We start from the raw sequence: 119,659 nt of genomic DNA, 5'->3' as shown, positions 1-119,659 counted from the left end.
AGATGAGCCCTTGGTCTTATTCTAGCTTCGGCATCAAAAAGTTGCTATCTAGGAATGTCGGGGGAGAAAGGTTCTAGGAGAAGCAGCATTTCTCAGAGGAAAACAAAAACATAAACTAAAAGGAACTTGTCAAGGCATAAGTAACATTTTTAAATGCAGCAGTGGAGTTTGTTACAGGAAAAGAGTAATAACATGCAATGTCCTTTGTTCACTTGCAGACATTTTCCTTCTTTGAGGAAATAAAGGGGAAAATGCTCAGCTCTGCCTTGATTCAGGAGCACCTGGCCAGCATCGCACAGAGAGACGTCCACCCACATAATAGGGTTTGCTAGGACGTGAGACTCAGCAATGACTTGGAGAGTTGGGCCTGAGCAACTGCAAGAATGGGGAAGACGGCAGGTAGACGTTTGGGAGGAGAATTTGGGCACTAGTTCAGTTTTGGACATAGTAAGTCTGAGATGTCTATCAGACATCCAAGTGGAAATGTCATGTAGATGATTGATCACAAGCCCAGAGATGTCAGTTAAATGCCTCTCAGCTCCAAATCCACCTTTCCGTGCCTGCTCTGTGATAATGGAGCTAAAACCCTGTAAACATTTTTACTCTGCCCTCTGGCGTGATGTTAAGTTTTCTCAGCAGAGTGCCCTGCCAGGACACTGCAAGAAGAAAGGGTTTCTTTTCCTGACTCTGGTGAACGGTGAGCTCTTCTTGGCCGTCACTTGCACCGTGCACGGCACCTACAGAGCTTGACTCTTGCAGTGGGTGACAGCCAAAGCCAGCTCCTGGCAGGTTCAGCAGCAGACACCCCGTCACGGATGGCTTCCTTCAGTACCTTTTTGTGCGGCTTTGCCACGGGTTTCAAGGTACAGCACCAAGCAGCCGACAGCTTGCCCAGCACCCAAAAGGGCCATTTCTTAGCGAGTCCCACCAGAGCAGCAGCTGAGCAACTTCTCCACCGTCCCATGAACCACAGCTGTTCCCCCTCCAACCAGGTCTGGATCTCAGCCCTATGGTGTGAATGGGGGTCCCCTCTTCCAGATTTGTTCCCTCCTTGGGCTCTCTATCTCAGCCCTAGGAGTAATGGCTATTCCCCATAGCTGCTATTCCTGTATTCTTCAGAGTCGTCTTTATTCCCGGCTAGCCAGCCCTCCATTACTCCAGTCTGCTGTGATAATTATATGAAACTGTTCTGGCTCAAATTACTGTGTGGTGTCTGTCTCCTGATTGGTCCAGACTGATGGGGATCGGTGGAGAGGTCCAGGAAGGAGATAAAAATTTGTGAGTTGTCAGCATATAAGGGCTACTGAAGAGCCATGAGATCACCATGGCAGTGGGAAGATGAAGGAGAGAAGGAAAGAGAGGACACTTCAGCATCAAAAGCTCATGAGAAAAGGAGGAATTCACGTAAGAGACCAAGAAGGAGCAATCAGTGAGGTAAGAAGAAAATCAGGAGATTTTCCTGGAAACCAAATTTTAAAAGGATATCGAGGGACTTCCCTGGTGGCGCAGTGGTTAAGAACCCACCTGCCAATGCAGGAGACACGGGTTCAAGCCCTGGTCTGAGAAGATCCCACATGCCGTGGAGCAGCTAAGCCCACGTGCCACAACTACCGAGCCTGCGCTCTAGAGCCCGCGAGCCACGACTACTGAGCCCACACACCACAACTACTGAAGCCCGCGGGCCTAGAGCCCGTGCTCGTCAATGAGAAGCCACCGCAATGAGAAGCCCGCGCACCGCAGCAAAGAGTAGCGCCCACACACCACAACTAGAGAAAGCCCACGTGCAGCAACAAAGACCCAATGCAGCCAAATAAATAAAACAAATATATAAATAAATATTTAAAAAGTATATCAAGGAGGGATCGATCAGCTGTATCAAATACTGCTGATACATCAAATTAAAAAGGAGACTGAGAACTGAGCACAGGAGGTCGTTGATGACCTTAAGTTCATTGAGAGCAAAAGCCTGATTGGAGTGGTTTTAGGAGAAAATGGGAGGAGGATTGGAGACAGCATATCAGTGGCTCTTTTGAGAAGTTTTGCTGCAAAGAGAAGCAAAGAAATGGATGGCAGCTGGGGTTGGGGTGATAAGGAAGTAAAGTCCAGAGGAAGAAACAGCACGTACGTATGGTTATGAAATGGTACGGTAGCAAAGGAAGAATTGCTGATCTGGCCAGAACGGGGAGGATTTACTGGAACCACATTCTTGAGGTGGGGAGACGGGCTAGGAATGGGAGCACAAGTGGGAAGACAGCTGAAGCTGAGTCTTTAGGGGGTGACCTAAATTGAAAGTCAAGGGTGAACATGGAAATTAGGTCTAGGTGGGGCAGAGTGGGAAAACGTCAGGTGTGAATGTAATAGGACCGTCAGAATCAAGGCTGCGTTTCTAAGCCTTGCCTGCAGGTAAGTCTGATCAGTAGGCTAAGCCCTAGCCAAAATATGTGAGGGGGACATTTGTGTGAAACTTTGGGTCACGCCCTTAAAGAGAAGGAACGCGTTCTCCCACGTCCTTTTTCCTGCCGGCTGGAATGCAGACACAGTTGTGAGCCATCTAGAACCATCCAGACAAACAACTTCCTAGGGAAGATGGAGCAACCGGGTAAAGAGACCAGGCCCTGACTGCTTGGCTGAGAACACCCACCATCCCAGCTTCAGCTGTTACGGAGAGAGAAAGCTACTCTTACCTTGTTTAAACCTCTGTTATTTTGAGCCTCTGTTTTATACACCTAAACATATCCAAATGAATACAGAATTCCAAATATGCCCCAAAGCAAGGAGAAGTTGTCTTGGAGGCTAGCTTGGTCTCATCAGGATTTAACAACAGTTAGAAGCTAAAACAGCCCCTCAATTAGTTTTTGAAAAGGTGAATCAAAGATGCAACCAGGGCTTCCCTGGTGGCACAGTGGTTGAGAGTCCACCTGCCGATGCAGGGGACACGGGTTCGTGCTCCGGTCCGGGAAGATCCCACATGCTGCGGAGCAGCTGGGCCCGTGAGCCATGGCCGCTGAGCCTGCGCGTCCAGAGCCTGTGCTCCACGACGGAAGAGGCCACAACAGTGAGAGGCCCGCGTACCGCAAAAAAAAAAAAAAAAAAGATGCAACCAGAAAATTAAACAATGTACAAAAATCTCTTTAGTCATAAAAGCAGTAGGAACTCTCAGAATTAGTGTGTAGAATCTACACATCTAAACCCTTACCAATTTCCCTGAGAAACTTCTAGGTGGCGTGATAGGACTGCAGACCTGGGATCCAGAAGACAGATCTCTTCAGCAGCGAGGGGAGCATATGGAAAAGAGAATAAAAGTGGTCACTGACCTTGATCAGAACACTTAGTGAAAAGTACGGCTCGTGGATGGCTCTAGAGACTGTCATACAGAGAGAAGTAAGTCAGAAAGAGAAAAACAAATATCGTATATTAATGCATATATGTGGAATCTAGAAAAATGGTACAGATGAGCTGGTTTGCAAAGCAGAAACAGACACAGAAGTAGAGAACAAACGTATGGACACCAAGGAAAGTGGGGGTGGGGGGTGATGATGGTGGGATGAATTGGGAGATTGGGATTGACATATATACACTAATATGTATAAAATAGATAACTAATAACTAATAAGAACCTGCTGTATAAAAAATTTTAAAAAAAGCATGGCTCTAGGTCTTGGCCAGCTGCACCTGAGTCTCCCAAATTCAAGCCTAGAAAGGGGTTCGGGGTTTGGAGCTGGCTGTCCAAGTCCCCCTTCCTGCACATCTCCTCGGGAAAAGGCAAGTTCTTGGATTATAGAAGTGGAGTAGGATGTAGACAAAGAATGGAAGGTGGATTCATATACGTTGAACACATCCAGAAATGTGCTGTCCCCAGGGTGACCCGGGCCACGGCTGGAAAGGCGTGAGTGTATGTTCTGGCCACGTTCCTGGGTTCCTTTTTTAGTTTTTCTTTTTCCTCTCTGAAGGAATTCCTAGACATTACAGGTTTACTTGGCTAATTACATAGTACTGTTGATACAGTACCACCTGGAAACCATTTACCATCTTCCCTCAGCCTCCTAATTGCATCACTTACTGTTGGAGCCAGGGGTGGGAGGAGAGGAAACAACCTATCTTGTTTTCTGGGAAGAAGAAAGTGAACATACCAGAAAAATTAAGGAAACACTTGACCGATTCACTTTCTCCAATCTGGCCCACTCTAGTTGTTTTTACAGGAGTGTGTATGTTGTCATGGGGGGCGGACAAGCTCCATGAAGATCCATCACGGGCGGATTATTGTAAAAATGTTTGCAGAGGCAGAAAAAAAAAGCGGGGGATAGGGGGAGAAGTTGGGAGGAAAGGTGGGAGGCTGAGGAGAAGTGAAAAGAATCAGATGTCCATGAACATGGGGGAACTGGAATGAACATGAAAGTGGGCTGCCCTCCAGATACACTGCTGAGTGCCCACTGGAACATTCTAGGGCAGAGTAAGAATGCAAACCATTGTAATGGCTTCCTTTTTGCCATCTGTTTGTCTGAGTACCAATTCCTTTTAGACTCAACTCATTTGTAAACACTACAAAAACACAAAACTGACCAGCTCACAGTATTTTCTGCCCATCCTGGAGGGAGTAAAATCAAATATTAGCAATTCTATGCTGAAGACCAGTTCTGACCTTTTAAAAGCTCTTAGAATCTAAGATTAATTCTTCTGTTTGTTTCTTTTTTTTCTGGAAAAGACTTTAAGAGACTATCAACTAGCTCACTGACTTGAAGAAAGGAAGGAATTATTCATCTAGTTTCTGTTTTAGGGATGAGGCAACTAGAGCCCTAGAAAGACGTGAGGATCTAATTCTCCTGAAGTCCAGCAGGAGATAAGATAGAGCAGGGTTTAGAAATCCAAGTTTCCCCTTCTGGCAATGCTGTCTTCCCTCCCGTTGTCTCTCTGGCTGATGCGTGATCGTGATGAGTTACAAGCAGTAAATTCCTTCTGTGCTGGGAGGAGGGAGCAGGGAACAAACAGGTGGTCACTTACAAGGCTGCTGAAATCTACAAAGAGAACAGTAGAAGCAGTTCTGGAACCCTGGCTGTCCATTAGAGTCACCTGAAGAGTTATGATTGGGTCCTCCGGCAGGTGAGTTAAATCAGAGCCTGGGGCTTACGGGAGGAGCCAGGGTATCTATTTTACGAAAGCTCCCCAGGTGATTCTAAGATGCAGCCAGGGCTGAGAGCCGCTGTCTAGAACTGTGATTCTTAATGGGGATAGATGGAAGACAGCCTCACCTAGGGCCATGATACAGTGAGCGCGCCTCACACCGGTCTGGGGGGCTCGCTGGGCTTAGGCCCTGTGTATCCAGGGTCTGAGGTGGGACCGAGGATTTGTGTTTCTAACAAGCTCCCTGCGTGATGCAGCTGAGCCAGGGAACACACTTTGAGAATCGCTGCGCTGCAGGTAACTTTTCAAAGTTATATGTATGTATATATGTAAAATTCATATATATGTAAAATATATATAAAGTATATATGTACGTATGTGTGTATATATATACACATCTGTCCCTAGCCCAAGAGTCGGCTGTACCCCCTAGAATGGACTTGGGGAGCACGGGAGGGGAAGAGGACAGTTCTGACTAAAAATCCAAGCAAAAATGATCACAGAGCACAGAACTCCCATTGTAGCTGGTGCCATCTCTCAGGTGTCCTGCAGGAAAACATTGCCAACTAGGAGCCCAGAGCATAAAAAGCAGAACTGAATGCTGATTCTATTTCTTTTCTTAGCTGAAAGTCAAGTCTCTTGAAGCTCACCCTAGACTAGAACTAGTTAAGTTTTGGGAAACAGTTCTAAAAAGGCTATAAATGGTCTATTATCAGGCGTCAAGGGAAGCCAGCAACCGGGAGCAAGGGCTTTATCTAAAAAAAAACCGTCTCGCCAGGAGATTTGGGGCCTTTTGACCTCCGTGGAGCTTGTCCTGGCTCCTTTTCTTCACCTTATAGGGTAATTGCCAGGACCTCAGTCACAGAATGAGGTCTGAGAGCAATCTGATCTCAGAGGAAAGGCAGCAGTGAAATGAAACACAGTGGATGTGTGATCACCCCCACAGTTCTCTGAATGTAACAGCCAGGTCTCTGCGCTCACTGGATGCTCCAGCTCGAAGATGAACCATGCCGGGGCTGGGCAAGGCCCCGATGGCTCAAAGAAATGATGTGTGAGCTGGTAAAAATCTGATCGAGGGGACATGGAATGCAGTTCATGAATGTATGGACAGACAGCGCTGGCAATGGCGTGGGCGGGGGAAGGGCAGGGGCTGCACCAGGAGACCTTCCAGAGAAGCAGCCATTAGTAACTCAGTAAGAAGTCGAAAACTGAAAAGAAATCTCCAATGAACTTGTAAGTTCAGAGCCGTGCCTCACCAAACCAAAGCCTCCTTCCGTGAAGTGTTGGAATGCGGATGTATGCAATGACACGGCAAAACCCTCCAGGGAGGGACAGGACATGGGAAAATCCTTATCTCCAGTACAGTCTCGTCACAGGCAGGACCCTACTCATGAGGCTTGGACAAACTCCCAGAGCCAAGCTGCTTGAATGTGGCAGGTACAGATGGAGGCTTTTAAAACAGAGCTTAAGTGATTCCTTCACAGGGAGAGACAAGAATTTGGTGTCACAGTAACTTTTCCAGGTGACTACGGTAAGCGTCTGACTCAGTGCCCTGAGTCCGTCTGTAGCCAAGGCAATACTTCCCATGGACTTGATGTGACGCGATGGCCCAAGGCTCTGGGAGCATCTGCCTGGGGTGACAGTTCCAGGATGCTGTACTCTGGACGAGCTTCTGTTCTCTCTGATCTGAACTGCTCCAGAGTCCACAGACCAATGGAAGTACATTAAACCCTACGGATACCCCACACGGTGCTGAATTTCAGGGGATTTAACTTATCTGAACAGGCCACTGAAGAAAAGGCTTTTTCTGAGCCCTTTAGCTGGGTCAAGGACGTCAAAACACCAGTGAAAAACAGTCCAAGGAGGCATTAGCATAGACTTTTGGGGTTGTTTGTGACCAGGCTTGAATTGTTTGACGAGCCCTGGCCCAATTTCCACAAAGCTTTCAACACTGAGGATGAAGGGCATTCCAGAGCTGAAAAGGATTCCGTCCTCACCAGAGCTGGGCCTGTCAGTGGTGAGGCAGCTGTCTGCTGACTCCTGACAGGCTTAGGAAAGAACCTTTCATCCACTTACATTCTGGTAACACCCACCCATGGAAAGGAGAGCTTTTGTTTCTGAAAAGAAATGTGAACGAGAGAGCCCTGAATGGCAGCAAAGAGGGAAAAAGGAGTAGGGGTTTCCAAGATGTCAGGCTGGCCGACCTGAAGGGAGGTGGGGGGAGGAGGTAGGGTCTGGGTCTGCAGCTCAATTACTTGGGGAGCTTAACATTTTTTTTTAAGTGTGGTAAAATATACAAAACATAACATTTACCATCTTAACCATCTTTAAGTGTATGGTTCAGTGGTCCTCAGAAATTCACAGGATTATGCAATCATTACCACCATCTATCTCCAGAGCTTAAAAAAATTTCAGTTAGAATTCTTCATGTAGATTTTTTTCGATACATTCATGAAAAAGAATGAGGTCAGGGCTTCCCTGGTGGCAGCAGTGGTTGAGAGTCCGCCTGCCGATGCAGGGGACGCGGGTTCTGTGCCCCGGTCCGGGAAGATCCCACATGCCGCGGAGCGGCTGGGCCCCGTGAGCCATGGCCGCTGAGCCTGTGCGTCCGGAGCCTGTGCTCCGCAACGGGAGAGGCCACAGCGGTGAGAGGCCCGCGTACCGCAAAAAAAAAAAAAAAAAAAAAAAGAATGAGGTCAATGTTACATGCTGATGTGGAAAGAGGTTAAAAATACATTACGAAAAGAAGAGCAAGACCCCGCCGTGTGTACAGTGTATATATAATACTTGTGCGGATGCTGGGATAGTTTCAGGGGGAGGATACAAATTGTGGACGGCTGCTGAGCCTCTAGGAAGTGGAAACGAGGGTCTGGGACGGAAGGGATTTTAACTTTCAGTGATACTTACAGTGCGGGCTGTTCAATAAGATGCCCGTGTTGTTCGCATTTAAAAATTTTCCAGCTACCTCTTCTGCCCCCAAATCAATGCAGGTGGTGAGGTGCAGAGCCCCCAGATCTGCTTATATTAAGACGACCCTTTTGGTACTGGTGCTCAGCTTTGTTTGGGAAACAGGGCTTTGGAGTAAGAACTTCCTCCAAAGGAAGACATGGGTTCGGACGCCCAGAAGGCGTCTTCGGATTTCAGAGTATCTCTTTTGAACTAATTGTGTCATTATTTAAATCGTATTCAATCACCATGGAAAAAGTTTATAGTTGAGAGTAAGGACCATGCTAAGGCTATTTCTACCATACTCGGAGGTTCTCAACTTTTTTGTGCCTTGCATATCTTTGGCAATCTGGTGGAGCCGATGGACCCCTTTTTGGAGTAATGTGTTTAACCCCACGGAATACTGTTTTGAACGTATAAAATAAGACACATATGACTATAAAGTAACAAATTATGTTGTTATATGTACCCCCCAAATCTTTAAAATTGTGATAGGGCAATGTATGGGCTTTTAACTGCAGTATTAAATTAAAAGATCTGCTTATAGTATAATGATTTCCATAATTTTAGAGCAGTGATGAGTATGAATGATATTTCAAGATATCTGTAAAACCAGTGATAAGATCTGAAGACACATGTGATTCTTACCGGTGATAAAGTCACAGATACTGCTAATCCAACTGTAACTTGATACTACAATGGAAGAAAATGCTAATTTCAGGGAGAGTTAGTGAAAATTAAGATGCACTTTTTTGGTTTTCGGTTTTTTCTTTCCATCCAAGTTCAAAGACTCCCTGAATCTATACTCTGGCCCAGGTGAAGGATGAATGGAGAGTTCAGTGGACAGGGAGAGATTCCGGGTGGGGAATGAGAGCAGGCTGGGAAGGGATGAGATGCAGCCTTAGAAGGGAAAGATGTCTGCCTTTGCTTCCCCAGGCCAGGATGAGGAAGCAGGTCAGATACAACACGGGCTGGGTGATCAGGAAAACAGGTGGAGAGGCTCTCATCACATGACCTCCGCTCGGATGAAAGCAAGAGGATGTTGTAAACAAGGAAGGGAAGAGCCTGGATTTCACAGGCAACCTGACGAGACCCAGGACAGATCCAAGGACTGAGCCAGGGGACTCAAGACGGCAGAAGCCAGGGCTGGATGTAGCTGACGAGCATCTGCTCCTGCTGGGCCGGGCCTGCTCCCTCGGGAGACTTTCTTCAGAAAAGCTCCAGTGCAAAAGGAGAAAATAGATTGTAGCAATGGCCTGGTGGGCAGGGTCTCTGAAAGCTGAGGAGGGATGAGAGATTCTGTGTGTGCAGAAAAAAACAAAAAGGCTACTTGGAAGATTCCTGGATGTGTCCAAGAGTCCCTGGAGGGAACTAAGGGACAGGGCAAAGTGGCAGCTGGTGAATCCTTGAAAACTTCAGGTTTGGGGGCCGGGATTGCAAATAAGAAAAGCAACGAGAAAGGAGGATGGGCTCAGGGTGCACTTGGGGTCTGGTGCTTATTTAACACAGAGGTTGGTATGGAAGTTTTTCTAGCAAATGCTGACAGTTGGATCGCCTTGAACAGCTCCCAAAGTGAGTCAGCCAGACTGTGCCAAGTTCTACAGGAATTCCTCCCTCGTGCCTTCTCATCCGCTCTCCTCCTCTCTCAAGCTGTCCTCAGAGCACAGATTAGGCCTGTCGGCCACAGAGGAACCACGTTTCAGTTATCTCGTGTAATATTTGCTTATCGACAGAAACTTCCATATCTCAAATGCATGCCTCTGCCCTTTCTCCAAGTTTTCTCCCTTCATCTCTTTTTTACCCTTGGCATGAATTTCCACTCCTGCTTCTGCTCTCTGTCTCCCCTGCCCCGCCTTGACCTCAGTTCCCTCTTCTCTCCTTTTCCCCATCTCTTCCCGCTCACTTCTTTCTTAGTGATACATGCGTGTCAGCATCTCACAGCTGTACAGATACGCAGCTGCTGGTCCCAGGCTGACTCTCTTCTGCTTCGTGGTGGAAACCTGAGTGCCAAGTCAGATGCCTAAGCCCAGCACACGGAAGGGTGACTGATGCTCCAGGCTCCCTGTTAGCCACCACATCCCAGACAAGCAGCCTCAGAAGGCCTAGAAAGACAGTGGGGGCTCTGGCCTTGCTTCCCTCCCTGTAGTTTCACTAGCTATTATGCCTGCTTGGTCTTTGCTTTTTTGTTTCTTTTTTTGCGGTACGCGGGCCTCTCACGTTGTGGCCTCCCCCGCTGCAGAGCACAGGCTCCGGACGCGCAGGCTCAGCGGCCATGGCTCACGGGCGGCATGTGGGATCCTCCCAGACCGGGGCACGAACCCGTGTCCCCTGCATCGGCAGGCGGAATCTCAACCACTGCACCACCAGGGAAGCCCTGGTCTTTGGTTTTGAGGGGTCTGGAGTGAGTCACCATCCCCAAGACAGCCTCAAGCATCTTTGGTCTGGCTTCGGCCTGATTTAGACTCCTCAGGGCTCTTTAAAAGGGAGGTAGTGACTTGGATAGGGGGTGTTTCAAGACTGGGGACTCCCTAGGGCCTCGTGCGCTCTGTGGACGTGAACTCCACATCTGTCGCAGCCACTCACAGCCCTCTTAGGGTTCCTCCTCCCCTGGGTGTCCTGCTTCCAAGGTGCCGGTGGCCAATGATGAATCCGTCAGAGACAATGGGACTTCGGTACATGTAAATCCCAGATGGTAATTCTGGGATTGAGCCCCGTCAATATACAAATCATCCACCAAGAAAGGAATGAATCTGTAATTGCCCAAGAAGTTGCTTCATTTTCACTTGTGTCTAAAGGGAGAGTTTGGTTTGACCCAAGGTGATCGCAATCTATGTAACATTAGGAGAAAAGTGTTCCCTTGGTTAGGATATTTTTGGAGGAAGTCCAACAGCCAACTTAGATATGACTTCATCTTGTAGAGCTGTGGTTGGAGCACAGCAATGCTGCAAAGGCTGTCCTGGCTCAAGTCATCTCTCAGGAATTTACCCAGCAGATGGAGACTCAGAGACAGGATTCAAAAGGAAGCCTGACCCTGAATGAACAAGGTGAAGAATTTTGAATCTTTTGCATCACCTTCTTTGTAGAGGTTTTGGCTCAAGTAAGCTGTCGCGCTGTCTAGTTGGTTGTGACATGGCTCAGCTCTGTGAAGTGGCGTCTGTTCCATTTCTGTCCTCTACACTTCCTGGCCAGCCTTCCAGCAGGGGGCACTACTACTGACAAGTGCATGTAGGGACTGTCTAGGAATATCTAGGCAGAGGGATCTTTTCTGCTCAGGCAAGATTAAGGTAAATGTGTGTTGATAAAATGGGAGCATACAACTTAGAGTGAGGTGAAATTATCATTCTTTCATTTGTATACAAAACTGTGCACACTTTGTAGATGCGTATTTCATTCTCATAACAATTGTAGCAGTCATTGTATCCTTCACGTTGTATCACCCAGACTTGTCAAAATAGGTGCTAAAAATGCACAAGATAAAAGGTGCAACTGGAAAATGGTCCTGTGTATCTGTGCGTGTGTATGTGTGTGGTGGGGTGGGAGTGGCGAGGGGGTAGATCGGCATAGGAGGAGACATAGATTCTTCTTCGTTTGACCTGTAAACTATTGATACAGCCTGAGCGACTTGCAATGTAATTGCAACTGTTCTTTTTAAACAACAGTTCAGAGACTACGAAAGCAATGTGATCATATCCTGTAATTTAGTAGGACGAGGCATAATCCCCGGTTTACGTAACAAGAAGTGAGCCTAAATTGAGAGAAACCAGCATCACGAAGAGATTCCAAATCTGTGAAGGAACAACTGGATTGAAAATGTACATAAAACGCTCAGGAGCGTGGAGTCTTCCATCAGGGGTTGGCTCGCAGGCCACTTGGCTGGAAGAAACTAGAGAAATGGACCTCATCGCAACCATATCTTACATTTGGGCAAGTGGGGCTTTCAGCTCTGACAAAGCACTCTCTCTCACAGCCTTCTCCAGAACCGATCTTAAGGTGTGAGAATGTTATGTGTGCATTGTCATAATCCATGTGAATGCAGGGATTTGCTGCAACTTTGAATGGACAGGCTGTGTTCTGAACGCACTGCTCATGAAGGAATGAACCATGGGATCTCAACTTTTGTATTTTTCTTCCCAATTCTTAACTGTTTTTAAGTGAAGGGAAAGCATGGACCAGAAGAATTACCTGTGTGTTGTCTAAGACAGCAGAGGGTGGAAAGGAAAGACCTGCCTATCCATGAGAGACTTCATCCATGCGAATCTCAAGTTCGGCTGAGCTCAGTCCAAGATGGTGGCCCTTAAACACCGCTAAGAACGACATAACCAAAGATGCTCTTCTAAAGAGGCAACTGAGCCTGTCTGAACGTGTCTTATAGGGCTTGGTGGGAGGTGTTAGGTTAAGATCCTGATATAATAGAGAATTCTAAAATGTGCTCCTCAATCTAAAGTCTATGTTATCATCTTTGTCTGGACCGGGCTTTCACACCGACACACACACACACACACACACACACACACACCCAAGTGGCCTTAGGCAGGTTATTCCCCCTCCAGGTCCACATTTCCAAAATTTGAGCCAGGATTTGAACCAGACTGCTCTAAAGTGCCTCCAGTTCTGACATTCAATATATCTACCATCAAAAAGCAGAAGGTCAGTGGATTCCATTGCTCTGTTTCATGGATGCTGACACAAGAACAGATTCCCCGCACTAGGCACACACACCCCCGCCAGATGCACCACCATCATTCCCACCCCCATTCTTAATTCAGATCCCCCAAACTGGCCAGCTACCTAACTCATCAGGTAGAGCACCCAGGTGTAATAAACAGGGAAACGGCTGCAATTATATCTTCTCTTCAGTCTTTATTTGCTACTTCCATTCCTTTATCCCACCAACACCAACTGGGGAGGACAGCAGGAAGCCACATTTGAAGCAGCACATGCCTGCTGGCGGGGTGATGGTAACCATGGCCCCCTGAGCATTGCAGAGGTAACACGAGGCATCAGCAGCTCCGGGCCTGGAGCACAGACTGCACAGCCCGAGGGCCTCGTAGGGAAGGCCACCTCCCACAGCAGTTTGGCTTTTAAAACACTAAGAACAGGTGCGTTCATTGTCTTTTTTTTTTTTTTTTGCTTTAATAATAAAAAAAAGAAAACCCAAACCTTCTATAATTTATAAGCTATTTTTTGCTATCTACATTATATATAAAATATAGACTCTGTTTACTTTATAACACACATCTTTTTCCCTTGATAAATAACTCTTTAAAATATCTAGTATACATGCCTTGACTTTTTATATGTTATGTTTGTTTTTATACATATACATACATATATATACTCATGTTTGTAGAACAATAAACACACACTCGACATTGACAACCAAACAAATGCAATTTTTGGTTAAAAACAACAACAACACAATAAAATAACAGTAAAAGCACCAGGCAACCAACAGAAAACCATAAGTACTAGAAACTTCTCCCTCCCCTGGGCAAGGCACAGGGCAAGAATACTAAATACGGTTGGATGCCTGATGGGGAAGGAGGGGAGCAAAGGGGCGGGCAGGTCGCTTCCTTGGGTTCTGTTTCTTAGCCTGGGACTAGAATCAAATCAGTCATGGAGTTGCTGGGGAGAAACCATGGGGCTCATTCAACAACGTAGCCCTTGTGATGGCTGCAGGGGACAGCAGAGACCTGGACCTGGGTCAGTCTGGGGGCCCCGCTCACACCACCCAGGCAAGCATGATTGCCACGCCAAGCACGGAGCCACTGCATATGCCAGGGCCTTGTTATTTGTCTACTCACTGCTGGTGTAAACAGAAAGGGGCAACAGATTCAAGAGTATTCAGTAGTGCAACACTTGAGGAGCCTGACAGAGCCAGAGGCTTGGTGCCCCTCTCAAGAGCTCCAGCAAATAGGGACCGTGACATGGGGAAGAAAAGGTCAGTAGGCCACTGCCTTTCATTGCTAACTGGTGTGTAACTCAGGTTCGCGGTACTTACTGGCTGCACCTTCACACCCTGATGAGACCACCGAGCCCAACACCTCCTAACGAAGCACAGAAGGTCTACACTCCTCTTGGGAAAAGTTCTGAAGCCCAACTCAGGGCTCTTCCCTCAAACTTGGGGTACCCCCCAACCGCCCGCTTCTCTGCCCAGGATGCGACAGGCTGGGGTGGGCCCATGGGCTGCAGACAAGCACAGCTTTTATTTCATTATGCGTCTCCCTGTGTCCGAAAGGGAATTGAAAGGCAGGGCTCGGAGAGTCGATTTTAAAAAAACAAAACAAAGACCTCCCCAGTGTCGCGACCTCTGCCCTATAAACTTCAGGATTTGGATGGCCGAAGATGGAGGCGGTAGGTGGGGCAGAAATCCTAAACTAGTCAAGACCTAGATCTGTACGCAGAGGGCAGGGTAGAGCCCGGAAGTAGAGCTGGCCTCAGGAAATCCCAAAGGTGAGCATCTGAATGTACGTCCCCCATCCTTGCCAATAGAATACAAATTAGAGATAACTGTTCACATTACAGTCACAATGGGAAATTTTAAACAGCTAGTTTTCTGAGTACATTCAAGACATAATTGAGGTTTTAAAAAATGGATTCAGCTGCAACAGCTCAGGGAATACTGTCAGTTGCAGGTCTGAGTTCTAACCGCAACTCTTGCACCAACTAGCCCTGCGACCTGAGACAAGTCATTTCACCTCTCTGGGCCTCCCTCTCCCCATCTGAGAGCTCTGAAGATGCAGGATGGGACTTAGAGCCAGAAAACTGGGATTTTAGTCCTGGCTCTACCACTAGGAAGCGGTGTGACCTTGGTCATCACTTAACCTCTTGGGGATGTAAAAATAAAGGAACTGAATATATTGGGCTCTGAAGACCCTCCAGATGCAACTGGCTTTACTTTCTCCCCAGGGTACCCTTATCAACGCTGAATTCCTCCCCCGCCCCAAACCCACCAGAATAAAAGTGATGCAGTCAGAAACCTACTTTGTGACCACAGGTCGTATTCAACAGCTGCTGCTCTGAGACAAGATGAAGAGTTAAGAGAGTCTCAAGGTACAAATGCAACGCACAGCTAAAATCTGAGTCACAAACAAACGAACTGTCAAAACCCCACTCCCTGAGAAAAGACATTTTCCTATGTTATATACCGTGAGAGCAAAGCCCAAGGCCATCCATAATAATCGGCTAACGTTCCGAAAATCCCCAGCTCTGTGGCTTGCTGCATCGCTTACAATCAGAATCAACTTAGGACGTTGATTTGAAAAGAAGCTGAGTGCTATTTCCATTTTGGAAGAGGAAGAAAGATCGACCCCTTCTGTTTGCAGCTCTACAAGGAACCTTCTGGCAGAACATCAAACGTGGCACCCTGCTCCACAGGCAGGTGTCGACAGCAGCAGAGGGGCCCCCCCACACAGGTCACATGGAACTCTAATCGCTGTTGCTCCACAGACCCCGACAGGGTTCGACAAGAAGCGCTTTCCTGCCCGGGACGAATAGCAGAGGCTCAAACCTTTCTTCGTGGGAGGCAACGTGGTTTGGAGGAGAAGAAAGGTTTGGATTCAGGTGACCCCACTTCTACTTAATAGTTTTGTGACTCTGGGCAAGTTACTCTTCCTCTCAGCCTCAATTTTCTCATGTGTAAAATGGGACCGACAATACCCAATACTACAGGGCTGTTTTTATGGATTAAGCGAGATAACGTACTTAAAATACCCTGCACACAGTAGATGATCAAGGAATGCGGGAGCGCAGAGAGTACTGGCGTGGCCCTCTGAGGATGGAGAAAGGGTCTGGGAGAAGTGCCCCTTGAGCTGGAGTCAGCCAAACTGCCCTTAGAGTCCCGAGGTATCTGCTGCCTGGTGGGCTAAGGAGCATCTGTGGTCCCCTGCCACTCCTCTCCATCGGGGGGAGAAGTCGTAGGGGAGCTGACAGTGGTCATGAACTCTCTCTCCGGGAGAAAACTCAGAGAATCCAACCCTTCCAAATAAGCTCAGAGCATTCCCAAACACTTGTGGTTACCCTGACTTATACCCCCTCTCAGAATTTGGAATTTGGAACATTCTGCAGAGGACGCCAATGGCATGAGCCCAAATGTTCAGCATCAGAGGCCCCCTCACCGTAACGGGAACAAATCAGGCAAGTGGGGACTAAATGTGATGACCCTAAAATGGAGCCTCCATTACTCTGGGTCCTTGAAACACATTAAACAAGGCAGAGAGGGCTGGGTTACTCCAGAGACTTCATCTGAGCTAAAACCCAGCTGACGGTACCCAGTCCCCTGAGGGGACTGTTGGGGTGCTGGGCTGGGACAAAGTCCTTCCACAGAATGTTGAAAGCTTCAGGTTTCAGCTTTATATTGTGACTCCTAATCAAGTCTTTGCAAGTGATAGGACTGGGGCCCAAGGAGCACTAAAGAACCCATTTACTGTAGATTTTACCCTAAGAAAATGAACAATGTCTTTTCTTCCACTTGTTCCTGCATCTACCTACTACATGCATTTCAGTAGACAGAATTTAAGAACACTTACTAAAATATTTTTCATGCTTCTTTTTAAGAATGTATATTCTTTCCATATACCCCAGCCTCAAAAGAGAATTTCTGTTTTAGACACTAAATATTTATCATGGACCTCAGTGATCTTTGGGGGGAAAGTAGTCCCAAGTATTTTAAGTACAGAAAGAAAACTGAAACCCCAGGAACAGCCCTACTTAGATTATAAATGACTTAGAAAAATGAGACTCATAGAGTGACTAGTTTCCTTTCTCTACATCCTTGATCACAGCCTTTCGGGGCCAACTAGAAAAAGAAAATATTCTTTCCACTCAGTTTCCACAAAAGCTATTTATCCAGAGGGGAATTTAGGAGAATCTGAACCAAAACAGTCCATGGCATGGCCCTCTGCTCAAATTCTTACTGGGAGACTTCCATTCTACCAAATCTCTAGTTTTGAACTGGTAGCTAGGAAAGCTGGCAGGCTGATTCTGTGAACGGAGCAGGGACCAATCGTTCGATGGAGAGTTTTAGCTCACTAACCTTCCCACATTGTGGTAAGGGACCAGGAAGCAGGGTAATTCTTTCTAGGGAGGCGATCCCTACCCCTCCGTGCTAGAAAATACCACATTCCCGTGGTGTTTGGACACAGCCACGCAGTACCCACGGGCAGCCTGGGATTCAGTGTATTGGCCCTGGGAGGAGGAAGGAGGAAGCAACTGATCGCACGGTTCATTTGGGGACTTTGCCCACTCAGAGCCTGGGGTTCACCCTCAGCCCCTTAAATTCCCTTCCAGCTCCAGTGCAGGGCCATCTGAAAAGACGTCTAAATGTCACTTGTGTGCCAAAGACAACGGCTGGGTTTCTGTGACTGTGAACAAACGCTGTGTACGTTTACAAGTAACAGTCTCCACAGCCAAGCTCGACAAATGTCCTATGTGGGATGAAGGATTAAGAAAAGATAACAAAAGGATAATTCCCCATTTTCAAAATGTATTTGACTTGGGCTTTCTTTCAAGACTAGGTCTGAATTTTTAAGAGCGATTTTAGTGACAATGGTGGTAGTGAGCATTTATAAATCCGTGTTTGTGTGTGTGTGTGTGTGTGTGTGTGTGTGTGTGTGTGTGTGTCTGGTTGTTCCCTTCTGGCACTGCCTGCTCCAAGCCTGCAGTTTGCCATCTCCAGTAAAAGCCCTCCCTGTAAGCAGAGGATGACAAGACAAGGGAGACAGGAGACCGAGAGGAAGATGATGTTTTTTCCTACATTAGCCTTCTTCAGCCTATGGGAACTATACACCTCAGAGGGTTCTCAAACCCCATTTAGATACGCCGAAAATTATGTTGCTTGCTGTCCTTTTGTTTAATACCTATTCACAATTTTTCTTTTTTTGATGCGTGAAAGCGAAGGTCCAAGCTAAGGAAAAGAGCCTTGACTATTTTTTTTTTCTTTTAAAGGGGAGAGGATTATATCTGAGTGGACCTGAAGGCTTCCCTTTTAAAATCTACAAAGCTGGGGAGTCTCCTAAGAGCCCTTCCCCAGCTCGCTAGGAGAGATGGGTCCAGGGCTCACTTGCCCTCCTGCTGGGAAGTGCCACTGTGACCCTGGGGCGCAAGGCTGCCCCTGGTCCTGGAGGATAGCACAGGAGCCTGTGGTCAGACGCACACCTCCTTCCTGCTGTCTCCTCGGCCCCGTGAAAGGACAACCTCAACCCTCCAGTACCGAATCCCTCCTTCCAGGCCATTCCCCTCCACCGGAAATGGGCTTTTAATTGCTGGCAAATCCGAAGGGATATTTTCTTCTCTGCCTCATCTGTCTCAGTGCAGGCTGTGCCCCTGCTCTCTCCTTTTGGCTCAAGGGAACCCGATTCTCTGCTTGCTGTTCCTGGCCCTCCCTTACCCTACACCTCAGGCCAGGAAAAGGGCACTGAGCCAGTTAGGAAGACACTCCCTCCCTCGGGCTTCCTGGGAGGAAGACCAATCCATCCAGAAAGCTGTACACTTTGCTACCAAGTAGTTTTTCCTTCAGACACTCGAAGTGGCTTCCTGGAATCTGAACTTTCTCTTTAGCCACTGGCGCCCCCCCCACTCCCGCACACACACCTGCAGGCTTGCGTGGGCACGTGAAGATGTGCCGTCTCCCGCCAGCCGAGCTCGCCCCTGGAAACAGGGCTCAGAGCACGCAGGAGTATTTGGTTTGCCAAGGGGAGGGGGGGATGGATGAGGGGCGGAGGCCGGCAACCCCTCCCAGCTTCTCACAGTAAAGGGCAGCTGAAGCGGCCGACCACCTCCGTCTCAGCCGACGCCACTAGGGACGACCTCAGGGACCGCGGGTCACCCTCCCAACAGTCTCGTTCGGGGCCCCTCACCGGGACAGGGGCTCAGCCTCCCAGATGCCATTTTCTCACCCTGCCTTTCCACTTCCCCACCCCTACACTCCTCGAGGCCACCTCTCCCCCAGCCTTTCCCCCTCTCTGGGCCCCAGGCGGGAGCCCTAGGTCGCGCTGGGTCCCCAATCTGGGCTAACAGTACAGGGACATCCGGCTCCGGCGCATGGCCTCGCTGATCAGGTAGGCAGGGCTCAGCTCGGGCTCCTCAGTCATCACCGCGATGTTCTGCCACTCGCCCGTCTGGCTGGACCGCTTGATGGTGTCCACCACGCACAGGGCGTACAGGCAGTCGTCGAAGGTGGCGGCCATGGTGAGCGGTCGCCCGTCCCATGTGCGCCGGTCGTCCTGGTCCTGGAAGGCCTGGCGCACGGCCTGCATCATCTTGATGGTGCCGCGCAGGTAGGGCGAGGGGATGTCGCTGAAGGCCTTCTCGGGCAGCAGGGAGTTGCTGACGGGCGTGGCGTCCTGCACCAGCAGCTCCTGCGCCGGGGCGCTGTTGCGCTGTCCGTACAGGTCGGTGCCCACCGCCAGCAGGCGCCCGGCTGAGCCCACCACGGTCACGTCCTGCTTGAACTCGCCGGGCACGTTGAAGTTGAGGGTGACGGTGCAGCACACGCCGCCCTCCAGCACCATCTGGAAGGTGCAGAAGTCGTCGCTGGTGATCTGGCGGATGCCCTTGATGTGGTCGGTCTGCTTCACGAAGGTCTTGAGCAGCCCGTGGACCTTGACAGCCTTCTGGCCGGTGAGGAAGGTGAGCAGGTCGATGATGTAGGTGCCCACCGAGTGCAGGCCACCGCCGCCCATCAGGTCGTCGCAGCTCCAGTTGTACTTCTTGCCCAGCAGGCTACCGCCGTGCACCTGCACCTCGCACACCAGCAGCTCGCCCACGTAGCCCTCCTCGATGAGCTGCTTCATGCGCACGAAGGCCGGCAGGAAGCGCAGCACGTTGCCCATGATGCTCATGAGCTTGGGGTAGTAGTGGGCGGCCGACATCATGCGGAAGGCGTCCAGCGGCGTGGCCGTGCGGTCGCAGATGACGTTCTTGCCGATGCCTGCGGGCGGGAGGACAAACAGCACGTCAGGGCGCTGGCGCCGAGCGAGCGACAGGGGGCGCTGTGGCCCCCAAATCGTAATTTATGGACCGGGAACCAGACCCGACCGGCTACCCTTACTACACTTTTAAAACATCTTATAACACCTTTTACTTATACAAAAATAACATATTCTATACATTTCAGTGTTAATTTAAATATTTATGTCGAATTACTTCAGTATTAAACCATGACATTGATTTAAATATTAAGATTTATTTTCATACATTTAAAGTCTATATTTTAGCAATTTTTAAAATGTTCGCCAATATGATATCAAATGCTTCATTTAATATTTTATTTATATGAATCTATAACATTTTATATACAAATATATTTTACTTGTAAAGTTAAAATATTTAAATACAAAATGTAAGTTCTATTAAGGTGTACAATATCACGTTCTACATATATTTTATTGAAAGTTATCTTACATGTGAAACGTTTTATATGTTTTATTTGCAAAATAAAATTTTTATTAAAAATATCACATGTAGAGAACAGTGTCTTTATCTGGACAGAACCTGAATGCGTAAGCTGAAATCACGGCAACGCGAGTCTGATTAAGGATGAGGAAGAATTTCTTAACCATATACTTCAAAAGTCTAAGCTTTTGGCTGTCTCTCCCACAACCAGCAAGCTTGTTTACTGCAAGCTTGTTTATTGCTTGCAATAATCAAGCATAACCAAGGATTATGTTTTGAGTGTTTTCTTGCTTATTTTACATTATGGATTAGAGCTGGCTGTGCTCACAGACGTGTTCGTTTAATGTTTTCCTGTTCCTTACGGGAAGAGCGGATAGTCCTTATATCTGAGGGATGGGCAGTGACTCAACCCTCATCTGTCTCACAGCCTGGGAGGGTGGGGACGTTGGTGCCTTTGGCAATGGAGCTGAGGCCAAATAAGAATTAAGCTTATGTGATGACTCTACCGAGTGCCTAAGTTATAGGTAGGCGGAAACCCTTTAGGAAACTAAGTGGTTCTGGGTCAGGAGAAAACAAAAGATCCAAGGATAGGAGAGTGACAGGGAATAAGAAAAGGATTTATTCCAAGATAAAGCTAAGAGGGAAGAAAGACAACTCAGCTGAACCTGGAGAAACAGCCAGCTGGAACTCAAAAAAATAATCATTTTTTAAAAAGTATACCGATTTGTTAGCAAGCCAGATTGAAGGATGCCAGATTGGGAAACTTCGGAGTCAAGCCACATGCCTGCCTATGAGTTCTCTGCTGTCCGGTCATGTTCTGCACGTAGACCCTCCTATGGAGAGCTGAACACTCCAGCCACAGACAAGGGACATGCCACAAGGGAGATGGGGTGACGAGACTCGCACCCATCCCAGTTGTCCTGACCACAGGCACCTGACTTGACAAAATCCATGAACACCGTGGAAGCCCTACAACTGTGGGCGTCTGTCCAGCGGAGATCCCTGGGCAAGGCCACAGGCATGTGGTGCTCTCATTTTCCCATTGGAAGAGCTCACCGGGCAATAGAAGTGGCCAGAACAGACTGGAGAAAATAAATACAGTCGATGGCTGTCAGTTTCCAGGTGCACGTCGAATTCCAGCCCCGAGTGAAAGGCCTGGAGCCACGCAACGACCCCATCTCCTGGCCTCCTCCACACTGGCAGAGCTGGGCTGGCTTTCCTGACGACCCTGAATGAACAGTAAGAAGCTTCTTTACCTCTGAGTAACCAGGTGAGGACTGGGGCTCTGGAAGAGGGGTGAGGAAACACTGGTTTGTGTTACCAAAAGTGCCGCGCACCTGTGTGACATCATGTTCTGATAATATGGTCCTATCGGCATTAGGCTCACGTAACACGGGATAATGCCGGCAGGAGCAGATTTCTCTGTAAACAGATGGGTAGGTCACTACAGGTCCAGGTGACAAATGTTGCCAAAATCTGCCTCACACCTGTTGGGTATAGGCTGTGGCCTCTCCTACCCTATTCTCGGGGTCCACAAAGCCAAGACCCCTGATGGCCATCTTCTGAGTACATGCTATTGTCATATTAATGACACATGAGAAAACAACAAGTTTATCTTGTTTTTTCTATTCTAAGAACTATCAGATAAAACAGTAAAGGAAAAAATAAATTGAGAAAAATAATTCACTCCCCTCCACATACCCAAAGCAATCATCGCATGGGTAATTCTTTGAAGCTCTGTAGATGAAAAGATACTGGTGAAAGCTATAGACTCCCTTTCCAGAAGAATGCAGGCCTGCCTCCCCCAAGATTCTGAGATACAGGCATCTCTTCCTTTGGGCTATTTAAGTATGTTGTGGTCCCACACTAGACAGCAGCTTCCTCAAGGATCAAGCCTGGGCCTTCTGCTTTCTTAAGTCTCCTCTATGCCCACGGCACCTAGAGGCATGCGATGTGTGTGCAGGAAGCCAGAGGTCGTTGCTGCCTGACACCACCGCTCTGCCCACAGTCCTCTGCACCGTCCACACTTTACAGATGGGTCTTGGCAACGTCTTAACACACAACATCTTCAAAAGTCAAAAGAGACTTCTAGGAATCTAGCATAAAGGAATCCTCTAAAATGTAAGCACAGCTTCTCGCCCAAAGATGCCGTCACTGCGTGATTTATTAAAGCAAAAAGCTAGGAACAATGTAAATGCCCAACAGAAGAACGGGTAAGTAGGCTGTAATACGTCCATATAATGGTGCATTGTGCGGCCATTGAAAATGATGTTTATAAAGAGTTTTTAATGGCAAGCAAGATGATTATGAGGTCATGTTAAGTGAACAGGGCTCTATTCATAGACATGCTATGATCTCAACTCTCTTAAAAGGACAAAAGAAAAAAACCTGGAAGGGAATACCTCAAACTGTTTACAGTGGTTAATCGATTAGTAGGATTAAGACTAATTTTTATTTTCTTCACTACCTTTTTCTATATTTTATGAGTTTTAACTTTTACGGTCAGAAAAACATTTGTTTTTCTTTTTTAGGTCCAAAGGAGACACAAAGACTTAACATGATGGCAGAAGGGCCCTCCGAAGCCACGGAAGGGCAGGCAGGTTCCGGAGCTCATGGACCTGCCCCAGTTCCTGTGCCCAGGGAGCTGATGAAAGCCCCTCTGACCCTAAACGTGCGATGCTTCCAAGGCTCAGGTCTTCCTGTTCCAGTTCCCGCAGGACTTCTTCATGATTCTGGCAAAGGCTATGGACTCTCTTCAGAAGGTCAATTCACACGTACACGTAAGACTTTACCCACATCCCCAGCTTGTGCAGGGCCCCCTGGGGCTCTGAAGAACAGGCAGCTCCGCTGTAAGTTGTAAGATAACTCCTAGAAGCCCAGGTAACGTATTGTGCAAAATGAGATAATGCTTCCAGCTTCAAAGGAACCCAAAACGCAGAGCTAGCAGACTGCTCACAGATTTATAAAGCAGAGTTTGTTTTCTCTGTTTTACACACTCTTCCCTCAACGCTACCTCTTGGTAGGGCTTCTGCAAAGCGCTCTCTGGGACCATCCCCCAACCACCAAGATCCTTAGGTTCTCTTGGCCCGCTTTTCCCCACCAAAATCTGCCCTTCCAAAACGCCCAGAACCTGAAACTCCAACGTTCTTAGCAGTTTAACAAGAACCAAGGGCTTAGGCTAAAGAATACCATTCTAATTGTGGACTTTCAGTCATTGGATACTGGGGTGTGTGTGTGAGTGTGTGTGTGTATGTGAGTGTGCGTGCGTCAGCGTGGCACAGAGCATTCCCCTCACCCCTAAAATCACGTGCCACATAAAGGGAGCTTGTGTTGTCTGCGCAGAGGGGTGACACAGCCCACAATCCGGGTGTGTCAGATGCCACCGAATATATGTGGGGATTTTTCCCGAAGAAAGCAGACAGATCCCTGCCTGCCAAAGTGCCCCTGTCGGCCTGGGCTTTGGGTCTGGTTCTCCAGAAATATCATAGGTCTTTGGTGTCTTCACGATTCTCATATGCCTTAGCACCATGCCTTTCTTGCCACCTCCAGAGAAAGTGCTGGAATGGGCTCTTCAGAGAAAAGCCCTCTCCATTTTGTGCTGGAAAGGAAATAATAAGTAGGGGCATCCTCCCCAAGCCCATGGCTCTGACATTCCTTTGCTCTGAAGGTAAGTCGATTCTCCCAAGGAGACAGGAACCGAAGAGCTCAGGGAGAGGCAGAGCCCGCCCTCAAAGCAGCCATGGCTGACCCCTAACAGGAAAATTACCACCCTGGTCTCTGCTCTGCAAACCCTAAGAGGACAGACAGCCTATGCCCTGTCACTCCTGGGTGTACAACTTTGCCAAAAGTACAGCAGTGCCATCTGCACTGCCCTGCATCCACACGTCTCTCAGGCAGACAGACAGACAGACAGACAGACACACACACACACACACACACACTCCCTTTAGGTTGGGGGTTCATATCGTCTTGCGGCAAGATGTGTCTTCCTTCTAAGGCAAGAGATCCAAAACTTTAGCGAAAATCGTGTGGCAGAGAATCAAGCAAAGGGACTTGAAACATACGGACCTGATTTCACTCCAAATCCACAGGCAGTGCGAAATGGACCGGGGGAAAATCCCGAGTGCCCGAGGAAAAGCTGGAGGCTCTGCCAAACCCCAAACATCTCCCGAGCAGCTGGACAGTGTCAGCAAAGCCCACTGGCTCTCACAGGGATGCAGAAGAACAGCGGGAGCTTTCTTGGGTCTCTGGGCTATGGCAGCCGGTGGTCACCCTGCCGCTCCCTCCGGGGACACCACTGCCCCACGCTCAGCTGGCTCCACCCGGGGGCCTGTGGCTGCACCAGAAATGGCTGTCTTGGGACCTTGCTGCATTTGTCAAGGGGGTACAACGTGACTCTGGTGGGTGGCAGAGGACGTGTGGAGACTGGTCTGCGTGTCCTGGGGAGTCTTCCTAACCCACCTCCATGCACACCGTCTGCCCGTTTGCGTGAGAACAAAGAACGTAAGTTGGGTCTCTGGGGAGCCTCTGGGCTGGAACGAACTTACTTTATCAAGACGAGAACCCCTTGTCAGCAAATAAAGTGAGAGCGCTCTGTCCGGAGGATGGTGGGGTTAATGCCTTCTCACCTATGTCACGGAGCTGAAGTGGGGGAGAAAATGAGATCATGGGAAATTTCTGGAAGGTGAAAGTGTCATGTGCAAGGCAGTATGCCTGTTCTTTGTCAGGAGTTTTTACATGAAATCATTTCAGAAGGAGTTTTACTGCCCTCCTGAGATTCCCTCGTAGGGAGATGGAGAATATGTTTCCTCCAGAGCCTGCTGAGCGTGTGCTCTCTATCTGAGTCCAAATATCCATGGCCCTCCGAGGACTCAGTGCCACAGGGAAGGAGTTTCCAACCAACAGACCCCAAAGTCGCTTTCAGGCAGCTGTGCCCCTCACGCCCTCCAAGCTCAGGGTCTCCAAGCTGTGGCTGAGAACCCACCCATCTCTCCTTCCAGAGACTGGAGCTTTTATGAGGGCTGATACTCCAACCCAGGGACCCCAGGAGCAGGGCAAGGGGCTTCCCACTGACACCTCCGGGGAAAGACGTATGCTCTCTGCTGTCCCAAAGAGCTGCTGTCCTCTCCCGCCCTTGATCAGGTAGGTGGTACCTGGAAATATGGATGCCACCCAGCCACCCAGAGTCATTCTTTAGCATAATCAGCCTGGAACTTCAAAGCATCCCTCCCTGCTAGCACAATTCCAATTACACACTCCCTCATCTAATCGACAGTGGCGATCTATGAGGCCGATGCTACTTTCCCACCAGTTCTTCCCGATCATTCCACTTGTGTTGACAGCCCCTTATCTTCTGAAAGCCAAAACGGATGCTGGTCCCGGAGGCTGGCTTGCGCTGTCCCGGCGGGTTGGCCGAGCCCCACAAGAAGTCCCACCAGATACAGCTTCCTAGTTCCCACCCCCACCCCATTCACCCAAGGCAGAGAGGGCTTTCCCTGCATTTCAAGCAGGGAACGCATTATCTTCCTTTATAGTCCATTCCTGCAACATTTCTGTGCTAGGCACTGGGACCCAATAAATGAGTAAGAAAGATGAAAAGGAGCCCACAGTTTAGTAGAAGAAACCAACCAGGAAATGAGTGATTATGGGATCTAATAGATACAGGATCTAATAGAAGGATAAACGATGAGAGCACAAAGGAGGGGCTGCCCAACTCACTTGGGCGTGGTAGGGAGCTCTGCTGAAGAGGTGACATTTGGGCAGGGTTCTGAAGCATGTGTAACAGTTCACCTCTTCATTCAGAAGCTTTGGGTCCCATTTAGAAAATGGTCTAAAACAAGGGTGTTTTTTAAAAAATTCCTTTATTTAAAATGCAATTTGAATTTTAAAAGATTTGCACTGTTCAAAAAATAAAATAAAACAAGGGTGTTTAACCTGGGTCTGAGAAACCACTAAAATTGAACTATTTAAAAAAAACTGTGTGAAACCTGATGTTCATTTTCTGAGGAAGAAGATCATTAGAGTCTTAAAAGTGTCTCTAATTCAAAGGAAATCAAGCAGAACTACAGTTGAGAGTGAAGAAAAACAGCATTTTAAAGGCCAAGACAGAGCTCTGGTTTCAACAGAACTAAGTATCTGAACAGACAGGGCTGTTTGTGATCGTTCCTTCTCTGCTCCCGGAGACATGGGACATGTGGTCAGTTTCACCCCCTCGCTGTAACACTCCACTCAGTCCAGCTCAGTCCCTTCCTTCCTTTCTTCCCATCCCACCCCTGTTATCTCCTTCCCCTGCTCCCTGCCCCCCTGGCCCCAACACACACACACACACATGTGTTTTCTTTCAGCTGAGAAAAGCATCAGCAGAAATGACCTGTCTCAACCCTGCTCTCTGCCCTCTGGCCCTTCTTCCATGTAAGTTGGGAGAAGAGCCCCTTTGGAGAGATTAAATCCCTCATCTTCCATCCCCATGACAGTTCCTGACAACTTCGTGACTCACAGCCCTAATCTAATTGTGTTCACTATAATCCTGACATAATTTAAAATAGCAATCACCACCACTCACGGAGCAGCAACTCTGTACCAGAAGAGGCTGCATATTTTACATTCCCTTCCGTTTTTGTGTGTGCACACAACCCCACAAGGCAGGTACTAACCCTGTCCCCATCTCACAGACACGGAAACCGAGCCTCTGAGAGCGGACGCTATTTGCCCATGGCGCCACAAAACTCAATGACCAGGACGGCTGGGATTTGAACCCAGACACATGCTCCCATTCTGGCCAGCCCCACATGTCAATGCACACATGTGCAATGCCCACGGCACCACAGGAGGGCTCCCAGGAGGTGGTGTAATGGGCTGGGGTGAGCACCAGAAACCGGGCCAGTGGGGGGGCAGGTGTGCCCAAAGCTCAGCTGAACGACCGCCCGCAGTCCCACAGCAACTTCTAATTTCAAACCTCAGATGGAAATGGGTCAGCGTGACCCATATTCAGCCCCTTTTGTCAAGGATGCCCTCTGTGGGCTCTGAAAGAGGGGGGACAGCCAAACAAAGGAAGTCAGCACGGCTAACATGGACAGGACCTGATCTTGAACTGACTGAGATGTTCAAGTGCTTTTCTGTATACAACCCGCCCTTAAAGGCCAGCCCCCATCCCACCAACCCTTTTTATGGACTCTCCTCCACTACTCGGGCCTGACATCAGAGCCCTCCTTTTGCACAGGAATCCCTGTCGGTAGCTAGATTTTCTCGGATGGTTTCATGTATAGTAGTATCATCTAATCATTGAGCCTGTAACACCCATAACAGGGACGGCACTCCTGAAACACTTTTCATTTGCGGTTTCCTTATCGGTCGATCGCACACATCTCCACCGCTATGGCTCATACAGGTAGAGGTTGAGGATATAATGCCGGGAAGTTTCTAACCAGCTCCTTCCAGCCTAGGCATCCCCAGGAGAGAAGAGAAAAGCTCGCCTCGTCTAGCCCAGGGAAACCAAGAGGAGAGGTTTAGAAACAGCAGTGGGTATGTGGAAGCCAGCTTCCCAACCTCCGTGCCTAGACGTGGCCCACAGAGAGCCAAGTGTCGAGAGGGTCAGGGAGGTGGTGGGAGGGCGCCTTGGAGGACAGAGGTCTGGGGCTGGATGCAGTGGCTGCAATGATCGGGACGGGACAGAGGAAAACGGCCAGGACCATCAGTCCCTCTTTGTTGGGCCCCAATGGCCAGATGACACCTACCGCACCTCAGTTATTCTGGGGAGCGGCCTGCACTGCCACCGCACACCTGGACAAGCCAGAGTCAGAGGCACCACCTGGATCCAGGGAACACAACCAGCCACTCAAGCCTCACTTTCCCCACAGAAGCCGCCACCTTCTGCAGCAGAGGCGGGCAAAGGGTAGAGTCCTGAACAACTGGGCCACCAGACTCATCAAAAAGAGACCGAGCTGCTTACAAGAAAATGTAAGCGACGGCGCTGGTGAGATGACCAGATTGCACGATGACTCCGTTTCCTACCTACCCCCTAAAGATGGAGCTTAGAATGGGGATCGGGGTGGCTACAGAGAAATAAAGAAATCTGTACTTCCTTTTCCTATTTATAGTGGGAATTCTCATCACACATCCCAAAGGGTGGGAGACTCGTGGTAGCTCCCAAAGCCTCCCCGGAGTCCCCGACAAAACCTCAGTCCCTGTCAATGGCATGTTAACACGCTTCAGGGGAGTACTCTCCTCGCTGTACACCTAATACGAACGTAAGACGAGACTTAAAGCCAGGTAACGTCTCAAAAAAAAAAAAGTAGGAAACTCTTTCCATTCAAGAGGGGTTATGCTTTAGTGAAGGGATCATAGGTATGTTCACCAAGCAGGTGTTTTGTGGGTTTTTTAATCACTATATTTCACATAGTCTAGCTTCTTATAAAAAATAGAAAAATACAGAAGTATCGGGTTTCTTCCTCCAGAGCCTCCCCCACAACAATAACCAGCTGGAGCTGAATAGTGGCCTCTGTAGACCACAGTCCCCACCAATCCCTATTGCTCGACTATATCAGTTTTCTACTGCTGCCCTAACAAACTACCGTGAATGTGGCCGCTTAACACAACACCCATTATCTTCCACTTTTCTGGATCAGAAATCCAGGCGGGCACGGCTGGATCTCTGCTCAGGGTTTCACAAGGCTCCCGCCGGAAAGAACGTGCTTCCCAGCTCATAAGGTTGTCTGCAGAATTCAGTTCCTTAGGGCTGCAGGCCTGAGGTCCCCTGCTTCTTTCCGTGCTGGCTGTGCAGCCTCTAGAAGCACTTGCATCTCTCAGGAGTGGCACCATCTTCGGGACAGTATCAGCAACATGGGGAAGGCAGTCCTTTCCACGCTTGGAATCTCTCTGACTTGCCCCTTGGCCAGCAGCTAGAGAGAACTCTGTCCTTAAAGGGCTCCTGTGATTAGATTAGGTCCACCCAGATCATCTCCCTTTGGCCACAACTAATCACAGGAGTGACAGCAGGGGGCGAAGGTCATCTTCAAATTACTCCAGCCCAGTCCCTTCATTTGCCTGTGAGCCCTAGAAAACTCTGCCAAGAGGAAGATTCTCGAGTATTCTCCCAAGTAAAGCGCTTCAGACACGTGTCAACATCCCTTCCAGACCTCCCTTTGCTTCTATGTTCTTGCAGTAGTTTTTACTCCATCAAGCGGGACTCGATGAGGTACTCTAGGCTTTTTAAAACCTATTATTAGTCTCCTCGTTACCACGGACATTGTGTCCTCAATTCGGGGCTCCCTGTAGGCAGTGGTAATAGGAACAGGGCCAGGAAGGTGGCAGACTTGGCCTCTGGGCGCTAGAATGAACACAAGGAAGGGAAGGGGAGCTGAAATTGTTATGAACCCACCAGGTGCCCGGGCTTCCCGCTGGTTCAGTTAAGCATCATACAGGCATCGTTAACCCCATTTGTCCAGAAGAGCGAATGGAGGCCGAGGGAGACCACGATTGCCCAAGATCATAGACATACACAGGTCCAGCTGCAAATTCAGTTCTGTGATCCCAAAGCTCTATGTTTTCCATTTTCCGCGTAGGGAGTTGCTACCGGTGGGAGGGTGGGAGTAGCGTTAGGTGACTGAGCCTCAGAGCACCAGGCGGGTTAATAAAAGAAGCCCAAGCCCTTTGGGCCCCGCTGGACCCCAGCACTGAGTTGAGAAGTGATTCAGGAAGGTGACGGAGGGAGGGCGGAGGCCGGTTACTGCTTGGAGGGGGAAGAGCTGAAAACCAAGAAGGGCTGGAGGCTCCACATGGGAGAACCACAGCCACTGCTGTCCTTGACAGGTCGACGTCGTTGCTCTACACCTGTGGCAGTGAACTGGCCAGAGCGACTGAAAGATTATCATCAGGAAGGAGAGTGGCCGTGGAAACATGGTGGTGACTGCGTTCCCACATTGAATAAAGGAAGCCCTTACAGGTCTGGCCTTCTGCATGCAGGCACCTGCTACCTTGGCAGAAGGAACTAGGTAGCAATGGTCTTGCTTCACACTTAACCCCTAAGAAACAGTGTGGCAGCAGGAAAACGACAGCGGGGCCACACTCCTACCCCACCATGATCCTTGGGGGAATAAGCACCTCGGTGTGGCCAGAAAGCAGCCTGACGCTCTAAGCTTCCTCACGTAGAAACAAGGGATCTTGCCCCCATCCAGAAGCAAAGGGAACAGAAGTGCAACGTTTCTGCCGATGTGACCAGACAGCAGTAACAAACCCTTCCCACAGCCAGGAGGCAAACCGGATCCAGGGCTGTGGATTATCAGGTCGGGGTAATCATTAACAAACCACTTCCCAGAGCACCTTCACCTACAGCATCTCCACGTGTTAGACCAAATCTGTGACGAGGGGAGGGAAGGGAGTGGTGGGAAGGTGGTGGTGATTAGAAACAGAGAAGTAACCTAGAATTAACTAGGTGTTTGTGTATGTCCGGGGCGGGGTGGGGGTGCTGGAGATTTGTAATGTCCAGGGGCTGCCCAGCACCCACATCTCCCTGCTCCATGTGGGAATTTCCCGTATGGGCATCTTGGTGGGAAGCAGAGCTTCTTCCCATTATGGAAGCCAAGCCAGGGGTTGCTTTCCCAGCAGCCTTTGCAGTGAAGGCACACCTGGGTTTGGCCAACCAGGGACACTGCCTGGGCCTGGAACCCGAGGAAGCAGAAAGGTGGGGAGACCAGGCTGGCAGTGGGGATAGCAATATCGGTCTCCAAGGGCTGCGGTGGCAGTGATGCCAAAGATGGCACCTGCGGCCTAGGGCCAGCATCGTCGCAAGCAACAGCGTCCCTGTCCACATTGGCTGGGTTTCTCTGTGTGATCTGGACCGATTCCAGCTACCAAGCCTTTCTTTGTTCTTCTTGTTTTCCAAGCCTGCTTCCCCAGGCGGCCGAACATTTCTGTGACGAATTAATGTCCTTTCAAAAAATTCCATTCTGCTAAAATCGGCCAGGCAATTTGTGTTGTTGGCAGTTAAAATGCTTCTCTAGTACAACAGGTTTACAAGCTTTCTGGACGCCTTTCTGAAAAGATTGATTTGGGGACAGAGGAACCGCTGAGGGCCTATAAATAAAGCAGCCCAAGATCCGGCGTGATTTATTGGAAAGGGAAGCGGAGTGGGGGTCGGGGGGACGTGGATTGAAGTTCTGATGCTGGCATTTGGAACTGTGTGACCCAAGCCATTTGATGTTGAGGGAGCTCAGTTCCCTTATTATAATCGGAAGAATAACGGCTTCTTCAAAAGGCTGCCTTGAGGATGAAATGACAACAGGTACTGCCCGACACATGAAAAGTGCTCATGAATGTCTGCAGAATTCAATAACACATCCAAATAAAAACAGCTCAGGTCAGCTCGAGAGAGACAAAACTTCAAAAGAGATCAGGGGCAGGGAGGTAAGTGCATCACAGCAAGGGGCGGGCGTGGTGGTGTGTGGTTTTGGCAGTGGTTAAGGTACCAAGACTTGAAATCGAAATGGGTTCTAAGTCTGGCTTTGCCACTGACGCGATGTGCAAAAGCCATCTGTGAAATGGGGCTGATACCTGGCCCCGCCAGCTTGACGGGACTCCTGAGAATACGAAATGAATAGTTTTGAGGAACGTCTGCTGGAAGGAATAAGCCTATTGCAAGAATGAAGTTACTGCTGAGATGCAGTAGCAAAAAAGTCCCCCGAAAGAACAAACCTGCTGCAGCGTGCTCTGCCTGGAATCCCCGGGCTGGATGCTAGATGCACCGGCTGGGGTGCTGAGTCACTTGACATGGGGCACACCCCGGCAGGGACTTCTGTTGGCATCACTGGCTATGTGGGGTGGCCCGGGAGGCGAGGCCGGGCAGGCGGAAGGGCAAAGGCAGCATGAGACGTTTGGCTGAGCACCTTATCAGCTGTTCCTGTAAATAACTGAAGCTCAGCTAGTGACCGAGGCTGCGGATTGGAATCCCTTCACTGAGAACCACCCCTCACCCTTGGCGGCAGCTGATATCTGCACGGATCTGTGCTACCGTCATCACCAGGACGAGGGCCCTGTCCACAGAACTCAGAACCTCAGAAATGGGCAAGACTCGGGGAGGGTGGGGTTGGCAGGGGGACGTTACAAAGCCCCTAACTGAACACAGAGATCTGCCGTCCTCCCCGGAGCAGAGGCGGGCGCACAAGCCAGCTACATCCTCCCTCCACCGACCTTTTCTCTTAAAGAGACAGTGTTCGGTTTTTCCTCTCTGGACCGACCAGCTGACAATCCCCTGCACTGAGCATGTGAAGAGTCAGCAAATTTAGCCAACCGTGGCTGAAAGGCCCAGGTGCTGGCTAGGGTGAGTCATAGAGCTTTGGCGGTTTTGCTGCTGTTGTTTTCTTTGGGCAACAATTTGCAAACAATGCAGGTTCTTTGTAAAGGCCAAAACCTAGCGGGCAGGAGCTCCCAGAAAACTGGGCGTACCTGGGTCTGTGTTTGCCTGAGCAATGCTAGCTGAAAGCCTGAAAAGCGAGAAAGCTCGTGGGCTGCCTGGTGATGTCGGGGGGAAGCAGCCCCATTGTGCAGACGAGGAGACGGGCTGAGTCAAGTCTTAATGCTTTCTCTTCCACACAGTACTACTGTGAAGCCCTGAAGGAGGCGGGATACAGGCATACAGGTGATAACGGCTCTTTATACATCCGGAGGATACTCCTGCACGAAAGGGGCTCTCTCTGACTCCCAGAGGAGGGCTCTACATGGGCACAGCGCTGGAATAAGCCTGGCCTGGGGCTCGTGAACACCCGGCCACACGTCAGACTTGCACAGAACTGTGGGGAGATGTCCAGATATCTTAGACACAGCAGAGCCCTAAACGTGTGCCGAAACAGAGAACAAGGACAGAGACCCAGGCTTGGTTTGCTCTGTTCCACAGTGGGGCGGGTGTCGTTAAGGGCCCTGGAGAGGAGGCAGGTGTGGCTTGTCCCCGTCCCTCCTCCACGACAGCCCTCACCCACCCACCTCTCATTAACCCCTCCTCCTGAGAAAAGCCTGTCGTGCTCAACCGCAGAAAGTCTAAATGTCCACCCCAGGAGGAAGGGTTATGGAAACAACTACCATGTAGTGACTGACGAGTGCACTAGGTACAAAGCACCCGGCAAAGCGCAGCTGCGCTCATCAGATCCTCCCAACACGCCGGACAGTCACTGTCATCCCCATTTCACGAACCATGAAGCCAAATCCTCGAGAGTCAATGCCCAAATTCACATCCTAGTAAGTGGTAGAGCCGGGATTCAAACCCACATATTCTGGTTCCCTCCGCGTACCCGTGACTCACCTTGTGATTCTAACTACAACTTGACAGGCAGTAAAACATGACTGCCGAGGAACCCCGCTGTAATCATGGATTTTCATGTAATTATTCGCTCATCCCATAAACACTTAGTAAGGGCCTCCCGGGGAAGCAGCGGGAGGGGGGTGCCCAGCCTCTATGTGGTCTTGTATTTTCCACTACTAGTTTCTGTGCTTTAGAACCACAGTTCCCAGCCTGAACGTCTCGGCACCCAAGGCATCCAGGGAGCCCATACCGAACTCGCAGGGGCACTGCAGTGTATTTTTCATTTCTGAGGAAAACATAGTGGTACTCGATGTCTATCGGATGCTGCGGGAGATACTCGCTCTAAAAAGTTCACAGTTTCAATACTGATTTGCACTACACTCCTTTCGATAACATGCCCTCTCTGTGAAGCTCGGTTTTCAGCAGTTGCTGTGATGAAAAGCAAATAACGAATCGAGGCAGGACGGGAAGTGAGGGCGGTGGGATCTCTCTGATTCTATGGTTTGAGAAGCTGTGCAGTGCCCAATGGGCACACATATCCCAGTGTAACTCATTCTGATCATTTAAGAATGCAATACAAATATTTTTATTCCTTCAATTTATGTGTTATTTTTTCAAGTATCTGTTATGTTGTTGAGACACAGTATATATGTCTATTGGACACTACTTGGATCTTATTATTTGGACTTACTAGAAATAAGTAATAAATGGAATTGCCAGGTCTTTCTTGTGGCCTAGGAACACCATGAAAAAATTACTGAGACATTAAGAGCACCATGAATGAAGAATGTTTGGGAACCTTTGTTCTAGAACATTCTATGTACTCTCTCCCCTAACCCACGGTTAGAAGTTCTTTAAAGGCAGGAGCCATCTTATACTGGTCAATACTTTGGTTTCCCCTTGGCATAGTTCTTGGCTTGCTGTAGATACTTTTTAGTACCTGTTCACAGCTTACAACAGAAGTCTGAACCTGAAAAAAAAGTCTGAATCTGGCCTGCAGAAGCCCTTAAAGATCTACAGAGGTCCAGCGAGGTGTGAGTGATACAGGGGCTGCTGATACTCCAAGCTCACAGGTCCCACCAGCTAGGGGGCGGAGACGTGTAGGGCACCTTCCTGACCTTAGAGAATAAATAAACTTTTCTGAGCTTTCTGATGCAAAGTAACACAATCAACTGCCTCTGAAGGGTTTTAAGGACTCATGGAGATATAACCTTTAGGTATACATCACTTTAAACTTCTGAGATTCTGTTTAATTTAAGCTGAATCTATGATCATGTCAATGATCTAGATTATTTTTTCTAGTCTCGAAAGGCAAACTCACACCTCTGGGAAGACGGGCCCCTCAGCACAGAGGGAAGGGTCAGCAGCAGAGTTCAAGTCCAGCCCTTGGGTATCTCCCAGCTGGAACTCTCCAGCAGGAGTTGCAGGGCTGCTTCTGTATCTGCTGACCAGGAGAGCGCAGAGTAAACTGGTTGCTTAGCAACAGCTGCAGCCACTTCCCTGGTTGGGGTGGGGGGAGAGCAGAGGAGGTATACGTCCACAGGGAGGCTGAGTTCTCATCTCAGGCCTGTGTCAGCATCTCCAGACAGGACTGGCAGGAGAGGACCCACCCAGGCACCTGCTCCCACAGGGCTCTGGTCCCAACCAACGGGAGATGACATCAGCAAGCTAAAAATGCCGATGGAGCTCATGGAACGGTCTTTAAAACTGGCAAGTGATGATGGTGGGAACCTTCTGTAAAAACCAATCGTTCTGCAACAAGGAAGCGTTGCTGTCCTGCTTGGGGCTGGGAAGAGGAAGATAGGGGTCTGGGACCTAGAGAAGATTCCTCTCGTGCATTTCTGCCAGGCTGGGAAAGGAAAGATCAGAATCATTTTTCTTTTCTTTCGGTGCATTAAGGTGAAGCAGTCATCAAGGGGCTTTTGAGTATAACTTATGCTATTAGCTCACTGAATAGCTGAGTGCCTTTTTTATGCAGGTCAATTTCTGTTGAGGGGGTGGGAGGGTGAGAGAAGAGAGGTAAGTGTTAGTGGAGTAGTATGGGTGAGGGGCAGGTAAAGCACCGTGCCTGAAACAGAGCCATTCACCCATTTTTCGGGTGTAAAGCCTAAAGAATGTCCTCTGTGAAAGTTAAAGCACTCATGGAGCAGAATAATAATAACATGTAAGAATAAAGTCATGAACTATTCCCTCCTCATTCATGCCTGCTCTGTCTATGCAGCTCACTTCTCCTTTAGATTTCTTTTCATACCTCGTTTCCATCAAACACCAGTTTATAAGACTCTCTGTCCTTATCGGTTGGTTACCTTAGGGTAGTGAGTTTGGACAATTATCCTTATTTTTTCAAACAGCTTTGTGTTTACGGACCTCTGTTCTCCTTTTATTCCCAGGCCCTACAGGGTCCCTACATTGATGTCCCAGAGAGTCCCTAGCTCACCCCAATCCCCCTTGTTAAATCCAGGCAAACAAACCTGCACTGTGTTCACGCTGGACACACGCCAATGAATCAGCAGTTCTAGGGCCACTGCCTGGAAAGCTCCGCCCACCCTGAGGAGGAGCCTTGCTCTGCTTGGAGGACACGGGGCTGTCCCCTGCTATCCAGAGCCAGCAGAAGAGTCATTCACATGGCAGAACCTGCTCTCCAGGGCCGTCATCCACTCCCTCACCAGTGCGTTGGCAGCACAAAGCTCCCCTCTCCAAACACCCTTTATCCTGCTGCTCTGCCTGGTGGTGGTTTGTTGTTTTTTGTTTTTTTTTTTGCGGTACGCGGGCCTCTCACTGTTGTGGCCTCTCCCGCTGCGAAGCACAGGCTCCGGACGCGCAGGCTCAGCGGCCATGGCTCACGGGCCCAGCCGCTCCGCGGCATGTGGGATCCTCCCGGACCGATCTTCCCGGACCGGGGCACGAACCCGTGTCCCCTGCATCGAGCAGGCGGACTCTCAACCACTGCGCCACCAGGGAAGCCCCTGCCTGGTGGTTTTTAACAGGCAGTGTCCCGCTCCACACACACCTCGCTATCAGAGGTTGAGTAATCAGTATCTGTGGGCACGAGGCCGGGGACAGGCGGTGGAGACTTCCTGCGGATCCTGTACCCATGGCCCGGCCCCAACTCTGACCCCATGCATTCCCTCATCCACAAAGTGAGGGGCTGGGCTGAAGCCCCTCTTCCGCGGAACACTCGCCCCACAGGGTGTTCATCGCCCCGCCATGCACGAGAAAAGGATTCTAGGATTAAGAAGTATGGGAAGTGCTTGTTAAAAATGCAAACTAGTTGCAATTCTGTTTTCCATGCCCAGCCCCAGCCTAGATCTCATTCCTCACTGCCCCAGCAGAGACTCGACTTGCCAATCACCACCCTCGCCCCGTATGCTTCTGTGTGTTCCTGTCTTGATGGTTTTTAAAGCAACGTTAAGCACCCTGTTACACAGGCACACACACAATAAATACAAGTTGCAAGCACCCTCTCCATCAGCAAAAGGTTTCTCTAATATAGTACTTCTTTGAGCCATTAATGACTGCGCGCATCTCCAAGGAATCAACAACACTGGAACAATCCCCCAGCGATCCAACCTTTCCCCCTTTATAGTAAAGCATGTTGGAGAGAAGAGAGACAGCTAGTGTTTGGACTAGATGTTCCACAGGGGGGCTCCAAGTATAACATCCACGATTTATATTCTTTATACCGTGATTTGCTAAGTGAATCACAAATCTGCATTTATCTGGGGGGCATAGAGAGAAGATGGGGGGCCAGAGGGGCTGTGGCGCTAAGTCAGGGCTACCTGTGGTGCTGCAGCTGGCCCTCCACACGGCCTCTAGTCCTTCTAGAAGCTACAATTCAGGGGTGCGAAAGCACTCGAGGACACGTTGCAGAGCACATGCTGCCCAACCTCCATTGCACACACACCTTTAGGTTGAATGAGTTGAAAAGAAAGAGGTTTGTAAACTGTTTAGAAAAATTCTCAGCAACTGGACATCTAAACGACTCACTGCAAAATTCAAATAGAGGAGCTTTTGCCAACTGCTGAGAGGCAATCAATTTTTTAAAGGTCCATACTGTGTCAATACAGTGGCTTTAAAAAATGTTTAACATCCCTTTTCCAATCTATTAGTCTTTTCCAAACAATGATACGCATATCACACGCACACACACACACACACACACACGCGCGCGCGCGCGCGCGCCCCTCCTGTTTAGAAACTTAATCTTTGCCATTGCCCATCGTATGGCCTTTGAGACTTCCCATGCCTTGGCTATGATTTATCCCTCTAAAGGGATTCTCTACTTCCCCTCTGCTAAGTCCTCAAGTTCAAACAGGTTCAGCCTCACCGTACACTTTCCCACCCTCAGACCTTTGCCCCCTTCCTCTCCAGTCTCCAATGTGCCAACCCCCACTCCAAGGTCCAACTAAGTGCTGTCTCCTCTGAGACATCTTTCCTGAGGACTCCAAGCTTCAGGTATCTCTCCATCTCTAATTTGCTGCCTGCATCAGGTATATCTTTCTGAACCTTCATTATATAACATCTGGGACTCTTAGCCATATTTTCACGTGTAATATCGAAGCTGCCAACCATCTGTGAATTCTACAACTGTAAGCAAGATTCCCCCAAACCTTCTGGGCTTCCGTTTATATAAAATGTGGGTAACAATAGTATCTACCTTAAAAGATTGTTATGAGGATTAAATGAGATAATGCATGTAAGCTACTTCACACAGTGCCTGGCACAGCAAGTGCTTAATAAGTGCTATTATTAACCAACCAGTGAAACCTTTGGAACAACCCGGAACCATCTCTATTTCCTGGTGTCCTCCAGTGGCCTAGCACAATGACCATCTTCAATAAATCCTTACTCCTTGAAATTAACCCAAGGGGGAAGGAGGAAAGAATTCAGAGGAAGTAAGTTTGAAAGGATACTTAATTATGGTTTTCAAGGATATAAAGGGTTATTTTTACAGAGGATGATGAACATTAGATTTTCTTTTTGTTTGTCTCCTTGAAGGCAAAAGATGACACTTGGACTTAAATTTTAGTAATCTTGGCTGAAACCTCCTGATGACACCAGTGAAGCTGCAGCAAGGAATACTGATGAAGGTCACATGTAGGGGAGCCAGACCAAGGACTGAGTCTGACCTCAGAGCTCTACCACTTATTTGGACAAGTAACTTTATGCCTGTAAGCCTCAACTTCTTTGTCTGTAAAATGGGGCTAAAAAGAGTACCAGCTTCATTGGAGAGTTGTAAGAATCATCTGGAACATAGTAAGTGCTCAATAAACAGTAATGATGGGCATGTTATTGTACCAAGGGATGTTGTGGAGTTTCTTTAAAATGGTTATAAACAGTTACTTTTAGTAGATAGCTGGGGAACAGGCTGGCCCATTGCTCACGTCTTGTAGATAACTACTTGAGGTTCTGAAATTTGTTAGACCAGAAACAGCTCTGGGGTGGGAGGCTGCCGGGGGTGGGAGGCAAAACAACTCTGCTGACCAGGTATGCAGCGTACTTCCATCCTCATTATGAACTGCTTCTTCTGACATGGAAGCAACCTAAATGTCCATCGACAGATGAATGGATAAAGAAGATGTGGTATATATATTCACAATGGAATACTACTCAAAAAGAATGAAATAATGCCACGTGCAGCAACATGGATGGACCCAGAGATCATCAAATGAAGTCAGACAGAGAAAGACAAATATCATATGATGTCACTTATATGGGAAATCTAAAAGATGGCACAAATGAACTTATTTACAGAATGGAAACAGGCTCACACACACAGAGAACAAATTTATGGTTACCAAAGGGGAGGGAGGGGGGCATAAATTAGGAGCTTGGGATTAGCTGACACAAACTACTATTTATAAAACAGGTAAACAACAAGGTCCTACTATATAGGACAAGGAACTGTATTCAATATCTTGTATTAAATTATAATGGAAAAGATATGAAAAAGGATATATGTATGTATATATGCGTGTGCGTGTGTGTATAACCGAATCACTGTGCTGTACACCTGAAACTAACACAACATTGTAAATCAATTACACTTCAATTAAAAAAAAAATTGCTTCAGTGTGTTTTGCCCCTGGGTCCTCTCGGATAATTGACTCATTTGATATTGGGGGAGACAGGGTAAGTAGCTGAGGTGGATAGATGGGAAAAACGAAGTCAGGGAGCTTTCCAGGGAAGAAAAGAAGTGACACGGGCTTTCTGTGGCCATACTCCCTGGCTCGCCATCTTTGCGGAAAGGCCCCCATGGACCAGTCCCATGCAGCCCTGCAGGAACACAGTGGCATCAAGGCTCTCCATCCAGGTGGAGCAATGGGGTTCTCCCAAAACACGTCTCTCGTTTCTCTGGAATCTGGGGACACCAAAACTTACTGAAGCATTTCTTTATAATAATGCCAACTCGTACTGCTTGAGTTTCAAAATTTTTTAAAAAATTGATTCAAAACAACTTTTTTGTGTGTGTAGGCATCATTACTTATTCAATTAATTTAGGCTCTACAAGAATAGTACATTATTTTCCTTGGACAGTTTCTTAAAGGAATAATGTATAGGTATTTTGCTAGCTAGCTAACTGATAAGTATATAAACTGTTTTTAAAAGATTTACTTTATCATTAAAATGATCTTTTTCATGATTCTATGTAAATTTTGTTTTCACATAAAAACGAGAAAGCTCTTTATATATGATATGGAAAGTTATACAAAAAGGGCAAGGGGCAGAAAAAACGTGCCTGCTATATTACCATCTGTATAGAAGGCTAAGAATAAAGGTATATTTGCTTGTATTTACGTAAAATATCTCTGGAAGGAAACACTGATAACCAGTAACGCTGGGTGCCTCTGGGTAGGAAATGGATGGCTCAGAGCAAGAAATGGGAGGGGGGCTTTTCAGCATGTCTGCTTTTGTTCTCTTTGAATTTTAAACCCAGTGAGCGCATTATAAATTTTAAAATGAATAGATAAAATTACAATTTTTGTTTGAAAAGGAAAAAAAAAAAAAAACCCTTACGATGTCCTTTGGATGGAGGTAGGGGCCTAAGCTTCAGGAGGGAGGGTCATGGGCACATCCAGCAGTGTGACAGCTGGGCCTTGGACAGGGCCCTCTACCAAGAGGCACTGGGTACACGATAACGAGCCTATAAATCACTCGATAAAACTCTCATATCATGGCTGGCCTCTGAAAGGAGAATCTTGTTTTTCCTTTCCTGTAATACAAGAGATTCATGAGTTATCCAGAAATTCAGAGACTGCGGTGTCACGGGCTGGTCGGCTTAGAAGTTGGGCAGAAGCCAGGCCTGGCCTTTAGTTGCTGTGCGAACTCAGATAAGAGCGTTAGCCTCTCAGGGGTTTAGCCTCCTCAGCAAAATGCAGGCAGTCATATCCTGAGAAGCAAATAAAGATAACTTATGTAACAGTGCCCAGCTATCAGTCCTCACTCATAAATGAGCAATAAAGGATCCAGAAGCCACTGTCACTGGGATAGCCTTCCTGAGCTCCCTGGTCTTTGCTCCCCACTAAAAAGAAACTTCTTGGGCATAAATACCAACCAGCACCACTCCCACCTGAGTGAGTCCTCAGCCATGAGCAGGGGAAGCTGGGGGCCTTCCCTTGGGAGCGCCCACTCTGGCTTGTGTTATCCCTGGTCTGGGGGGCTGGGACAATTCCAGGCCCAGCTTGGGGTTCATTCATTCCAAAAAGATCTGATCCTGGGACTAAATGCGCCGGTCACTGAGCCTGGGGTGAGAAGGGCAGGCAGAGGGGAATGCAGGAAGGTAATCCTAGGAGGTCACCATTGCCTGCCCTTTTCAAACTTGCAGAAGAGGATTTAGAATTTGGGAGCCTGGGGAACAGCATTTGTATTTTTAGTATGTTTTTCACAACCATAGACGTATCTAGGAAACCACCCGACGTGCAAACTAAGCTGGGGAACTGTATCAGTCCCACTTCGAGGTAGTTCACTAGAAATTCTCCACATAATTATAGGCATCATTTATTGAGCACCTACTCTTTGCAGCCACAGTGCTAGATGCTTTATCTTTGATCTTTCCTGCAAAGTTAGGTTACGGCCTACATTTTACAGATGAGGAAACGAGCCTCAGAGGTAGTATATTTCACCTGCCAGAGGTCACAACTTCACTACAACAACAAGAGGGTCAGAATTTGAACTCTGGTCTGAGTGGCCACCCTCTTTCAAATGCGCCTCTCAACGTGAGTGCCACGCTGAGTGTCTGCTAGCTGTACCAGCAGCACTGCCCCCTACAGGACAGGTGGCCTTTCCCAAGAGTGGGTGCTAAAGATTCCATGTCCCCTGTGGTGGTAGGTTAAAGGTCAACATCCCAATCCCCAGAATCTGTGAACGTTCTCTTATATGATGGCAAAAGGGACTTGGCAGATATGACGAAGTTAAGGATCTAGAGGTGGGAGATTAGCTTGGATTATCTAGGTGGGCCTGCTGTAATCACAGGGTCCTTATCAGAAGGAGGAAAGAGATCAGAATGGGTGGTAGGGGACGTGTCACAAAAGCAAGAGGTTGGAGTGATGTGAGAACATCATCAACAAGAAACACAGCCAAGGCAGCTTCTAGAAGCCGGAAAACATAAGGAAAAGGATTCTCCCCTGAAGCTTCTAGAAGGAGCGCAGCCCCGCCAGCACCTTGAATTCACATTTCTCACCTCTGAGAATAACTCTGTATTATTTTAAGCCACTAGGACTGTCATCATTTATTACAGCAGCCATAGGAAACTCACACACCAGATGTTTCATGTCAGAGGGAGGGATATTTACCTCCCAGAAAGAGGGAAAAAGTTCTGGAGTGGCAGTGATCACAGGAGTGCAGTGATCCACTGGAAGACCCACACCTTCAGAGCACCGAGAGGCCTGGTGAGGAAAGTGCTCAGGGAAAGACAAGGGCACCCATGACCGTCACTTCGCAAGCTCGCAGCAGTAACCGGGGAGAATTCCTCAGGGGAGAATCCAGCAGTGACTGGGGACTGTGGAGCCCCGCGGAAGCTGGCCTCAAAGGGAAAAGGGGTGTCTGGCTTCAGGTCTCTCTGCTCTCCATCGGAGGACAGCCAGCCTGCTGTGAGAAATTCATCTGCACTGCCACTACCTGCTTTCACTTCCTCACTTCCCAGGCCCTTCCTCATCTCGGGGGCAGCCCCAGCCATACCCAGAAGGATGGGAGACAGAACATATCATAAACCCCAGAGGGGGACCACGGGAGAGACCGAGGGCCCCGACAGCACCTGGCAGGGCAAACGTTTGCCTCCATCCGTCAGGTCAGAAGCCAACGCAAAACAGGAGAGCAGGTGGGGAATAGGAAATATACTTGGCCAGACAGCAATTCAGCCCTAGCAGTTGTGAGAAGACGGTGGTGTCCTGCAGTGGGCGTGTCAGGACACACTGGCACACGTGCATCCCCCCGGAGCGTTTTGACTTGACCACTGGGGGGGGGGGGGGGGGAACATTTTTTTTTTTTTAATACAGGGAATCTTTTTAAAATTTATTTAATTTTTGGCTGCGTTGGGTCTTCGTTGCTGTGCACAGGCTTTCCCTAGTTGTGGTGACCGGGAGTTACTCTTCTTTGCGGTGCGCGGGATTATTGCAGTGGCTTCTCTTGTTGCAGAGCATGGGCTCTAGGCGTGTGGGCTTCAGTAGTTGTGGCGCACAGGCTTGGCTGCTCCACGGCATGTGGAATCTTCCCAGACCAGGGCTCGAACCCGCATCACCTGCATTGGCAGGCGGATTCCTAACCACTGCACCACCAGGGAAGTCCCAAGGGGTGAACATTTTTATATTAAGTATATTTTATATTAAAATAAACACAGACACATGTGGAACCAAATACAAATTCTGCATTAATTTTTAGAAGAAGAAATTTCCGACTATAGGCCATGTCCCCAGATACTCTCTCTCCTTAAGTCTGTACTCCCTTTTCTCAACAAATAACTCAGAAGAAAGTCTGAGAAGCCGAGTTTAGGGAAAAGGGCCAACACTGGAGCCTTCATAGCTGTGTCTGACTCCTGGCACAGCTAGCCACTAGCTGTATCATGTTAGTTACTGTATTGTGATACTTTACGTGATATAATGTTTATCATACATATTATATATATTATATATAACATATATGATGTTATATAACATCATATATCATATACAGTATAACACATGTTATATAATATTATGTATTATATATAATACACAGTATATGTAATATATGTTATATACTATTATATATTATATAATGTTATGTGTGTATATATATATACACATATATACATATACATATATATACACACACACACATCTATCTATCTATGTATATATAAAACTTAGCCCTCCTCTGCTTCTCAATCAATGGCACCTTCTCTCTTTCCTGCCAGCCAGGGTTCAGGCCAGCCAGGGTTCAGAGCAGCACCCCAGAACAGGAACTATCGAGGGCCATTCAGGGGCTCAGGGTCTTTGTAAAAAGCCTCTCTACTGACAAAAATGCTACGGACACCAGTTGACTCTGCTCGTTCTCTTTATTTCTTCTAGCACAAAACACGAGCTAGTTAATAATAACGTTGGGCATTTAAAAGAAAAGGGCTATACAGGCACTTTGGAAAACAGGCAGATTTTTAAGAATGTAAAACATATATAGAGGGCTTCCCTGGTGGCACAGTGGTTAAGAATCCACCTGCCAGTGCACGGTACACAGGTTCGAGCCCTGGTCCGGGAGGATCCCACATGCCGCGGAGCAACTAAGCCTGTGCGCCACAACTACTGAGCCTGCGCTCTGCAATGGGAGAAGCCGCCACAATGAGAAGCCTGCGCACCGCAACAAAGAGTGGCTCCCACTCGCTGCAACCAGAGAAAGCCCACGTGCAGCAACGAAGACTCAACGCAGCCAAAAATAATAAATATAAATAAACTAAAATTTTTAAATATATATTAAAAAAACCCCACATATATCGACCCTAAAGCCCAGCAATTCCATTCCTAGAAATGTACTGAAGAGAAATAAAAACAAAAAACCCTGAACATGGGGCTTCCCCGGTGGTGCAGTGGATGAGAATCTGCCTGCCAATGCAGGGGACACAGGTTCGAGCCCTGGTCTGGGAGGATCCCACATGCCACGGAGCAACTGGGCCCGTGAGCCACAATTACTGAGCCTGCGTGTCTGGAGCCTGTGCTCTGCAACAAGAGAGGCTGCGATAGTGAGAGGCCCGCGCACCGCAATGAAGTGTGGTCCCCACTTGCCACAACTAGAGAAAGCCCTCGCACAGAAACGAAGACCCAACACAGCCATAAATAAATAAAAATTAAAAATCATATGGGCTTCTAAGAAGACCTCTGCTTAAAAAAACAAACAAACAAAAAACGAACATGAACGTTCATAGCAGTTTTATTTATGAAAGCCCCAAACTGGAAACAACCCAAATGTCCATTAGCAGCTGAAGGGATAAAGGAATTGTGGTACATCCATAAAATGGCATCTACTCAGCAAGAAAAACAAATGAGCTGCTGAGACATGCAGCAATGTGGAGAAATCTGAGACACGCTACACTGAGTGCAAGAAGCCAGGTGGAAAAAGGCCCATACTCTATGACTCTATTCCTATGAGATTTGTTCAATAGGCAAAGTAAGCTATCACGACAGAAAGCACAGCAGTGGGTACCGGGCTGAGGCTGGGAGGGTAGAGTATGGACCCCAAGGTAAACTCAGGAAACTTTCTGGAATGATGGAAATATTCTACACCGAGACTGGGGTGGTGTTACATAGGTATATACATTTATTAAAACTCATCAAACTATACACGTAAAACGAGTGCATTTTATTGTATATAAAGTATACCTCCGTGAAGTAAAGAGAGAGAGAAACAGAAAGGGACAAAGAGAGAGAGAGAGAGAGAGAGAAAGAGAAAGAGAGAGAGAGGTGTCTGATGTCTTTGATGGCATGTTCCCTTTCGAGAAGGCCAATGCATTGTTTCTCTTTCTCCTAAAATCCTCCACAGTAAATCACTAAGAAGCTGAGTTCCACCCTTAAAGGGATTATTATCTATGAAACCATGAGAATGCTGATTTTTGTTTTTAAAAGGAGAGACCTCTGGTCTTCTGATATATTGGGGAGAGAGTAAAGATTTGATGGAAGGCGGAAGCTCTAGAATGGACACAGCACAGGCTGTTACGCAGAAACGTGCACAATGCTGGGGCCGAGATTTAGCCAGTACTCAACCAATTAGAGGTGGAAAAAAATTAAAACGTGTATTTATCAATACAATACAATATCAATACAATACAATATCAAGGGCAGAGGTCAATAGCCTCTGCCCTGAGATTTCTGAGCATCTCCCCATCATCCAGGACGCCTTCCCACCTCCCCAGGGTCCAGCAACTTGAAGGTTGGCAGCTACACAGACAAAACCCTATTCCAGTTGTAAGATGGCTTCTGGGCTGATGGGCTGGTGTCTGGCCACCCTGGAGGGGAAATATTTTTAATGCCTCCCCTGCAAGAACAATATGAATTAAGAGTAAGCCACAAGCATCTAGTGATGAAAAGAGCACACTTTGTCAGGATGAATTGCTGCCAATGGAAAAAACACAAAAGTGGGATTTTTTTTTCAGGCACACGCCATGTAAAAACTCTTAAGGGGTTTTTCCACTTGTAAGCCCAGCTTTGACCCTAATTGCAGACTTGTGTCTCGCTTCCAGATAAACATTTTAAATGATGAGAAGAGGGAAGAATCTTGGAAGAACAGAGAGAAAACCACATCTGATGACTGGAGGCCAGGGATGAGAAATGGGAACACAAGGGGCCCTGAGTGAGCAACTCTCCCGCAGGGCTGGGGGAATCTAGCTCTCCACCCTACTAAATAAACTGAGAAGAGTGAGAACCTTCTTTGTCACTCCTTAGAACAATGAGTCTTTGTTGCTCAAGTATGGGGGGGAGGAGCGGGGATAGGAAACAATGGTGTTGTGTCCAGTATCTTCAGCAGAGATTATTTCTCCTCAGCAGGTGCTTGGAGAGTTAACAGCATCATACACTGTGTAGACCAATGGACCTACTGCCAGAGGAAGTAATTCTATGTTTCAAATTTTTTTATCTGAAATGAAGCAGGAGGATTCTGATTCCAGTTAATGAGGATTATCTGACTGTAGATGTTAGCTTTGTATGAGGTCAGAGACTCACTGTGCCTGAATTATATAAATTTAAATCCTCAAGGCACGAAAAAGAGAAAAGAGGAGCCGTTAGAAAATGAAGGGGACTTGAAAGATATCATTGCCAGGTTTAAGGGGAGGGCTTGTTTGGATCCTGATTCGAGAAGGCCAACCATGAGAAGACACTCTAGAGACAATCAAAGAGATGTGAGTCTGAGTTGTGTAATGAATGAGAGCAAGGAATACTTGTTAATTGTTATGGGTCCAATAGTGGTCTGGTGGCTAACTGGAAAGAGAGGGAGGGAGGAAGGAAGAAAGAAAGGAAGGGAACTAACACATGCTAACTTAGGCATTTACAACACGTGGAATGTCATATCAGTATTTTGGATGGTATTTAAATATTTAAACTTTTGCAGAAAAATGAATAATCTGAAAATTAAATTAGGAAAACAAGTCCGTTAATAACAGCACCAAAAAGGATAAAATATTGGGTTGGCCAGAAAGTCGTTCGGGTTTTTCGTTACTTAGAAATATATTTAAGAAATGCAAAACTTGTACTCTGAAAACTCAAAAAAATTGCTGAAAGAAATTAGAGAAGACTTACATAATTGGAAAGATATCCTATGTTCATGGATCAGAAGATCTAATGTTGTTAAGATGTGATACTACCCAATCTGTTGATCTACAGATTCAACACAATTTCTATCAAAACTCCAGCTAACAACCCCCCCCTTTTATTTTTTACAAATTGATAAGCTGATCCTAAAATTCATATGGAAATGCACCCAGAAGAGCAAAAACAATCTTGAAAGAAAACAAAGTTCGAAGACAAACACCTCATGATTTCAAACTCAAGGCTACAGTAATCAGGATGGTGTGGTGCTGGCATGAGGATAGACAAGTAGATCAATGAAATATTTCGAATTGAGAATTCAGAAATAAACCCTCACACTTATGTCTAATTGGTTTTCAACAATGGTGCCAAGACCATTCAACGGGGAAAGAATAGTCTTTTCAACAAGTGATGTCTGAAACTGGATCTCCATATGCAAAAGAATGAAGTCGGACCTTCACTTCATGCCATATGCAAAAGTTAACTCAAAATCAATCAAAGCCCTAAGTGTAAAAGCTAAAATTATAAAACTTTTAGAAGAAAACACAGGCGTAAAACTTTGAGACCCTGTGTTAGTAGGTTACGACCGTGGCATCCAAACTCCATGGACTTGAACCTCAGTCTGCCACTTCCTTGTTATGGCCAAGTGGGCGGCTTAATTTCACTTAGTTTCAGCGAAAATGAAGATACAATCAGCCTCATGAGGCTGTTACAAGAACTATATGAGACAACACTGGCCCCTCCCAGAACGTGAACTCAGTCTATGTGAGTTCATTGTTAGCCATGTTCTTAGGAAAAGAACATGTAAGCTACAGAGTGAAGCCTATGTATGGACTTGGGTGCAAAATGTAAAATGCCATTTCCAGATTTAAAAAAGAAATTCCAATTTACAAAGCTTGGTGTGAATTCGCTACAATGGGTAATTTTCATGGGATCTGTAGTGTAAAAACAGTTTGTTTCAAAGGTCCCAAGAGTAGCATGCTGGAGTCCTCTGGGTCAAATTCCACCTGAAGACATTGCTTATGGAGGAACCAGCGTTGACAAGTTTTGAATTTGGATGCCTTTACATGGGGCACCTCCTTCCAGTGACCCACAAGCCCAACCATTCCTTATTGTATAACCTCAGGCATATCTCACTTATTTACATCCTAGTCTGGTTCCTGAAGACGACTGTTTCTACCCTCTATCTCAAATGCTGTGAAATCTTTGTTGGCTATCTAACTTTCTTCTTACAAATGTTTGGAGAGCCTCTTCTTTTTTTTTTTTCTTAAAAAAGACTTAAAATTTTGGAAGGTTTTAAGGCTCTTTTTAATATTTTCAATAACTTAAAAAATATGGCGCTAAACTATTTTAAAACATAGACCAGCACTGTCCCAACAGAAGTATCACGCAAGCTACAAACGCAAGTCACTTGCATAATTTTAAATTTTCTAATAGTCACATGAAAAAAGTAAAAAAAAACCATATTTTATATGCTTCCTTCAAACTAAGTGCTTGAAATCCGGTGTGTATTTTACATTTAGAGCACATCTCAATTTGGAACGGCTACATTTCAAGTGGTCAATAGCCACGGTTGGCCAGCAGCTTGCGAACTGGATGGCGCAGATATAGAAAACCAATGACAAACCATGCGCGGTAAGACCTTAGAGGAAGAGGTGGGGGTCTACAGGAAAAGAACATTGACATTAGAAACTACTGAAGGGGCAGGTTCTGGGGCTTTGGCGGTCACGGTGGTGACAGTGGTCATGTTGAAGTTTGAGATGGAGTGAAACTGAGATCATGTTGATTCCGGTGCAGGAGTGGAAGAAGATATTCAGGGCTTCCTTTTCTGCTGTGGGTTCTACTCCCGTCCTCCCTACTCCAGGCATATTGGGGGTGGGATAGGACAGGGTTGAAGAAAAAGCAAGGAAGAGTAGATGGGGTTGAGAGAGGACCACTCCTAATATTTAAATCTGCTTCAAGCTCAGGCCCCCACTCAGCGGTGGCCCGAAGGGTCCTGGGGAGAGGATTTTCCAGCTACTCCTGACTTCCCCTCCCCAGCTTCTGAGGCAGCTTCTCTAGCTCCAAAGAAAGGCGTTCTGCCTCTGTTCTTCAAGGAATATTATGTTCTCCCAACCGTGATATTTTGGGTCTTTTTGGCAGGAGGTGGGATGGGCAGGGGTGGAAATAACTCACGAATGTTCTCTGAACAAGAAACCAGGAAAGGAAAGTACAGCCACCTGGCCTCAGGATTTTGCTGGCTCCAGGGACATCACTGTAAACCCACTAACACTAATTGCTTTCACATCTGCTCCCATTTCTAGTGGAAATAAAATGCCTCTCCGGCAAATGGGAGACGGAACGCCCGCGTACTGTTTGCTGACCTCGTTACGTAAGAGCTCTGGCTCCCACCACTCCTCCCCCGGCCCCCAGCCTGAAACCCTTGAAAGGGCATCTTGCGCAAAGCTGGCAGGAGCCTCACATGCACAGAAAGGACACCTGCGTTCCTGCTAGGGCTGCAGAACTCCCTAATCCTAGACTAAACAAATGTGGGGTGTTGGGGGAGGCAGAAAGGAGAGAGAGAGAAAAGGGAAGGAATCCTACTTGCTTTTAATTCATGCTTCCTGGGATATTCTGGATCTCTTCATTTGACATGAAGTACCAAGATCCGAACCTCAACTTCTGAATTCAGACTTCTGACTGCCAAAGACGGGAAAAATACAAGTCCAGCGGAGACTGGGGTTTAAGCAAATGGACTCTCAACCCACTGGGCCTAACACAGTTGCCCTTTAAAATGATTTACGGCCGCTCACTGGGAAGCCATCTTTGACAGTCCTGTTCTAGCTGGGCTGCCTGTGTTTACCCCTGTGGTAGGACTTGTTACACAACATGGTCTGTCTCCCCACTGACCGTTGGCAGGACAGCATCTTACACACCCCTCTAACTTCAACGCCGAGCACGGGTCTCGGCAAAGCACAGGTGTAGCTCAGAGCCCTGGCCGTCCCTCCCCTCTCCCCAAAGATTCTAGTAACCGTACCATTCATTTTTAGCTGGACCCACAGTTGCTAAGAATAAAAACTACATTTCCCAGTCTCCCTTGCAGTTAAGTGTGGCCATGTGACTAAGTTCTAGCTAATAGGATATGAGTAGAAGTGATTTTATATATATAATATATGTAATATAAAGTTCCCATTGTGCAACAATTCTCCATCTCCCTTCTTCCTGGGTGAATACTGACCAGGGTGAGGTCATCTTGGGCCACATAGTCAAGGACAACACCCTGGGGATGGTGGCGTGATAAGACAGGTTCCTGGAGCCTAGACAGTGTGGAGTGGCAGACTGCTTTTGGAGGGGCTGCTGTGTGAGAACGAAATTTATTTTGGAACTGGGTTACGGTAGCTGAAATTACATGCTTAGGATTTATTTGTTGAAGAAAAGAAAGGATGATACCCCTATAACAGAGAACCCCACTGTGGTAATTATTTTATGTGACTGGGCCACAGGGCGCCCTGACATTAGCTCAAACTTTATTCTGCAGTATCTGGAAGGGTGTTTCTGGATGAGATTAACATTTGAACTGATAGACTGAGTAAGCAGATTGCCCTCCCTAATGTAGGTGGGCCCCATCCAATTAACTGAAGACCTCGGTCTGAAGGCTGAGTAAGAGGACCTCCTGCTGCCCAGCCGTCTGAGCTATTAGTCTTTTCCTGCCTTTGAACTAAAACTGAAACATCAGCTCTTCTGGAGTCTCAAGGCTGTTGGCTTACAGACTAGAACTTACCATTGGCTTCCCTGGTTCTCAGGCCTTTGGACTTGGACTGGAACTACATACACCATTGGCTCTAGTGGGTTTCCAGCTCACCGACTACAGCTTTGGGACTTCTCGGCCTCCATCATTGTATGACCTATTCCCTTATGATAAATCTCTTTCTTTATTCTTGGCAAACATGGGTTCAGCTGAAAGTTAATGGTTCTGTCACTAGAGAAGAGGAGAACTGATTTGGGGGAGCCAAAGAGAGAGGGGCAGCCGGGGGTCTGTGCTACATCTATAATTTGCTGAGACCCGTGCTAGGCGCTGGAGGTAAAGTGGTGTATAAGATGCGATCCTGCCAGTGGTCAGCGGGGAGACAGACAAGGCGTTGTCTAATTACACCATCCTGTGAGCTATAGAGAGATAGATATAGACATAGATCTAGATGTATCTCCAACTGGTTCTGTTTCTCCAGTGAGCCCTGAACTAATACACTCACTCTTTGGCTCTCCTTCTGGACAGCCAGCCTCTGGTTCTTCCTACTTCTCTTACTGATGAAGAATCTTACATCCCTGACTAGATTACATGCTCCTGGGCTACAGAGATTCATCTTTCTCATCACCTTCTTTTGTCTCCACCTCCCTCTATATGCTGCCTACTCTAGGCTGGAACAGAGCAGCACTCCATGACCAGACACTTGAATAAAGGATATTAAAAACAAAGCCCTTGGGGACTTCCCTGGTGGCGCAGTGGTTAAAAATCTGCCTGCCAATGCAGGGGATACGGGTTTGAGCCCTGGTCCGGGAAGATCCCACATGCCGCGGAGCAACGAAGCCCGTGAGCCACAACTACTGAACCCACGTGCCACAACTACTGAAGCCTGGGTGCCTAGAGCCCATGCTCCACAAGAGAAGCCACCGCAATGAGAAGCCCGTGCACCGCAACGAAGAGTAGCCCCCGCTCGTCACACTAGAGAAAGCCTGTGCACAGCAATGAAGACACGATGCAGCCAAAAATAAACTAATTAATTTTTTTAAAAAAAGAAAACAAAGCCCTTTGTCTTGTCTCCTTGGAGCGCTTTTGAAACACCGTTACAACGGCCAAGAAAACTGTCCAAGATGGCCAATTTAAAATGGCTTATCTTAGCATCGAAACCTTCTTCAAAGCAGAGACTGGGTTTTTGTATAAACATCTTCTGCGTAGCCATGATGTTCTATGTAGTGAAATGAAAGTGGAAAATTGGGGGGAAATTAATTTGGGGGGAAATTACGATCAAATGGGGCTCAGAGAATAAACTGTTGCAACCGGATGTAGTCAGATGGCTTTTCCTGAGTCACTGAATTTCATCAGGAGAGAACTACAGACACAAACCCTTTGTTTAACGTAGCTGGTGATGAAATAAATAGGGTGACTCCGACTCGACCCCCTCGTCTCCTCACACCCTTCCAACCGACTTTCCCAGATGGCCCAAACAAAGAGCAGAAGTTCAAAGAATCTCTTTTCTTGGGTCAGCTTCCAGAGGATGCGGGCACTTGCCTTTGCTCCCAGGAAAACCGTGATGGGGTGAAGGTATGTGAGAAGCGTGCCCTTCCCTACGTGACACTGCAGAAGGGAGAGTGGCCCGGGGCCTGTCACCGGACTGTTTCTCTCCATGTGGAGAACGTTTATGAACTGACACATTCGCTGTCCAGCTCAGGAAATAGCAGGCTGGTCAGAACACAACTGAACCTGACCTTGGGCCCCAGCTGTGGTAGGCAGAGGTTAATTTCCTTTCCTCCTCCGGCAGGACCCAGGGTTGATTGTCTTCTTGTGCCTAATTACATTTTCTGCACAATACCGCATGCACCTTATCTCCGGCAGCAGGCAGCTAGGCCAAAGCTTCCCCTGGTTCCTCCCTATGGTTTGAAGTAGAAGTTTGATAAGGGGCACATTTCACTTTAAAAAACAAAAACAAAAAAACACGCTGTTACTCGTGAGGAGAAAGTACTTTTTCTGAGGGTACTTTCTTCTCCAGTAAAAATGTACATGTGCCTGTGAGAACCTCCCCATGTGACCTGGCAGGGAGAAAATAGAAAGCAGCCATGAAAAGGAGCTCAGGTGAACAACTTAGGACCTGAAGAAAAGTAGGCCAGTGGGTTGAAATAAAATCCTGTCACAAGCAAGCAAAAGATTTAATAAGCAGGAGACAGAGTGGCGCTGGCACAGGCCTTGGGCCCCCTACTTTCAGTGTGTTCCTGGCCATCGGTGCGCAATGGCCATCTCGGTTGGGATGATACACTTGTTTATTTAAATGCTCATTTATTTGGGGGTGCCTTTTGGAGAAATCGCACATATCCCTTTGTTTGCTTTTTTACTTAACTCAGAAAACTCTGAAGAGGAAAATGTAACTTCTAAATCCCACCAGCCATCAAGCAACCATCCTTAAGGTAGGTGACCGTGGTCCAGTTATACCTTTATGTACATGTACGGTTAGGAAGACGGGTAGATTTATAGGTAAGAAATCATTTAAAAGGGACTTTACCACATACTATCCTTTCAGTATTTGAACTTGACAGATAAGAAAGAAACTGGAATGACACAGAATCTGCTGAATTTCTGAAAAGATACAGATTTCAAGCCTGGCAGGATTCTGAAGGTAGGGTGAACGTCCAAGGCCAACCGAGGTAAATGACGTCAGAAAGGCAGGTAGCACGGGGAAATAAAACCCCAAGCCCTAAGAGATTTGAACTGTTTTCCTTGGCCCTCTGGAGAGATGCGATCAGTTGAGATAGGGTGGCCTGCTCTGGACTCAGTTCTCTGGAAGCCCAGGGCCTGGCTTTAACACCGCAGCTGGCTCACGCTGCATTTGCGTAGATGATCTGACCTCTACGCAAGGGAGCATCTACCTAGTGCTGGTAAATTCTGACAGTTAACAATGAAGGTGGAAAGGAGGTTGCTAGTCAGGGTATGCTGGCAGGAGAAAAGCAGGGAACAATGTGAAAGGTCAGAATTTGTATCAGGGGACTCCCAGGATAGACCAACGGAGGTCTGACCAGTTTGGATGAAAGATGAAAAAGAGAAGAGAAAGAGTGAGGGAGGAAGTGGGGGGGGGGGGGGAGAAAAAGACACATCTGGCAACCCTGACGCTGAAAACCAAAACCTTATCTACCCCCAACCCCACCCCTTACGCTCTGTCTGGGCAGCGGAGGGCACGTCATTATTCAAACAGCGAAGCAGTTTAACCTCAAGGAGACAGTGGGAAATGCTTTCAAAGTAACCAGGGCCTCGTACCCAGGTGTATGATTAAAGCCTCAAGCTCAGGAAGAGCCAGGGCCCTACAAAAAGCCAAGTTCACGTGTAGCCCTGTCGGCCATTGTCCTTCCCCCCAGCACCGCCAGAAGGAAGGTTCCAGGCAAGGGGACACCTTAAGTCAGAGACGCCAGCTGTGAAAACAGCGGCTCCAGGCCCTGCAGGAATCAAACCTCTGGCTGTCGGCCAGAGGCCACTACGAGGGGAGGACCCAGGGAGACTCCAACTGTCCGTTCTTATCCAGTTGCAACGGGCGGCCTGTTCTCCTCAGATGCAGGGACAGAGTGTCACCTGGGAGACATCCTGCCCCCCACACAGAGGTCAGCAGTTGGCCCCCAAGAGGAAGGCCTGTCCTCCCAGCCTGGGACAGGAACCAGGCCTGAGGGTAAAAGAGCACATCGGCATTTTCTTCTCTCAACGAATTGAGATTAGACGTCTCCTCAGCTGACGCTAGCACAGTGCCCGGTGAGAGACCTGGGCTAAGCCTTTGCTTCCAAGGCTGCGTACAAAGGCTCAGTGCATGAGCTTTGGAACAAGGATGCCCAGTTCCGGCTCTGCTGCTTTCTCAAGTTCTTTGTGCCTCTGTTTCCTCATCTGTAAAATGGGGGGAATATTCATAGCTACCTTAGAGCTGCTGCAGGGATTAGAGGAGTTGGCCCACGCAGAGAGCTGAGCACAGTTCCAGGACACAGGAAGGGCCGTGAGGACCATTACTACCACTGAGCCCTTAATAAGTGTTAGGGGCTAAATTGTGTCCCTGGAAATTCATATGTTGAAGTCCTTACCCCCAGTACCTCAGAATGTGACTGTACTTGGAGAGAGGGTCTTTCAAGAGGTCATTAAGGTAAAGGAAGTCACGAGGGTGGGCCCTGATCCAGTATGACTGGTGTCCTTATAAGAAGGAGAGATTAGGACACAGATGTGTATAGAAGGAAAGGACCACGTGCAGACACAGGGAAAAGGCGGCCGTCTACAAGCCAGGGGAGAGGCCTCAGAAGACACCAACCCTGCCAACACCTTGATCTCAGACTTCTAGCCTCCAGAACGTGAGGAAATAAATTTTGTTGTTGAAGCCACCCGGTCTATGGTACTTTGTTATGGCAAGCCCAGCAAACTAAAACACATACAGGTTGACTCTTATTTTAGCAGAACTGACATTCAGCCAGTGTGAACCCATGGGGAAGTAGAGCCAGTGTCACATCTGATTGGTGATATCAGTTATAAAATATTTTTAACATCCGCCCCCTCCCCACTTCCTGTTGGTCTTAGCCCAGTGCTCAGCCTTGTGTGAGAGAATCAGCCTTTTGCTACAGAATCAGTGAGAATGTGTCTGCTTTCTACCCCCCTCATCTTGCCTCCCCTTCTGGGCTCACACAGTCCAGGGCCCTGCATCCTCTGAGCATCTCTGCCTCCCTTCTTTGAAGCATGAAAGTTGCAACAGTGAAGGGGTGAAGGGGGCTCCTCTGAGCAAGGCCATCACCAAATCCTCGTCTGAGGAGCCCTTGGGTTCCTGTCTGCTTCAAAGAGTGTAGCACCTGAGGGATGTGACAGGGTTGCTATGACAACAAGCACGCACGCACGCTGTTTGCTCAGCACCTTTCACAGTATTCCAGGCGGTCTCGGTGCCACCCACCGTACACGCAAGCAGCCCAGGGAAATCTGAACTGGGAAGGAAGTTGTACCAGAGCACTGAGTACACCCAGACTGATGGCCCCCCTTGCTCTGTCATCACGTGAGCCTTGGCCATCACGTCCCCCAGAAGGTCTGCACCTGAGACTATGTTCTGCTGTCACCTGGCCTTCTCCTCTTGTAAGGCCGCTGGCCACACGATTTGGTGGAGCATTTGCCCACAGTGCCCTGACCCTTTCACACTCTCTCAGGCAGCAGGAGAAAGGAGGGGAGGTGAACTTTCAGTCTCACAAATCTGTCTGGGGGTGGGCGGCGTGGGGAGTGGGTCACCGCTTGCGAGGGATTGTTTAGCTGTTACTGGTCTCCACTCTCTCCTGCCACCACGGTATACGTGAGCCCAGGCAGAGTCGGCAAGGATGACGAGAAGTGGCAAGCATGCGTTCCTCAGCCAAGGTAATCAAAAGAGGAGGTCTGGCCCACGAAAAACGAATACAATCTTTTTCTAATCGAAGGTACCCACAGGGGCATTCAGTCCAGAAGGGCAGGGAGCTCCCACATGGCTGGAATTTAGCTCTTTATTCTCCTCATCTAAAGTAAGCCAAGGGTGAGGAAACCTGAAAAGAATGTCTGAGCATTCTTTGGCCAAATTGGGAGTGGGAGGAAGCACCGCTCTGAGGCATGCATTGCCCCCCCCGCCACCAGGGCCACACCAGCTACCACCGCCTGGCACGTCAAGCAAAAGCAAACAAACAACCTGGCAGACCAGCCCCCAAGACTGCTGAGCGAACCAGGTCCAATCTCATAGTTCAATCTGGTTCTGGTTCTTGAACAGATAACTGAGAACAGCAATGCCTTCAGGAATCACACAGCACAGAGATGTTCGCTGTAAAGAGGCCAATAGAAAGTGCATGAGATGGCTAAGCCCCGAAAACCATCACAGAACTCAGGTTCTGGAGTCTACAGGTGATGTTTTCCTCTGCTTTACAGTTGCCAAAGCAAACCACGTGTGTTATACAGAGAAGGGCTTGTTAATACCTGTCCAGCGCAAGTTGTATCCACCTGTAGAAGGCTGCCACTTAAGAGGAGGTGACTCTGCCCCCTAGTCAGTCTAAGTGTTATTAAACCACTCCTAAGCACCCACTGATATGCCACGTGCTCTGGGGAGACCACGGGAGAAGCACAAAGCACGGCCCCTGTCCGTTAGCACCTTGCCATCTGGATGGCGAGAAAAGATGTGCATCTTTGGAAATGACTGGAGATGGCAGTGCGGTCACACAGGATCGAGGGCCAGATCGCGTGACACAGGTGTCAGTGCTTAAGAATTTGGAGAGTGCCAGAGTCACCCAGCCCCACTGCACATCCAACCAACTACACAAAACTAGTCAGCAAAGACTGGAGAGGCCGAAGAGCCGAGCTGCTGGTCGGAAATGGGGCAGGTGGTGTATTTGGTGGCTCAGGGTGGGCAGGGCTGTCTCTGGCCGGACACGCTGCCCAGCACAGAGTCGGAGAGAGAGAGCCTGCGGGCAACTTCTGGCACCACCGCTTGCTACGTGCGTGATCTTGGGCCCCTCACAGGATTCCCCCGGGCCTCCAGAGCTCCAGCTGTAAGTGGAGACTGATAAACAGCACTCACATCACTGGGCTGTCGTAGAAAGAGCTTCTGCACAGTGCCTGGCACACAGGAGTGCCTGGTAAGTGTCAGCTGTCCACTACCACGGGTCTGGACTTCTAAAGGGCTTCCCTCCAGCTAATGGCAGGAGTCGGCACATTCAGTCTAACGTAGAAGACAGATTCGCTAACAGAAAGCGATTTTAATTTTAAACAAGACAAGGGAGGGAGATTATTTACGAAACAGAAACAGACTCACGGTCATAGAAAACCAAGACAAGAAAATAAGCTATGGTAACCAAAGGAGAAAGGGAGTGGGGGAGGGATAAATTAGGAGCTTGGATTAACAGATACACAGCGCTATGTACAAAATAAACAACAAGGATTTACTGTAGAGCACAGGGAACCATATTCAGTCTCTTATAATAACCTACAGTGGAAAAGAATTTTTAAAAAATGCACACACACACACACACACACACATACACACACACACATATATATGTAACTCAATCACTTTGCTGTATACCTGAAACTAACATAATATTGTAAGTCAACTATACTTCAATGAAAAAAAAAAGGGGGGGGGAGGGAGAGGCCCTAGAGTGCCATGAATATGGCGTTAGCGAGAACAGGCTGTAAGTCAGAGTGAAGGCCACGGTCGCCCCAGCTCGTGGTTAGGAGCAGAAGGCTGCCTGCTGTTTCTGCGGGTGACCAGCAGCTGCAGCGTCCAAGCAGGGAACGGAAGCCAACCCTGAAGGCAAGGGGCATCACGACGACGTCCCAGAACACCTAGCGGCAGGGAACGAGCCCAACTGCCTGCCACAAGGACTCACTCTTCACCGCCTGGATTCAGGTCCCTCCCCAGTGCTGTCACCCTTCTCGGTGAGAACACACAGCATATTCCTCAGAGGCTAGACCCAGACACCGTCCCTTTCTCATGTCCTCTTAAAAGTCAGTCCCCTCCCCTCTTCCACCTTTTCCAGAACTTGAACATACAAATCTCCTCATGAGATCATTCTAGAACATGCCTGATCTCAGGAAACATGACCTTAGTCTGCCCTGCCCTTCCGCCCACTGAGCCCCTTCAACACTGACATCCCCTCTGAGGGAGGGCACTCTCTCTCCTGAAATGAACGCAGTATGGTTGAGTCACCTCCTCCCCCCTACCCACCTTGTCTTGGCCACCCAAGCTCAGAACACAAAACACAGCTCTCAGAACGTGGATGCTACAGGGCATGGTGCAGCCCCGAAGGTAGCTACAGACCTGGGATGCCTTCCTACCCTCACGTCTCCTCAAGGTGAGGCATCTGTCCAAGTCCTGGACCAGGGCGGACTGGGGGTGGTGATGTTCCGCCCTCACCTCTGCAGGGCATCAAGTAACAGACCGGAACCTGTGTGGGTTTGGCTTCAATATCTGGGCAAGTTGACTTATTTGATGGCTCACGAAGATCTGTTTTGGACCGTGGAAAGGGCGAAATGAGATAATGAACACAAGGCACGCGGTTTAGCGTCTGGCACGCGATGGCCACTCGCCTACCCCATCATTAGCGTTATTATGTGTACGTTATTAGTGTTCAGTTTTCTACTCATTCACTCAACAAACATTGACCGTGTTTTTTTAGCATCAACCATGTGCCAGGCACACATGGTCCCAGCCCTCCTGGAATTTAGAATCTAGTTGGGGAGACAGCCAATAAACAAGTAAACAGAGAGAGACATCGTTTCAGGTCGTGGAAGGGCTCGGAAGGACTCAAATGGAGTTGTGACAGAGAATGACAAGAGGGAACTTACTGTCGATAGTGTCACCAGGGAAGGCCTCAGTGAAGTGACATTTAAGCTAAAATCTTAAGGATGAGAAAAAGCAAGAGAGGAGAGACCGGGCGCTCTGAGTGGAGGGAAAAGCACACATGATGGCCCTGGGGTGGGCGGAAGCTTGGCAGGTCCAAAAAATGGCACGAAGTCAGTATGGCTGGCGTGACACCACACGGGAAAGTGTCACTGGGTGAGATGGGAGAGCTGGGCGGGGTCTAGAGCCGTCGGCCTCGAGAGGACGTTTGATTTCTATCCTAAGGGACTGGGAGCCTCTGAAAGGTGTTAGCAGATGTATTACACTTTCTTCACTTATTCACAGCAAACATTTATATCTGTCCGTTACTGAGTACTCAGTATGTGCCAGCCTCTGTGATAAGAATTTTACTTGCGTTATCTAAGCAACATAGCAGTGATGGGTACTAGGGTGATGGAGACAGGGACAGAGAAGTGGACAGATTTGAGATGTACATAAGAGCAAAGACGGCAGTTAGGCTTTGCTGGTAGAATGAATGGGGCTCAGGGAAGAAACTAGCTCAGACATGGCCACTGGCTTCTCCAGCTACGGCATCATCATCATCTCCCAGGCACGATTATCATTTAACCAAAGGACAAGATTAACTCAGTCAACTTATTTATAGAGCACCAACTATAAACACGGCACTTTGAAGGGCAGTGTGTTCCATTAGAAGCACGTGCTAGGTTATCCTGCACTCCAGCGTACTCCAGTACTCCGTGCTTTACTTACTGCCAATGGCTGAGTCTAGAAATAATTTCCAGAACAACCTGACAACTGCTCAAATCAACTGTCCAGTTGATTTAAGTCAGCTCCAAGAGCAAAGCCAGGGGACAAACCTAAAGACACAAAGTACCAGTGCTGCTACCAACGCAACGGTACCGCGAGTACAGACGGCGTCACTTAGCGTGAAAGGCTTCTTATTGCGTCAAGCAGCCTGTCAGACAAAGACCCGGAACGATGTCAGCTCAAAACAGCAACAAGGCCCTCAGCCCAGGGATAGCTTCTCAGAAAGGGAGCAGTAAAGAATCCCTGGGACACAGGGTTCTTTCAACCACAGCATGAATAACGCCATCGGTAGCCACACCCTCACTGAAACAATAATGCATGTCTGGACTGGGAACCTGCTGGGAAGTGATTAAGTTGAAAGGGTATAATCCACCCTCAGTGGGGTGAATCACACACACTCATTTTAGTAAGACTGCATTTGGGAAGACGTGGACCACGTTCATCAATGTACATCAATGTACACCACAGTATACAGCAGGTGTACTGAGGAAACGAAAACAAAGTGAGAAGAGAAAGGGACTTTCTAAAGGTGAATGCCCGAGCCTGGAAGGATGGGTTAACTTGTAGGTAAGGAGAGAGAAAGGCATCAATCAGATTTACTTGACATGCCTTCCACCCCACACCTTGACTAAGGCTGTCATTGTTAGAAGCCAGCCACTCCCCTACTCTAAAGTCTAAACCAAAGCCACTGCAGGGGACAGGCAAGACTATATAAATCATAACAAAATAGGGGATGCGCCTTCCAAAAAATGAAGGCTGGAATTGCAGTGAACAGTCATCTCTTGGGTGGGTAATTGTCCCTCCCTCGTTAATTTCTCTTCTGAGATGCAGAAGTCCAACCCAGATGTGCAGTCTGATTGACACACAGCTCATCAGACCAGAGTCCGCTGCGTTACATGCAGCCCGCTGGATGACTGCCCTTGCATGGGAGAAGTTTTATTTTTTTATTCCAGCCTTCAGTTTGTTCATCCTTCCTTTAACAGAACAAGGCAAGGCATGCAGCCCCTGACATCTTGAAAATTATGAATGTGGAGTCCATATAAAGTGGCACAGAGAAGTCTGCCCTAAATTCAAAGCCAGACCACCACGTGGAGTTTCTCTCTAGAAGCCCAGAGTATTGGTTTCACCAGTCACTGCTGCTCCTTATTTCTTATTCAACTCTTCCTTGGCACTGTAAGATGTTAAAGCTGAAAGGCGTCTTAGAAACCAAGCTGTCTAGGGCTCACGTTCAAGATTAAGCAACAGGGGACTTCCCCGGTGGCACAGTGGTTAAGAATCTGCCTGCCAGTGCAGGGGACACGGGTTTGCGCCCTGGTCCGGGAAGATCTCACATGCCGCGGAGCAACTAAGCCCGTGCGCCACAGCTACTGAGCCTGCTGTCCGGAGCCCGCGAGCCACAACTACCAAGCCCACGTGCTGCAACTACTACAGCCTGTGCACCTAGAGCCCATGGTCCGCAAGAAGAGAAGCCACCACAATGAGAAGCCCACGTACTGCAACGAAGAGTAGCCCCAGCTCGCCGCAATGAAGACCCAATGTCGCTAAAAAAAAAAAAAAAAAAAAAAAAAAAAAGATTAAGCAACAGACCTAGCAAGGAAGATGCTCCCAGGCACACATCTAGTAGAGCTAGAAGGAAAAGTAAGGTCTCCTGAGCCCTGGTCTAGTGAGCGCCTTCCTGTTATACTGGGAAATGTTTCTCAGCCCTTTTTACTAAACTTATCAATAAAAGTAATAAACTTATCAAAGCCCTAGAAGGAAGTCCAACAGGTGTTGAAGCTGATGAGACATTCAGAATGCATCCTGGTGACTGTCTGTTCAGTGCTTCCTGGCTGGATTGTATGGTTGCAGAGCTCTGGCAGGTGGTTCCTGGTTTTGTGGGTTTTTTTCTTAAGTTCCCATCCAGCAGAAGGCTTGGCATGGACGGAAAGAAACAGATGGCTCCGGCTCAAGTGTGGGCTGCCATGTTGGACTTCTACTGCATTTCCTGTTGAAGAAAACTTGGAAAGAAAGATTCGTGCCCATTTGAGAGGAAAGCATCTTTCCAAAAAGAGACGGATGTGATTGAGGCTTGGAGAGCACGATTTCAAAGAGGAACAGACTGTTTTAGAAGTTCCTGCTCCTCCCTGGGGAAGGGAAAGCTTTCAGAGCCCTACTCCAAGGAATGGAGGGAAGGCAAATGATGTCTGACCTCCCTGCACTGTGTGCTCCTGGGGACCACTCCTCACGCCGCGCACTGCCACCATCTCCTGCCCCTGGACTGTGGCAGGACCTGCTGTTCCCCTTCCTTCCCGCCCCTGTCTTCTGCTAAACCAGAGCCAGAGCCAGAGCCAGCTGGGAGAAGCAGAACCTCAGGTCACATCGTCATCCTGCTACCAACACTCCGGTGGCTCTGCAGTACATCTAACACAGAATCTGAGTCCTCGCTGTGGCTTCCCGAGTGTCCACGGTGCCTCCCTGCCCTGACTCTCCCCCTGCTCTGCCCTTCATGGTCCCCTGGCCTCCCCCCGTGACAGAACACGTCCAACTCGCTCCAACCCCTTTGCGCTGGCTTTCCCTCCACCCGGAGCATCCAACCTGTGAATGTCCCCAGATGGTCACCGCTTCCTGAAAATCTCTGCTCAAACGTCAGAAGACCCTTCTCTGGCCACCTGAGGGGAGCCAGCCCCTCCCGCATCCCTACCTGCCCCATCCCTCTCTGTCCCCTCCCGACTCTGCTCCCAGACGACGCGCTCACCCCAGCTGCGGGGCTGCAATCACTCCTTCGGTGTTTCTCTTCCCCGCACTGGAAACTCTGAGCACCATGTGGGCAGGACTTGGTCTGTCCGTTTGCTTTCCTGTCTGGGTCAACGGCAGGCACACAGAAGGAACTTAATACATACTTGTTGGCTTGCACGGAACTGAACCCACGCCTTTAAACTTGGTCTGGATGGAGAAAACACCACTTCCGCTGGAAAACCCAAGGCCAGTTGGACCCTCTGGTTTCTTTGTACACATAGATTTGTTTCTGAATATATACCCTTCCATCTGTCCATGTAGCCCTGCTTTTGAAGAGTGACAACCAAGCCTCAGGGAGGCCTGGCGGGGAGGCTGAGAGAGCGGCATCAGCTGACGACTTCCCAGAGGGACGGGGCCACCCCGGGCTCAGATCTCAAGCACAGCCCCGACTCTGAGGCATCTCTCAGTGGAAGATCCCATCCCATCTCGTTCTGAAACACAGCTAACTTATGTGTGGAAAGCAGAGGAAGTTAAGAGAGGCAGAGAAGAGCAGAGGACAGCCAGAAGCTGCCATAAGCCAAGACGACCCCAGAGCCCTCCTGCAAACATCCCAACTCTGTGAGAACAAAGGTATGTGGTTTCTCTTTCCAATACGATGCCTCTAATTTGCATCACATGGAAACGCAATAAAAGCGCTGCTGTCTTGTTTTCTAAGTCTCTGGAATAAACTTGGTCAGGTGTCTATCTTAACTTCTGGGGCTTCTATTTATGAAGCTGGCTGATGTCTCTACTTCAACAAAGGACTGATTTTCCAAGTCTAGGAAGAAGTAGGCAGGGGCCGCCCTCCTCTGTGTGGGAGCGTGACGTGGCACTAAAGCTACGCTGCAATGTGTTTTAAGAGTGGTTGTTTTAAATTCCATGCTCAGTAATTGTGCTTAGAAGAATTCACTCTAAACAGGATGCCACAAATCAGGCAAAAAGTTACTTGCAAAGATATTCATCTCAGCACGATAATAGAAAAAAGCTGGAAGCAACTTACATATCTCAAAATAAGGCTGATAATGCATGTAAAATTCTTAGCCCAACAGGGAACTCTGCTCAATATTCTGTAATAACCTAATGGGAAAAGAATTTGAAAAAGAATAGATACATGTTTATGTACAACTGAATTACTTTGCTGTACCCAAAACTAACACGACATTGTTAATCAATGATACTCCAATATGAAATTAAAATTTTTTTTAAAACCATAAAAACAAAACAAAAATTCTTAGCCCAGTGCCTGTCACACAGTGAGTGCTCGGTAAGTAGATACAACATTTTATTGTGAGTAATTAAAGAAAGTGTGGTACACTGTAGGATGGATACTTTTGAAAGCTTTTTTTCCCCTGTTGTATAGTCACATGCCTATAAAAATCTAAGGAAAAGAAAAATTACCCTTCAGCAGGAGACCGTCTATCCACCTGTATTTTCAGAAAAGCCCCATCTATCTTTTCCTACCACCCCAAGCCCTGTATTTGACAACTGCACAAAAGGCTATGCCACCCACAAGCTCTGTTCCTTCTACCTGAACTGCGGCATTACCAGTCTTTTTCAGCCTTCCCTCTGAGAGACAGATGGGGGAGAACAAAACCCACCATTCTGTAATTCAATCAGCATTTTTCGCATCTACCACATTTTGTGCTTTCACTGAGATGAATGTCACAGGAGGGACTATATAGGTTATTGGGTCAGAAGCCCTTCCTGTCTAAGGAGGTTCTCCACTGAGAGTCCAGAAGGTTTGCTGGGCAACTATGGCCTTTCTCCACAGCTGTCAATCAAACAGACACAGAAACCTGTGATGGATACATCAATGACTGGTTTCTTCCTCTGGGGAGCACCAAGGGGCAAAATCTGAAAAGATAAGCTGTACTTCCTTCGAGGAGAAATAGTTCTAAGGAAGGAAGAATGCAACTCAGTAGGCTTTCAGAAAACTAGGGACTGGTGGGGACCCCTCTCCTTCACCTCTCTATACACACAATACAGGAACACACACACTCACACACACAGACCTACTCACCTACATGGCAATCACACTTGCAGACATACACACAAACACATGTGAATACACAATGCACACACATGCACACATATACACATGCACGTGATCTCCCTTTCCTCTAATCATACCCTTTGCAGTTAAGGCTGCGATTCAGTCCTTAGGTTCCAATGACGACAAAAAGAACAGGAAGTTCACTTTTATGGTTTGTGAAAACCCCAAGTGGAACCAGAGGCCCGTGGAACTCATACCACCCAGCTAGGTGCTCCGAAGAATAAGACAGCAGGTGCGGAGAACGCGACGGCTGGAAGGGACATACGAGACACCCCCCCCCCCCCCGCCGCCGCCCACAGAGGAGGAAGCTGAGGCTTACCAAGTGACGCTTAGTGTCCCCATGCCATGCCCTCCCCAGCTCCAACCCCAGTCGCCCGCCACCCAATAAATCCCCTCCTTCATCCTCCCGCTTCCCCACTTGCTCCGGACTTGGTTTAAATAATGCCTCCATTGGACAGAAGAAGACACTTCCCAAAAAGCAGACGTGCTTCCACATCTACACTGAGACCCTTCCCAAGTAAGTCACTAGCTGTTTCAGGTGGATGTGAACACAGAAAAAGACAGAATAAAGAAATCCACCTTGCTTTTGACTCAGATCATTTCCATCTCAGTAGGAAGCATGTGTTCACCCAGATACCAGCGGGCTGGTTCCTTTGTTTAAACAAAGGCTTTCCTGAAAGCTACAGGGAAGCAGAGGCCGAGGCTTCTTAGCAAGAATTTTTCTCTTAGTGAAAGCAGGAGGTGCTCTGGTGGGAACGCCTTACCCTGGTCTGACAACTCTGGACTTTCAGCTAGCCGGGTAAATTGTGTGAATGTGTGTGACTAGCGGTTTTACCCGAGGAACTAGTTTACATCCAGCTTGCTTTAGCTGCCTATTTCCTCTGCATCTAATGCCCTTTTAAATGCAGATCCTCCCAGATGAAGCATATGCGTGGGAACAGATGTGATTCTCACACAGCAGTGGTGTCTGAGGGGCCACGATACCCATCACAGCTGATCTACTGGAACAGTCTTGAAAACCAACCAAGAGAATGCCTTTGAATGTCTGTTTCACTCCCAAAAGAAAATAATGCAAGGAAACCCCGGACAGCATTACATCTGAGAATAAATCTAGAGCCCAGCACAGTACCTGGCAGACAGAAAGTGACATAAATCTCAGTGTTTAGTTGAGAACATATTCCCATCAACACCTGAAATTCACACACGGTGACAGTGACACTCCTAAGAGGACAGGTTCCTTTATTGAGAACCTGTTATGTGCAAAGCACTAGTCCAGCTGTAAGTGTCCTTGTAAGTGTCGCATGTCTCCCCAACAAGGCAGTCAGACCCACTTTACCATACAGAAGAGGATGCCAATGTTATTCAATAAGTAAGTAGCAGAGCTGGGACTGGAGCCACTTGGATCCAGGATGCACTCTCTTCCCGCTCCGTTCCACTGCCTCACATGAAGGACCTTCTGAAAGTATCTCAGGGATGGCTCCTGCCTTGGAGATCCTTTACGACTTACCTCTCACCCAAAGCAGGAATGTCCCCAGCAGACGGTCATTCACCCTTTGCTTATATAATTACAGCGGCAGTGGGCTCAGAGAGTTGCCACTCCATGGCTGAGCTGTGAACCAACTGTCAAAAGTTCTGTCTCTACACTGGGCTGAAAGCTGCCCTCACATAACTTGGATCCATTGGTCCTGAGTGTGCTCAATTCTGTAACAGGTCTTGCAAACATCAGGAAGAGGATGTTGACAATGATGATGGCATCAATGTTCATCTTAAATCCTCGTTACACAGAGAAGCCAGACGTCAAGGGGTTCCCTTTCAAACCTAACACCCTATCCAGTACATATGGGATATATTTGGATGTGAACAAAAGAGAAAACTTAATACATTATGTCATCTGAATGGCGGAATATCATAATACCATTAAAATCAGGTTTCAAAGGACACTCCAAACCATAAGAAAATGCCCACCACATACGGTTAATGAGAACATTATAAAAGTAGTATAATCACAATTCTGTAAAAAACAAACAAAAATAAAACTGTAGGGGCTTCCCTCGTGGTGCAGCGGTTGAGAGTCCGCCTGCTGATGCAGGGGACACGGGTTCGAGTCCTGGTCCGGGAACATCCCACGTGCCACGGAGCAACTAAGCCCATGCGCCACAACTACTGAGCCTGCGTGCTGCATCTACTGATGCCCACGCGCCTGGAGCCCGTGCTCTGCAACAAGAGAAGCCACCGCAATGAGAAGCCTGCGCACCACAACGAAGAGTAGCCCCCGCTCGCCACAACTAGAGAAAGCCCGCGTGCAGCAATGAAGACCCAACACGGCCAAAAAAATACATGCGTACATACCACTGAACTGTACACTTAAAATGGTTGAGATGGTAACTTTCATGTTATGTATATTTTACCACAAAAAAATTCTGGGAGAAAAGTTCAAAAATGAATGAAAACCATCTGAAGATTGTGAGCTTGTGGGGCTACTCAGAGACAGAAACTAGGGTCACAGTCCTCACTCAGGTCTGAAAGCTTCTGGGTCTCCACTCCATGCATCTTCCTGACCAGTACACGTGGCCTGAGCACTCCCACCCTGGCCCCTGCCAAGACAAAGCCAACCAGAAGTAGGCTCCATGTGGTTCTTCTAGAAATTAAGCTGAAAATGACAGCCATGTTCACCACTTCTTCCCAGAAAAGAGGAAAAGGGTCTGAGATGTCCCGCTCACATAGCTGTGGGCACAGGCACCTGTCACCAAGTTTGATGGGCGCCATCCGACGGGGGAAGCAGGTGAGTCAGGCTGAGGCTGGGTCTCCAGCTCTCTCCCTCCTACCTGCCTCCACTGCACCTCCTACGTGAGGGTTCTGGGCCGAGAAGGCCACATACAACAAGGCAAGCCTCAGGTCCAGCCTGCCTGCTCCTGCAAGGCAGAAGACACAAGCAGCAGGAAGCCACAGAAACAGCCAAGGATGGGGCTCGATGTCCCACAAACAACCTCAGGTCCATCCTCCCCCAGCCCCTACCGCGTCCTCTGGGTGACAAGGTGGGATGGGAGCTCAAGGTGTGCTCCCGGGTGCCTCACAAATGAAACACGGAGAAAGACCCAGAAGAAATCAAGGCGGGTGGGGGATCTGTTCATTCCAGGAATGCAAGAAAGGCAGAGGTACCTCCACGCAGGATGCAAGGCTCCGGCCAGACACGCCCCACCTCCCAGTCACCGGCCTCGGCTGCCCAGGCCGGGAAGCGACAGAGTAGGCTGCAGGGCAGAGCTGGTCCCCGCACGCCAAGCACGGCACTGTCAAAGGGCTGAGTGGTCCCAACACGAAAGGGTGGCTACATTTGGGAGCTGGTTCCTTCACATACCATCAGCCAGGACATTCCGCCAGTTGTTGCTGTTTCAAAAACTGCCCGACTGCCTATTTGATTCGAAGGAGGAAGATTCCAGAGACTATGAGGGGTGAGTTCCATGGTCCTCGCAGGCAGAAAAGTACGTGTTTCCTGCTGGTCAAGATCTTGGAGTCACTCGGGTACTGCTGATACAAAAAGCTTGGCCAGAAACTTTGGTGCTGCCTGGGGACCCTGGGCATAACTCAGACACTGGGCTTCCTAGAAACAGCTCTCTGCCCAGGAGTTTCTGGAAGAACCAGACCAGGGCAGAACACGAGTGTGCCGTGAAATTGACTGTGTGGGTTGGTAAAGAGCATCTTTCTTAAAAGAACAGAACAGAAAATAGACTGCTATCCTGTGTGATAAAAGTTCATTCATTTTATATATTCACGTATTATATGTATGTGATATACATGTCGCTATGAATATGCTATTATACCTATATTAGATATACACATCCATGTATATATTGGAGTGGCAAATGGCATTCTTCAAACGTGACCGCAGTATTTATGATCTCACATATTCCTCTAGAATCTTGTCACTTCCTGATGAAGAGGTAGAATCTATGACCCTCCCCTTAGATTTGGGTTAGTTTTTGTAACTGGCGCAGTGAGGGAAAAAAAAAAAATGCAGTGGAAGTGACGCTATGTGACTTCCAAGGGTCAATTATAAAAGGCGATATGGCTTCCAGATGACTCACGCTCTCTCTGGATGCTCACTTTTGGAATTCAGCCACCATGCTGTGAGGAAGCCCAAGCGGCACACAGGTGTTTGTGCCAACAGCCCAGCTGAGATCCCAGTGAAGAGCCATGTCAGTTACCAGACAAATGAGTAAATGAGCCTTCAGCTGACTCTAGCCTCGCTCCATCTTTAGAGCCACCCAGATGATCAACGTAGAGCAGAGATGAGCTTCCCTACCAACCCTGCCCAAATTACAGATTCAAGAGCTAAATACATGACTGCTATGGTTTCAAGCTGCTAGATTTTGGGGTGACTCATTATGCAGCAACAGAGAAGCAGAATCATTGAGTTGCAATATAAAATGTAGCTCCTACATCTATCTCACACCAAAAAAGTTTGGGAAACGCTGAACTAGACCATCACTCACTTTATATTCATTCATTCACTTATTTACTCTACAAATATTTACGGAGCCTGGTGCGATGCTGGACATATTACATGCTATTCATTCAGTCTTCCCAGCAACCCTGGGAGAGCCCACCTCATTATCATTCCTATTGAACAAGTGAGAGAGAACAAGTGAGGCCCCTGACCCCAGACAACAGGTGAATTCTCAGTCCTGCTCAGAGCAACAGCAAGGCAACGGGAGACGAGGAAGAAGAGCCGACCTTTCCATGGGGAGATGCAACAGAGAAGGCTGCTTCCTGGAGAAGCTCTGTCATAAAAGGCAAGCTTTCAAGAACTCATACAACTTATTAGAGTTTAGAGTTGGCTTGAAAAATCATCCAACCCAAACCCTCCTTCTACAGATGAGAAATCGGATTCTAGAAAACACAAATTTACGGAGCTAATACACAGCCAAGTTGGGACCAAAATCCCAATACCCCAGTCAGCAGCCTGGTCCTCTTTCCAGCCCACCACACTCCAAAAGCCCTGTCTGGGATTTAGTAACAGGCCAAAATAAGTTTATTCTGAAAGGAATGGGAACCACAGTATGGGACGGTGGCCTTCAAGAACAAGCAGAGGGAAGGGATTTGCCGAGTTGTTATCTGCATTGTCATCCGTATTCCCAATGCTCCTATACAGGGCTCCCAGGGAGACTGGCAAATGGTGAGCAACAGAGAGGACACCAGTAATGAGAGGAAATGAAAGGAGCTCTTGGAGCCCACGTGCTGCAGGACTGGTGGGGCAGCAGGTGGGGAAGGAGTGGTCCTTCTGCCCATCAGCCTTGCAGCCTCCAGCACAACCTCCAGACGGCGGAAACCAGGGCCACTTGCCAGTCTCAGGAGTGCTCGCCCCACCTCCACCTTCCAGGATCGCTACCAAACGCCACCCTCCCACCTTCTCCTGCCTCTCCAGCAGGACCCCCTCCCTCCCTAAGGAGTCTCAATATCCAACTTTTTCAAACCCTTACTTCTGGTCATTGTGCTAAAACCTTGTATATGCTTTACCTGTTTAATATTCACAACCCAACTTATATACTTAAGGAAGCTGAGGCATGGAGAAAGAGGTTAAGACATTCGCCTAAGGTCAAACCGCTAAGTGATGGAGTTGGGACTGAACTGGGGCCGTTGGGTTTTGCATTGCTTGTTTTGAATCACTGTGTGAAAAACTACTCCACGAAGGAAAGTGAGCTGGAGAAGGGAACTGACACCTTTAGTTCCCAGGGGTGGTGACGGTGGTGACAATGGTGGGAGGACCAAACTCTGTGGTGAGGCTATTTGGTCACGGTTTCCAATCTTCACCACTCTAGCCAAGGAAGAGGAAACCGAGGCTCCGAAACTTGAAGCAGCTTTTCCAAGTTCCCTTAGCCAGACCTCCTTTTCTTTCCACATTTCTGCTCACATCCTCCTATGACTCAAGAAGAGCACGGTTCGACCCCACCTTGAGCAGCTGCACTTTCACGTTGCTTGTTCAGACTTTCATGTCCTCTGTGCTCTTCCTTTAATGTCACATGTCCTAACCTCATCTCCTGCCTTCTCGTGGGCTGCCAGACCTCTAAACCACATGGTGAATGGACCTGCCCAGCCTCAACTCCAGACTTCCTGAATCCCAGTCCTACGCAGAAAGAGCCCTCCTTCCAGGTGATTCCCACCCACACCAATAGGGCCACATGCCTTTTAACCACAAAGCTTGGTGGCACTTTTCTGGTGGTACCAAAAGACCCTGCAGTCATTCTTTTCTCCATACGACCCTACTCTAAGTAGCAATATGCAAACTGCATCTTAAGAATAAAGCACATCATTAATAATGGGGAACATCCCCAAGCAATAACCCAGCATCTCAATACAAACTTGAATGACCATTTATATTTCGTTCCGAGGTTGCCACCAAGTATGGAACGTCGCCAGCTAAGAATCTCTAATTAAACTCCTTTCCCCCAGGTTCCGCCTCCCTTTTGCCTGCCTTCAAAACCCAGAGCTTGCCAGAAACAGGTGATCATTCAGAATCTGTGCTTCCAATAGCAGATTTCATGGAAAGAGCAGCTCTCTCCACACTCAATATTCACAATCACCAAGACAAAAGTTGTTTCCCCCAGTAGCATCCTCTCTCTGCTCTCTTAATGTAGCTCAGGGAAGAGAGGTCCTCACCCCTCCATGACTCAGCCCCAGCCAAGCCCCCCTGCACACCCGATGGCTTCAGAACCCACCCTGAGCAGCCAGTGTCAAAACAGCAAGCTACAGGTGCAACCACAATGATTAGTCCAAAAACAGAAGACAGCCAGCGCCACACAACGGGTAACCAGGTTTCATCCTGGCTGAGTGTTGTCCAAAAGAAATAAGAATCTTGGGAAGAAAACAGATGAGGGAGACAAGGCAGAACTCCTATTTCCATGTCCACGATGACACTTCTGCCAAAGGGAAACTCAGGGAAGGCAGGGTCATAAAGTGTCCCCATCCAGTCCTTTCACCTTCTGTCAGTTTGGGCTGCTACTACAAGAAACCATACACTGGGGAGCTTAAATGACAAACATTTATTTTCTCACAGTTCTAGAGGCTGAAAGTCTGAGATTAGGGTGCCAGCATGGTCGGGTTCCTGGTGAGGCCCCTCCTCCTGGTTTGCAGATGGCTGCCTTCTCCCTACATCCTCACATAGGGGAGAGAGATCATCCCTCTCCTGTCTCTTCTTTGAAGGGCACTAATCCCATCATGGGGCCCCACCCTAACGGCCTATCTCAACCTGATTACCTCCCAAAGGGCCCACCTCCAAATACCATCACAATGGCGGTTAGGGCTTCAACATAAGAATTCTGGTGGGGCACAACAGGCTGTCCATAGCGCCTTCCTCTTATCAGGACACCCTCCTACATGGTCCCCCTTGTGCATCCACTCCTGTCAAAGGCATGATGGGACCGAGCCACCATGGTTGTTTCGGGAGTGGGCAGCACAGAGGATTTGCAGGCTGTGCCTCCTATGCATCTCCCTCATCCCACTCTCTAAGCATTTATCCCACCAAACCTGGGTCCTCATAATGAGGGAGGCACAAAGCTTCAATGAACAAAGCAGCCATGTGCCCCCAAACCCACTTCCTCTCAGGATCTCTGGTCATAAAACACTCCCCGTACCACAGCACTGGTCAGATGGACAAGTTAACTAGAAACATTTAACACTTACTCAGCTGGCCCGAGTCCACATAATCAACACGTGGCTAAGCCATGGTCCACTTAACTAGTCGACCTCCCCAACTGGGACAAACAAAACTGTCCCCAGACACTGCCAAATGTTCCCTGGGGATGAAATCTCCCCCAGTCGGAGACCTGGGCTGACCTGCTGGAGGGCCTCCACGGGGGAAAGCCCACAGGGGAGTTTTCACACCGTGCCTACACTTCTCTCCCCCAAAGCTCCACCACACATCACCTTCTCTCTCTCTTCAGTGCGTTTCCACCGCCTTCACGCAGGTGCCCGTGGCTTCCTTCTCACCCTCCCTCGAGGGTCAGCAGAGAACAGATGCCTCCCTTAGAGTCGTACGGGTCCCTCCAGTCCACAAAGCATCACCTGCTCTGGTTCCTAAAGCTGCTTGTCTGTGAACCATTCACTCAACAAGCATCCCTGGAGACTTCTTGTATGGCCACTCCAGGCCTTGAACGCCAAGAGGAAGCATGTGCAGCCCTGAGAAATACCACGTCCTGGGAGAGCATGGAAGTCACAGGCAGCCAGCCTCACAGAATCGCGCAGGGCAAGTGCAGGGCACCATGGGAACACAGGAGTCAAATGCCCAACTCAGCTTGGGGGAGAAAAGGGAGGAGTCAGCATCCCCCAGAGAGGCGATGTTCGAGTCAAACCTTAAAAGACCAGTGGGGGGCTTCCCTGGTGGCGCAGTGGTTGGGAGTCCGCCTGCCGATGCAGGGGACGCGGGCTCGTGCCCCGGTCCGGGAGGGTCCCGCGTGCCGCGGAGCGGCTGGGCCCGTGAGCCATGGCCGCTGGGCCTGCGCCTCCGGAGCCTGTGCTCCGCGACGGGAGAGGCCGCAGCGGTGAGAGGCCCGCGTACCGCAAAAAAAAAAAAAAAAAAAAAAAAAAAAAAAAAAAAAAAAAAAAAAAAAAAAAAAAAAAGACCAGTGGGAATCAGCTAGGCAGATGGAGCGGGACGGGATTCCTTAAGACAGGGCGGAGGGAAGTGCAGTGCGTTCTCGGAAGAGCAAGCTGGAGGCTAGTACGCATCAGAAGCACCAGATGCGAACAAACGAGGCAAAGTGTGGCCGGAAATCCAGAGGCCTGGAGAATCTGCCACACGTTCACCAGCACCTGATTCACTTCAACAGGCCCCTTGTAACAGCAAAAGGTCTCTGTATAAACGCACACATCCTGAGGGAGGGGCACGTGTCTCCAACCAAACACCCCCCAGGGCAACCTCAGAGCTGCCCCTTTCTAGGGCTTTCTCTCTGGGGCACCTCCAAGCACATGCTGCGCTACACTCATGACCACCCTCCCCGTTCATCTAAGGGGCTGGGGGCCTGCAGCCTTGGGCTACCATCTCTATTTACCTACCTTGGAGGACAGTGCTGGTAAAGAAAACCAAGGGCTAAACTTGAACGTAGAGGAACAGATGGCCCTTGGAGAATGTAATCTTGATTTGTAAAATGATGGTTGTGCTAAGGGTGCTATAAATCTTCTCGTTGCATCATGAGAAAGTTACCTTTGCACATGCTGTTCCCTCTGCCTGGAATGCCGGTCGCCCCCCTCCCCCCATCCTCACTTCTTGAGTTATTAGCAGGTACAAAAGAAGTTCCTTAAAGTAACTTTCTAGGGTGTTTCTAGTTATTCAATATTATAATGCTGCAATAAATAATTATGCTAATATAGCTAAATAAATCCCCAGAAGTGGAATTGTAGGGGTGAAGGGTGGGCATGTTTTGAACTTTGATTACCATTGCTGAATTGCTGGGCACATCACCATTCTGTGGCTTTATCTTCTCCATCTGTAAATGAGGAAAATATTAATGGGCTATCAACTCAAAGGGCGTGAGTTGAGCTTTCACCTCCATCCAAAGTGGAATCCTGTAGATGCAGTACTGACCTCCCAGTGCTGGATACCCCTGCACCTCCCCACCCCTGTCCCACGTTGCGCCTGTTCCATTAAAGCCCAGGATAAAGAAACTGCGCACACAGTGTTCACATAAGAAGGGGCAGAAAAGAAAGTTCATTTCAACACGAAGGCGAGGCAGTGAAAATGTTGAGGAACTAGGATGCGATAACCTTCTTCCCAAGGAAAACCGCTTGCAATCACACATGGACTTTTACTGTATCTTGTAACCATCCGAGACCAGTTCACAAGCCTCTGAGAAAATTCAGTGCCACCTATGAATATAAAATTACATCTTCTGGGGCTTCCCTGGTGGCGCAGTGGTTGAGAGTCCACCTGCTGATGCAGGGGACACGGGTTCATGCCCCGGTCTGGGAGGATCCCACATGCCGCAGAGTGGCTGGGCCCGTGAGCCATGAACGCTGAGCCTGTGCGTCCGGAGCCTGTGCTCCGCAACGGGAGAGGCCACAGCAGTGAGAGGCCCGCGTACCGCAAAAAAAAAAAAAAAATTACATCTTTTCAAAAATGAATAGGACATAATACATTTAAATGTAAAAACAGGTATGACTTGTTGCAATGAGTAATATATTAATTATAATATATTAGAACAAAATATATGAAATATATATTTCTTATATATATTAATAGATTTGCCCACACTACTGAGCATTTATTATGGACCTGACATATACAATTCATATAGTTTCCAATCTGTATCGCCAGCTGTCCTGCGATATGGGCACCACGGTCACCCTTTTACAGATGAAACCGAGTCTCAGTGGCCCAGTTCTGACCTAGGATCCTTACCCAGACTTCCTGAGGCCTGAAGCCCACGCTCTCCACACTCCTCATGGCCTCACTGACGTGTTGTCCACTCTTATTTCACTTGACGAGGGAGCCCTCGGCTCTGCAGCCTCCCACACACACCCCAGTACCACGCAGGTGCCAGTTAAACCCCCTGAACCAGTGAATCTGTGTCAGAGCCAGTACTAAGGTGAAGGCAGGAGCTGGTCATGTTCCGAGAGCAGAATTAACCCAGACATGATGTATTAATTTTATAATTAATACTTACGGAGGTGATAAAGACACAGATTAATATTCTATAAGCAGATGGGATTTCTACTTAAGTAGAAATAAGTACTTATTCCATAAGTAGATGGAATTTTTACTTAAGTAGAAATAAGTACATCACATAAGTAGATGTGATTTTCTATCAGTGAGTGAGAACGACATCACAGAAACAGAGGGTGATTTAGATTCTTGACTTCTAGAGACATCCATCCCTGCAGTCCCAGTACTTGGGAATTAACTGCTCCAGATGTGCCAGGCAGAAGCTTTGAGATACAGGACCCAACCTTCCCTCACATTTGGCTTTCTGGAGACCGCTGCTGGTCAAGCACATCGCAGGATTGGTTTTTAAGCAGCCATCGCAATGCCGAGGCAGAGGAGAGCAGAGCATAAACAACTGAGAATAAAAGAAGAACGTGGGGACTCCCCTGGTGGCACAGTGGTTAAGACTCCGTGCTCCCAATGCAGGGGGCCCGGGTTCGATCCCTGGCCAGGGAACTAGATCCCACACGCATGCCGCAGCTAAGAGTTCACATGCCACAACTAAGGAGCCAGGGAGACGCAACTAAGGAGCCCACCTGCCACAACTAAGACCCAGCACAACCAAATAAATAAATTTAAAAAAAAAAAAAAAAAAAAAGAAGAAAGTGAGACCACAGCGGCACGGCCACCCTGTGCAGACCTAACCCGGAGCGGCTCCGACGCCCAACAGTCCTCTGCTGCTGGCGCCAGCTTAGAGCACGCCTGTCTGTCTGTCTCAAATAAGTGCAAGACCTGTCATCCGAGCCTTCCTCTGTGGATGTGAGAAGTGTCACATCTGCATTTCAAGAGTTCTCTTTGCAAGGAGAACAGCCGAGCTACTGATGTAGGCTGTCCTTTACTGAGCTCTGACTACGTCCCGGGCGCTGGGCTCAGCACCTGGCTTGCATGTGTTCTCTCCTTTTATCTTCCCAGGAACCATATATGTTAGATAACGTTATCCCCACTTCACAGGCAAGGAAACACAGCTATTGAGCTAGTAAACTTCTCCACGGTCTTACTTGAGCCGTGGTTCTCAACACAGTTATCCATGATGGGGGGAGAGGGCGAATACTTTAAAAAATACTCGCGCCTGTTTTCCACTCCCAGAGATGCCTATACACCTGCTCCAGGATGCAGCCTGGGCAACCAGAGTTTTAAGAGCTCCCTGGGCGATTCTAACGTGCTGTCAAGATTGAGAACCACAGCACCAGGGTGAGTAAGCAGAGGAGGCAGGATACGAACCCAAGTCTCTCCAATTCCAGAGCCTGCAATCCTAACTGCTTACCTAGACGACACTCCATGGTGAAATGAAGACCATTAGGTGCTAGCAATCAGTAATAATTGTTACAGGAAATCCAAACAAGACCAACTCCACCATTCCAGGCTGTCCAGGTCTTCCATGCCGTTTCAGGTCTTTCAACTGCAGGGTTAGCACGAGTTCTCTGAGAATCACGCCCACCTCCTGGACTGTATTTCAATCAGTCTTCGACGTCTGCTCTCAGAGCTGCCTCTGGGCAGCTCTCCTCATTTCTAGAAAACCAAGAGCTCAGACTTCTTCCCATCCCCGGACTGGTTTGGTCTCCTGGCAGCAATGTTACCAGCAAATGTTTTCAAAAGTCAAAACCAGATCTGTTTCCTATTAAATCAGAGAACAGCCTTCTATGTAAATAGTCCTTGGGTTATTACCCAAACAGCCCTGGTTCGTTTTCAGAAATAAAGAGCCCTTTAAATACTTTAAAATAAGTGCTTATGTTGTTATCCTCCAAAAAAGCTTCAGCTTTGTCGAAATGGCCCGGGTGTATGTCTGCCCTGTTCTTGAAACACTCTCTCCTCTTTTCTCCTCTCTACTGCACCTCCCCACGTGACAGACGGGAACCACTGCAAACCTTTGGGTTTTCACATGGACAGGAATAAAAAGAATATGGCTTGGCCCAGTACACTGACTACTGCATCAGCTAATCAGAAAGTAATCAGACCATCGCGAAGAAGTCATTCCACGATTGATATCATTATATGATAAGCATTTAGCATTAAGTCCTCCTCCCAGAGCCCTCCCTACAGAGGCGAGGGCAGCGATGTGCGCACAGTGGCGCCCTCAACATCAGAGAGCAACACGTTTGATGTCAGCTCCTAGGACAGAGAGGTGAGCAGGCATGTGTCTGTAGCCCAGACCAATACTGCCCATCCCTGGGTTCACATGTTGTGCCCTGTTCACCGAGAACCGGCCAAGTCCATGGTGTCACAGAATCTACTGGGCTGTGAAGCCAGGAGGCTTATCTCGCGACCACTGTGGTTTTCAACCAGCTGTGACCTCAGGCAAGCGACCTAAGACCTAAAGACTCTCGGGGCCCTCATTTCCTTAGGTACCGAGACCCCCGCCAGCTCTGCAGGTCCATGGGCGCCAGCACGGGCATCTGCTCTCCCCGTGTCCGCTCACAGGTGTGCTGCCACCACACCCCTACGTGTTTCGATCTCCCTTGTTTCTGAACTGGTGGGACTTTTGGTGAAAAGCTTCCTGGAAAACGACAAATCTGAGATCACTGCCAACGATAGGTCTCTTTCAAATGAAATGCGGCCCTCATCACGGACACATCCCACAGAAACACACTTACCCAAGGGCAAAGGGGCAAATACTTGAATTTAGAGTTCTCCTCAATTTCATACTTTGTGCAAAGAATTTATCTTTCAATCTTCTCAGCTCCACTATAAAAATCACTCTGACTATTGAGTGAACCCCCCTAAAAGGTAACTAAATTAATAATACAAGTAACAGTCCTCCTAGGATAGCACGTTTATCACCGGTAATGCAGTGACATCCTGTCTTACGCACACAGCGAGGGCTCTAAACAGGCAAAGAAGCAGTTCAGCCTCTGGTGGAGGGCGAAGTGGAGGAAGATAGGGAGGGGAGTAGAATTCTGGTAAAGGCGACAGCTGGCAGCCATCCAAGCCTGAGGCTGCTTCACAGCTCCTGTCTCTATAAAGGGCCAGATTCCCTGATGTTCGTGGAGCACCACTTCTTATATTCATATGTGAATACTGAGGAGCTAATACACATTTCAATGAGATCCAAGACCACCTGATCATAATCTCCTATTTGACCACAGTCATCTAAAAGCAGCAGCTCCAAACCCACCTTTTCTATCCGATTAACCGTAGAATTCAAATGATTTAGGAAAACAAACTCGCTTGACATTTTTCAGAGGCAAAGACAAGCAGATCTTGTCCTTCGGCAATGCCTGGAATTCTATCCTCTCAAAACCACAGTCTGAAGCGGAGAGAAGATTCCTCCGCCCACAGAACAAGCAGGAATGACAGGTGGGTCTGGCATCTCTGTTCCTCCTAACAAGCTTGCTTTCAAAAGAAAGCTTTCTCCCTTATTCCTTTGAAATCAAGAGAGGTACTCAATACGAGACACCCTAATGCTGCAGCTCAGAGGATGCCCCAACATAACAAAGTGCACATCTCATCTTTAAGAGGCCAGCAGCCTTAGGCCACGTGTGGCACAGCCCATCCTGCTGGACTGCACGGTGCACACGTCCAACCTGTGGCCATCCTAAGCCTCTCGGGCTGGACACCACAGTGAGGTCTGGTCTCTTAATACAGCATCACGCCAAGGACCCAGCCAAGTATGGCAGCCTTGATTAAAAGAAATGCACAGGGAGGCAGAGGAAAGGCTGGAGAACGTCTGTTCAATTGCCGGCAGACCAAAAAAGACTAGCAGAGGGAGAGGGGACCACAAGCCATCATGCTGGAGTTTGAACCTCCCACTTTGCCCACTTTGCTACCAAGCACAGCCCCATTCCTAGCATAATGATGAGGCCAAGAACGGAGAGTTAACGAAGCCACAGCTCTGGGGACTGTGACACAACAGGGGACAGGCTTTAGAAGTATCCATATCATTAAACAGGATTTATGTCAAATCATCTTTAAAACCTCCAAACACAGATCTATTCACCTATGATGCCCGAAACTGAATCCTAAAAACCAGCACTCCCAGGCCACCCCAGGAGAAGGAGGCTAAAGCATCCAACTAGAGGCTATATTTGTTAGAACTCTGAGGACCACTGGTAGGGTGATTAGTTACATCACCTGGTAGCCTTGATCTCTAAATTGGAGGCAACACTGTGGGGAGGAACATCCTTCTGGAAAAACCACTCAAAAGGAAGAGTCTGGGTGCGCAGCCCCAGGAGAGGAGGAAGATGAAGCTGGGAGAGTGTGAATGACAGGCGACGGTCAACCCAGGCCTGTTGTGGCCCCTTGTTAATCCCAGAGTGACGTTCTCAAGCAGTGTCAGCAGACACGCCCCTGAGATTGGCTATGAATCACATGTGCAGGCTGCATCCACTCCCCCAAACACAGCTATCCAGGTGGCAGCCAGTTACAGCAAGCCTTGCGAGGACTGGGGGTCCTAAGAAAGAGGAAGAGACCAACATGATCCCACTAACTGGTCTGCTGATGGTGAAAAGGGCTTTTAGAGGCTGGAGGTACACATTTGAGCTTTTCCTCTTTTGACCAGCCCTTATCCTCACCAGACCCCTACCTCCTAGGGACCCAAGGGCAGAGGTGGCATCCCAAATTCTGGGTCCATCCAAACTAGGTGTCAAAGTTTTTTGGCAAAAATTTACTAATCAGGAAGGGAGTGTTTAAGGGATGTTTTTGGAACCTCTATGCCTTCCTGGATGTTAAAGTAAACAAACCACTCTTTCACCAACGCTGCAAAAGATCAAAGATTCAGGTCGGAGGGTGTATGCGTTTGCTAGGGTTGCCACCACTAAGTACTACAGACTGGGGTGACTCAAATGACAGAAATGTACTGTCTCACGGTTCTGGAGGCTGGAAGTCAGAGAACAAGATATTAACGAAGCTGGTTCCTTCCGAGGGCCGTGACGGAAGATCTGTCCCCTGCCTCTCCCTGGGCTTCTGGGGGTTTGTGGGTAACCGCTGGCCTTCCTCGGCTTGTAGATACATCCCCCCAATCTCTGCCTTTATCTCACATGATGCTCTCCCTGTGTACGTGTTCCCAAAGTTCCTCTTTTTATAAGGACACCAGTCATACTAGATTAGGGGCCACTGAATGACCTCATTTTAACTGGGTGACCCTATTTCCAAATAAGGTCACATTCTGAAGTACTGGGGGTTTTATGGAACACCAGCTTTTAAAACTGCTCTGCAAAAAGAGAATCCTTCCACAGGTATATAGTTATCCCCAAACTCATTGAGTTGTATACATTAAATATTATAGATTTTCACATGTCAGTCATAAGTCAATAAAATGCTTTAAAAATAAAAGATATATTTAACATATGTGGAGATATGTATATGTGTGTGTGTGTATATATATATATATATACATATATAAAAAAGAGAAAGGATGAATCCTCTGGTCCAGTATGTTTGAGAAATGCTCCAACCCTATCCTAAAGGTTCATTATTACAAGACACATTTAGGAAATGCCTCCTCCATGTCAGGTACTGACTATGGCTCTGAGACTCCAAAAATAAATAAGACCTGAGGAATCAGGTTTGGCGGGTGATGGAGAGTGGATGGGAGTGCACTGTGATAAGTGCTATGACAGAGCCCACAGGAGAGAAACTTACCTGAGCCTTGGAGAAGGGGAAGGTGTAAGAGAAGGCCTACCAGAGGGGAAACCCAGTTGGGTTGTTTTTTTTTTGCGGTACGCAGGCCTCTCACTCTTGTGGCCTCTCCCGTTGTGGAGCACAGGCTCCGGACGTGCAGGCTCAGCGGCCATGGCTCACGGGCCCAGCCGCTCCACGGCATGTGGGATCTTCCCGGACCGGGGCACGAACCCGTGTCCCCCGCATTGGCAGGCGGACTCTCAACCACTGCACCACCAGGGAAGCCCCCAGCTGGGTTTTGAAAAGTGCATAGGGGTTTGCCAGTCAAAGTCATCAGGAAAAAGGCATTCTGGTCAAGAAAGCAAATAACAGTAATAACCCAGCACACATTTGAGGCAACATCACAAGCCGAGTACTCCTAGATGATAAAGGACAAGGCGAGTGAGGTGGAGGTGAAGAGGAAAAGGTAAGGCGGGCTAAAGGGGGCTTGAGGATTACCCTGAGGGTGAGAGAAGCCACTGGAAGCACTTACGCATGGGAGTGATGGAACCAGAACAGACAAGGGGTGAATGAGTGAGAATGAAGACAGGGCTGCCCGTCAGGAGGGCGTCTGTCTATTTCACCGATCCAGGCAAAAGATGCCAGTAACGCTGGAGTCAGAAAATCATCATTTTGCAGCCGTCATAACACAGACTGGATGAGGTCCACACCATTGATGGATGCGGGATCCCGGGAGAAATGTTGATGGTAGGCCAAACGGTCTTCAAGAGTCTCCCCCAGATCACTGCTCAGTTGCAGTGGAAAAAAGCAGTCACACACGGAAGAGAAATCGGGCATGCCTTTACCAGGTGATCAAAACTAACACCGCCAACGCTGGGCAGATGGGCATCGTGCGTCTCCAGACGTGATCCTGCTGAGAACGTGTAACCTGAATTTACCCATCGGGAGACCCAGATGAACCTCAAATGAGGGACGTTCTATTTTTAAAAAAACAACAAAAAAGAAGAAACCGTATTCTTCTAAAATATCATATCATAAAAGAAAGGCCTGACCATGTTCCAGACATTGACATTGGCTAAAGAGACGTGACCACCCAATACAGTGCCTGACCCTAGACTGGACCCTGTTTAGAGGAAGAAATGCCATAGAAGACATTATCAGGTCAGCTGGCAGAACTGGAATATGGAAGGTAGATTAAAGCATTGTATCAATAATTAAAGTCACTGAAGTTGATAAATGTATTGATAAATGTATTGTGGTTACATAAGAGAACACCCCAGTTCTTAGGAAATACACACTGAAATGTTTAGGAAGTTAAGGGCCATGATGTATGCAACTTATCCTCAAATGGTTAAAAAGAAGATAAGAGGGGTGGGTGTCTGTGCAGAGAGAAAGAGAGTACAAGCAAGAGAACACAAAAGGGATGTTAACAGTCAGTGAATCTGGGTGAAGGGTCGATGCTCTTCTTTGCACTATTATTCTTACAACCCTTCTGTAAGCTTGAAATTAATTCCAAATAAAAACTCGGGGGAAAAGATGATGCTGAGGGCCTGAACTGGGACAGCTCTGGCAGCAATGAGGAGAGGAGGGGGTAAAATCTGGGGTGATTGGTAGGCGGGCACAAGGGAGAGGGACAGCTAGAATGACTTCCAAGTCTCCGGTGTGTGAGCCTGGGGGGCCTCGTGGTGCCCTGAACAGAGCCAGGGAAGGGATTAGAGCCAGCTGGCCTGGCAGGAAAAAGGAGATGGTTCTGAATAAATGTCTGGCTTTAACGATTCCTTCGAAAACCTCTTTCTTAATAACATCTCTAGTTGGCCACGCCTGACTCTGGCTACAAGCCATCCTATGTAAGGGAATGTGCTCATGTACACAGGTATTTTCCATTAATTTATACTTTTGCTTTGCAAGTGCCCATCAATCATTCCTCCCAGGTAATGGAAGGAGCTGCGGGGCTGCCCCCTTGCCCAGCCCAAAGGGAAGCCCTGGAAGGGAGAGAAGCCTGGTCTCCCCGGTGCCCATCCCCAGCCCTGTCAGGCACGTGGCATAGCGTGTTCTCTGCTCAAAGCAGATGCTCAATAAAAGCACTGGCAACAGTTTCTTTTTTTGTCATTTTAGCCCCAAGGAGAGGGCGTTCTTATTGGTCTTCCACCAAATAGGGATCATGTGAACAATTCTGAAAAGAAAATGAAAGTTTCCAAATGCCATAGCAACACCCAGCCTTCCTCACCGAAGCCAAGAGGAGCAGATCTGCCTCCTCCTCGCATGTCATTTGCAGCAGCTTTTTGCATGATGCAATGCCTTGAATCCGCTCTTCTAAGGATAAGGAGAAACGTGCTTACGCCACATGCGGGTAAAGGCAGTGTCTCAGCCCACTGAACTGCCAGGGGATTTACAGACTCTAAGTACTGCTTCTGACAGCCATGCTTCTAAGCCACCACGCTCCAGTGGGCGGAGGCCTGGAGCACCTCCTGAGATGCTCTGTTCCTACAGCTGCTGACTTCCAACGCTGCCTCTACAGACCAGGCCAAAAGCATCTCTGAAGCAGGAGCTAATCTTAAATGCTGGAATATGAGGTGTGGTCGAGTGATCTTCTGCCCTTAGAGGGCCAAATACTCAACCACCCAGGTTAGCTGCAAGCAGAAAAGAGAGCTGCTTAGAGAATAAAATCTGCGATTTGGGTTCTCACGGTCCATGAAAGATATGACAGCCAAACACAAGAGTTCCTACTCTCCTCCATTTGCTTACAGACTCACAGTTCTCGCCATTAAGAGTGAAAGACTGGACTTCCCCGGAACAGAACTCTATTCTAAACAGAATGCTTTCCGAAAGCGTTCAGGAAAAGCCATGTGGTTTCCATTCAAAGTTCACATAAACAGTCTAAATATGCTAAGGTGAAGACCTTGCATTTCCTCTCCAATGATCTTTCCCCCATCCAGGAATTTTCCCTAACATATCAGACTAACTGGCTTTCCTGACTTGGCTCTAGAGAACCTATAACCTCATTTGATGAAGAATCTTGCTGCCAGAGTTACCCTGATAAGCCGGTGTGCCAGCCACATCCTGTTTCAGAGAATTCCCTCCTTATCCTGGAATGTCTGGCTGAGCCAAGAGGGCCTGGCTGACTTTTTACACCTGGACCACGCATGACCTGGCCTCTCAATGGACGGTGCAACGTCTGGGTTCTCCGTGTGGCTGGAGGGGACCTTAGTGCTTAAGGAGGCAATATTTACAGATTTTTACGCAGTGAAGCTCCTCTCAGAGCAGGTAGAGGAACCCAAAACCGGTGTGCCCTGAGTTAGCACTGGGGGGGGCTACACTGCAGTGTCGGGCTTGTCTCTACTTGTTTTCAGTCACTTTAAAGTCCATGAGTATGGGGGTCCCCAAGGCCGCCCCCAGGCTTGGAAAGAGGTGAATTGGTGGGAAGATTCCCAGAACTCAGCATATAGTTATACCCACATCTACAGTGAACAAATACAGAGCAAAACCAGCAACAGGAAAAGGCACGTGGGGTGAAGTCTGGGAGAACCAGGCACAAGTTTCCAAGAGTCCTCTCCTTGTGGAATGTCACGGGATGCGCTTAATTCCTCCAGCAGCGAACGGTGACCACAGGCAGGGAAACCCATCAGAGACTCAGCGTCCAGGGTTTTATTGGAGGCTGGCCACAGAGGCACCCTCTGCCTGGCACGTGCCAACATTCCAGACTCCCAGAAGGCAAGCTGGTGTTCAGTATAAACCATACTGTTTGCACAAACAGGCACAATGCGCCACGATTATTCCTTAGGGAAAGGTTTTTTTCCGTTTTTTTTGTTTTTGCAGTACGCGGGCCCCTCACTGCTGTGGCCTCTCCCGCTGTGGAGCACAGGCTCCGGACGCGCAGGCTCAGCGGCCACGGCTCACGGGCCCAGCCGCTCCGCGGCATGTGGGATCCTCCCGGACCGGGGCACGAACCCGCGTCCCCTGCATCGGCAGGCGGACTCTCAACCACTGCGCCACCAGGGAAGCCCAAGGGAAAGTTTTATATCGGCGTAGGGAACTGTTTACCAGTCAAGCTCCCAGAGACCGGCCAAGGGTCAGCCTTGCGAGCCGGCCTTTCTAAACGGAGCAGGCTCAGGCCTGCGTAGTGAGTAAACTGAGACTCAGGCCGAGGTAGGTGAATCCCAGACCACAGCTGCCTGGGCTGCTCCTTGTTAAGGCTCCTCCCAGCCTTGGCGTTAGCAGGGCTCTCACCTGAGGGCCAGCCCGCCTCCGCGCGCATGCCTTCCTCTCCATCAGCTGTGACGTCCGTTCTTTGTGCAGCCTTGGCAACTCCAGAGTCCCTGATAGACATCACAGAATTTCTCAGGACAAGAAGGGCCCTGGAAGAACATTGGTTCATTCCCCTCAGGATACAGATGAGGAAAGAGACCCTTAGGGAGCGTAAGTGACTTGCCCAGAATAAGTCTGCATTTGAAAGCCTTTCTTCCCCTGCCAGACTCTCCCGGCCTCTGACACTGAGCCGGCCCTGATCCATGGCCCTCAGCCATGACCCATGGGCCTACATGGGTAGGTGAGAAACAGATGGGCAATGTGGAGGCCTGAGCCCAGGGAGCGGCCTGGTTGTGTGACCAGGCCTGGTGAGGTCTGGAAGGGGTGCCTAGCAGTTCAGTCCTGGTGAACAAGAGGCCACGGAGCACGCAGCTCAAGCCTAGTGTATCCACATCAACATGGGGCCCGCCGGCAGGTGTCTTGAGACTTTATCAGCAAAGCCCTCCAAGCAGTGGTGGTGTGACAGCTCCAGAGGCCGCTCAATTTGAAGCCAGGAGCTTGGGGGTCAAGGGTGGCCAAGGCCAAGCAGCTCCCCCTGGCCCCAAGCAAACGGGCGGGACTGTCACCCCAAAGCAGCAGAAATGCGAATCAGCAACAGGACAGACGGCATCAGACCCGAGCAGTAAGGACCGAGGTCAGGGGGATGGTCCCCCAAAGTCGCTGATAAGAATCCCAGATCAAAACCACCTGGAAAGAGGGCGCCTACGTGCTGTGTTTTCTTAAACAGACCCCACCTCCCCCATACTTCACTCTCACACATGGAAGGGAAGCAGGCACGTGGGGACGTGAGTAGGAGTGAAGAGACTAGCTCTGCCTGGCTACTGCCTTCAATGGACGAGGCATAAAGGCAGGGTTGGGTGGCGGTCGCTGCTTCCTAACCTGCAGATCGGGAAACAGGAAAAGTCAACGGTACAGAAAGCAGCTCCGATGGGAAACAAGAAAGCTCCCTGGTTCCTAGGTCCCTGGTTGGACCCCTCCCCCAGGCTGGGCCACAGCTCCGTCTGGGGCTCCAGGAGACACTGTGTACCCGAATCACACCTCACCCAGCCTGGCCCCTGTAGGCCTGCTCCCGGAGCTGCTTCTGGGACCTGCAAGCAACACAGGCTTAAGGAATCTGGGCAGCAACAGCTGACCCAAGCTTGCAGAGTTCACTATGATAAAGAAAGGCTGTGGGAATGTTCCAGATGAAAGGAGTCTAGAGATGGGGGCCGGGGACGGCAGGGCCCATCAGGTCAGACGTTAGCCCTCAGCGCTTCCCCAGTCCTGATTCTCCCGCTCAGAATCACGCGGGACCCAGCTCAGGGCCCTGGAGCCAGGCCGTACGGCTCTCAAGGCCGACTCCACCCCTTCGAAGCTTGAGACCTGACCACACAGTTTAACCGCAGCGCTCCTTGTCCGTAACACGTCTAGTCGTACAGGCCCACCAGCCCTTTTCCAAAATCCCTGGCCCCAGGTTCCAGGTTTTAAAAAGGTAATATGGTGCGTCTGCTGGATGTTACATATCACCCCCACGCTTTCCTGTAGAGAAACGTGTGAATGTTCACGTGATGTGGGAAAATAATTAAACAACAAATTGCCTCACAGCAGTTCAGCTCAGGTACTGTAATCGAATGAGTTTGCACCAAAGCAAGGACAAAATTCAATTTTCGGAGTTGAGGTTTTTGGTTTTGTTCTTTTTCCCCCAGAATTGAGGATTGGGGACCTGTATCCACTTCATCAGGTCCCTGTACGGATTACACGGGTTAATCCGGGTGCAGCTCCATGCAGGACGTCCGTTGCTGCCTGAATGCCTTGCTTTATGTCTCTCTCACTGGCTGCAAGTTCCTGAAAACCCAGAGACAGCACCCTAGTCATTTTTTTTTAATCCACCTTAGCACATAGCAAAGTATTCTGTGCATAGCAAGGCTTGAATAAATGTTTGTTAAGTGAATAAACCTAGTTTCAAAGACGACTTTTTTTTCAGTATTCGAAGCACAATGGATCCTAGCAAATTCCCTGGAGGGGACAATTACTTCGTCATCTGAAGATGTACGAATCTAGAAATTCAGGGGCTAACATCCGTAACTCTTTCAATTCACCCTTTTGAAAGCATCTTCAGTGACACAAAAGGCTCATAACTTTAAACAAGCAAGTGAATAGTAGAGGTAATAGCAGAAACAGCTTACATAAGTGAGAGCTAAATGTGCCATGTGTTGTTTAAAGAACCTTATGTGTATTAACTTATTTGATCCGTCAACCACCTTTTTCTAATTTGCCCAATTTACTGTATGGAAACAAGGCAACAACTTGCCCAAAGACACACAGCTACTTAGTGGCAGCTTTCAATCCCAGGCCATCAGATCCCATAACTCACACTCCCGTGGGCTCTCATGTAAGGTGAGCACAAAACCCCTTCTGCCCCTCTTATGGGTTGAACTGTGTCCCCCCTCCCCCTGCAAAAGATGTTGAGGTCCCAACCCCCTGTACCTGTGAAGGTGACTTCATTGAAAGGAGGTCTTCCCAGACCATCAGGTTAACATGGGGTAATTGAATGGGCCCTAGTCCAACACGACTGGTGTCCTGGTAAAAAGGGGGACATTTAGACACAGAGACACACATGCAGGAAGAACACCATTGAACTTGGGGTGCTCTACGAGCCAAGGAATGACAAGGATGGCCAGCGACCCCCCAGAAGCTGGGGGAGAGGCCTGGAATGGATTCTCCCTCCCGGGCCCCAGAAGGAACCAGCCCTGCCGACACCTTAATCTCAGCCTTCCCGCCTCCAGGACTGTGAGAAAATTAATTTCTGTTGTTTAAGCTGCCCAATTGGTGGTACCTTGTTAGGGCAGGCTCAGGAAACTAATAGAAGCCCATCAAGCTAATAAAAGGAAGAGGCTGGAGCCAGCAAGGCTGACGTCTCCTTCTCAGGGATAGTCCTGCAGTAACAAAGTGACTGACACGGTGACGCATGCTTGTGGGACCGGAGAGCGAGAGATGCTGGACGCTAGCGGAGCTTCTTGCTCGCTGGCACATCCCCTAATCCTACTTCCTGGCCTTTCAGTGGCTACATCTTTTAAAACCAACCCAACAGAAACCAAGAGAAGACATTTCCATGCTACCCACTGGCTCCCTGGAATGAGTAATAGCGCACGCGCCCCCTTCCAGGAGCACATGTGCTGTCACACCCACATCACACCCGCAAAGCAGCACTTCCCTCTCCGCTGTGCAAGGCCACTGCTGAGCTCTCCACCTCCCACAGACCACAGCCTGCGGTGATTCAGAGGTGACAGCTGACAGCCGGGGACGGATGCCAATGCCTCGCAGGCCCAATGGGGGCTGCAGGGAGACAGAGGTGGCCCCCGACAGAGGACACCGGAGCAGTGCTGGGGAAGAGCGAGAGGGGTACCTCAGTCCTCAGGACCTGGCTCCATCCTCTGGCTGTCACTCACAGTAAACCTCCTATCGGCTGCCCCGATATGAAAAACCTCAAGTAGATTATAAATGCACTTGGGTGAGATTTATACCATCTGATACTGCGGCTCCCACTAGAGTTTACGGTTTAGTCGTGTGAGGCCCTCTGATCTGAATCTCTGTTCACGTGTGCCCGTCACACGGGGGTTCTGCACACACACATCCCCCCCACCTTCCCCCCCAGGCCCCTGCCAGCATCCGAGCCGAAGCACGCACCTCCTTAGGCATTCTGGAAGCTTGGCAGTGAGCGGGTACACCCCGAGAGGTGCCCGGGGGTCAGGTTTCTGACCTCATCTGGACTGAGTTTTACGCTGAGGGTTAGTTCTTTCAGAAGTTCCTATCGTTAAATCACCTTGGTAATTCCAGACGCCCATCAGGGTTTTGTTTCCTGAGCAGGAAGCCAGGCCCAGCTCACAGAAGCTGTGGGGAATCGTCCCAGGCAGGGAGGCAGCCATATGTGGGAAAGCAACCTTGTCTCTGGTCTGAATTTGGTTGTAGAAAACGCCCGAGAGGCAACACGTGTTATTTCTACAGGGAAAACCCTCAGGACACCGCACCACAGATTGACAGGGAAATTTCTGAAATTGCAGGCAAAGGGCTATCCTTAAGCCCAAACAGGAGCAAACCAGAGGCCCTGCTCACTGCCCATCAGCAGTGCCCTGCCCGGGCTGCCTCGCCTCCTGTTTGAACCAAGGAAGCCCGTGCAGAAGAGAAACATCTCGGCCACATTCAGCACAGACACCCACACAAAGAGCCACATTAGATCAGGAAGAACACAGAAGGTCAAAGTGCCCCATAGCCTTCCTGCGCATCTTGTACACCCTCCCGCTGGAACCTGCTCTAATGGCGAAGGGAGGCTGACTACCCCAAGCACCCTCACCTGATCCCCCAGTTGGTCGTGGTGTAACGTCTGCCTCATCGGCCCTCTGCGGACGGCACTGCCAACCAGACTCCACGCGAGTCCCATAGGACCGTTCTTCTAGCTTGACTACTTCTAGTAGTCAAGCTAGAAGTGTATCCACATCCATGTTGATGTGGATACACTAGGCTAAAGCAGTGCCAGGCGAGATTTGGGCAGAGCAGGACTGAAGGCTGGTGACTCCCGTGGCTCAGCCCGGGGAGGCCCTCACGCCACAACAGACAGGGGTGTCAGCGGTGGCCCAAAGTGCAGCCTCCCTGCCTCGCAGCAAGATCCCAAAGGGTCAAGAGGAAGCGAGGCTTCTCATAGGATGTTGTAGCTTTTAAAACACTGTAATGAATAGCGCCATAACAGAGGAGGCTTATTCCACTTTCTTTTGCCCATTTAAATACGCATTAACTTTTAAACTACATACTGCAGCCACCTCTCATCCTTTCTAGAATAAGCAAGACTCGAAATAAATATGTAGAAAGAGCGCAATGGCTCTCTTGCTGCCCGTGATCAATCCTGAACAGAATGTGAGGTCCCGTGCCTGCACCCCTCCCCTACCCCCACCCCCCCCACACACCAGGCATATGGTAGCCTCCTGGGAATAAAAGCTTTCATATTCACTCACCGGGACACTACTGAATAGAATGAAAAATTTCCATGGAGTTTTCAAGTAAGGACAAGAGACCTCAAAGAGACTTGACTGTCCCAGCAGAAGGAGCTGAGCTCTGCCCCTCCCCCTACCCTGGGGGACCCGAGCCAAGGAGTTTGGGGAGCGCCGTGCAGGGTACTCGGCCTGCTGACACATGGGGGAACCTTCCCACTCCTCCCTGTTCCCATGACTAATAGGCGACTTTAGTGACCCACATGGCAAAGTCAAAGATGGGTCTTTCCAACATAACCACGAGGCAGAGGGGTAACACTGCCTACAGCACACAGCTGTGCAGACAAAAGACACAGCTGCCCGAATGGAAAGTGGTAAGGACCAAGGGGGGCTTAACCTCCCACAACATGCTCCCTCCCATGGATCCTGAGTCAGACTTCCCAGAAGCAAGTGGGCACCTGCTAGGGATGTGAGAGGTGACCTGGAAGTCCCGTAATTTTCCCGAGCCTAAAATGGAGAACGGGGCTTCCCTGGTGGCGCAGTGGTTGGGAGTCCGCCTGCCGATGCAGGGGACACGGGTTCGTATCCCGATCCGGGAAGATCCCACATGCCGCGGAGCGGCTGGGCCCGTGAGCCATGGCCACTGAGCCTGCGCGTCCGGAGCCTGTGCTCCGCAACGGGAGAGGCCACAACAGTGAGAGGCCCATATACCGCAAAAAAAAAAAAAAAAAAAAAAAAATGGAGAACGGTTTCTAGAAAGTTCTACCGCACGTAAAACTATGCCCAACAGGTAGCAGGTGCTCAGTCAGTGTTTGGAGATGATGACTATGAACCTGCCGCCAGCAAAGAGCCAACCAGGAACTCGGCCCTCCCTGCCACCAGTCCCCATAACAGCAGAGTAGGGGCCAAGGGTCTCCATTTTTAACAAGCCCCTCATCCACCCCCAACCCAGGATCCTCAGAAACACGTTGAGAAACTGATGCAGAAAAAAAAAAGTCACATGCCCGGGGAATGACAGAGCTGGGACTAGAGCCTGTGTCTGGATAACATTGCACTTGATACTTCTCCTATGCCAGGAACATTATTGATTATTGATGGAGAGCAGGTATTTCCCACTAAGTGTTAGCAACCATCTGTAACAAATGCCCGCAGCTGGATGTGATTCAGAGTAAGCAAGACAACCTCAACATAGCTCTAAACTGGACTCTATAACTTATGTTCTTCGGAAGTGGCCGCTGGCCTGTTCTCGCGAGAAAAATGGACACAGAGCTTTCACTGGTTCCGTCCTCAGTGCTCTTACATCATTCGCTTGGGCTCCTTCCATGACGACCTTCAGTGGAAAGCAAGAAGCATATTCTATCCAGGCAACAGCAGAGGTTCCAGACACGATTCCTGGAGGTCACACTGGGGTTCAAAGGGATGATTTCACTCCTTCCCAGCAGCCTATCCCATCCTACAAGCCGAGGGACTGTGAGTTCTTTGGGGGCAGGGACCCCAACTCACTCTGTTTCCAACAGATTCGAAATAAACCATTTGCTGAGTCGTTGCTGAGCCCATCTTGAGTAATTCCAGTGGGTCTCCCCCGAGGCCACAGATGGCTGGTATTGGATGGAGAGAAAAAGGGAATTCCATCACTCCTCTGGCCGGCCCCAGAATCTGCCTTAGGTTTCTGTTTCCTGCCTCTGGGTGGTGGGCACCAGCGACGTCCATGTCGACGGGTTCCAGGGATGTCAAAGGTACACAGTGAGTCACAAATACCTGAGGCACAGCGGGTCACCTTGAACTTGTCATGCCTGAAGTTGAGAGACAGCTCAGTTGAGCAACCTAAGAGGCCAAATGGCAGCTTCAAATGTCGACTCTGACAGTTTCTCTTTTGTTCTGGTTTCTTCTTCTGTTCTGTTGTTGTATAATGTCTATTTTTGATCTCCCAACTTGATTCTTTGTTAGCGGGGTCTCCATCTCATGACGTTCTGGGTCTTCTCTGCAGCCACTGGCTGAATGTCTTGTACATGGTGGGCGCCCCCACCCCCGAGCCCATCAATGCTGCTCCCGTGGCAAAGATGTCACAAGGAGAGAAAAGTACAGGCCAATATCACTGATGAACATAGATGCAAAAATCCCCCTCGTGTTTTTCCATCCACTGTCAGCTCACACCTTCCACCCTCCAGAGCAGGGCGGTGCCACTTGGCCCTCACATTGCCATTCCTCCTTCAGCTGCTTCCTGTCAGCTGGATCTGCTAGGGGTGTGCTGCTGCTTTCCCCTTTGTCTGGTATGCACGAGGTATACTCTCTCCTCTACCAGGAGCTCCCTCCCTCCGCCTTCAGAGAGAAAGAAGGCTCCTGGCTCCATCGCTCCACCTCGCCCCAGACTCAGCTCTTCCCAGAAAACACATGAGCCAGGCTCAGTCTCCACCAAGAAAGCCAACGAGTGGAGGACTGGCATTCCCAGCTCCGGAGTGATGTTCACCAAGGACGCCATCGTGTGCCTCACGCACCATCTGCATGTACCATGCATGGTGCAGTGAGTCGTCAGTGTTCTAGGGCACAGCAGGCCACCTTCAGCCTGTCAGGCCTGAAGCTTAGAGCCCCAGCAGCAGATCTGGGTTCTGCGTCTGCCAATTCCTAGCTGTGTAACATTGGGCGAGTTACTTAACCTCTCTGTTTCTCCATCTATAAATGAAGACCATCACTTCCTCAGCACGCGGTGATAAGAATTAAGTGAGATGCCTGGCATGTGACAAATATTGTACTTTTAACAAAAAGGGATGCATTTATGTGTAGTGGCATTTGATATAGCTCACCTTCACTGCTGTCGCTGCACCCTTTTAAAACTCCTCTCATTACCTATCCACAGAGAAAACAACAAGTAAACAAGATGAATGCTCCTAGCAGCCTGCACCATGTAATTCCAATCAGGGGCCGGTTCTTTTGATCCCAGTTTCTGAATGTCACGAGTTAGGGCTCTTCCGAGAATCTCTGTCCCTCTTTTGACCCTCCCATCGGAGCTGAAATGAACTAACAGAACATCTCAGCTCAAATCCGGGCTCAACACAGAGCAAAAGGCTTGAGCTGCTCGCTCAGTTCACCTTCAGTCTGGTCAACTGTGGGGGGACCTGCCTGGGAGAAAAACCGCTTTCTGCCAAGTAAAATAAGCTGACTTAGGTGCCCTGCAAAGCCCCACCTCAGTCAAGGTTGACTCTTAATTACTGGAACTTTTTGGAGAGTGAGGAAGACATCACTCCTCCCCCCATCCTTTCCCAGATCCCTTTATCTTTTCTAGCAGTGCCCTGAGGTCAGTGAAGTAAAGGGTCTTTTCCAATCCCAACTGCTTGAATTTAAACAAATTCTGTCCACCAAACCTCAACTGTAATCACCAGCTTTGCAAACCACATACAACAAAAAAAGAACACAGCCTGAGGGTTAACCTCTGCACCCCAATTCCCACAGTCCTCTTGCTTTGGGCCGTTACACCTGTCCGGGGAGAGGTTTCCTCCACTCGAGAAGAAAGCCAAGAAAGCAACCAGTGGAAGAAAAGCACCTCGTGTTCAGGTAGCAAATGCCACCCGGAGCCCAGCAAGTCGGTGAAGATGGGTTGCTAAGATTTCATTAAGCAGAAAGCATCTCTCTTTTCAAACTGCCAAGTCACACAGGTGAGCAATTAAGCAACTGAAAGGGAAGAAGGGAAAGGTTTCCTAAGGACCATTTAAAAATGCAAAGCACGTTATCTGTAACACTGTGCAGGGCACTTAATTAACTACGTGCCCCAAGTAAGCATCTAGCCTGGCTTTCCTGACCACCAAGACTCCAGAGAGGAGGAGCTGGCCAGCCTTTGGGTGTGGGTGTCCCAGGGGTGTGGGTGAAGGTGGGCGCTCACTGTCATAGAGCTAGTCAGAAGCAGGGGCAGGGCAGTCCCCCAGATCTGGGCTGTCCACCACTGGAGCCACCAGCCACTGGCGGAGACCTTTTCAATTTATTAAAATGGAATAACATGTAAAATTCAGTTCCTCATTTGCACTGGCTGTATCTCACGTACACAACAGCCACACGGGGCCAGTGGCTTCCGCATTGGACAGCGCAGAACTGAATGTTTCTGTCAGCACAGAGAGTTCTACTGGACAGCACCCCTTCCGATCACGAGACTCCCCAAGCTCTTTCCAGTCCACCAGGGTTTGGGTCTCACTTTCACCGCAGGTATGCATCCATCGAGCACTGTGAAACTGGGTCAGTGGGGCAGACCAGCTTTTCTTCTTAATGCAACAGCAGAGAATAGAAAATATCATGTCAGGATCATGTGCTGAGGACCTAAGGGGAAGTGCCAGGTGACAAAACGTTTTCAATTTGATTCCATTTCATTTACATACACACACGAGCGCATGTATGCTCTGCATATCAATGTGTTTATAGTTTTATATCTACCGGGCCACTATGTAAAATATATTTCTTCCTGTGGTCAGGGTCAGAAAAAGTTAGACCCTCTGCACCAAAGCATGCTCCTTGTCCGTAGGTATTTGGGTGCTTTCATCCCCACTCACCTTCCCCTTTTTCTGGATGACTCAAATCACGAGAGAGTGAGGTCGAGTGTCTTCTGCAGAGCGACACACATGAGTTTTCCTCCAGACCTGATTTACCCTGTGTGCTCTTCCCTGTTAATCCATTGCCCCTGGGCACCGAGCCAAGAAGCTGGAAGGCCCAGGCACCTGTCTGGGCTCCAGGGCCCACACACGGGCAGGGGCAGAGGGCAGGCTGGGCAGACACACCCACAGCGAAGCCGATGCCCATTCTGTGGCTTGTGAAGTCCGGCTCTGCTACATTTACAGCCGAACAAAGAACTGTCAGATCATCAACAACAAAGTTTAAGAACTGCCCAGAAATCATTCTTGCTCCCTTAGACCACACATTCCTCCCACTCCAGCTGTAGTTCTATTGTTCACAGAGGCCAAAAGAAACTAGGATACCCTTTCCCTCGTTGAGGTGGTTAATTTTATGCATCAACTTGGCTAGGAAATGATACCCAGATATTTGAGCAAACATTATTCTAGATGTTTCCGTGAAAGTGTTTTTTAGATAAGATTAACATTTAAATCAGCAGACTCTAAGTGCATTATTCTCCATAATGTGGGTGGGCCTCATCTAATCAGTTGAAGACCCTTACTAGAAAAAGACTGCTCTCCCCTTAAGAAGAGGGAATTTTGCCAGCAGACGGCCTTCAGACTTGAACTGCAAAACTCGCTCTTCTCTGGGTCTCCAGCCTGCTGTCCTGCCCTGCCGGTTTCAGACTTGCCAGTGTCTACAACTGCATAAACCAATTTCTTAAATCTTTCTCTCTCCTTCATTCACACACACACACACACACATATACATATATACACACATACAGTTGACCCTTGATCAATACAGGTTAGAATTGCGTGGGTGCCCTTACAGGCAGATTTTTTTCAATAGTAAATACTACAGTCCTACACAATCCACGGTTGGTTGAATCCATGCAGGCTGCAGATACAGAGGAACTGTGGCGATGGGCGGCCGACTATGTGTTACATGCAGATTTTCAACTCTGCGCAGAGTTGGCACCCCTAACCCTCACGTTGTTCAAGGGGCAACCGCATACAAACACACGAACACACATCCTGTTGGTCTGCTTCTCTGGAGAAAGAGAAGTTTCCCGAACTAATACACACTCAATATTCTGCCCCAAAGAAAAAACCCTCCTCACTGTTCAAGGCATTCTCTCAAATGCCACCTCCTCTGTCCAGCAACCCCTGATTTCCTCTGCCAACATAACTGCTGCTTCTTCTGTGCTCATTTCTGTAGTATACTCCTTGTGCACATTTTTGCAAACATAATTCTTAACTAGCCTTGTGCCATCGTTAAGATTTAGAATCTAAATCCTGTCATTCAAAGCTTGGTCCATGGGGCTTCCCTGGTGGCGCAGTGGTTGAGAGTCCGCCTGCCGATGCAGGGGACACGGGTTCGTGCCCCGGTCCGGGAAGATCCCACATGCCGCAGAGTGGCTGGGCCATGGCCGCTGAGCCTGCGCGTCCGGAGCCTGTGCTCCGCAACGGGAGAGGCCACAGCAGTGAGAGGCCTGCACACCGCAAAAAAAAAAAAAAAAAAAAAAAGTTTGGTCCATGAACCAGTGGCATCAGCATCCCCTGGAAACTTGTCAGAAACGCAGAATCCCCATCCCGGACCTAGGGAACCAGAATCTGCCATTTTAACAGGACGCTCAGGTGGTTTATATCACATTAAAGTTTGAGAAGCCCTGTTTTAAACAAAGCTCCGTAACTTTGAGGAGCTTTTAAAAATACCAATTGCTACCATCAGAGGCTCTGATGTAATTGGTCTGGGACGCAGGCTGGGTACCCAGGATGCTGAAAACCTTCCCAGGGGTCCCTACTGTGTAGCCAAGCTTGAGAACCATCATATAAAACCAACCCCTCATTTTATAAGAGGAATTGAGACCGGAAAAATCAAGAGACGGTCAGGCTGCAAAGTGAGTTAGCATCAGGAACCGGGCCCCCCGCAAGGTTTCCTGTCTCCCTAAAAACGTAAAGGAAAGAGAAAAAGATCCATATGCACTGTCAGCAAATTTAAAACGAAACCTGGATCATACAACGCCCGGCGGACGCAAGACACTGCCATGACACCACGCAACTCCTCTGTAAAGAGGCACCAACAGGATCCTCTAGGAACACAAAGAACCACTCGGTTTAGGCTGGATCTCAGGAACCCTTCCCATTTTTAATGACTGTCCAACATTGAAACCAAGTGTAAAATTAATGCTGGGAAAGATGGAGTCACCCTGCTCTAGGGTGACCCAGAAATGTCCTACGTCGACACAGATCCTTTCTCTATTGGCGCCTTTATCTTCCCCCGGCCCCCGATTCTTTGCTTACGTAATTCCTGTGGAAGGTACAAGATGGTATTATTGCACTGCCTAGTGTTCCCATATGGCACGGATTTTTCATCTGAGTTGGGAGATGACGGGAAGAAAAGATGGGAGGAGTAAACAGAGTGATTTTCCTTTCAAACCCTCTCTGCGCTTATCTTTACGCCGACCAGGTGAAGCCCAGTGCCCCGAAATCACACCAAACCCACTGAATTACTAGCTTGGCAGCTGGTAGTAGCAGCTACCCCTACAGATGTGCTCTCAGCAGTGATAATAAAGGAAAAAAAAGAAACCCACACCATCAAGGGCACAATGCGCACGGGCGGGTGTGCACGCGCGCGCGCACACACACATACACACAGAGGTGCGCACACAACTTAGGCTAACAGCCTTCCCACCAAGCCACACCAGTCGGGCCACTTTGCCCCCAGAACACATCTCCCTTGCAGATAAAGGGAAACTTTATCTTCCTGGTATAAAGGAGAGCTGTGTGTATTTGTGTAACAGGTTAAAAAACAACAGGTCAGAGTAGTCAACCATGACAGCGGTAGTAATGAAACAGCACTTAAAAACCACATCACTTTGCCCAATCAGTGCCATGCTTTTAAAGCGAGTTGTTGGAATAGATCTACCAGGTGGGAACTCTTATACACTTGGCTCCGGCGCCTGCATTTTACAGTGAAGGTAATGAAACGTCTAGAGAGGTGAGGTCACTCACCCAAGGTCACAGCTAATTAATTGTGCTGTTGGGATAAGAATGGCCCGTCCAGGCCCCCAGGCCAACACCCTCTGGCTGTACCACATCCCCACCAAAGCCCAGGAAGGAGTTCCAGAAGACGGTGATGATGCGTTTCCCAGAACAATGGTTCTGAAGCTGCTCACCGCCTACACCAGCACAGGTCTGGCTAAAGCGAAAACTTCCTGCAGAGAAAAGGGTGACTGAAAACTGGAAATACTTCCACTGCACCATCCCTATATTTCTTTGGAGGGCTGAAGCCAATAAGAGCTTCACTTCCCATCCCGGGGCAAAGTCAGGAGGCAGCAGAAAAGGATGGGGCTGCCCCAGCTCCTTCCAGCAGCGTTTGGCCTTTGTCTGCACGAGGTTAGAATTACAAATAAATCACCCTAGAACCAAGAGCCTATGGCTCCTCCCCAGATTCATTCACTCCCAATTATCAACAACAGCAGAGCTTCTATACCTTCATACATCCTACATCCACCTCCACTTCCTGGAAGACTGCCTTTCCCCTTCAGCCAAGGCTGGACTAATTTTTACACATCACAAACGTCTGCACGTGCCTGGAGACAGCTGTCCCAGATTCAAGGGATCTCAGAATATAAGAACTGGAGGGTCATTCCAACCAAACATTTTTCCCCATGTTACTGTCTCTTTCTGTTGAAAAAAAAAAAAAAACAATGTATTTTTTCCATTAAGACCATATTCTTAAAAACTGAAAATCCAGAGAAGAAATAAAAATCCATATTCCCACAGCCCCATGATAACCAGCGTTAGAATTTTGGCTGATTACCTACCAGGCTTTAATTTTTGGGCCTGTGTGTTCTAAACAAGGCTATCATCATCATATACAAATACTTCTGAATCCTTTTTCTTTACCTACCATTATATCATAAAAATTCCCCATATTGCTACAGTCTTCCTCTACATAATTCCAATGGCTATTTAGCATTTAATCAACTATATATACCATATTTACCTAACTGCTTCCCTACTGTGGAACATTTATGTTTGTTTCTAGTGTTTCATAACGTAAACAAGACTTCACTGAACACTATTGTGTGTGCGCATTTTTTCATCGTTATTATTCGAGGTTATTTCCTCGGGAGAGCTTCCCAGAAGTCAACCTCCCATTTTTTCATTGTTGGAGAAACACAGGCCCCGAGTGATTAAATGTCTGTTAAGGTAAAAAACAGCCTCTGGGGACCCGGGTTCCATCCTGACTCAGCTGTCAACGATTAGCTGTGTGAACACCAACGAGCCAGTCAACTCCTCTGAGACTCAGTTTCCCTTGGGTGTTAGGGGATAGGTCCCTCCAAGACATGTCACGGTGTCTCTGTCCACCATTCCACACAGCCTCCCCTGAGACACCAAATCACCGGGCCCGTCTCCCTTCTATCTGTCTGCTTTTCACACCAGCTGCTCAGGAGAAGGACTTGGTCGAAGCCCATTGTGAGACCAGACTCGTTTAAGCAGACGGGGCCGTGCAGGCCAAGCCTACGACTTGCAAACTGCGGCAGCCACATTGGCTGTTCCTCCCCCTGCCCCAGTCCTTGGCACTGCTTGCTGAAGCCAGGTCAGCTGTGGAATTCAACAGCCCTCCCTTCATACCTGAGTGAGCTGACCAGAGGGCAGCGTGACAACAATAAACACACCCAGGCCCGCGCTTGGGGACTTCCCAGAATTCAGCCATGCGGGGGAGGGAGCTGGCCTGAGTCTCCTATCAGCGTTCTCCAGGACACTAAAGAGGCCGCTGTGCCTGCGACCATTAGTCACATCCCCCATGGGTCCCTGCAGGTGAAAACATAGCCCTCAGCCCAGAACACATGGAACCAAGGGAGGACTACCTCGTCCACACAAGAGTTTGCCATTTATTTTTGGCCTCTTTCAACAATGAGTTCTAATCAGTAGAGAAGGGGAGACAATGAGACAACATTTTCTCAATCTCTCAACATCCTGTTTGACACATGCAGTTCCCCAGCTACTGTCCCCACAGTGATGGAATAGATGACGTGAGCGCCAATTTAGTCACCATTTCCCCCTTTTCATGCTACGTCTGCGAAAGCCCCATGGACTTCGTGCATATAGTGCTGGAAAAGACGCAAGCTTCCGAGTCAGGCAGTCCTACGCCGAATTCTGATTCCACTTCTCCTTAGCCGGGTGAACCTGACAAAATACCCTGTTTCACAGAATCTAAGCCACCACTGCCAAGACCTATGATGATTTTCCTTACTACCAAGAAAGAAAAGCCACTGCCAATTGAACTACGACCTGACATCGATTACAAGTCAGGTCCCTATTTTAGATGTTGAAGTGTGAAAAAAAAGGTGTCTTAGAATCAATGATTGTGACATTTAACCTCTCTCCAATTAAACTTCTCACTTGTAAGATGGAGATGCTAAATGCCCACCGTGAAGCTTGGTTGTGAGGCGGGAGTGAGGTGACACTTGTGTCTGACTCTGGACCTGGTATGAAGTACTCAATAAAGTGTTAGCTCCTCATCTCATTCCAAAAGGGATGGGTAGGTTCTAGATAGATTATAAGCTCTTTTCAGAATAGTTATCATATCTTATATGTCTTTGACCTCTTCTCACCCCCAATGACCAAGAACAATGCCATACACATTGTAGGCACTTAATAAATGGATTGTCAATACAAGTACTGAACTAGTTTGAAAACTGATAAATGCCCCTGTTGGAGGGTGTGACCCCTGCAATCCCACTGGCTCCCCCAGCACCTGGTGGTGATGAGCACACCTGGCAGTGTCATCCTGGGTCACAGGGGCTGGAAAGGAGAAAAGCAAATGCCAGGTGCTTGGGTGCACATCCCCCGTGGAACCCCCCATGGGCAGGCTGTGGACGGCGGCCCACTGCACTGGGGTCAGCACCCGTGGCTACGTCTCAGGTCCACAGACAAACGCGGCACTGTGGTACCCGCAGGCCTCGCGGGGAAAGCTGGGCTGCCTCTGTGCCCTCGATATGAACGGCTATGCATATTAAGTCAGACAGGCTATGTCCCCAGGGGCTCTAAACCTGTCCCCAGGACTCCCTGGGAGCAACACCGTGCCGTGTACACAGATGTCCCATGTGGGTGGTGCTGGAAGGAACAAAAGTTCAAACAAGCAGAATCGTATGGCGCTGGGTTTTTTTTCCCCAAAATGTTAACACCTGCTGCTTTTTTCTCCTCTGGTGCCCCAGCTCTGTTGGAAAAGGAGGAGAGACAGAGCAGGGAAAAACAATCTCATTTTCCACCACCCACTTTCGATTATTCATAGTCCTGTAGGAGATGAGAGCGCTGCCAGTGACAAAGTTAAATGACAAGTCTTCTAAAATCCTGACGCTGCGTGTGCGCTCACACCCTCACAAAGGCACTCACCGCTCCCTCCAGCTCCAATTAGCTGGAATTTCACAGACCCGATTCCCTAAGGAACACTCACACAGATGGGTATTGCTTTCACAAAGTTAATGGGACTTGAAGGGGAAAAAAAGCAATAATAATTACCAAAATAGTAATTACCTATTCGCTGAGGCTTCACGCTTGAGTGCCTGTATAGCCTGTCCCCTCCCGGGAAGGGAGGACGGAGGGAGCGGCCAGAGGAGGAATTGAGTGAGAACGTTCATTTCGCCCAGAGCTGCAGAGTGCTGGCCGTGGAGAGGAGAGGGAGGCAGGATTCTCCCCCAGGCCCAGGCCCCAGAACCGGCAGGAAGTGTTCTCTTGGGTTCTCTCGGGATTAAGGGGCCTGAATCTAGTCCCTTCCCCCACTACCCCCAGGTGCAGACTCTAAGTCCTTTGGCTTCTCTGTGCTTTGGGCTCTACATTGGCCAAAAGCAAGGAAAACCTCAGGGGGTTGCTGAGAGGCTAAGGAAGCCTCTAGCGAGAGAAGTCTCTAGCGAGAGAAGCTGCATTCCTGGCCTGGCATCACTCAGCCTCACTCCGTGCCGCCTGCTACCCAAAGCCCCCGGGAGGACCCCAAGGTGGGGCATAGTGTCACTTATCTGGTTGTGCACTCCCGACAGTTAAAGGGGATTTTAGGAGGCTTTCCACAGCACTTCTCCTTCTTATTAATAAGTCCTTACTAATAAATAGGGAAAGTGGTACCTACACGTCATTAAACATCCACTAATTACTTATGAGACTCCAATAACCCACACTATGGACTCCCCAACATCCCAATCCTGGAAAAAAAGGAAACACACCCGAAAGTTTGGATTTCTCAAAAATCCCTGTTTACATCAAGCATCAATGGCTGCTTTGTTCACAGCCGAATCCCCAGCCTAGGGATGAGGGCTGTCCAGTAAAAGTTTCTACAATGATGGAAATGTTCTATGTTGCGGCGTCCAATATGGTAGCCTCCAGCTAGCCACGTGTGGTTTTCGAGCGCTTGAAATGTGGCTAGGGCAACTGAGGACCCGGATTCTTTACTTTATTTAGTTTTAATTTATGTAAATTCATAGAGCCATGTATTGCAAAGCACAGATCCAGAGAGTGCCTGGTATACAGCTGGCGCTCAATGAAGATTTGTTCAAGGGAAGAATGAATGGACAGTAGCTCACCATAATGTCCTGATTAAGCAGGATTCCCATGTTTTTTGAGCACTCACTTTAAACAAATCCCTGTTTATGTCTACAACCTTCTGAGTTAGGTATGTTTATTATCTCTGTTTTACACATAAAGAAACAGAGGCTCAGAAGAGTTAAGTGGAGAACTGCCAGCCACGTAGAATGTGGCAAGGCCAGGACTCGATGCCAGGCCATACACAGGACGGGGCAGCCTCTTAAAACTAGTCAACTTTTCCCCTGATGACAAAAGCATCTGGATACCTCACTTTACTTTCTACAGGTGACACCAAATTCAACATTTTTTTTGGAAACCTGGAAAAGGAAAGAACTTTTCCTTATGACAGACAGCAATGGATATGCAGAGTGTCACGGGTGGGGATCTTCTGAGAGCCTAGCCAGCGCACTCACCTAGCAAGGCCCTGTTAACTGACTCTGGGTCCCAAGCCGAGAACTAACTATACATGCCATCACTGGGGCCGTTCCCTAAAACCATCGCCCACGCGGCAGACTCCTCTGCTGTGGCTTCCTGGTCATCATCTCCACGAGTTCTCACCTCCTAATGCTGCCAAGCACGTCCACCTCTCATGCACTGAGTGTCCTTCTCCAAGGAGAGTCCTTCATCCCTTCTCACACGGTGACTCACGGCCCCAGCCCGCCTTGCCCCTTGGACCACAAGGGCCTCGACCGTGTAACAGAAAGACACCCACCATCCGACACAGCACAAAACCAGAAACTGAGCACGACCTATAGTGGTCGACTACAGGAAAGGTAATTTTTCCTGAGTGCTGCTACAGAGCCAGGTGGTTCCCTGAAGAGGATTTTACATCACAGAGGCTTCTACAACTCCCTTTCAGTTATTTAAATCCGACCCGCTGGTCCCATATAAGCCCCACCTCCTCCAAAGGTTCTTCCCAAACCCTTCAGCCCTCAGGAATTCCTCTGTCCTCAGCTCTGAGGCAACATCCATTATCTGCAAGGCCACCTCCTCAGGGACCCAGGCTGCCTGAGGGGACGGGGACGGGCGCTGGGGACCAGTGTGGCCTTTTCTCACAGGCGCTGTGCATTTCAGCTCTAACGTCAAACTCCTCCCTCATCAAAACAAAAGCTCATCAATGAACCTGGGCCAGCCCTTCTAGAGAACATGGCAATACTTCACCCCCTATCAGAGGAAGCCCCTTCAAGTCTCACTCTGTTGCATCTCCCATTCCATCCACACAGAACTTTTTTTTTTTTTCTTTGCGGTACGTGGGTCTCTCAATGCTGTGGCCTCTCCCGTTGCGGAGCACAGGCTCCGACGCGCAGGCTCAGCGGCCATGGCTCACGGGCCCAGCCGCTCTGCGGCATGTGGGATCTTCCTGGACCGGGGCACGAACCCGTGTCCCCTGCATCGGCAGGCGGAGTCTCAACCACTGCGCCCCCAGGGAAGCCCCACACAGCACTTTTTATGAAGAGAATTCTGTTCAAACATTTTCTCTACTTTTCCTCTTTGTTGTAGCACCCTTTACAGACTGGCACTGTCAGGCTGCCCGGGTAGCCAACCCTCAATCCAATACTGATATTTTGGGGTTACTCAACTGCCTTAAGCAAACACTTCCTGCCATTGCAGTATAACGATTCATACTGTACTTAATCATATGTTTTGTTGCACTGCTGTGTGCTTGTGTAAGCTTATCTTCTCTCAAGAACAAAGGCCATAAAAGAAAAATAAATGAAAAGAAAAAGAGAGAAACACTCTCCAGACACTGGACAAAATAAGTACTGTAAACTGAAAGGTCCTAGAGCACTTCTGAAAATCTTCAAATTGGGAATGTCCCTCAAAGGGTGTTCTGTATCTCATCAGGGCCCAGGGCAATGCGGGAGCGCTAGTGTCAGCATCCGTTCACATGACTGTCTCGCTCTTTTAAATAGTGAACCATTTCAATGAATATTTGGCAAAGCTAATTTCACTTGGGATGGAGAATTAGTTCAGCTGTATCTAGTTCCAAAATCAAAAATAGAGAGAAGTTTTAAAAGCCCCCAGAAACCTACCCCTAACTTAACAACATAACAAAATCGTAAAAACCATTGCTACTAACTCAATAGCAAGATGACAAACAGCCCCATTTAAAAATGGTCAAGAGGGCTTCCCTGGTGGCGCAGTGGTTGAGAGTCCGCCTGCCGATGCAGCGGACGTGGGTTCGTGCCCCGGTCTGGGAGGATCCCACATGCCGCGGAGCGGCTGGGCCCGTGAGCCACGGCCGCTGAGCCTGCGCGTCCAGAGCCTGTGCTCCGCAACAGGAGAGGCCACAGGAGTGAGAGGCCCGCGTACCGCAAAAAAAAAAAAAAAAAAAAAATGGTCAAGAGATCTGAATAGACATTTTACCAAGGAAGATATATGACTGGCTAATGAGCACATGAAAAGGTGCCCGACATTATTAGTCATTAGGAAATGCAAATCAAAATCATAATGAGATACCCCTATGCACTATCTATAATGGCTACAAGCAGGAAGACTGACAGTATCAAGTGTGGGTGATGATGTAGAGAAATGAGAATTCCCTACCTAGCAAGTAGGAATACAAAGTGGTACAGCTGCTTTGGAAAAGTCGGGCAGTTTCTTAAAAAATTAAATATACATACCATATAACCCATCAATTTCACTCCTAGATATCTGTTCAAAAGAAATGAAAACATGGGTCTACCAAAGACTTGTACGCAAATGTTCACAGCAGCATTATTCACGATAGCGAAAAACAATACAAATACCCATTGAATGGTGAATGGTTAAACAAAATGTGTTCTATCCATACAATGGATTATCACTTGGCAATAAACAAAGAATAAACTTCTGATACATGCAACAACACAGACTAACATCGAAAACATGCTAGGTGAAAGAAGCCAGACTTAAAAAAATACATATTGTATGACTCCATTTATACAAAATTGCTAGGAAAGGCAAAATGTTAGAAACAGAAAGCAGGTCAGTGCTTGCCTGGGGCTACGAGTGAGAGCAGGAATTGTCCAAAAACAAGCATGAGGAAACTTTTGGAGATGCTGGAAGTATTCTAAACCTTTTTGTGACGATAGTTTCACAATCATATATGTTTACTAAAAATCATGAAATCACTTACAGTGGGTGACTTTAAGACATATAAATCATATCTCAGTGAAGCTGGGGTTTTTGTTTGTTTTGTTTTTCTAAAAAGCAATGCTAACGCTGCAACTTAATCTGGGGCTTCAAAACTACAGTTTCAGTTTATGGATATTATGCTCACGACAAGAGCATCTCCATAGCCTAAGGGCTATTATCGTTGGAAATTGGAAATTTAAAAAACAGTTCATATCATTTTAATGTAAAGTCATTTTTCCACGTTTTTTTCATACTCATTAACAATTCTCAAGGAAAGTCTAAACCCCAAGGCATCCCAGACTTGCCCAAACCTGAGGGACGAACTCCCCCAAAGCCCTGTTGACAGGTGTAGAACCATCAGGGCGAGGGGTCAGCGTGGCTCTCAGCGGTGAGTGTGGCCAAGTCTCTTCCCAACATTCCCTTTGGCTTGAGTCTGAAATAAAAAGAACCCCCCACCCCCAAGGTCTTCTGGCTTAGAGAACGATGTTCAGTGAGTGCTCTCCTAGGGGCCCACACCATCAGCTGAGCTCCCCAGAGCTGCTTCTCCACCAACAAGTCTCTCCAAGCCCACGTCGGTGTGACGCGTCTGCCAGGTGTCTCATGGCCCAGCTTGCCTGGCCAGGCGGCGTTGATCCAGCCACAATCTGTACTCGTCAGGATTCCCCAGAGAAACAGAACCAATAGGATATGTATACATAGAGGGGGGGTGGGGTTTATTTTTAAGGAATTGGCTCATGCCATGATGGGGCTCATGCCATGATGGGGATTGGCACTTTGCAGGACAGGCCAGCAGGCTGGAGACCCAGGAAGAGCTGATGTCGCAGTTCCCAGCAGGAAAGCAGCCTGAAAGCAGAAATCCTTCTTCCTCCGGGACCTCAGTCTTTCCTGGCTCCTTAGAGGTCCTAAGCTAATACTTGAACTCAAAGGGTCTCTGTCTCCTGGTGGTCCTCTGCTGTCACATGCCACACGGGAGGTGGCACTCAACAAGGCTTGCAAACCTACAGACGACCATTAAACTCCATGGAGTGGGTCACGTTTACCTGCTCTCCCATCACCGACTTTCAACATATGCACACCCTACATTTAATAATGCTAACAAGGTTGGCATCATCTCATCACGACATATATTTTTCTCTCTGCTGTTTTACTACGGTCATTATAAGAGCAGCAAAATGCCAAATGTGTATTTCACAAAGTAGGTAAAGAACCTATGTGATTAAGAAATGTCTACATCTGTAAAGTCTTCACCCAAGTCTATGTTCTCATAATCAGCACCTTTGTGGAGTGTGGCCCAGCTCAGAATGACCACTCAATCCCTCCACCTCCACTGCCCTCCAGGAGAGTGGTCCCCCGCATTGCAAGATAATCTCCAAAAAGACTGAGCCGGAGATAGCATCAGGCACAAGCAGGGACACCTGGGGTGGGGAGCAAGGCGAGGACTGCACTTTTCAGGTGGCTGAACCAGTAATATTTCTGTTTGGGAGCGACATGTGGACAGTGTTCTGCCCATCACACGAGCCCAGGAAGCAGAAGAAGCTGCTCTAAAGAGGGATGGGTGATGAAGGCGACACATGGAGAGGAGCAGAGCACAAAATGGTAAAATTCCAGGAGTTCATGGTTTCCAGGTACCTACTGAGACCCAGCTACATCCCTGCCCCGAGTTCCATGAGACAGCCCTGCATCCTTCCCACGGTGATGATAAAGTTTCACAGGAGGATGGTGAGTTCCTGGTAACACCATCAGCACTTTCTAGATCACGTATCCGTGAAGCAAGCACTAGATTTTCAGCCAAGACAGCACCTGAAGCTTGGCTTATGCATATTTCCTTTTTAAAATAAGAAAAACGTTTAACTGTATTTTCTGAGTCTAGCAGAAAGGAATCGTCTCATGAGAAAAATGAGGGAAAATAAATCTTCAGAAGCACCGTTTGGAATAGGCTAAATCACTGACCACAGTGGGAAGAAGGAGAACTAACATTTATTGAGTCTATGCAGACAGCTAAGGGGGGGCCATGGACTAGGTCTTCATCCACCCCCCTCATTTCAATTGTCATATCAACTCTATATGATAGTATCTTTAGCTCCATTTTATTGATGAAAAACAATGAGGCTCAGGAAGGACATTACCCCTCCCAAAGCCACACAGTGGTAAACTGCCAAGTCTTCCCAGTTAGTTTTGTGTATCACCACGTCTTAAATCACGATGCCGTTTGCTGGACCCTGATTTCCCTGCATCAAAATATAGAACGAATCGCCTGTATATTACGTTCTCAGCGGAACCCTAAAAACATGCTATTCACTTTCACTTTTGTTGTTGTTCTTTCCCAGTTTCAGGTATCAAAATGTCCAACTTCTTCATTTGGTTTCTCCCTGCTCCAATATAAACATCTGCAGAACTGTCCGTTTGCAAAGCCAGATACCATCAACGAAATAATCCCTCACCCAAGCCTAATTTCAATTAGATAAAATGAGGCTGGCGATGCTCGACTTTTCCTAACGGCAAACAGAGTCATTTCTTTCATTTACATAATGCCCCAGAGCTTCCTCAACTCTAAACCAAATCAGCAGACCGAAATCATGTCTCTCCAGGTTCAGGGGCGGAAACTTGGAGAAAAATGCAATCACATTTACTACAGTCTTCGGACAGGCATAGATAGAGAACAGACTTGAAGGAAGCACAGGAAATGCAGGGTTTGCTGGAGTTTCCGATGGTGACTGTCAAGTCCAAATACACAATTTCGTTATCTGCAGCCCCATCTCCGCTAGTGTGGCAACCATGACCAGTGCGGACCCGTTTCCTTCCCACTCTCTCAGGCCTGTCCCAGCAGCCCTTCTCAACCTTGAGCAATTTGCTGAGACTGTGAAGTAGGGCAGAAAAGGACATAGCGCTCCCAGTCTGCGGCTAATGATGCCAAACAAGTTGGGGCAAGATCCGTGTGCAGCAAGGTCAGGGCTCAATGAAACTCTGCAGCCTTATTCACTATCCCCAAAGCGCCATCCATCCCCCAGAGAGACTTTCCCCAGGGAGCCTGCACTACTATCTCCAAAAACCAGGGCAGGGACCATGAAAACAGATGTCGCCACATGACACACAAAGGCAACAGGTATTTTAACACAGCTCTCCTGCCAGGTGAACAACTCAAGGCCGTGGATGTCTTCTTTTCCCAAAGGCAGAGAGCCATCACGCCTCCGTGTCTGGCTGTGGCAGCAACCAAACCAAACCACCTGGGAGCTGGATGGAAATTCTGAATCTCAGGTCCCATCCTGGAATCTGCATTTTGACAAGATCCCCAGGTAATGCAACCGCAAATTAAAGCTTGAGAGGTACTGTGCTATTGTATGCAGGACAAAAATGTTCTGTACTGATCGACACATCCTCTTGATAAGCCAAGCATTCACTCATTCGATGAAAAGCATTCATTTGGCATTCAAGAAATATTTATAATGTGCCTATGAGGTGACTCAGTGCCTGGCACTGTCTAGGGGAGATAAGGCAACTGGGTGAGCCAAGCAGACAAAGGCTCTACCCCCTCAAAGAACTTACATTCTAACTGGGGAGACAAATAACAAAGAGAAGAACAAGCAAACAAATGAGAGAGATTATCGCCAACTGTGATAAAGAGTTCACGCAGTCATTCTACGAGCACACTGGCGTGTGCAAAATGACATCTGCCCTCGATTATTCATTACAAGTTGGTATAAGCAAAAGGTTGGAAACAGGAGAAAATACTTGCAAACGAATCAGTGGACAAGGGAGTAATCTCCAAAATATATAAACAGCTCATGCAGCTCAATATTAAAAAAAACAAACAACCAAGTCAAAAAATGGGCAGAAGACCTAAATAGACATTTCTCCAAAGAAGACATTCAGATGGCCAAGAAGCACATGAAAAGCTGCTCAACATCACTAATTATTAGAGAGATGCAAATCAAAACTACCATGAGGTATTACCTCACACCAGTCAGAATGGGCATCATCAGAAAATCTACAAACAACAAATGCTGGAGAGGGTGTGGAGAAAAGGGGACCCTCTTGCACTGTTGGTGGGAATGTAAATTGATACAGCCACTATGGAGAACAGTATGGAGGTTCCTTAAAAAACTAAAAATAGAATTACCATATGACCCAGCAATCCCACTACTGGGCCTATACCCAGAGAAAACCATAATTCAAAAAGACACATGCATCCCAATGTTCACTGCAGCACTATTTACAATAGCCAGGTCATGGAAGCAACCTAAATGTCCATCGACAGATGAATGGATAAAGAAGATGTGGTACATATATGCGATGGAATATTACTCAGCCATAAAAAGGAACAAAGTTGGGTCATTTGCAGAGACGTGGATGGACCGAGAGGCTGTTGTACAGAGTGAAGTGAGTCAGAAAGAGAGAAACAAATACCGTATATTAACACATATATGTGGACTCTAGAAAAATGGTACAGATGAACTGGTTTGCAAGGCAGAAATAGAGACACGGATGTAGAGAACAAATGTATGGACACCAAGCGGGGAAAGGGGGAGGGGACGTGGCGGGATGAACTGGGAGATTAGGATTGACATATATACACTAATATGTATAAAATAGATAATAAGAGCCTGCTGTATAAAAAAATAAAATAAAACAAAAACAAAAGTTTGGAAACAACCTAAATGTTGAATAATAGAGAACTGCTTAAGTAAATTTTGGTTTATCCCATACAGTGAAATACCACGCAGCCAAAAACAGGAGCGAGGATACTTTTACCTTCTGAGTTTTAAACATACATCTATGTGTATATATACACAAATTTTCAAGATCATATTGTTGCATGGTGAAAGCAAAGTATATAACAGTGAGTATAAGATGTTACTAATTGTGTGAAAAATATTTTTCAAATTCTCAACACACATATTCACCAGTCCATACTTAGAAAAGTCTTCAAAAGGAGACAAAAAAACTTATAACCGTGATTGCCTCCAGTTGAAGGATGGAGCTGGGGAACACTTCCTCTTCACTGTGTACTATTTCAAGTGTGTTAGAGCACTTGAAACTTGTACCACATGAATCTATAACCTATTTATAGTAATTAAATAAATTCTACTTTTTAAGCAAATGCATTAAAGTAAGTGCAAGAAAAGATGGAGGCACGCAGTGCTGAGACTACAGAAGGGTATGGGTGGGGGGCGTGATTGAGGAAGGGGAAGGATTCCGGGAGGAGATACCACTGGGGCTGAGGCTGGATGAACAGGAATCCATCACACACACGAGGCAGAAGGGTATTCCTGACAGAGGCACGGACACATGAAGGAACAAGGGTCTTTCCAGGAAACACCTGCAGTTTGGTTTAGCTGAAGCGCGTGGGGTTCCAGAACCACCAGCAGGACATGAGGCTGGGCAGGCTCGTCAGAGGCCAGGTCTTGCCTGTCATGCCGAGAAGCTGGGGCTTTTCCTAGAAGTGATGAAATGGGGGAGCAGTAATGTGATCAGGTTTGCAGTTCTTCAAAGTAATTCTTGGCAGCAGAGTGGAAGGTGGATAGAGGCAAGGGTGGCGAGGGGCAGACTGAAGCTTAATTCAGATGCAGTCAGGGCCTAGCTCCTTCTACGAAGGAAGCAATGATGCAGAAGAGGGAACAGATACAAGAGGGATGAGGGGTTGGCATCAACCAGATTTGGGAACTGATTCCATGAGTGGGGTAGACACACAACAAAGGATCCCTCCAACCATCTCACCTGGGCTGCCACTCTCTGACAGAAGTAAGTGCAAAAGGAGCAAGTTTAGGGGATGGGAGAGGAAGCAATGACTTGGTGGGAGACACATGTCCTTGAGCAACTCAACTCCAGCCTCATCTGTAAGATGGGGCAAACAGCTACCTTAGAGGATTATTTTAGTCAAGAAATGAAACATTTCATATAGAGCACTTACCACGTTGCACACAGTAGGTACATAACAAGAGGCAGCCCTGGATGCTGTAGAAATTATACATTGCAGAAAAGTCTCTCCAACAGAGAAATGCCTCGTTCGCTTAGGAAGGGATTTCAAGGAGCTTTTAGAAATCAAAGGAAGATGTTGTGATTCAACTGACTGCAAGTTTTATGCCTCCATACTGGTCACAGCCCCTCACCTCGACAGGCCCATGACCAGTATGGATCCAGAGCCACAGATCTCTCACCACTGCCGGGCAAGCAACTCCAAGGAGGACAGGACGACGAGGCCAGGACTAGTCAAGGTTGGCTTGTTTCAACATTAGGCAACCACTAATATCTACAAACCTCCAACGGCCAGACTGGCCCAATAACTGTTCGGGGTTTTTCACTTCCTGTGTCGTATGTGTTGAACCTCTAACTGTAACAGCACAGCACACCAAGATGACCGCCCCACCGGGTATTCGCAGGTACAATGGGAAGAAGAGCCATGTCTGGGGATTTTCCACTGAAGATGAAGCCTGGAACAAGCCTACGGTCCAGCCACATGTAAATCCAAAGCCCCCACATTTCCTACAAGCAGAGACTACCTCAGCATCAGGTAGTCTGATCACCTGTGAAATCGGGAATTAAATAAAAGTAAAAAGCCCAAGACTTAGCACGAAAATATGAACAAACCCCTATTCCTCAGTCATAATGATTAAAGCAAGGCTATTTCTTACGCCTCTGACACTTGGTTTTGAAAAGGTAGCCCACCTCAGTCTTGTCAAGGGAAAAAAAAAAAATCATAGGGGTTTCTGAAAATAAGAACAGAAGAAGTTTCCAGTGATGTATAACTTGTGCCACTTCCCAAAGTCAGAGCCCCCAAATGCTTTCATGGCTAAAGTACCAGAGATGGTCAGAAAACAGGAACATCCCTGTTTCCCAAATTGCCACCCTCCAGGAGACACGCTCTAGGGCTGCTCTGCGGGTCTGACCTGGAGGGCTGTGCTGGGGTGGGGATGGGAGGGGGAGGGTGGTGAGAGGGGGGGATGTGACAACAAGGTCTTTCTGATGTGATAGGTTGTAAGCCCTCTAGCAGAGACGGGGCTCGAGACGGACCCATCTTACATGAATTGCCCTCCTAGATTTATGCTATAAGATGGTGATCATTTACTGAACATGCACAGATCCACTGTGAGCACAGACGTAAGCCACCCAACGTATATATTCGATCAAACAGAAAAGAAATATTGGCCAGAACCTAATGACATTCCATTCAAGGCCAAAGAAAACAGGCAACAAAGGTCAGAAGCTTAATAAAATTAACATGAAAACGGACAGCCTTGGACGGTCTCCTTAGCAATCTGCAGATGTCCCACTGGAGTCCACAACAGAATGGAATGGCCTGATGAAAGTGGTTTTCTAGGGAGAAAGAGTTCTACATTCTGGTCATAATTCTCAGAAGATAGAATTAAAATATATGTACATGCCACCTACCCTAAATCCATGCCTGTTTTTAAAAATAAAACATTCTTTCCAAGATTGCATAAATTACCCTTGGTTTCTGTTCCTTCCCAGTTCTTGCTTTCTAACTCTTTTGCCTTCTAAGTTCTGTCTCTTTCCTGGCCAACAAAATATTCCAACTTTCAAGGGTGGGCAATAACATTTTCTCGGGACCTAAGGAGTGAGCAGCCTTCCTGGTTCGTGTGAGGACTGCTGATGGACAAAAAAACATGCACTTCTTCCTCTGGGCACGGCAGGGACTCTGATACTCTGCCCTGAGATGGTCCAGTCGGCCTGGGTTAGGTGGGGGAACCCGACGGTGAAGGCTGGTAAGCTCACCCCCAACCTGCCTGTCACCAGGCCTAGGAACTACTCCTGCGGGGAATTAAGGTGGGACTATTGCATTCTTCTACATGAAACTGGTAGCATGGGGCCTTTCCCCACACAAAGCATCCGTGCCTCTGGAACTACTGCGCTCATCCCCTAAAATTCTAAGATCCTACCCCAAATCTGCGCGGAAGACAATTCTCGGGCTGCCGCACTCGATAGTTAACTCCCTCTGCTTTTATCAAATTAGTCTTTACTAACCTATGACCACCACCACCCGCCACGAAGACGTCCTAATAGATCCCCCGCCCCCATCCAACCACTCTCACCATCCTTGCTTTCAGCGAAGAGGAAATAATTCCAGCTAACTGTCACATCTCTATAATCTCCCACTAAACTAACTCCCAGCAGGAAGAAAGAAACTACCCTAGCAGGGCGCCACAGCTGCTGACTGTCAGGCAGTCGATCGCCCCCAGGAAAACCCGAGACACGTGTGGGCCCTTTATTACGGCGTTCCTGGGCGCGCACTCGCCTCTCGCAGGCGCGCACGCACGCACGCACACACTCGGGCACTGCACACTCAGCCGGCGACTTAGTTTTGTCTCCCTCAGGGCAGCCCGTCCCCAATCTTAAGAATTTCCTCAGCCTGGTCGACTTCCCCGGAACACACGCGCCTCCTGCAGCCTGGGCGCCACGCGCGTGTGAAAGCGCGCCCAGGTGGTGCCAGAAGGGAGAAGGGAAGCGTAGGTGTGGGGAAGGCCAGGGATAAGGAAGGAGAAAGCTCCGAGTGGGATGTGGGATCTCAGGTGCCCGGGTCGGCGTAGATGCCATGTAAGCTTCCGGGATGAAGAGAGGGCAAGAGGAGAAAAGCAGCAGGGGATGAAAGGAGCGAGGCTGGGGATGGGGTGGCGGAGGGGGAGGGGTCGCTCACCCAAGGTCTTGACTGCGATCTGCCTGGTGAGGGGCGGCGGCAGGTTGATGCACACCAAGTCCACGTCCTGATGCAGCAGCACCTCGTCAATGCGGCTGGTGTAGAAGGGGACGCTCATCTCCTTGGCCAGCTCCTCCGCTTCCTCCTGCGTGCGGCCCCAAAGCGCCTTCACCGCGAAGCCCTCGTCTTTCAGCAGCGGGATGATGACACGGGCCGTGAGGCTGGTGCCGAACACGCCCACCCCGGGAAGCATGGCTGCTCCGGCCCGCCTGGTTCTGCTTTCAGCTCGGATCTCCGGTCGAACACGCGCACGCACAGCCCTCTAGCCAGTCCCGCAGCCGGCTCGCCGCGGTGCGCCAGCCGCCGTGCACCGGGCCAGGCGCCCGGGTGCCCAGAGCGCACCGAGCCGCAGGCGGAGCAGGCTCGGGCGCCTCAGTACGGTGACTGCTGCAGTGTCCGCCACGCGGGGCTCCCGTCCTTCCCGGAGGCGGCGGCAGGGACCCCCCGCGGCGCGCCTGCGGCCCCGAAGCCCCGCGGAGCCCGGGCTCAGGCGGCGTCCCTGCCACAGCGCGGGCCGGCTGCGTGCGCCCCGCCGAGGTCGCTCCATGGCCGGCTCATCCCCGCGCCCGTGCCGCCGCAGCCCGGACCGGCTCTCCCCCGCGTCGTTTCCGCAGCCTGCGAGTCGCACGCAGGAGCTTCGACACACTGCCACAGCCCGGACCGGCCGGGCTGCGGGGATCCCCTTCCTCCCCGCCCGCCGCTCCGAATGAAATGCACTGGCGACCAGCAGGAGGCCGGCTAAGCTGGAGGCTCGGAGGGCGCCGGGCGTGGATATGGAGCTGCAGCGCGGCGGCGGCCACGACCTGGGGCCAGCCTTCTCATTCTGCTGCCATGTTCGCTCGCCGCGCGGCTCGGGCGGCCTGGGCCCGGGGGCAGGCTAGGGCTCCGGGATCCCGCGGGAGGGCGGAGTTGGCGAGTTTGGCTGTCAGCGGCCGGGGGTTCCTGCCCCGCCCCCGCCGCAGCGCCGCGCGCCATTGGCCGCCGCGCGCCGCCCCCGCCCCCGCTGCCGCGGGCTCGTGGTGCGTGCTGCGCCCGGGCCCAGAACACGCCCGGCTCCTTCCCCGCCCCACCTAGCTCGCCTCCTGCCTTTCGCGTCTTCCCTTTCTTCGCCGTCCACCACCTCCTTCTTCCCCTCGCCTTTTTCCAAGCCCCGCCCCAAACAAGCCAATACATCTATCGAGTCTGGGCGCGCCCTAATAGGCTAGTCATCTGTGCCTTGCAAGAGATCTGCGGGCGCCCGGGCCCCGAGAAGGCCGGGGCACAAGGCCAGGTGTGAGCAGAGGGTAATTACCACCTCCGCTCCGAGACCGTTTCCTCCGTGCCGGGCATCACGCTAAAGAAGTTTTCTTTGCATTCTCCCTTATTCCTCGCACCGACCCTAAGGTTATAGGAAACCCATATAACCGATGATGTAACCGAGTCCTGGGAAGGTTCAGGGACTTGCGCATGGTCGCGTAACAGGTAAGCAACAGGCCTGGGATCGGAATCCAGGCTCCAGAGTTTGGGTGGCGAGCGGGGGAGTTCTCCCCTCTCCTTCTAAGAGAGCCTCCAATCGTGCGCCACCCTCTCCGGCCGCGCACGCACCGTCCAGCCGCCTTCACCCCAGACGGTGTTGTCTTGCTAAGCTCTCCTTCCCCCGGAGGTCGGCACGCACCTAGACGCTGCTGTGCTGGGCGGCCCCAATGGCGTAGGGGTCACCGAAGCGGCTGCGGCACGTGTGTGTCACGTCTGGGTTTGGAGACGGAGGGGTCGCTGGGCCAGAAGCCAAGCCAGCCTCTGGCCTCGGGCTTTGGTTCCTTCGCTGCCCCTTTCCGCGGCCTCCACTCTCCTGTCCCCCCACCTCAACCCTCTGCTCCCTTCCCCAGCCCTGGCGGAAGAGCTGCCTGGCCTTGCCGAGGCTCGCCCAGCGCCCCTGGAGCGGTGGGAACTGTGTGCACGTCTGGGTTCCTGCCATATTGGCACCTCTCATCCTGCCTGCCTGGCTCGTAGTAAGCGCTCAATAAACTTTTGCTAAATAAATGAATGAATGTTCACTGAATGCCTGTTTTGCCCCCACTTGGTGGTAGGAGGGGTGACTCACGCTGAAAGGCAGGGGACCTGGCCTGTAGTCCTAAGTCTCTGGAGATGTCAGACGTCCTGTCATGTGCATCTCTCGTCTTCAGCACTCAGCTCAATGTGGCACAGGTCGGCCTGAACACAAGAGTGAAAAGTGTGATACTTGGAAGCTTTTAAAACAACAAAAGTAAACAAATGGGACCTAATGAAACTTAAAAGCTTTTGCACAGCAAAGGCAACCATAAACAAGACGAAAAGACAATCCTCAGAATGGGAGAAAATATTTGCAATGAAGCAACTGACAAAGGATTAATCTCCAAAACAGACAAACAGCTCATGCAGCTCCATATCAAAAAATGAACAACCCAATCCAAAAATGGGCAGAAGACCTAAATAGACACTTCTCCAAAGAAGACATACCGACTGCCAACAAACACATGAAAGGATGCTCAACATCACTAATCATTAGAGAAATGCAAATCAAAACTACAATGAGATATCACCTCACACCAGTCAGAATGGCCATCAAAAAATCTACAAATGATAGATGCTGGAGAGGGTGTGGAGAAAAGGAACCCTCTTGCCCTGTTGGTGGGAATGTACATTGATACAGCCACTATGGAGAACAGTATGGAGGTTCCTTAAAAAACTAAAAATAGAACTACCATATGACCCAGCAATCCCACTACTGGGCATATACCCTGAGAAAACCATAATTCAAAAAGAGTCATGTACCACAACGTTCATTGCAGCTCTATTTACAATAGCCAGGACATGGAAGCAACCTAAATATCCATCGACAGATGAATGGATAAAGAAGATGCAGCACATATATACAATGGAATATTAGCCATAAAAAAAAAACGAAATTGAGTTATTTGTAATGAGGTGGATGGACCCAGAGTCTGTCATACAGAGTGAAGTAAGTCAGAAAGAGAAAAACAAATACCATATGCTAACACATATATATGGAATCTAAAAAAACAAAAATGGTTCTGAAGAACCTAGGGGCAGGACAGGAATAAAGACGCAGATGTAGAGAATAGACTTGAGGACACGGGGAGGGGAAGGGTAAGCTAGAACGAAGTGAGAGAGTGGCATGGACATATATACACCACCAGATGTAAAATAGATAGCTAGTGGGAAGCAGCTGCATAGCACAGGGAGATCAGCTCCGTGCTTTGTGACCACCTAGAGGGGTGGCATAGGGAGGGTGGGAGGGAGACGCAAGAGGGAGGAGATAAGGGGATATATGTATACATATAGCTGATTCACGTTGTTACACAGCAGAAACTAACACACCACTGTAAAGCAATTATACTCCAATAAAGATGTTAAAAAAATACAGATACAAATAAATAAAATAAAACAACTTGTAACAGCTGGCAATGAGGTGGGGTGTGTGGAGAGAGCAGGTTACCAAAAAAACGTGTATAACAGTACAGGGATGAGGCTGACCTCAGGGCCTTAGAAAAAGGCACAGAGGACACAGTGCTGGGGCGGCTGAGACAGAAGGCGTGTTGCCATCAATACCGACAGCCTTCTTTAGAGCAGAGGTTTTTGAAGAACTGAGGCAGGAACGCCCACAGGGGCAGGGGTGCAGGCAATGAGGTTAGACAAGAGGCACCTTCTCAGTACCCAGAGGCCAGGTCACGTGTCAATGATGGCACCGCTTACATGGAGCAGAGGATGTAGAATGCGGCATTGGGGCTGAAAGCAGAGCTGGAGCATCTGGGGTTGACTCCTGGCTGTGGTACTTACTAGCTATAGGCTCTTAAGCAAATTACTTCACCTCTGAGCCAGTTTCATCTGTAAAATTGGAGTAATAGTGGTGTATACCGCCAAGGATTTTGGAGGATTATATGAGTTAGTTTTATAAAGTCCTTAGGATGGTGTCTGGGACATAGTAAGCTCTACATAAATGTTAAATAATTATGGAGAGTGGGTCTGTTATCAACAACATTCCTTGATGGGAGAGACAATTGTACAAGGGCAGCAACATAGACACTAAGAGGGAGTTGTTTCTGTTCTTTTAAAGGGAACTCTATCCCTAGCTGCAGTGTGAATAAAAATAAACCTTCCATCTACATAATATGAAAAGAAAACGATCACATTTAATTCGCATAAGAAATGTGTAAAATAAACATGATCCCCATTTCACAGAAGGTAAAACTGAATCCTGGCAGCAACTCAAGCTTACAGGTCTACAACAGAATGCTTCATTTCCAACCCATCTCCCAAACCATTGCTCCCTCAATTATCCCCATCTCAACAAATGGTACCACCAACCCACCAGTTGGCCAAAAACCTTGGAACCACTCAGCACTCCTCTCTCTCTTGTACACCCTACAACCAAGCATCAGCAGGTCCTGTCTGCCCTGCTTTCACAGTACATCCAGAGTTTGACTGCTTCTCTGCCGTGGTGGGGAGCCCGAGTCACCATCATCACTACCTGGACCACAGCATCCGTCTTCTCACCGCTCTACCTGCTTCCACTCTTGGTCACCATAGTGTGTATTCTCCACTCAGCAGCCAGAGTGATCTTTTAAAAGACAAGTCAGATCATGTCCCACCAGGCTTGACAGCTACCAGTGAATAAACTCCAAAGGCCTCAGGATGGCCTGAAGAGCTCTACCTGACCTACCCACCCCACCCCTGCCTCGTGTATGTCCTACCACTTTCCTCCCCACACCCTACATCCCAGCACACTGGCCTCCTCACAATGCACTATACAGACTGAGCCTGGGCCTTTGAACTCAATGTTTCCTCTGCCCACTCCCACCACCACCTCCTCACGTATCCTCGTGGCCCATTCACTTTACTCAGGCCTCTGCTCAGATGTCCCCTCCTCAGGTCTCCTTGCCTGACCATCCTATCTAAAATGACCTCTGTCACATTA

General features: G+C 48.7%; 1 protein-coding gene across 2 annotated transcripts; it reads right to left on the bottom strand.

Annotated features, from left to right (window-relative positions):
• Positions 1-10,448: 10,448 nt before the first annotated feature.
• On the bottom strand, positions 10,449-115,620 carry GFOD1 (glucose-fructose oxidoreductase domain containing 1). Of its 2 annotated transcripts, XR_004352140.1 has the most exons (3): positions 114,646-115,620; positions 18,655-19,993; positions 10,449-11,095 (listed from the first exon to the last, which is right to left on the bottom strand). XR_004352140.1 is itself a non-coding variant. In XM_032648224.1 (2 exons), the coding sequence occupies exons 1-2, from the start codon at positions 114,896-114,898 to the stop codon at positions 19,074-19,076; spliced, it is 1,173 nt and encodes a 390-aa protein (XP_032504115.1). In that variant the 5' UTR covers positions 114,899-115,620; the 3' UTR covers positions 12,905-19,073. The 2 variants fall into 2 exon arrangements, 1 of the variants encoding a protein (XP_032504115.1); XM_032648224.1 differs by lacking the exon at positions 10,449-11,095 and having other exon boundaries at positions 12,905-19,993.
• Between the last annotated feature and the right edge of the window lie 4,039 nt (positions 115,621-119,659).

This window comes from Phocoena sinus, chromosome 11, assembly GCF_008692025.1.
Source record: "Phocoena sinus isolate mPhoSin1 chromosome 11, mPhoSin1.pri, whole genome shotgun sequence".
NCBI classification, from domain to species: Eukaryota; Metazoa; Chordata; class Mammalia; order Artiodactyla; family Phocoenidae; genus Phocoena; species Phocoena sinus.
This window is presented reverse-complemented; position numbering and strand designations above follow the sequence as displayed.

Excerpts from the sequence above, each read along its gene's own strand:
- GFOD1 (XM_032648224.1), bottom strand. The coding sequence starts at position 114,898 with ATGCTTCCCGGGGTGGGCGTGTTCGGCACCAGCCTCACGGCCCGTGTC. Across the intron at positions 19,994-114,645 it reads GATCGCAGTCAAGACCTTGG|GCATCGGCAAGAACGTCATC; the intron begins GTGAGCGACCCC and ends TCCCGCCCGCAG.